This window comes from Lycium barbarum, chromosome 12, assembly GCF_019175385.1.
Source record: "Lycium barbarum isolate Lr01 chromosome 12, ASM1917538v2, whole genome shotgun sequence".
Classification (NCBI taxonomy): domain Eukaryota; kingdom Viridiplantae; phylum Streptophyta; class Magnoliopsida; order Solanales; family Solanaceae; genus Lycium; species Lycium barbarum.
The window spans coordinates 70,119,048-70,263,226 of record NC_083348.1 but is presented as its reverse complement, the minus strand read 5'-3'; the positions used below and the strand labels follow the sequence as shown (position 1 = coordinate 70,263,226).

The 144,179-nt window shown below is 35.7% G+C and overlaps 7 protein-coding genes across 14 annotated transcripts; 6 read left to right on the top strand and 1 right to left on the bottom strand.

The window, feature by feature from the left end:
* Nucleotides 1-11,070: 11,070 nt before the first annotated feature.
* LOC132623602 (zinc transporter 5-like) lies at nucleotides 11,071-14,365 on the top strand. Its single transcript, XM_060338378.1, has 3 exons — nucleotides 11,071-11,862; nucleotides 13,152-13,301; nucleotides 13,879-14,365. Exons 1-3 carry the CDS (start codon nucleotides 11,248-11,250, stop codon nucleotides 14,188-14,190), a joined length of 1,077 nt encoding a protein of 358 aa, XP_060194361.1. The 5' UTR covers nucleotides 11,071-11,247; the 3' UTR covers nucleotides 14,191-14,365.
* Nucleotides 14,366-27,100: 12,735 nt separating this feature from the next.
* Nucleotides 27,101-39,518, bottom strand: LOC132621955 (phosphatidylinositol N-acetylglucosaminyltransferase subunit C). Of its 4 annotated transcripts, XM_060336439.1 has the most exons (5): nucleotides 39,366-39,518; nucleotides 39,168-39,277; nucleotides 31,052-31,236; nucleotides 28,737-28,794; nucleotides 27,101-28,228 (listed from the first exon to the last, which is right to left on the bottom strand). In XM_060336439.1, exon 5 carries the CDS (start codon nucleotides 28,206-28,208, stop codon nucleotides 27,288-27,290), a length of 921 nt encoding a protein of 306 aa, XP_060192422.1. In that variant the 5' UTR covers nucleotides 28,209-28,228; nucleotides 28,737-28,794; nucleotides 31,052-31,236; nucleotides 39,168-39,277; nucleotides 39,366-39,518; the 3' UTR covers nucleotides 27,101-27,287. The 4 variants fall into 4 exon arrangements, with proteins under 4 accessions (XP_060192422.1, XP_060192423.1, XP_060192421.1 ...); XM_060336440.1 differs by lacking the exon at nucleotides 28,737-28,794 and having other exon boundaries at nucleotides 39,155-39,277; XM_060336438.1 differs by lacking the exon at nucleotides 28,737-28,794.
* A 3,124-nt stretch (nucleotides 39,519-42,642) lies between these two features.
* LOC132621434 (protein SUPPRESSOR OF FRI 4) lies at nucleotides 42,643-49,998 on the top strand. Of its 3 annotated transcripts, XM_060335700.1 has the most exons (7): nucleotides 42,649-43,004; nucleotides 44,873-44,973; nucleotides 45,750-45,861; nucleotides 47,290-47,693; nucleotides 48,651-48,805; nucleotides 48,887-48,940; nucleotides 49,607-49,998. In XM_060335700.1, exons 1-7 carry the CDS (start codon nucleotides 42,811-42,813, stop codon nucleotides 49,676-49,678), a joined length of 1,092 nt encoding a protein of 363 aa, XP_060191683.1. In that variant the 5' UTR covers nucleotides 42,649-42,810; the 3' UTR covers nucleotides 49,679-49,998. The 3 variants fall into 3 exon arrangements, with proteins under 3 accessions (XP_060191682.1, XP_060191683.1, XP_060191684.1); XM_060335699.1 differs by having other exon boundaries at nucleotides 42,643-43,004; nucleotides 48,887-49,998; XM_060335701.1 differs by having other exon boundaries at nucleotides 42,864-43,004; nucleotides 47,250-47,693; nucleotides 48,887-49,998.
* A 2,859-nt stretch (nucleotides 49,999-52,857) lies between these two features.
* LOC132621873 (transcription factor TFIIIB component B'') lies at nucleotides 52,858-65,399 on the top strand. 2 transcript variants are annotated; one of them, XM_060336345.1, is made up of 15 exons: nucleotides 52,858-53,215; nucleotides 54,438-54,515; nucleotides 54,603-54,764; nucleotides 55,306-55,454; nucleotides 55,530-55,593; nucleotides 55,753-55,961; nucleotides 56,062-56,119; nucleotides 56,199-56,536; nucleotides 56,655-57,048; nucleotides 57,124-57,224; nucleotides 57,359-57,402; nucleotides 58,674-58,860; nucleotides 63,390-63,534; nucleotides 64,587-64,717; nucleotides 65,077-65,399. In XM_060336345.1, exons 2-15 carry the CDS (start codon nucleotides 54,470-54,472, stop codon nucleotides 65,218-65,220), a joined length of 2,172 nt encoding a protein of 723 aa, XP_060192328.1. In that variant the 5' UTR covers nucleotides 52,858-53,215; nucleotides 54,438-54,469; the 3' UTR covers nucleotides 65,221-65,399. The 2 variants fall into 2 exon arrangements, with proteins under 2 accessions (XP_060192328.1, XP_060192327.1); XM_060336344.1 differs by having other exon boundaries at nucleotides 52,859-53,215; nucleotides 54,454-54,515.
* Nucleotides 65,400-67,609: 2,210 nt separating this feature from the next.
* Nucleotides 67,610-77,896, top strand: LOC132621632 (enhancer of polycomb-like protein 1). Of its 2 annotated transcripts, XR_009575625.1 has the most exons (14): nucleotides 67,610-67,823; nucleotides 68,167-68,394; nucleotides 68,980-69,109; nucleotides 69,183-69,285; nucleotides 70,384-70,507; nucleotides 72,858-72,923; nucleotides 73,777-73,815; nucleotides 74,700-74,780; nucleotides 74,900-74,947; nucleotides 75,613-75,663; nucleotides 75,827-75,895; nucleotides 76,476-76,718; nucleotides 76,916-77,658; nucleotides 77,766-77,896. XR_009575625.1 is itself a non-coding variant. In XM_060335968.1 (13 exons), exons 2-13 carry the CDS (start codon nucleotides 68,245-68,247, stop codon nucleotides 77,162-77,164), a joined length of 1,353 nt encoding a protein of 450 aa, XP_060191951.1. In that variant the 5' UTR covers nucleotides 67,610-67,823; nucleotides 68,167-68,244; the 3' UTR covers nucleotides 77,165-77,764. The 2 variants fall into 2 exon arrangements, 1 of the variants encoding a protein (XP_060191951.1); XM_060335968.1 differs by lacking the exon at nucleotides 77,766-77,896 and having other exon boundaries at nucleotides 76,916-77,764.
* Nucleotides 77,897-84,217: 6,321 nt separating this feature from the next.
* On the top strand, nucleotides 84,218-92,918 carry LOC132622731 (GTP-binding protein ERG). The gene is made up of 8 exons (XM_060337383.1): nucleotides 84,218-84,898; nucleotides 86,603-86,692; nucleotides 87,690-87,835; nucleotides 90,698-90,856; nucleotides 90,963-91,033; nucleotides 91,602-91,705; nucleotides 91,834-91,973; nucleotides 92,514-92,918. Exons 1-8 carry the CDS (start codon nucleotides 84,383-84,385, stop codon nucleotides 92,599-92,601), a joined length of 1,314 nt encoding a protein of 437 aa, XP_060193366.1. The 5' UTR covers nucleotides 84,218-84,382; the 3' UTR covers nucleotides 92,602-92,918.
* A 13,270-nt stretch (nucleotides 92,919-106,188) lies between these two features.
* LOC132625109 (protein UNUSUAL FLORAL ORGANS) lies at nucleotides 106,189-108,055 on the top strand. Its single transcript, XM_060339904.1, has one exon. It carries the CDS (start codon nucleotides 106,189-106,191, stop codon nucleotides 107,545-107,547), a length of 1,359 nt encoding a protein of 452 aa, XP_060195887.1. The 3' UTR covers nucleotides 107,548-108,055.
* Nucleotides 108,056-144,179: the final 36,124 nt, after the last annotated feature.

The window sequence follows — 144,179 nt, the reverse complement described above, 5'->3', positions numbered from 1 at the left end:
TCGAGGAAGAGGCTAAGGGTGCCCTCGGGTCTGACTCCGACGACTCTGAGCGGACAGTGTCCGAACCCCCCGGATCCAGCCATACCGGATAGATTAGGGCCTGTACTTAGCCTTTTTATTTTTTGCCTTTGTAGGAGTCTCTGATGTAAAATCCTTCATATAAATAGAACATGTATTTTCCTTGATTCTTTTACTTTGTTTGAATGTTTGTTATGACTTCCGCCCGAATTGTCGGTCCTTTTTAAGGGGTCATTATTTCTAACTGTGCCTGAATGTCGGCTTTTCTCTTCGGCCGGTACAGTTTGTCCGGGAATTTTATGAAGTTTTTGCCTGTGGGACATATCTTATGCTTTGTGAATTCGGATGTCTCTGACTCACGACGACCATTTTTAGGGCTGGCATTTTTCGGCTACTTGAATATCAGCCTTAGCTAAATTTTGATGTAAAAGTCCCTGTTTGTGGGATTAATGATTTTGTCTCGGATCACTATGACCTTGCTGCCTTTGTCGAATTTCGACCGTAGTGCCCGGTATCGGGTATATGAATGAAGTAGTGCCAAAATACGGCGGTAATCATTGGGGTAAAGTGCTTTAACAGGAAGACATCTGAGATATTGTTATCCAAACTTTTGATAATTTTTGCATTACAAGTATTTATATACATGAGAATGAACTTTTTCCTCCGGCCTTTGCCGAAGCAAATACTAAATGGACACGATTCATTCTGATCGTTTGGTCCTTACATCGGAACCTAATGCAGAAGGTTCGGTTCTTGGTTTTTCCGTAGCAAATATTGCGTGGACACGATTCATTCTGATCGTTTGGTCCTTACATCGAAACCTAATATTTTAGGTCCGGTTTTGTTTTGTTGAGCTCCTCCTATTTCCGCTAATCGGGGTAATCTCTGAAGTGGGTATTATAGTCCACTAGCGCTTATCCGAGCTGCAAGATCAGGTGAGTGCTATTGAGTCCCCACTCGTAGGGTGTGACCCCAAGTATCCGGACGTTTGTCCTTTATCTTCGTCAAGTAACACATTATACTTGTTGCCTCATTAAAAACCTTGTCGGAAAACCCATTTTGGGACAAAACCGTACTAAGGAAAAGAGTGCAACACGTGTTTTCAGATATAGATTCTTTCTTTATTCGGTACCCGACTTCCTGCAAAAAAGAAAGGTCAATAGAAAAACACGGGGAGTTCATACCTTAGCAATAGTATCTTTTCAGATGAGCCACATTCCAGTTATTGCGCAATCGTTGCCCATCCATGGATTCCAGCTGGTACGATCCTTTACCCGTTACCTCGGTTATCTTGTACGGTCCTTCCCAGTTCGGACCCAGTTTTCCTTCGTTGGGATTCTTGGTGTTCAAGGTAACTTTTCGAAGCACCAAGTCGCCAACTTGGAAATGACGAAAATTGGCTCTCTGATTGTAGTACCTTTCCATTCTCTGTTTCTGGGCTGCAATACGAACCAACGCGTTTTCGCGAAGTTCATCCGTGAGGTCGAGGTTTACGGCCATGGCCTCCTCGTTTGACTCCTCGATCGTATATCTGAACCGGAGAGTCGGTTCACCAACTTCTACGGGAATGAGTGCTTCAGCCCCGTAGACCAACGAGAAAGGAGTTTCCCCCGTGCTTGATTTCGATGTGGTTCTGTAAGCCCACAACACCTCCGGTAATATTTCCCTCCAGTGATGCTTTGACGCTTCAAGTCTTTTCCTCATATTTTGGATTATTGTCTTGTTCGTGGATTCCGCCTGTCCGTTCGCACACGGGTGATATGAAGTTGATACAATTTTCTTGATCTTCAACCCTTCGAGGAAATTGTTGACTTTGCCGCCCACGAACTGAGGACCATTATCACAAGTTATCTCGGCAGGGATGCCGAAACGACAGATGATGTGATCCCATATGAAGTCAATGACTTCCTTTTCTCTTATCTTTTCAAAGGCCTGCGCTTCAACCCATTTGGAGAAATAATCAGTCATAAATAAAATAAAATGGGCTTTACCTGGTGCCCATGGTAATGGATTGACAATGTCCATTCCCCACTTCATTAAAGGCCAAGGTGATACCACCGAATGCAGCAACTCCCCGGGCTGATGAATCATCGGAGCATGTCTCTGACACCCGTCACATTTCCGGACAAAATTCTTTGAGTCTTCCTCCATCCAGTTCCAATAATAACCGGCCCTGATAATCTTTCGGACTAGAGCATCAGCACCGGAGTGATTGCCGCAGGTTCCTTTGTGCACCTCTCTCATCACATACTCCGTTTCTCCGGGACCCAAACACTTGGCCAGGGGTCCGAAGAAAAACCGTCGATACAATTGGCCGTCTAACAAGCAGAAACGCGCAGCTTTGGTCCTTAATGACCGTGATTCTTTTGGGTCATTCGGGAGCTTCCCATCACGCAAGTAGTCGATGTACTTGTTGCGCCAATCCCAAGTTAAACCCATTGTGTTTATTTCGGCATGTCCATTTTCTATCGCCATGTTCAACAAGTGCACCGTAGTCCCGGGGTTGATTTCTTCCCCTTCGATCGAAGATCCCAAATTCGCCAATGCATCGGCTTCACTGTTCTTCTCCCTCGGTGTATGTTGTACGATCCATTCTTTAAACCGGTGTAGTATCACTTGGACTTTTTTCAGATACCTCTGCATCCGTTCGTCCTTGACCTCGAAGACGTCGTTCACCTGGTTTACGACCAAGAGCGAATCGCACTTTGCCTCGATTATTTCGGCCCCCATACTCCGGGCTAACTCTAAACCTGCAATCATAACCTCATACTCGGCTTCATTATTAGTCAATTTAACAGTTCTAACGGATTGTCGAACGGCATCCTTGGTCGGGGTTCTAAGGACGATTCCTAGCCAGGAACCTTTGAGGTTCGAGGCTCCATCCGTATGTAGCGACCAAATACCCGAGGCTTTCCCCGAGGTTAGCAGAAGTTCATTCTCAACCTCGGGGACCATGGCCGGGGCGAAATCCAACACAAAATCGACTAAGATCTGGGACTTGATAGCCGTTCGAGGTTTGTATTCGATATCATATCCATTAATTTCTACGGCCCATTTAGTTAGTCTACCCGATAATTCCAGTTTATGCATGATGTTTTTTAGGGGGTAAGTAGTCACCACACATATCGGATGGCATTGAAAGTAGGGCTTGAGTTTTCTAGAAGCACTTACCAATGCCAATGCCAATTTTTCCAAGTGGGGATAACGGGTCTCCGCATCCCCCAAAGTTCTACTTACATAATAAATATGGAATTGCGTACTTGATTCTTCTCGGACCAAAACACCGCTTACCGCTATCTCGGAGACAGCGAGGTAGAGAAAAAGCCGCTCATCTGCTTTTGGTGTGTGCAGCAGCGGTGGGCTGGACAAGTATCTTTTTAATTCTTGTAAAGCCCTTTGACACTCCGATGTCCACACGAAGACGTTCTTCTTCCTCAGTAAGGAGAAGAAGCGGTGACTCTTGTCCGAGGACCTGGATATGAAACGACTTAGCGCCGCTATCCTTCCGGTGAGCCTCTGCACTCCCTTGACATTATTCACTACCTCGATATCCTCGATGGCCTTGATTTTGTCCGGGTTGATTTCAATACCTCGGTTTGACACCATGAAACCCAAAAATTTGCTGGACCGGACCTCGAAGGCACATTTTTTCGGGTTGAGCTTCATGTTATACTTGCAGAGTACATCGAAGGTTTCCTGCAAATGTTTTAAATGGTCCTCTGTTTCCAGGGACTTGACCACCATGTCGTCAATATAAACTTCTATTATTTTCCTTATTTGTTCTTCGAACATCCCATTAACTAGGCGTTGGTAAGTTGCTCCAACATTTTTTAATCCAAAAGGCATTACATTATAGTAGTAAGTCCCATATCGAGTAATGAAGGATATTTTCTCTTGATCCTCCGGGTGCATCCGAATCTGGTTATACCCGGAGTAGGCATCGAGAAAACTTAACATCTCATGCCCGGCCGTCGCATCGATTATTCTATCGATGTGAGGCAACGGAAATGAATCCTTCGGGCATGCTTTGTTTAGGTCCTTGTAATCAACACACATTCGAAATTTATTACCTTTCTTCGGCACCACTACTACGTTAGCTAGCCAGTCCGGGTACTTTACCTCCCGGATAGAGCCTACGTTCAAAAGCTTTGTTACCTCGTCTTTTACGAAGGCTTGTTTTACTTCTGCCATGGGCCTTTTTTTCTGCTTTACCGGAGGAAATCTCCCGTCAAAACTGAGCTTGTGAGTTGTCACTTCCATTGGTACACATGTCATATCTATGTGGGACCATGCAAAGCAATCGGCATTAGCTCGAAGAAATTCGATTAACTTGTTCCTGAGCTCCGGGGTTAATCCCGTGCCCAGGTATACCTTTCTGTTCGGTAAATATTCGAACAAGATGATCTGCTCCAGCTCCTCTATTGTTGACTTGGTTGCATCCGAGTCGTCTGGCATGACGAATGATCTGGATACACTAAAATCATCCTCTTCATACCCCGGATCTAGCCCCGACTTCTTTGATTGCTATTTGGTGTCCTTTTCCCCGGTTGAATCTTCTTCCTTTGATCCAATTTTTTGGGCTGAGGCGCCGCTTCCTCGACCGTGAACATCTCCATTGCAGCGGGTTGTTCCCCTCGGATGGTTCTTATCCCTTCCGGAGTCGGGAATTTTAGTAGCTGATGCAATGTCGATGGCACGACCCTCATGCTATGTATCCAGGGTCTGCCCAGCAATGCATTATACTTCATGTCCCCTTCGATTACATAGAACACCATTTGCTGGATAGTGCCATCGATGTTCACCGGCAATGAGATCTCCCCCTTTGTGGTTTCGCTCGCCATGTTGAACCCGCTGAGTACCCGGGCTACCGGTACGATCTGATCGAGCAGCCCTAGCTGTTCGACTACTCTCCACCGGATGATGTTGGCCGAGCTACCTGGGTCAAACAAAATACGTTTAATCTAAGTTTTAAAGATAAGAATAGAGATTACCAATGCATCATTGTGTAGTTGAATGATGCCTTCTGTGTCCTCGTTGCTGAAAGAGATGGAACCCTTGGGTATGTAATCCCGGCCGTGCTTTTCACGCACAACAGAGACCTTGGTTCGTTTCATCACCGGCCCTCGTGGGGTATCGGTGCCCCCAATTATCATGTTGATTACATGCTGGGGTTTTACCGGTTCGGCCCTTTTATGGGTCTCCCTATCCTTGTAGTGTCCTTTGGCTCGCTCACTCAGCAATTCTCGGAGGTGGCCATTCTTCAATAACCGGGCTACCTCCTCTCTTCGCTGGCGGCAATCCTCGGTTCTGTGCCTATGGGTTCCATGATATTCACACATCATGTTCGGGTCCCGTTGGCCCGGATCCGACCTCAGAGGCCTCGGCCATCTTACATCCGGTATACGGCCAATTGCCGAGACGAGGTCCGAGGTGTTGACATTAAAGTTGTACTCTGATATCCTCGGCGAATCTTTGCTGCCGGCAGAGCTTCCGGCATCGCTCTTGAATGAGAGACCTCGACTGTTCGACGGGCGCTCAACCCGCTTATCACCCCGACCGGAGAAATGGCTCGGGCCAACCCTGGACTTCTCCGACCTAAAACTTGATTTCTCCGAATGAAAATATGGCCGATACCTTTCCTTCGACGATCTGGCCTCCAGTTCATAATTTTTCCTTGGTCTCTTAAAACTTTTGTTCATATTTATTGGCCCCGAGGGAAGCTCGAGTTGGTCATCCTCTACCCTAATCTTCGACTCATATCGGTTATGGACATCTGCCCACGTCACAGCCTCGTACTCTAGCAAGTTCTCCTTTAATTTGAATGAAGCCGTCGAGCTCCGAGGGTTGAGCCCCTTTGTGAAAGCTTGTGCGGCCCATTCCTCGGGAATCGGAGGGAGCTCCATTCGTTCCCTTTGGAACCGATTGACAAATTCCCGCAGCAACTCATCGTCTCTTTGGGCTATACGGAAAATATCTGTCTTACGGGCCTGCACCTTCTTGGCACCGGCGTGAGCTTTTATGAAGGCATCGGCGAGCATTTCGAAAGAAGTGATCGAATGCTCGGGCAGATGGTCGTACCACGTTAACGCCCCTTTTGACAGAGTTTTCCCGAACTTTTTCAGCAATACTGATTCAATTTCGTCTTCCTCCATATCATTGCCTTTTATAGCGCAGGTGTATGAGGTCACGTGTTCGTGTGGGTCCGTTGTGGCGTCATACTTCTGGATATCCGGCATTTTGAACCTCTTCGGGATTAATTTCGGAGCTGCACTCGGAGGAAAAGGCCTTTGGATGTACCTCTTCGAATCCAGCCCTTTCAGTAAAGGCGGAGACCCCAGGATTTGGTCCACCCGAGAGTTGTATGTTTCCACCCTCTTTTCGGTCGAGTCTACCCGTTTTGCCAAAGTTTCGAGCATTTTCAGAACCTCGGTGGAGGATCCAGCTCCGGACCCATTGCTCTCAACCATCCGTGCCTCATCTCTTCTGGGTTCAGCAGCACCCTTCGCCTCCTCCGAGGTCGTTTTATCCTTTCCGTTTTGCAACCGGGCTATTGCGATTCCTTGTTCGGCAATCGCCGCTCTCTATTCCTGCAACATTTCAAAAATTAAACGTAAGTCACTATTATCATTCGGGGTATCCGGTTCTTTCCGGCCCTGTGTCCGGGACAAAGTAATTGAATTGTGTGTATTCAAAGGGTCAGTGGCCGGCTCGGCGGCGTTCTCCTGGTCCACGGTGTTTTGATGGTTGAGGCCCTCCCTCGAATTAACGGGGTTAGGGTCAGCAGGGTTTGGTAATCCTCGTGGCCCGCTGCCTTCATTTTCGGCCACGATCTCGTTGTTGTTGACGTGACCAGATTGCCACTGTTAGCCATTTAGTCCGTTTTTTCAGAGACGAACAGCAGATGTTTTTTATTTTGATGGGTAAGGTAGAGATCAGGATAAAAGACCACTATTATCCTAGCCCCACGGTGGGCGCCAAACTGTTTACCCCGAATTTGGATAATCAATTAAATTTGTGAGTAGGTATAGGATATGTGGTTAAGCCTCAATCTTTTTGGCGAAAAAAAGATATGTATGATATGATATGAAGAAAGCAATAATGACCAGAGATTCGCTATAGATTTATGTGTATACTAATATATGAGTAGCACTCGATTGAACAAATTTAAGAGATGAACACAACAAATTCGGATCAAAATACGATATTGAGAGTGATTTGTATATATTTTTTGCTATTACAAAAGTTCTTGAGATGAAGAAGCCAACCCCTCAAAAGTGGGCAATGAACCTTATTTATAGTGTTGCTCTATGGGTTTCATACAATATGAGAAACTAAAAAATAAAGAAAAAACTCTGAAATTGATTAGGTTAGGTTAGGTTGGCCGTACAGTCTGACACCCGTACGATTGGCAGTTGAACATGGCAGGACGTTATCGACGTGTGGCAGTCGCGCAATGGATCTCCCAGACCAACGTCCACGATCAAACGGAGGAACGGCCATGATCAAACGGAGGAACGACCATGATCAACTCGGCTATGGGAAAATCGGACCGAACAATATTCTTCCCTTTCCTCGGTTCAAGCATTCCTCCGATCTAAAAAGCAAATCTCCATACCTGTGCTGATTTCTTTCTACCCTCGGTCACCGGTCTCACCGGCCTAACATATATTCGATTTTTACCGTATACAGTTGGTCCCTTATGTGTCAATTAAATTCAAAATTGTGGGCCCTTTGGTCTTCTTTACCATTTGCTTATCTATTACTCTTATACACTCTTCCAACCCAATAGCTTTCATTTTCTTATCTATAATTCCCCAGGCCCCTGCCCTAATCAAACCATTTCTCACCTATGCATATTTCAACTAGAGCTTATTTAACAAGCAAATTTTTCTGTAAACTGTAGAAATCGTGCTTAACCTGCAATTCTTTCTACCATTATATATGAACTATGTGATTAATTTTAAAACTATTTAAATTAATTAATTTATCTCTTCTATTAGTGAATTTTTTTTCATTTGTTTAAAGTACCATAAATGGCAAGATGCCTTTTCCGTTTTGGTAGTATTAAATTTTATGAACCTAAAAATACTTTAAAATATAATTATTACTACGGAAAAGGCTCAAATATGTCATTCAACTATCGGAAATGGCTCATTTATGCCACTAGTCAATAGTTTGGCTCATTTATGCCATCGACCTATAGGAAAAAGCCCATTTATGCCATCGAACTATAGCAAATGAGCCATTTATGCCACTCATCAATATGACTCATCCATGTCATTTTTCATTAATGTCGGTTTTATAATACCATATATGACACGTAGCCTCCAATTAGAGGTCTACCTCGTTTAATTAAACCAGTCCAATTTTAAATACCAAATTAATAAAAAATCCGACCCGTACACCTTACCGCCCACAATCATAATCTAGCTGGAGGCCACGTCATATATGATATTGTAAAACCAGCTTTAATGAAATATGGTATGGATGAGTCAATTTGGTAACACGCGATGACTTAAATGAGTCAAACTATTAATGAGTGGCATAAATGAGTCATTTCCTATAGTTCGATGGCATAAATGAGCCAAACTATTGACGAGTGGCATAAATGAGTCAAACTATTGACGAGTGGCATAAATGAGCCATTTTTGATAATTGAATGGCATATTTGAACCTTTTCCGTTATTACTAATCTCAAAAATACTGGACAAAATTGTCTTACACACTATGGAATCTCAAATATAAGACTTAATACTATTAAGACTTTGTTCAAGATCTTAATAATTAAGACCTATTCAGACCCAAGTCTTAATGTAAATAAATGTACTAATGGCCCGAAAGTGCGAACTATTCAGATTCAGACTTCCATTAAGTGCAAACAATTGAGGTTTAAGAAAAAGCTGACAAGGATCACTTTATTAGTTTTTCAATTTCAAATAATTTTTTATCAAATTCTATTTAAGTCAATTTGAATTTCTTAACTCAATATGATCAATTTCTAGAGCGAATGAGGAATCGATTCACTTTTAAATGGCCCGGTGAAATAGCTTGCAAACCTAAAGTAATATGAAATATCGAAATGATTATTACTTTCTCCGTCCCAATTTATATAACACTCTTTTCTTTTTTGCTAGTCCTAAAAAGAATGATAACTTTCTATATTTAGTAACAAGTTAACTTTAAAATACTCATTTTATCCTTAATGAAATAATTTACAGCCACACAAATATATATAGCTTATTTTAGACTGCCAGTTTCAAAAGTCTTAGTTTCTTTCTTAAACTCTGTGCCAGGAGAAGATATTTCAAATCTTTTTATCGGAGAACCAAACTTTCAATATAAGGGAGAGACGAACTAAGTAAAATAAGATACTGACATTTTGAATTAATTACCTTTCTCTAATAAAAATTTACTAAAAATGTAGTCAGTTTTTGTTCGCCCTAGCACGGGCTTCCGTCATCTAGTAGTATAATACAACATGGAAAAATCCGTCGTTAGTCGTTTTCGTTAGAGGAATAATTCTTTTTTTCCGGAACATTAGAGGAATTTCGTCAAGCATATATCTTTGGAGCCAGCAATTTTGTGAAGTACAAGGACATGTTACTGTTAATTATATGGTTTTAGACTTTTAGTGTATTTATATATTAAAAAAATTACTAAGTAACTTTAAATGATAGATTCCAAATAAGTAAATTAAAGGGTAGTGGGAGAATTGCAAACTCAAACTCAAAAAGTTCAAATTCTAAATTCGCCTATTTCTGCTTATTGTTTGTATATACTCTAATTAGCCTTGATGATTTCCTTAGGCATCGTCAATTCCAGCATACAATACTAACTACGATAATATTCCTTTTTGTTCTCTTTGACCTGTTTTCTTTCTTTTTATCTTTTTCCCTTTAGCTTTTCTTCATATAGGAAGGCAAATATTCTTATACTCCCGAATCTCAAATCCCACTAACATTAGTTGAAAATACAATTTGTTAAATTTGTCTCTTAAAGACATATCTAGAGCCAAGTTCTGTTTGACTACACGTTTACTTAGAATTAAGAGTATTTTGGGATTTATGTCATATAACTTTTACCTCATTGCATCATGATTCTATTCATGACACAAATGAGAAATATCTGCCCTTCTTTATTTATTTTTCTTTATTTCGAAAAGGCTGAAATATGAACTTCACTAAAACATCGTCATGGATATTCAAAATTAGAGGTTATTATGCCTTAATAAACATGATGGCGGTCATTTGGTTTGCGAACAAGTAATACGGGATTATAATGGGGATTAATTAATAACAAAATTATTTAATAAATATATATTTTCTTGTACATGTTTGATTTAATGAACTAAAAATGAGATATACGAGATATAATATAAAACACACGTTTGGTTGTATGCTATATATATTACAATTTTAATCCTGACTTTCTTAAAAAGACTTTAGAGGAAGAGCTTTGGACAAGGGCATACTTGTCATTTTGATGCTTTATTTGAGGATTAATAACTCTAAGGTTGTTATCTCACATTGAAACACTACGTACAATTATGATATAACTCATTCTGAAATCACTAATCCATAGTTAAGAACTCAACCAAACATGGAGTAAAGTAATCACGTATTTGTTCACGAATTAATTTTTATCCGTTATCACTTCAACCAAACGACCCCTGAAGGCCTTTAGTTCGACTCACATCAAGAACACATGTGGGGTATTTTTTTGTATTTAGCTACTAGCTTAATCTTAATTAAATTATTTAGAATTTGATATTTTAGTTTTTTTAATTAGTTAATGTCTAAGTTCTGTTGTCAAAATAATATTATAACATGTCTTCTTTCAGTCAAAATAGGCTTTGTACTTCTATAAATATGAATAATAATTACTACCTATCTCTGTACATGGGGAGTTTAGTGAAATAGCTGAGATCATCAGTGTTAATTAAAATTGTTATTAAGTTTACTTCAATAATGTTGAGATTACTAAATTAATGATCAACCCTTCCTCTCTCCTTCTCTGTAAGATTTCTTCTAAATATATATGGTTAAATGCTTCACTTGTGGCAAATTACTATTTTGAGGCATTTAAATGCCTTTCAAATTGGTATTAGATACTTAGAAATTATTTACAAAAAAATTCCAAGATACATCTATCACATCTTCATTGCAACTTGTCTAAGCTCCATATATATAAGCTTAACTTCTTATTCTCCTCCATACAACAAACTAAACAATGAGTACTCAACTTTTTCTCCTCAAAATCTCAACCCTGATATACTTCTCAATCCTTCTCCAATCAACCCTAATCTTTGCAAATTGTACATGTGAACCCCAAGACAACAAAAACAATCATCAAACCAAACATAAAGCCTTATCCTACAAACTAGTAGCCATATCTTCAATTCTTTGTGCAAGTGCACTTGGAGTTATCATCCCAATTCTCTTAAAAAGCTTCAAATCCTTGCAACAAAATGATTATTCATCCCTTAATTTCTTGATTAAAGCCTTCGCCGCGGGCGTGATCCTAGCCACTGGATTCATCCACATTCTTCCAGATGCATTTGAGAGCTTGACTAACCCTTGCCTTAGTAAGAAATTATGGGGGAGTTTTCCATTTGCTGGATTTGTTTCAATGATGTCTGCTATTTTTACTCTGATGATTGAGTCTTTTGCAACTGGTTATCATAGAAGGGCTGAGCTGAGAAAAGCTCAGCCAGTGAATATTGAAGAAAAGGAAGGTATCCATACACATGGGCATGGACAAGGACATGAGCTTGGTCATAGTCCTCAAATTTTGTTAGAAAGATCCAATTCTTCAAGTCTTATTCGGCATAGGTTAATATCACAGGTAATATTTTTTGGCTGAACGGATAATATAAAAAATAAAGTTCATGTATATTGACGATTATGTTGCTCAGACTTTCTAAAAGCTATGTTTCATCCCTGTCAGATTCAACGGCAGAGGCATGATTTTAAATAAGGGGTTCAAAAATATACAAATAAAAAAGTCAAGGGGGTTCAATATCTATTATGTATACATAAAAAAATAATTTTCACCTTATATATACAATGTAATTTTTTGCTGAAATGGGTTCAAACCCCCTCGGCCAATACTGACTCCGTACCTGGTCAAATCCTCCAAAAATAGATTACATTTAGAGAAATTGTGTCTTACGTTGAATGTTGCACGGACTCTCTAAAAATATTATTGCACCCATATCATATCCTCCTAAAATAAATACTTTTGAACGGCTACTGATAATTTTATTCTATTCTCTATTGAAAAGGGAGAAAGGGAAAGGAGATACTACACTACTAATATCTTATTATGTTTAGATTCCCAAGCCAACTGATAATTTTTCTTGTAACTACACGAATTAGAAGACAAAACAAAGAGAAATTTAAAGTTTTCCTTAACTCTCACTTGATCTTATTTTCCTTAATCTTCTTTATCTTAATTTGTTTCTTTTCTTTTGGTTTTCATCCGAAAAGGAAAAAAACTTTGAGAGATTTCTAAAGAACAAGAATCATGGAATATAAGTTGCGTATATTCTTGTGTCGGTATATTTGTCCTTTTGTATTAAGCCTAACCCTTTTGTGCTGTCAATTATTCTGGAATTTTTTGTCCATGGATCAGGCAATATCATCGAGATCATAATTCAGCTCCATTTGTTTCGATTCAACAGATAAGGTTAATTCTTACAAATTTATCCTAATCACACACACACACACATATATATATATATATATATATATATATATATATATATATATATATATATATATATATATATATATATAGGAACCCCTATTTAAAAAAATGATCCATCATATAGTAACTAGTTTTATGTTGCGAAACCTTCAATTTAATTCAAAGAGAATTGTTATTTATAAAGGATTATAATCAGGAAAGTTAGAACTTAGTAATTAAAATCACTTCCAGACATATTTACCACAAATAATTCTCTAACCAAAGAAATTAAACTATGTAAATGGCTTCTCGAAAAACAAAAAATTGCACGCGACCTTTTTAAAAGACAAGAAGGTGTGTCTTTGTTTTTCAGGTGAACTAACTATTTGGCTTAGTGAATTCAATAGGTTTACGAATATTCTAAAACAATTCTTCAAAATTTGCAGGTTTTGGAGTTGGGAATTTTGGTTCATTCTGTGATTATTGGCATTTCCCTTGGAGCTACAGAAAATCCCAAAACAATCAAACCTCTAATAATAGCTTTGAGTTTTCATCAATTTTTTGAAGGCATGGGACTTGGTGGCTGCATTTCCCAGGTAAGTTAGTGAATTTTTTCCCTATTAATTTTTTAAAGAACAAATGCTAGTATTATATTATTTGTTACTTTCAAGTGTCACTTGCCTGCGGAAGAACCTGTTTTATGTTTTTCTTTATGAAATATAAAATAGAAATTTACCTTGGCATACTCTCCCAATTTATCGTTATCTATGTTGAACAATGAAGCGGTAACATTTATGATAGATTTAAGTGAAACAAAAAATTATACTTCTTTAGAATATAAACATTTGAAGATATATACAAACTAGTTATATGAAATGATCACCACTAGGCAAGGCAGAGACAGGTGCAGAGTTTATGTAGTAGGTGGATCGCACTCATTAGCTTCAGCTTGAACTATATATTCGTAATTAACAAATAATTCGAGAAAGTATGCATTGATACTGAAGTGGGGCCGCAGGCAATATTACCAAAATGAAAAAAAAAAGTGAATGTAGGGACACGTACTCACCCATTGATTTAATATTCTGAATTCGCCTCTAAAATTCTAGCTATCCATTAATTATTGAAAGAAACATATATAGTGCAAGTTGTGATGCATGATAACATGTGTAGGCAAAGTACAAGGCAAGAACAATCACAATTATGGTATTGTTCTTCACTCTTACTACTCCAACTGGAATAGCTATTGGAATGATGATATCACAAGGTTACAATGAGCAAAGTTCAGCAGCTTTAATTGTACAAGGAGTTCTTAATTCAGCGTCAGCTGGGATTCTAATTTACATGGCACTTGTGGATCTTCTTGCAACTGATTTTATGGACCCTAAACTACAAAGTAGTTTCAAACTCCAAATAATTGCCAATGTATCCCTTGTTCTTGGAGCTTGTTGTATGTCATTATTGGCAAAATGGGGTGGGACATAATTTTCTAGACAAATTATGTATATAGTTTTTACCTTCACAAGAATTTGACCTTATATTACTTTACTATAGTATCAACTTATGTCATCCAGTGACGGATCCAGGATTTCACGGTCCTTGGTGCTTGCCTTTAATGACAAATGACGGTCGTCCAGAAAGGCAAACCAAAAAAAAGAAAAATTACTCTATTCAAGTTAAAAACTGATAATTTTTCTCTTCTTCTTTTTCTTGGGATTTAATTTTGCCACAATGAAGTTGACAAATTAGAAAGGAAAAAAAGAAGAAGAATATGCATTAAAAGAAATTAAGAAACAAAGCAATGAGACATAGAAATAAGAACCAGCAAGTTTCCAAAACAACCTTAGTGGAGGGTTGAACCCCCTAACCTCACGCGAAAATGGAATTTCACATTTTACTTTCAAACCAAAGCACCCATCAGCACATTTGTGCAACGGATGCTTATCAATTCTATATATCTATTTTTTACAGTTTTATATATAAATAATATATACATTTCGAGACGAATTTAATGGGTGTTGGAGCATCACAATTTTCGACGTGGGTCCGCCCCTTATTGTCATCCCTTTGTGATATGACTCCATGATTGTAGTGAAAACTTGTAAAATATTAGGCTTTTTGCATGCAGCATCTGTCAATTTGCAAGTATATTCTTATTTTTACTAAAATAGCGGGCATCGATGTGACAAAGGACTGCATCAAAAATCAAGTTGCTCTCCTGTTAACTATTTGGAAAAAAAAAAAACAAATTAAATTATAATATGGACAGGTAGTGAATTCCAATGTTTGATTTGATGTATATAAAAAATGTATTGAACTATCGTTTTTTCGTGAGTTACCTGAACTATCACCAACTATTTATCATATTTATTGAGGTGTGTTCTGATAAATAGTTGGTGACAGTTCAGGTAGGAAACTCGCTCACCTGTTAGTTCATGTAGGAAATTAAACTCACGAAAAAGCAATAACCGATGTGTATTTTTTACCATTATCTCAAATTAGGCAAAAGACATAGATTGCACCTTAAACTATACCCAAAAAGCCGATATCACACTCAAACTATTAAGGTGACTTATTACATCCCTGGCAATCTTAAAAGTGAAATTTATACCACCTTATGAGCTGATGTTGCACAAAAAAAAATTATCACTACTAAAAAACTGCTGAAAAGTGACCTCATGAAGTCGGTATAAGCATGTTTCTTTATTTTGTAATTTTTATTTTACTAAAACCAACCTCAATAGGTCGCTAATTTAATAATAAATTCTGAAAAACAAGTCACCGACCTCCTGAGGTCGCAAACCTGACTGGCTAAACAGTACCGACCAGACGAGGTCGGTAAATATTTATAAGAAATTAAATATATAATTAATTGGGCGACCATATGAGGCCAGTATGTTAATTCCAAAAAAAAAATCTACGATTAAGCGACCTGGCGTGGTCGGTAACTAAAAATAAAATAATTAATTTACCGACCTCATGTGGTCGGTAACACAAAAATAATATCAGCCTAACATCCAATTTAACATTTCCACCCCCCACCCCCCTCCTCGTCATTGCTTGCTCTCTCCCTCTCTCTCTCTGATTGCCGGCGATTTCAGCTTTCTCCCACCGTCGCCGGCCACTTTCCAACCGCCTTCTCCCGTCGTCACATTTGAGGTACTTATTTTTTCATATTCCCAACTTAAGGGTTTAAGGGTTTTTGAAGAAGGTTTTCATACACCATTATTCAACTTTCATCTATGACCTATTTATATGTGGGTAACTTTGTCTATATTTAAACTAATAAATTCTTCCAGTAAGTTGTGGTTTTCCTCATATTTTGTTCTTTATGAGCCCGTTTGGATTGGCTTATAAGTTAGCTTATAAGCTGTTTTCAGCTTTTTTGAGTGTTTGGCTGGCCAGCTTAAAGTTATTTTGTGCTTAAAATAAGCTCAAAAAAATAATTGGGCCCATTTGACTTAGCTTATCTAAAGCAGCTTATAAGCTGAAAACAGCTTATAAGCCAAAAAAAATAAGTTAGACTACCCCAACTTATTTTTTTTAGCTTATAAGCTGCAAACAGCTTATAGGCATAAGCCCATCCAAACAGGCTCTATATCTACTCAAAGTTTCCTTTTTGAAAAGTTCAAATTGGGAAATTTGAACAACTAGCACCTTACTTTTAAAATCTTGACCTTTTTAATAACAGTTCGTTGTGTGTTTGAATCTCGAATAATTTAAAACCTCTTATACTTGCGATTTGCGAAATGTTGAAACCTCTTATTACTGTATTTTTGTTTTAACTTGGCTGCTTATTTTTCCTTTCCAAAGATCTGTTTATTTTTCTTGTTGTGGGTGTTACATATTTTCTGTTATTTTCTATTTTATAATAATTGGGAATTTTTTTATCAGAGTGAAACTGTGGTTGTTTGTTAATTTCTGTGAAGGGATAATAATTTGATGGACAATTCGAGTTACTTTCCATTCTCAGATACTACACTTGGTGGCTGCAAATAGCATTGGTAGATTTAGTAGAATAATGTGCGAACTTAGCTTGTTTGGACAGTGTTGTGCTACTCTATCGAACAATTAAGGTTAGTACTTCATAATACTCTTTCTTATTTCTCGTCGCTCAATATGCTCTTTGTTTACTTTCCAATACTGTTTGCGGTATGCTTGTCGATCTATGGTTCAACTCTTTTAATCAATATGAAACTTTAAGCTTAATTACTGTTTTGGGTGATATAATGAATCCATTTGTATCACGTTATTAGTTCTGACAAATTATAAGGGAAAATGGCTAGTTCATTTAACTTGTCGGATGTGCGATTAACATTGGAGAGTGACCCCCCCCCCCCCCCCCCCCCGCGCCTCCTCTTCCTTCATTTCAATACAGCCCCCACCCACCCTCTCCTCCTCCTCTTCTTCTTCTTCTTCTTCTTCTCTTCCGTACCGCCACCTTACCCCCTCTTCTCCTCCACGCCACCCCACCCCACCCCGACATTCCCTACCACCACCATTTTCTACCACCAACCTAAAATGAAAAAAATAAAGTAATGGGTATTATTTAAACATCAATAAAATGTTCTTCAGTACTTAAACAATGGCATCATGAGAAAACTAAGGAAACAAAAAATATGTTTCATGGAAGAAGAACAAGATTTACTAAAAGATAAAAAAAAAAAAAAAAAAGAGTGTTGTTTTTAGGCAAAAAAGAACAAAAATATACTAAAATGGAAAAAAGAAGAAGAAAATAATGGGTATATTATTCATAGATCAATAAAATGATCTTGGGTGCTCTAAAAATTGAATCTTGAGAAATTGCAGTGATGGTGGTGTTAGGTGGTGGCTGACCGGTGGTTAGATGGTGGTTAGACAAGAACAAAAAGAAAAAAAACCCGTAAATAAAGAAAAAAAGAAAAATTGTGAAAGAATAAATAAAATATAAATTTATTATATTTCTAACATTAGCAATGATGTGTCGCTGACGTGTCGTGCGTGTGTAGAACACTTCCCATACCTAAGACTGATGTTTTACCTCAGAGGGTGTACATTAATTCCACTTTAAATTGGATAGGGGTGTAATAGATCGCCTTAATAGTTGAAGTGTGATATCGACATTTCGGGTATAGTTCAAGGTGCAATCCATGTCTTTTGCCTCTCAAATTATTACTACAAGAATGTACCTAATAAAACCATATAGCAGTTAATTAGCCTAGTCTGTGATACTCTTAGGCACAAATAAGACAGAAATTATCACAATTATGGTAGGATGAATAAAATTTTCCTACCCTAAATTAACTAGACCTGGGATTCAAGCTCTGAATATGAAAAAAATTATGCTATAATGAGATATAGGAGTATAATTTTTCGTCTTATTCTTTCGGAATCCAAGTAATGATATATTTCATCACTTCTTGTCAAGATAACTCCTTCAGGGAAAATAAAATTTAGGAATTTTCTTCTGTTCTTAATATAAAGTGAATTTTTTTTGAGAAATAAGAGTTAGGTAGAGCATTAACATAACTTTATTAGTATATATTTTTCTTTTCTTTTCTATATTATTTCTATATTGGTCTCATCATCCATCACTACACTGGGCCGACAACTTTATGATGTTCTACGTGGCATCACTCTCAAAAAGCTCTTTTCCTCTTGTACCTTTTCTCTCTTTAGTGGCTTTCACTTTTTTCCCTTCTTATTTTACTTCCTTAGTTTTATTTTATATATGATGATATCTAATTAATACAAAATAGTAGGATAAAATAATACTTAAAAAAATTGGTTGGATAGATAGAATCCTATCAGAGATTAAGGTTGAGATAGCTAATGAAATTTAGCGCTTTTAATTCTAAGTATTAGGAATTACTTATCCTTCTAATTTATTTGCAATATTTGAATTAATAAGAAGAAGAAAAAGAAGAAAACTCTTGACACAAAATCTAAAGTTGCATAAAATACAAATAAAACTACTCTTATTTCTACAAGAGAATATTTTTATTGAAAAGAGAAACTGAGTATTTAATATATTTTGAATATAGAAGTTCAGGTCTCTCTGGATTGGTTAATTAAAAACAAACGTTAATCAAGCATGATGATATGTCAAAAGAAAAGGCATAGGTATTCTTTAAATTTGTCCCATAAAATTGTTTTCCTTTTTCGTTCTCAAAAAGATTGTTTCTTTATGTATTTAGTAAGTTATTCAATTCCAATATTATACATGACAACTTTAAGACCACAAGATTTAAAGGGTTACACACCTTAATTTAAGACAACAAGATTTAAAAGTCTCATTTTATTTTTTAAACTCCGAGCCCAGTCAAACTAAGACACTTAAAAAGGGACGAAGAAAGTAGTAAACTTGTTTTTTCAATTTTGATGTTTGCATTTCACAACTTATGTTATATATTCACTATTCAAAAGTGATTAAAATCTCTACATTTAAACACATACATGAATCATTTACTTTCCAATTTGGCATCAAATTTGAACTTTTTATTTAATTTTACAATAGGGAAAATACATAACCCCCCCCCCCCTTCCCCAACGTATACTCGGATTAATTATGACGCACCCAATCTTTGCGGGCGACCTATTACCTCCCGGCCTTATTTTTCTGTATTTTTGTACCATTTTCGACTAACATGGCAAAAAAAAAATATGGCGAGTGAAAGCAGTAAAAATAGTTTTTATATTTTAATAAAAATTAATTTTTAAATATTTATTTATATTTTATCTTCTCACCCTCGCCCTCCCTTTCTTCCTCATTTCAATTGTTAAATGCAATTTATTTTTCTCTTTCTTCTTCTTTCTCCTTTTTCTCTTTCTTCTTCTTTCTCTTCAACCACCCCTGCCACCGCCGCCACACCGTAACAGCAGCAGCAACACCGCAGCAACAGCAGCAACAATAACACCGCAGCAGCAGCAACAATAGCAGCAACAACACCAATATGAAAATGGGTCTGACCCATTAAAACATAATGCCATTTTGGTGGAGAGAGATATTTTGGTGTTTGATTTGCCTTCAAATGAATGTGTGTGTTAATAGAGGAAGAAAATCGGTTGAATGTGTGTGTGTTAATGGAGGAAGAAAATGGGTTGAATGTTTCTTGAAAATAAGCTCTTTATGATTGATGATTAAATTGAATGTGTGTGTTAATGGAGGAAGAAAATGGGTTGAATGTGTGTTGTTAATGGAAGAAGAAAATGGGTTGAATGTGTGTTGTTAATGGAGGAAGAAAATGGGTTGAATGTGTGTGTGTGTGTTAATAGAGGAAGAAAATGGGTTGAATGTGTGTGTACTAATGGAGAAAGAAAATGGGTTGATGGATTTCTTGAAATGAAGAAGAAGAAGAAGAAGAAGAAGAAGAAGAAGAAAGAAGAAGAAGAAGAAGAAGAAGAAGAAGAAGAAGGGTTTAGCGATGAAGAAGAAGAGTTTAGTGATGAAGAAGACAAAATTAATGATTGAATGGTTAATTAGAGGTTAATTAGTGTAAATATAATTAATAAAAGAAAAATCAAATGACAAAAAAAAAAAAAAAGGAAAAGTGGCAATGACGTGGCACTGACGTGGCACGAATGTGGCGGAGAGTGTGCAACACTCTCTACTGTGCAACTGGGCATCAATTATTTTTTGTGCCACCTCAGCCAAAAAGGGTACAAAAATACATAAAAAATAAGGTCGGGGGATAACAGGTCGCCCACAAAGGTTAGGTGAGTCATAATTAATCCGAGTATACGTTGGGGGGATTTTTATGTATTTTCCCTTTACAATACTCATCTTTCATGCCAGCACGGGCCATTCACCCCTAGTATATAATATAAAATCGAACTAATTCTCATGCATGGTATCACAACTAGGGGTGTTCACACAAAACTGAAAAATCAAACCAAACCGAAAATTGAATTAAAACGATGAAAAAAATCTGTCACATTTTGGTTTGATTTTAAGCAAAAAATAGCCGAAATAACCGAACCAAACCGACAATATAAATATCTATCTAAAATTATAGATGTATACTTTTAGAGAAAAGTTTGAAATTGTACGATATTAATCGTTTGCACTCTTATTCATAATCTATGTGTTTGCTTTTATAGTAATCCAATTTTTATATTTACTTTCTAGTTTGATTTGTAATTTTTATTTTGATAATTCTAAGAATCTATTCCTTGCTCAAAATAACTTTTTTTTATTCCTTTAATTATTCATCAAGATATCTTGGTATATCACAACTAGATTTTTAATTTATTGCACAAAAACAAATTCATTGTAATTTTTTTTTTTTTTATATTCCTTAAAAATGGGTAAATTCTTAGATGATGCATACAAATTTTTGGAGAAATTACATATATAACTTGATTAGGTTTATATTTCCTTCTTTTCTCAAATAGGAGTAATTGATTTGGTAGTGTTATGCTAAAAAATAGTCAATATGTGCTTGGACGTATATTGTCATATATTTAAATAAAAACCGGAAAAACCAAAAAACCAGACAAAAACCAAAGCAATGAAAAAACAACTTACTTGATTTGATTTGATTCTAATATTTGAAAAACCGATTAAGTTGATTTCGTCATCTTTTAGAGGATAACCGACTCAAACCGAACCATGAACACCCGCAACAAACTTATCACTAAATTGACCACTGTGTATGCGCTATTCAAAGAATTATACTATTCCAAAAGTTTATCCAATTAGAGTTTGTGATCAAGTTGTCTATTGTTCTTTAAAGATTTTAAGTATTTACATGGAAACTCCTAGCTATAGCTACCATCCCTTTTAATTTTCATTGTATTGCCATGTACCAATTGAATTTTTCCCATTCTTTAATGGTTGAAAGAGGAATATTCACTTTACCAAATACATATAGAACAATCACAAGGAGATAAACTCTTTATTCTAAGTAAGGGTGTACATGGACCGGGTTAGTTCGAATTTTTTAAACACTAAATCAAATCAATTGTGTCGGGTTTTTAAATTTATACACCAAATCAAACCAATAAAATCTGGTTTTTCAACCTCGGGTTATTCGGGTTTTTTCCGGAATAGTCTTGATACAAAACATATAATTTGTCTTGATACAAAACATATAATTTTTACTTCAAATATTTCTTTAGTCCTAGTAAGATACAACTATGTAATTAAGGTATTTCATAAGAAAATAACACAAAATGTGAGAAGAGTGATGACATTGTATTAAAATATTCAACAAAAGATAATAAAATCGGTTAAAATAAATATTAAATAAAATCGGTTAAAATAAATATTGTTAATTAATAAGACATAAAGAAAATGACCATAATATAAAAATACTAAGTCATGCTAAAATAAGTACAGCTAATAAGTATTAATTACATGACAAGAAAAAAAACTTAAGTTGTGTATTTTCACTCTCTAAACCAATTATGCAAAACTAAAGAATAGATATCCAACATTATTGTCATTCCTAGTAGTAAATTGAATTTCTTTTTTTAGTATCAGCGTTGAGTTGGTTTTGGTTTGGACTTTATATGAGTTACTAACATTCATAGGATATAAAACTTATTCACATTCAAAATTCTAAGTTCAAGCTTGAATAATATGATAATAGATAAAAAATTACGAAAACATTTAAGAAATATTTATAAATTACATTACAAATAAATATTTTTATGTATAAAATATTTTAAAAATTGAATACATGTAATGTCGGGTTGGTTTGGTTTGGTTTGATTTTTTTTTAGCTAAAATCAAACCAAACCAATTATGGTCGGGTTTTTTTTTTCAACACCAAACCAAGTCAAACCAAACCACTAATCGGATTTTTTTCTCGGTTTGACTCGGTTTATCAATTTGGTGCGGTTTGTCGGTTTACTTTGTACAGCCCTAATTCTAAGAATCAAAGTCGTGTACACGTACAAATTATATGTAACAAGGAGCTCAAATCATCCTGTTATCTTTTAAACAAATGGGATTTTTTATTTTATTCAAGTATCTGACATTGAAGTTCACTGGCTCGACTAACTTAGATTGACGATCTTAAGTCCATGCACTAAGGGGGTAAAGTTTCTCTACTAAAAAAAGGTCTCTATTCATATTTGAACTCTGAAACTTCTAATTCAGTGTATCCTACAATACCCCTCGGCAATGGAATGCTTGTTTTGTTATTATTGAGTCAAACCCGCTCGTCAAGAGAGACGTTTGCAACTTCATAAATATGGCCCTTTTTTTTTTCCTTCAACAAGAGGGATGTTACTTGTCTCAAAGTATCTATTCTATATATTAAAGGGAGAGGAAGAAGCACCACATTAAGCCAAGTGGCATAAGCAGAATGAGACATGTGTACAGTTTTAGGACAAAGCTCCAAAAGATTTGGAGTTTGAAAATATTTTTAAAAAAAATGTCTGAAAATTTAATTTAGAAGAAGTGCTCAAGATAATGCTGCTAAATTTAAGGAATTAGGAATTTATGTAAATTAAAAACACACGTTCTTGAAATCAGTTTCAGGGCCTATTTTTGTGGAACTATATTTTCACAAAACACTCTAACGGGATAATAGCACGTACAACATGTTGCTAAAATTTAGGAATTAGGAATTTATATAAATTTAAAACACATGTTCTTGAACACAAATCAGTTACAAAGCCTTTTTCTGTGGAATTATATTTCCACAAAATACTCTTAGGAGATAAACGCACAATTTCAAATAAAACCACATTTTCTTAAATATACATATATATATATATATATATATATATATATATATATATATATTGTTTACGTTTACTCACTTTTTAAATTATTTTTCAAACTTATCCATTAATTGAATTTGAATTGAGATAGACTATAAAAAAAATAAAGAAACTTACGACTGCACAACATTTGCATACTTGCATTATCGCAACAAAACCACAAACTTAGAAACCACCAACTATACTCCCACTTCCACAATTCTCTCAACTGCACTTGACACATCTATATATACATTCACGGATAAAGGACAAACTTAGAAACCGTCAACTATACTCCCACTTTCCCAATTCTCTTATCTGCACTTGACACATTCTGTATATACATTCATGGCTAGACAATGTGATGCGTAAACAGTTTCAACATAAATAGTTGTCACATAATGCACAATTGTGGAGACTATTCTTGAATTTCAATCCAATATTTGCTAAGGAATTAGGCGGGCGGGAAGACAGTAAGACCCTCAAGTAACGATACAATCCACAGCAAGATGTCAGGAGATTGAAGGACGACGATTTCTGCAAGACGTTTGTTGTTGCTCTTGAATTTTTGCAATGTTATTATGTTACCTTCTTTTGCTCCTACACTTCCAGAGTTAATTATATTATTAGTTATATTATTATCTTCACTTTGTTGCTAATCCCGACACCCAACCTGAAAAAAATAGAGGAAAATATGTATACATTCATGGATAAAGGACGTTTTTTAATCAAAAGTCAAGAAAGATAAAACCAAAACTTAAAGATAAATGTCTTGAAGATAAGTTGTTATCGGTATTGTTTCTTCATTTCCATGTCATTGGATATTTAATGCAATAAAAAAAGATAAATTTACGTTTCCATGTCTTAACATATTAAACAAATAACTATAAAAGCCAACTAATTAACAATTACTTTTTAATCATAACCTTTGTCAATGGGATATGATCAAAATGTTTTTTCCCTACCAAAACGTTGAAAGTAATTGCAATCATGTTATGATATTAAGTGTCAATATAAAATTTTTATTTAAGTATGCATCATTGATGGCATTGAATATAGTATATTAACAGTTATATTTATTATTTTACAAATTTATTGATTTTAAATATGTCAATGTAGTATTAATTTTCTTTGATACTGATCGCGCATCGCGCGGGTACAATTACTAGTTTATTTATAAATGTGAAATATTAAGAAAGAACAAAGTGCATTAAGAAATTGGAAAGAGGATTTATATCCTAAGTTCATAATAAGGTTGATATTTAGTAATCTTGATTATAACTATTCTCTATCGAATAATAATTGCAAGATCTACCAGTCTATTTTGAAGGAAATGTAAGACCAAATAGAGAATAAGGACAGATTATCTGGTCCTTCAATCTTCAGTTTGTGGAAGTGTAAAAAGGACAACATAGATACAGTTCACCAGGACTATAGAGATGTAAAGCAACTTAACTTTAATTACAGTCAACAAAAGGATAAATATGAAATGGGAAAAATAAGAAAAAAGGGGTCCAATGATAGTGTTTACTTTTAATCTGGTATAGTTGTGTCAAATCTTGTACACTCCACAATAAAACAATACAACAGACAATTGAACAAAATCCCATGGGTGTAAGATATTCACTTGATAGGTAAGGTGATTTGAGTGATAGGATAGAAAGACATTACACATTACTGCATTATTCTCAATTTCTTTCACATGTTTCGCAAAAGTAAAATCAGCATCATTTTATTATTTAAACTTAGCTAAAATTTAGATATAAGGATCCTGTCCAGTAATGAATCCTCCGGTAATCCTCAACGGTAAATCGGATTAAAGCGACTTGATGATGTGCTTTTGTAACGAAAGAAATGTAATGATGTTTTCAAGACTACTAAAAGTAATTTTGGCAATTAACCAATCTTTCTTCCTATATTGTTCACTCAAACACTGCCGTAGAAAATGATGCAACAAATGAAGTATATACTCATGGTCGAAATAATATCGAAATTTAGTAGGCGTTTGGCCATAATTTCAAATATTTTTCACTTTATTTGGAATCCATGAAGTTGAAGTAATTGATGAAGTTGCGTTTGATTATACTTTTTAATAAGAGAATAGCTTAATAGGTTTGGAATTTATGAAGATGGAGTTGGAAAACAGGTTTGGAGCACTTCTTCAAATTTAGTAGATGTTTGGCCATAGAAACAAAAAAAAATTAGAATTTTTGAAGTTGGAATTGTGTTTGGCCATAGTTTTTGCAAATAATATTTGGTTGTTGAAATTTACTTTTCCTTAAAAACATGAAATATGATTTATGTCCCAATTTCTAGAAACTAGCAAAATCACCCAAAACAATTAATAAACATAACCAGTGCGAGAAATATAGCAATTATACTTGATATTAGCTTATGGAGTGCTCAAAACTGGTGATTTCTTTCCATCAAAAGGCTACAACGGGGAGGCTTACTGGTGTACACAAAAAATATAGCATCTCTAAATATGGTTTTGTTGTAAAATTCCCACTTGCTTCTTTTCTTTTAGAAACTTTTTAGCACATGATGTTCAATATTGTTGGAGTGGAGAGCAACTGAGCAACATAAGTTGTCTCTGACTAGTGAAAAATTGTATGAACTTTTAGGGTAAAAATTGAGCAACACAAAAACTTTTGGGATAAAAATTGAAAACAAAAAACAAAAGTAAAGTCCAAAACAGAAAACCAAAAAAAGTGAAAAACAAGGTTTGGTTGTTTTCCAAATTCCAAATACAACTTGAAGTTGTATCTGAAATTTTTATGGCCAAACACCATAAAGTGAAAAGATATTCCGAAAAAAAGTGAATAATTCTCATAGCCAAACGACTCCTAACTCCAAGTTGGATTTGAAAATTTTATAATCAAAACTAATTTTGTGAAAAGGGTAAATAATTTCATGGCCAAACAGGTCCTAATTAGTATTTGCAAGTACTGAAACAACACTTAGTAGGCGTTTGGCCATCAATTTTCAAATCACGGTTTCAAACCAGCGTTTGGACATGTGTTTTCAGTCATGGTTTCAACTTTTTAAAATATACATTTAACCCATAAGTTTATATTTTGTAAAAAAAGACTCATAAGTTGGTAAATATTTTTAACAATTACTCCCATCAATCATTTACCAATCTCATTAACTTCCACCAACCTTTATTTATGTCTACCAACCATTAATTTATGTGGGAAGATTATATTAAAGAGTAGCTACATTACTATTCATGTTAAATTTTCGTTTTTATTGAAGTAAAATTTGATTAATTGATGTTGCATTTTTTAGAAAAGCCTTCTAGTAGTGTACTAATTTTATTATAAACTATGATTTGCTCATTTAGTAAGATTATATAAGAATTAAGAATGTTTTAATAGTTTTCATAATTTGTGGGATTTTTATGTCTATAAGAGAAAATACAACTTAAAATATTCAAATTGTATGTCCAAACATGGTTTCAAACCATGTCCAAACGGGGTCTTATGCTAGATGAGCATTTTGGTGAAATGACATACTTGTACGATTCTACATTGGTTCTCGTAAGACAACTAGGAAAAAATTCGACATGAGCTAGCAGAAAGCAATCAATAGTGCTTTAGCTGGGCAATAAGAATACAAAGAGTGGTCAAAATTGATTGTAATTCAAAGATTTGATTCAACGAATCACATTCACCCATCCACAAATCTATCGAACAAATAATTAGCATAGCTACATCAAAGATTTGATTCAACGAATCACATTCATCCATCCACAAATCTATCGAACAATTAATTAGCATAGCTACATGACTAGCTAGACCAATAATATAAAAGAGACAAAAGGCTTAATCAACTGATAACTTGTTTGAGTTACTTATACAAAGAAGATGCCTAAGAATATAACCTGCTCATTCTGTAATGTTAAAGCAGAGCTTAGCCTCATCCCAAGGGCCATTAATCTCAAACTTGTACTCTTGAATCCTTATCAGCCAGTAAGGACAAACCAAATTCACAAAGACAAAGATGCCCAAAAGCAAAATGAAAAGCAGCTTATGCAACTGGTAAGTGAAGATTAGCGTCAGAACCAGTAACTGGAGGGAAAAACAAATATGCAACTTAAAAGAACGCTTCTTGACACAATATGTGACTAAAGGAGCGAAGAGGAAAACTTGCAAGGAGAAAAGCACGATAGCAAAGACATGAAGCCTCGATGGAAGTCGAGAAGAAATCAGAAGTGAAGCCACGATCGAAGCATTCAGAGAGATATTGCTTGTCAGGGTTGGATTATCTAAAGCTCCAGGAGCCTTTACGGTGGACCCTGAGTAATTGTGCAGGAATAGATGGAGTATGAGAAGGGAAGCTGTTAGTGCCCATATAGAATTCGAGCTTATGGACCTAGTAAGTGTGTGGTAGATAGGAGACAACATGTATAAGGCAGTTATGAAGAAGGTATTCTTTAGGAGGTAATTGAGGAGGAGATGGAAGGGTATCATGTCCGCAGTTAAGAGCAGAATAAAGAAACCCGATCCAAGTAGGCTAACATTCAATAGCAAAAGATACTTTTCCGTCAAGGTATTTGTGAGGGTGTAGGTCCAAACCAAAACCACAAGGGCAACAATGCAAAGATATTGTGAGATAGAAACTGCGTCGAGGACCACCTTCAATAAGTCTCTTTTGACAACATTAGCATTCATGATCATTTCCTCCAGGAAGGTTTCATCTGTGTGATTGTCACCAAAGCCAGGTTGCATCCCACCATAGACAACTTTTCTCCATTTAGGATGGGTTGGAGAAGAGCTCCCACTGATGCTAGTTTCCATTTGTATCATACAACTTTACTCCAAGGCATCTGTGAACAATTAAATGACAATCAGCACTTAAGTATCCTAAATCACCAGTCACTCTCTTATAGTTTATACTAGATGAGCGATACCCGTGCTGCGCACGGGCCCTACAATTTGAATAGAAGCAATACTTTGATATTTATGATTTTTTGTTACAACCTCACAACCACATAAATGATGTATAATTCAAGCTTGATAAATAACAAATAGAGAAAGCTACATTATTCGCATCCCAAAAAAAAAATCAAATTATTATACAGATTCAAAAATGAATTTCACGCCCTGTGCAATTAGCATGTCGAACTTTGCTCATACTCCAAATCACATCCACGAATATATCCATACAACATGAATTTACCGGCACACTTATGTAGCATCTTCAAATGATCTAAAACGGATCAGGTTATTGTTCTTTGGAAAAGAAAAGAGGATTCAAGAAAAACAAATGTACTTCTCATCCAGCAATTTAGTGTGTGTGTGCATATATATAGCTAATAGAAACAGTGAGCATACATCAACTCCTATCAAATGCAGCTCCAAATGCCTAAGTTCGAAGATACTAAAACCAAACCTGCATAAGTATTCAACTTTAAATTAGGAACTGCCAAATTATAGTTAGCAAAGCATCAATTACTCCGTCGAAAGCAACAAGTAAACAGCCTCTTTACTGCTGAAAGTGCAGCAGCTGCAACCAACTCTGAGTCCTCAATATAGGCTACCATCTAGATAAATAATAAGACACTTCTCTGACATGCGAGAGCTAGGCCAAAAAGCCCTTTTTAAAAGACAACCCCAGTAATGTCATCCAACTCTCTAGACTATAGAGCATGTTATAGCAGAAGTTCAATTAACAAAATTTAAGTTTTGAAGGAAAATTAGTACTATTTAACTTAGTAACTTAAGAGGTCAATTTATATAGGTAATCATCCTGTTTTGGCTTTCGTATGCATAACCCCAAGCAGTAAAGCTAAACTATATTGCCAACTAAAACTACTAACAATTAATTAATCAGAGATGTTTCGCTCGCTTTGGTTCTTACACAGAGACACAAACAGGACACACGTAGTCCTTTGAATGAATCGAAGTGCCATATCATGATGAAATTTTATTTTGTAAATGTAAGTTTGGAATATATCCTTTACAGCATTACACATCAAATATCAATGATATGAAGTTTCAAGTAATCAAGTAAGCTGAGCATGTCATAAGTAGTGTATCGACACGGAATACATGCCTTTTCTGCCTTGCAAATAGAAATAGCAGATATTAGCAAGTCGATCTTAATGAAATACATATTCCCACAAAATCACAATCATTGTAAGAGTCTGAACTTATCAATTAAAACAAAGAATAGAAACTTTGATACAAATTTTCAACCACTTTCTCCATTACTAATGCTACTTCTGCACCATTACACAACAAAGACATTAACTGTAAAAGGATGGTCAATTTTTTCTGTAGCATAATTTAAATCGATCTTATCGTGTAATATCTCTAATGCAGGATTCGTTACTGATTGTATCAATATTTCTAACACACAACCATATGATCTCTTTTTCTTTGATGAATATATGGTCTCTTTTTGTTTATAGAACCTTTTCTCCATTATATTTAATGATAATTATACATACCTAGATTAAATAAAAAATCAAAGCTCTGTAACTCAAATCACTCACTGTCGGTGGAAGGAATATAAGAAGAGGATACCATGAAGATAAGCCTAATGTTCATGGTATGGCTGAACATCAAATCATGTAGATAGGAACAAAAAGATAAACGACCTCAATTTAAACAATTATCAAACCATTAATCAATTTTACCTGATGATGTAAACAATATATTCTCCTGGTCAATAACATACGAATTGCCAGTAAGCAATTGCAGTTGATTCATGAAATTATGCACTAAATGGTTTGGCTTTCTGTACTACATAAAAACTGAACTCACCCATCTAATCACAATTTTGAACAAAACGAAACTATGAAAGAAAGGTTTCAGAGCTTGTAAAAGACCCGGGCATTCAAGTCAAATAAAATCTTCCAGCATAATCATTGTCCAATTTATCAGTATCTCTGACTGAGGTTTTCGTGGAGAGAACATATAACATTCAAAATCATTGATTAGCATCAGTATCTAGTATCAAACACTGCGCAAAGTTGAGTTAATACTTATCTACATCATCACTTCTTCACTTATGTGTAAATGCTCATGTATTTAGAAGATAAAGAAGGTTAGCAGATGCAAAGCTTCAAACCCATATTTTAAACTACAACCATTTTGAAGTCACAAATTACAAACTATAATTCCTTTGATAATTGTCAATTGAATTCTATATTAACTTTTCAGCATCTCATTCTTTTTAAATGTAACAATTACTCCAAGAATCAAGATCTTATGGGGTGATATAAAAGTGTTAATTTTTAAATCATTATACTGATCGATAATTGAGTTTATAATAAATATCCACCACCTATTGTATTCAAAACTTTATTATATCTAGAACTATTAAATTTATCTTTATCTGTATTTAATTGTATTCAATTATGGCTCTGATTAGAGCAATGAAGAAGGCAAAAAGCAGGGTAGAAGAGAAAAATTGAAGCCCCTGATGAACTGACCACGCCAAAGATGAATAAAATAGTCGGATGAAAAATAAATGAAATTCAAATAGCAAAGAGAAGATACTCACCTCAACTGTTCAACACTCCACTAGAAGACCAACGATCAGAGAAATTAAAATGAAGGGAAAAGATGACAGTTGAATATCAAGATCTAAGAACTTAGAAAGAAATTAAGCAAAAAAGGGAAAGGATGATTCAGTGAGGTACCTTGAAAGCTAAGTAGAGATGGTGATCTAGAAACTTCAACGTAGCAGCTGATGGAATTGGGAGGAAGACATGAAAGGAAGAAAGAGAGTGCTGGATGTTCAGCTAAAAGCCACGTTGCTTATGTGGTTGAAAGTCCAAAATGCCCTATCAAGCAAGCATGTCGATCCGCATCCAAACCGACGCTTCTATATAGTAGAAAAGACAAGTTAGAAATGAAAAAAGTTAGAAATGATGCAATTTTGCTTAAGAGTGTGGAGCTATGTAATATTTTAATCAACATTAGCAAATCGCTTTATGTTAGGGATAAAGAACATAACAATTTAAGTAACTGGATAGAGTTGTCTATTTAGTAGCTTTAAGCTAGATAAACACATTGCAGAAAGTAAATTTCACATTGCATTTAAGATATAAAAAGAAGATTCCTAGCTACAAAAACTCTTTATTTTGCAATATTTATCTTTATAGAGTCTGATAGAATAATATATTGTATGCCATCCTGTTCCATTTTACATCACTTAACCCCTCTTAATTGGTGAATGTACTCCTTATATCTTCAGCTTTTGAACTAGAGTAAAGCCTTTAAGTCTCCCTCGAAGTGTATAATATGACTGCCTTATATTCAAATGAGCTTTTTTTCTTTTTTTTGTTTTGTATCAATTCATAAGGATCAAATAGAGTTAAAGATTTCTGTAGCACCATTTAACCTCAAAATGATCCCCTCTAGCCAATGCCAATGCCCCCTACCAGGCCATCACCATAGCCCTAGTGCCCAGCATTTTTTTGGCTGCCCGCCAAAGCATTATGCCAACCCACCTTTTTTCAAGTTTGAAATCTGAAGAGAGCAAAAGTGTCTATTTCAAGAAAAATCAATTAGATGGTATCAAAAAATTTCCACTTAACGATAATGTTTGAAAGATCATCACTATATTTTAGAAATATGCAATGATGATGTCACTGAATATCAGTAAACTGTAGTCGTATCCTATACTATTATAGATTGTACCATGATCCATCAATCACTGCTATTGGTAAGGAAACCACAAGAAGAAGAAAAAAGAACTGCATAAGCTCAAATAATTACTACAAAATGCTCAACACAGGAGAGAGAGGGCAGATGGTTTACTTTAAATTTTTCTTCTACCATCTATCTTGAATGTATTGGAATGATATGGTCGCCTCAATAGAGAGCGGGATTGACAAAGATGATTCATATAGTAGCCCCTAGGGCTTTGGTCTAGTGGTAAAAGCACAACATATGATGTGTGAGTTAGGCACACGTCGACAATGTAATCAACCAGAAAAAAAAGTAGACAAATCACACAAATAGGAAATAAGACAAACCTCCACTCTTACTAGTCCAGTGAACTAATCATCAGAGAGAGTTGGTTGAAAAATTCAGGATGATGAGAAGATATCAAAATATTTTACGGTGAGAGAGCTAAATATATGACATTTACAGAGTTACCATACTTGTCTTGATTTTAAGATTAACCTTTTATGTTTCAAAGGACAAAGACACTTCTGCAGTGTAAATCTGATCTATAGCAGTCTTTCTGAAAATATTTGGCCACAATGGTCTGTGCACAGATAAAATGAGAATGAGAATGTTGCGATGGATGTGTGGGCACACCAGGCGAGATAGGATTAGGAATGAAGATATCTGAGATAAGGTGGGAGTGGCATCGGTGGAGGACAAGATGCGGGAAGCGCGGCTGAGATGGTTTGGGCATGTGAAGAGGAGAGACACAGATGCCCCAGTGCGGAGGTGTGAGAGGTTGGCTATGGACGGTTTCAGCAGAGGTAGAGGTAGGCCGAAAAAGTATTGGAGAGAGGTGCTTAGACAGGACATGGTGCAGTTCCAGCTTACCGAGGACATGACCTTAGATAAAAGGCTATGGAGGACGCAGATTAGGGTAGAAGTCTAGTAGGTAGTCCCACATATCCCGTCGTACTAGTAGTCGCAGTTTTGATCTTCATTTTCTTGTCCTTTGACTCGTGCAACTATATGTTGTTCCTTGTACCACAATTATCTTATTTATTTGTGGTAGCTACTGTTTCTTTTTTCTCAGACTGCTTTATCATGGCTTTTTCGCTTTCGTTAGTTTCATTTTCGTATTGCTTTGAACTGTTTGTGCTTATCTGACCTTTTCTCATCATGTTTTCTCTTGAGCCGAGGGTCTTTCGGAAACAGCCTCTCTATCTTCCGAGATGGGGGTAAGGTCTGCGTACATTTTACCCTCCCCAGACCCCACACTGTGGGATTTCACTGGGTATGTTGTTGTTGTTGGTCTGTGCACAGATAATTTTTCAACAAATTCCACTTGTCTCTTAGTTTCTGCCTTCATCAATTATCATGTGTTCTTGCTTAGTATTCTTGGTCATTGCTGAAGAAGTTATATTGGTCCAAGATAGAAGGCTAGAAGAAATTCAGCAAGTTGTAACAAGAACGTGTTTCGAGAGACCTCATGGTCTATCAGTCATCAAGAAGACTGTGAACATTATTTCAAAGAGAGAAGATCACCAAGAGAGTCCAGCATGACTGACGAAATATTTAAAGAACAGCCACTGACATCAGTCACAATCTTTCGTTGATGCATCACTCACATACGTCATAATCTTATCCATATCATTTTAGAGAACTATGAAACTATTGATCAACAGCATGAAACTAAAATGTTAAGCAAGTCAATCAAATAAACTTTCAGTGTACAGTCTAGCGCAATAAGCTCAAAAATGTAGATGGCAAAGACATCAACTTGGTCCAGAAAAGAGAAATTTATTAAATTCAGTGTTCAGGTTGTGGAAGGCTGATTTTTATTGTCTCCAAGAAAACAAGTTGGAGAACTTTCCATTAGAATTTGCTCGTCAGTTAGGTCCGGGCCGGAGAGCTGATTATCTGGCACTTGAGGCCGAAGGTGCTGGAAGGGCGGGGGGGGGGGGGGGGGGGGGGTAGGGTATAGCAATAATATGGGACAAAGAAACATGGTTGGGCAATGAGATTCTAAAGGGTCTCCATTCCATCTCAGTCCATTTCAAAAATCTGCTGACTGGTTTTGAATGGGTTCTTTCCGGAGTTTATGCACCAACAAATGACGCCGATAGGTCTAATTTTTATTTATTTTTTGATAAAGAACTATCTGCAGTCAAGGGTTTATCCACAGAGCCTTGGGTGATCCGTGGTGACTTTAATGTCACCAGATTCGCAACGGAGAGGAAACATTCCAACAGATACACAAGAGCAATGGAAGACTTTTCAGATTTTATAGAAAAGCTTGAGCTAGTTGACCCCCCTCTCAATGGTGGTAAGTATACGTGGACCAGGGGAATTAATAGCTCCACGGCGTCTAGAATTGATAGGTTCTTATACTCCGCAGAGTGGGATGACAATTTCAGGAACGTGAAACAATCTGTGATGCCAAGAATTACTTCAGATCACTTTCCCCTCTTGCTGCAATGTGGAAAGTGGTCAAGCAATCCTTCATACTTCAAGTTCGAAAATATGTGGCTTGAACATGAAGGTTTTGTGGATTTGGTGGAACATTAGTGGAATTCCTGCGTCATACCAGGCAGCCCGGATAATATCTTTGCCAAAAAAAATTCAGCATCTCAAATCGCAGTTGAAGGAGTGGAACCAGAATATTTTCGGTAGAATAGAGCATAGAAAAGCTGAAATTTTACGGAAAGTGCAGTGGTTTGATAGGGAGGCTGAGAATAGGATCCTAAATGAGAGCGAGATGGTTCTTAAAGCGGAGATCTCAATGGAGCTGGATGAAATAGCAAGACTTGAAGAGATCTCTTGGACACAAAAATAAGATGTCTATGGCTCAAACATGGATAAAAACACAAAATGGCAAATGCACGCAAGAGAATCAACCATATTGACAAGTTAGAAGTGAATGCGCAAGTGCTAGAAGAAGAGGAAGCCATTGTCGATGAAATTTTGAGTTTTTACCAGTCCCTGTACACTTCGTCAGAGAGCTGGAGACCTTCCTGGGCTCAAGAATACATGCCATCCATTTCAGCAGAAGAGAATCAGTGGTTGCAAAGGCCTTTTCATGAAGAAGAAATTTTGCGGGTGATTACAGACTGTAACGGGGACAAGGCTCCGGGCCCGAATGGTTTCACTATGGAATTTTACAAAAAATGTTGGAACACTGTAAAGTTTGATCTCATTGCAGCAGTCAACTTTTTTCACACTCAAGAAAGATTTGAGAAAAGTTTGAACGCATCCTATATTGCTCTAATTCCCAAGAAGAACGAGCAAAGGAATTGAAGGATTTTAGACCAATAAGCCTAATTGGTAGTTTCTACAAGGTGCTGTCTAAACTACTGGCTAACAGGCTTAAAATTGTGATGGATAAACTAGTGTCGACTTCTCAAATGGCGTTCGTAAGGGGTAGACAAATAGTGGATGCTGCACTAATTGCGAATGAATGTATAGACTCCAGAGTGAAGCAAGGGAAGTCGGGAATCTCATGTAAGCTAGACATCGAGAAAGCTTTCGACAATGTGCATTGGGATTTCCTCTTAGACATGCTGAAGTTGATGGGTTTTGGAGGAAAATGGATAAAGAGCCCGTTTGGATTGGCTTACAGCTTAAAGCTGTTTGCAGCTTATAAGCTGAAAAAAATAAGTTGGGGTAGTCCAACTTATTTTTTTTGGCTTATAAGCTGTTTTCAGTTTATAAGCTGCTTTAGATAAACTAAGTCAAATGGGTCTAATTATTTTTTTGAGCTTATTTTAAGCATAAAATGACTTTAAGCTGGCCAGCCAAACACTCAAAAAAGCTGAAAACAGCTTATAAGCCAACTTATAAGCCAATCCAAACGGGCTCAAAATGGATATCCTACTGTATTTCAACAGTAAAATTATCCATCATCATAAATGGCTCTCCTAAGGGTTTCTTCACCACTCAAAAGGGCCTAAGACAAGGCGACCCTCTGTCCCCCTTCTTATTCACTTTGGTCATGGAAGGCTTAAGCAGGATGCTTGTAACAGCTGGACAACACAGGTGGATTAAGGGTTTTAACCCCTGTATCAGAAATCAGGGGGAGCTGGAAATCACTCATCTTCTATATGCTGATGATTCTTTAATCTTTTGCGAACCAGAAAGGGAGCAAATTTATCATCTAAAACTGATTCTTTTACTCTTCGAAGCAGTGTCCGGTCTCCATATAAACTTCGCAAAGAGTGTTATTTATCCGCTCAATGAAATACCCAACATCAAGGAAGTTGCAGACATCATGGGCTGTAAAGTTGGAGTCTTTCTAGCTAAATATCTAGGCCTACCCCTCGGATCCAAAGCAAAAGCTGTAACAATATGGAATGATATAGTAGAACGCTGTGAAAAGAAATTGTCTAGCTGGAAAAGGAAGTATCTTTCCTTGGGAGGCAGAGTTGTTTTGATCAATAGCGTGCTCGACTCATTACCCACCTACACTATGTCCTAGTTTCCTTTACCAGCCGATGTAGCTAAAAGACTGGACAAAATTCGTGGTGAAATGGGAGGTTGGAAACAGGAAAGTTGGGGGCCTTGGGATAAAAAATCTGAAACATCAAAACATCAGCTTAATGGAAAAGTGGCTCTGGAGGTTTAGTCAAGAGGAAGAAGCACTATGGAGGAATGTTATTAGTGCAAAATACGGTCTCCTTAATCCCCGGACTACCAAACAACCATCTTCTTCTGGTATATCTGGTATATGGCGACACATCAGAGTACATTGGCACTCTTTCTATTCAAACTCCGCTCTCAAAGTTGGAAATGGTAGAAAGATAAAGTTCTGGTCGTATATTTGGCTCGGGCACTCTCTTTTAAAAGAGAAATTTCCAGTACTATTCAACTTAGCACAACATCGCGATGCCACTGTCTCGGATTACTGGTCAGAGCATGGCTAGAACCTCACGTTTAGACGCAATATGAATGACTGGGAGTTTGACAGTGTGTCCTCCCTATTGCTTCAGCTACATGGCCAAAGCCTGGTCCAGTCAAAAGCTGATACTTTAATATGGAAAAGAGATGCAAAGGGGAATTCAAGGTTAGAATCTGTTACCAGAACTTGATGAGATCATCTAACAACATTCCTAACTGGCCTTGGAGAATCATCCGGAGAAATAAGGCACTTTTGAAGGTCGAGTGCTTTTGTGGCTGGTGGCACACGGGGCAGTTTTAACTCATGACAATCTTCAGAAAAGAGGGATTACAATCTGCAGCAGATGTCTATTGTGTGAGAAGGAAGGGGAGAGTGTCAATCAACCTTTTCTTAAATTGCCCCTACACCTCAAAAATGTGGTATCTTCTCTTAAATATTTTGGGGGTCAGTTGGGTAATGCCTAAGACTACACTCGAGCTTCTGCAATGCTGGCATTTGAAAGGACTGGGAAAAGGCAAACTAAGAACTTGGAACACACTGCCTGCCGCCATCTGGTGGTGTATTTGGAAGGAAAGAAACTCAAGAACGTTTCATAGCAGAAAGGAATCTGTAATTAGTTTGAAGCACAGATGCATTTCTTTACTGCTTTTTTGGTGCAACATGGCAATAGCTAATGATGCAGAAGCCATGGTTGACTTTTTGAGTTCATTTCCCAACTTGTAAAGAGGCTTTCCTCTGTAAATTCTTGCCAGCAGTTTTGCTGCTTATCAATACAAAATACCCTTTACCAATAAAAAAAAAACCTTTGGACAAATTTCCGTTTCCCCTAAAGTTTCAAGTGACTCTGACCAAGAACATTCAGAAGTTTGACACTTATGGTGATATAGCATGAGACATTAGACTCTTCTTTCTTTTTAGTAAACTAAATTGTACCATGAAACATTAAACTGCAAAACTGACTCCCTGTGATGTAATTCAAATTTACTTCAGAGCACGTCACACAAATATGTCTACAGACAGTTGCCAACCACAACATCCCTTGAACAAATAGATAGCTAATTGTCACTTCTAACCTTACTCAAAACATAATAACAACACTTGACTTCACAAGACAAGGAACGTCTTTTAGTTTTTTTTTTTTTTTTTTATGACAAGGGAACCCCCAGCCGCTACCCTTTGGGTGTGCACAGGGTAAATCCCACTCCTATGCAATAGCCCGCAAACCACACAAAAGAGATAACCCGCACTAGGCAAGCCCCATGCGACGAGCTCAACCCAGAAGGCAAATCCCCTATTGTAGGCAGGGGGTTTCGAACTCACCATTACCGTACTGATAAAAAGGAAAAAAGATAAGTCACCATTACTGATCATTACAATTATGAGTGGCATATATCTAAACCTTGACCTTATAGTATCTTCCCAATATTTTTTTTATGACAAGGGAACCGTTCGGGTGCGCACAGGGTAAACCCCGCTCCTGTGCAATAGCCCGCAAACCATGTAGGAGAGATAACCTGCACTACACAAGCTCCGTGCGACGAGCTCGACCCAGAAGGCAAATCCCCTGCTGTCATAGATTATCTTCCCAATATTAAACTACATGAAAGTACTACAATGACTCGATCAAATTGTAAAAGTCACCAACGGAGCAACTGTATGTTGCATCATCATCAACTGGCTCAACAGAAGAAAAATCACTTGAAGCTCCAAGAAAAAAAAAAACGGAGAGAAATGTTTAGAGTCTGTCCGTTCGTTCACATTCAACGGATGCAGAATTTAAACTTGATGGATTTGACCTTTAAAGATTTATTATATTCTTAACACTAAACTTGTTAGACTATTGAAATTATGGTTTCAGAACATAATATTTGTTAAAATCTTAGTGATTTTTCACAATGCCGGTTTGGTTGAATCCATAGCTAATAAGCTACATTTGCTTCGGTTCACATTATGGAATTGTCCAACATAGGTAGCCAAATCTGCTAAAAACCCATAATTCCAAAATTCCAGAATGTTTTGAACAATATACTTAAAAATCTATACAACATCCCTTTTATATCAACCAATAATTCTAACCCCATCAACATTTACAGAGAACCCAATTCATTTTTAGCTATTTTAGCCACACCCAGATAGAAAAATATAATCTTTTCACCAAGATATGAGTAAAAAAGCCAACATTTTGTTTGGAACAAGAAAATAAAATAAAGCAATAGATGAAAAGTGAAATTACTAGCAAGTAAAACCTGAGATTGGATGAAAATGGCTCTCCCCCAATATCGGACAGCTGATTCTGCTATCTTCTCAATAAAAAGAAGAGGAAGCCTGTATTTATGTGCAATCTTGGTCCCTAAAACTAAGGGAATTTAAAATTTTAATGGGGTTGTTGTTTAGAAAATAAGAAAGAAGAAAAAGAAAGAGAAGGACAGAGCGAAAAAAAAAACCTTTGAAATGCTTCTTTCTTTTAGCTTTGCTGCAATCGTTTTTGGTGGAGAAGAAAAGGAATTGTCACCTTCGTCTTATATCATATTCTCTCTCTTTTTTTTTTTTTCTTCTGTTTTCTTAAAGGGAAAAGTGCAAATATATCTCATGGTGGACTTAGTTTTTTCAAGTTGCATGACATTTTCTTAATAAAAAGATAAGCTAAATAATTTATTTTTTAAAATCTGTCAGCGAAAAGGATATATTGGCATCATTGCACCATTTGTGTAATGGCAGGGGTATATATGCATCACTTTTTAAACAAGAGGTATATCTGCTTTAAATTGCAAAGTTGAAAGTATATTTGCACCTTTTCCTTTTTTTAAATAACAACATTAACATGCCCTATGGCTATGTGGTTCACAACAAGTGAGGTATGGAGAGGGCAAGATGTATGTAGACATTACATCTGTCTTTATGAGATAGAAAAGTTGTTTCCGATATACCATTAGCTCAAAAGAAAAGACAGTTGTTTTCTTAAAATAAATTCTAATTTCTTAAGTAATTGTTCTATTGAGTTTTAAGACCATTGCTAGTTTAAGGGTTCAGAATCATACATTTAAATTAATTATGGGTGAAATGTGCTATACCACAAAATTAAAATCGAACTAAACTTGTAACTCAAATACTAAAATCACTATATTCCCATCACTTTTTTTTCCATAAATTTCCACTAATTACGAATCGGATTGAATTGCATTTGAGAATTATCAATTTTATAATTTGATTTTTGGATTTCGTAAAATGTAATTTGAAATTGATTCAGATAAGCTTGGATTGGATGAGATTTTTTTAATGTTTGGTTTCGAGTGATTCGCTTTGGATAATTCGAATTTCGGTTCGACCTACAAGTGAATTGCTTCATCTTCTTCTTACAAAAATGAACAACCAAATAAAATATTCACACCGAATTGCCTTAATTTATAGTTCCTCATTGTTATCATAATCATATTACCTAGATGCAACAGAAGCACTGGTCATGTGAATTAACCAGTCCAACATAGTAAATCATGCCATACATAGAATATTCTGAGAATGAAAACAAAAAAGTAATCTTTAAAATTAACAAAGTGTACTGAACTTAGTAATATTTTTGAATACAGGTTTGATGTATAATGAGTAGGGGTATACTTGACTTATTAGATTAAACATACAATAATGTGCTAATACCCGATGGATAGTCGAATAGGCTAAATATAAGTTATAAGAAAATCGGATTTCAGATAACCAAAAATTGAAGTTCCAAATCCGAAATCTGAAAATTTTAAAAATTAAATTCAAAATCCAATTCAAAATCCAATTCAAAATCCGAAAATTCCAAAATATTAGTCCAAGATGTTCGGATTTATCCACACTATGCCCACTCTTAGTTTTTGGGATAGGTATTTAATAAGTGATTTGTTTTTTCAATATATGAATCGAAATGATCCATGACCCAGAATTTCTTTTTGAGATAACTCAAAATCGTATGAGAAAATATTGCTCAACGGCCTAAAAATCTTGTTATTGTTGTTGTCGGATGTTTTAGCTTTTATTTTCAATGACATGCCAAAATAATGTTCATTTTAAAACAAGATTAAACTTTTAAATTATATTATACTCTCAAGAAAATTATGGAGCTCATATTTAATATTCCTAATATATCTTTGTCCTTAATTGTCTTCATAAAAAACTAATGATCGTATATTTCAAACCTTTTTTGTTCATCCAAAATTAGCCTGTTTGGCCAAGCTTCTAAAATTTGCTCTTTTTTTAAAAGTACTTTTTTCAAAAATGCTTTTGAAAAAAGCACTTTCGGTGAAAAGCAGTTCGTGTTTGATCAAGCTTTTAAAAAATGCTTCTAAGAGCCCGTTTGGATTAACAGTTACGTGGTTGGATAAAAGTGCTTAAAGAGTTTTTAAAGGTAAGGGTAGTATTGGGGTTAACAGAAAATATAAGGGATAAAAGGGTAAAGTTATTGGTCAAACAGAATTTTAAGCCCCCCAAAAAAAATTGAGGTTAAGCAACTTATTGATTTTGGCTTATTTTAAGCATTTTTTTTTTTAAACTTAATTTAAGTTATTTTCTATTTTTGCTAAACACCCAAATAAGTTAAAAATGACTTTAAGCTGGTTTGACCAACTTATAAGTCAATCCAAATGGCTCTAAGTGTATTTTTCTCAAAAGTATTTTTGGGCGAAAGCTTTTTTTTAGCTTCTGAAAAATTATTTCTGCTACTCTCAAAACACAATTTTTTTCTCTATACCTCACTTTTAAAAAATAAACAACAACAACAACAACAACCCAGTGAAATTCCACAACGTGGGGTCTGGGGAGGGTAGAGTGTACGCAGACCTTACTCCTACCAAGGTAGGATGGCTGTTTCCGAGAGACCCTCGACTCAATAAAAACATAAAAAGAGGTCAGATACGGCTAAGAGATTCAAAGCGATATGGAAATGAAGTAACGCAAGCGACACAGATAACATAGAATAATCAAAGCACAGGAAATAACAGATAATAGCATAATAGCATACATTAGAGCACAAGAAATTATACTACGATAATGCGACTATTAATAAGGCAGGGGAATGAGACTATCTACTAGCCTTCTACCCTAATACGGGTCCTCCAAACCCTCCTATCTAAGGTCATGTCCTCGGTAAGCTGTAACTGCGCCATGTCGTGTCTAATTACCTCTCCCCAATACTTCTTTGGCCTACCCCTACCTCGTCTGAAACCATCCATGGCCAACCTCTCACACCTCCGCACTGGGGCATCCGTGTCTCTCCTCTTCACATGCCCAAACCATCTCAATCTCGCTTCTCGCATCTTGTCTTCCACCGAGGCCACTCCCACCTTGTCCCGAATATCCTCATTCCTAATCCTGTCACTCCTGGTGTGGCCACACATCCATCTCAACATTCTCATCTCAGCAACTTTCATCTTTTGAACGTGAGAAACCTTAACTGGCCAACACTCCGCCCCATACAACATAGTCGGTCTAACCACCGCTTTTAAAAAATAAACACTTATTGAAAAAAATTCGCATTTTTTTTTAGAAAATATACGCATGGCCAAACAGGCTATAGTCACTTTTAGTTCCGCCCAATTTCTTTTTTTCATTTCTATGCTGCTAGCAATTTTTATGTAGTAATTTATTTTTTATTAGGATTAGGACTTGGAAGTATATCCGTTTAATTACGTAGTTCTATCTGTTTCAAGATTTTCTTACATAAATAATTAAAAGAAAGATATAAATAAATTTATTTCAATTTTTATTATTAGGAAGTGTCTCCCGTTTATTGACAAACCCTAACTCCCTTCCAGACAGAAAAACCCCCCACTCTTCAATCCCCCAAATCGATTTCGTAAACCCTAGCGGATCGGATCGGAGCGGAGAGGAATTAGGGTTTTCTGTAGGGATAAAATGGGGAAGAAGAAGAAGAGAGCGACCGATAAAGTATGGTGTTATTACTGTGACAGGGAGTTTGATGATGAGAAGATTTTGGTTCAACATCAAAAGGCTAAACACTTCAAATGCCATGTTTGTCATAAGAAGCTTTCCACTGCTGGTGGTATGGCCATTCACGTTCTTCAGGTTCACAAAGAAACCGTCACCAAGTGCGTAAATGCCCTTTTTACACCTATTTTGTTGATAAATTTGAGTGTGGCATTTGTATGTTTTATTGTTGCTGCTGTTGAAGTGGGGAATGTAGCTATAAGGGGTTGTTTGGTAGCTGTTAGTGTTATGTAGGTATTAGTAATATATGGATTAGTTATGAGAGTATGTTGTTGTTGTTGTTGTTGTTGTCTTAGGGATTAGTTATGCGCGGTTTGGTTATTCCATATTCTATCCTGCATAAAATAATACATAGATTCTCTCATAACTTATACGTGTATTAGTTATGTGGGTTTCTAAATTATAAACCAAACACCGTATTATGTATGTTGCGTTTTATACATAGCAAAAGAATGCTATCGAACATGGTATTACTTATGCAGGATTTGAGGATTTAATACATGAATAAGTTAGCTCCTAAACCAGCTACGAAACGATTCCTTAAGGGTGCAGACATGTGCTTTAGATAGCGATCCCAATGAGAAATTATTGATTCTTTGAATCTCACAGTCAACTCCCACAAACTGAGTGAAAGAAGGAAGAGTTTTTCCCGGGATAGAACTTATGCAAGAAATATATTAACTCTGGTTTCTGACATATATATGTTCCGTATGTTCCAAAAAATAATGAAGATAAACTATTTCAAATGATTCAAGGAAAATTAATATATGAGTATTGTAGAAGAGGAAAGTTGCATTATGTGGCTTTTAGATACTCTTCCTCCTTGTTACTGCATTCTCTTTGAAAGTACGCTTCTTTATGAGCTTCCTTCTTTAATCCCTCTTTCAAGACTGTTCATTAAAATGTAAAGAAAAGTTATGTAGGTGAGTGGGTATTTGCTTTTGGATACATGTTTGAGCAGATATCTTGAAGGTTGTGTAAGAATATAGTTCGTTATTGAGAATTTTTTGGGACACAAAAGAATCAAAAGTAGTTCGACAATTTGGTCATATTAGAGAATGGTATCAATTTATTGATGTGTGATTTAGGAAATATAAACTTAAAATTTCTCGTGTAACCTGTGAGTAATTCATGTCTACTAACGTTGAAACATGGAAAAAATTGTGTTATTTTAGGTACTCTTTATGATACCCCTTGATACGTCTTTATCAAGGATGATATCCCTCGATCCATAAATGTGCATTGCGGGTTTCCCGTCAGGAAGAAAGTTATTTACTTCACAAAAAAAAAAAAGCATCATCTAAAGTAGGTCAGCTTTTTGGTTTATAATGTAGGGCAACATCTTCCCAAAAATATATAGATATAATATGCCTATGCCTGAAATATTTTCATTTTATAGAATTTTGCCTAATGTGAAGCTGGAGCAAGAAGTCATTTATTCTGTCTCAGAAGTTAAATGTTATGGTAGAAGAGCATTCTTTTTTTTTTTCTTTTGTAGATTGGTGACATATGTGTGCGTGTATATATAATCAGTACTAAGGTAGTGCATCATCATAAGGTAGAAGAGCATTCTGTTACCCGTTGATGCAACTAAAAGAATTGTCAATGTCATACTGCTTTGGGTAGAATACAACACCCTGGAAGCAAATGATCCAAATAGGTGATACCAAGTCAAATTATTGAGTATTGCAATAAAGCAGTTCCAATGGAACAGAATAGATGTTGAGGATTCATATAACGGCACCCTAACTATTTGGGATGGAGACATAGCAGTTGATAATGTCGGTGGGTTCTTCTGAAGTTTAAAGCAAGTTTGAACTTGTTTTTTGACCCACACATATCTGCAAAATTCCTAAAGCATCTCTGCTCTAGTTTTCTTGCCACATGCTGATAATGTTTCATGCTACCTTTTTTTAGTGTCATTTTTTTGGCTATAAATGCATTAAGATAGCATATTTGGCTGTTACAGGGTACCGAATGCCAAATCTGGTAGAGAGTCAACAGATATTGAAGTATATGGAATGCAAGGAATCCCAGCCGATGTCTTAGCAGCTCACTATGGAGAGGAAGGTATGAGCAGTGCTGTGGTGTGCTTAAGTGTGCCTCTTTGAGTGACATGTAGGAGCCCTATGGTTTGCTGAATTGTTGCAAGAAGAGAAAACTACTTTTGCATTCTTGTCTTTCTTGTTATACTATTGTTTTGTTACTATTGAATTGCTATTTTTGTGCCAAAAATGTTTCCTCAACTTAGAGGGGGGACCTGTTATCCACCAAGTTTCGAACCATGAACCATTCACCCTCGGCGATTTATTGGTTATCAAAAAAAGAATCTCTCCTTAACTTTGTTTTACAAACTTTAATAAGGGTGTTGAAAATTTGAAATAAAGCTACAGAAGTTCAGGGCATTTGCTTGAATTTAGTTATAGACTAGGGTTTGTATCATCCCATTTTTATCTAATGCCCCTGAAGGGACATCTGGAGCTTGTAGCTTAATATGTCACTGCTATAGAATTTTAAGTCTGCTTCAGTATGGGCTCCTGGGCCTTTTTCCTACGTCTGTAGAACCCTGTATCATGCAGAAATTGGAAGCTTGTTTTTAAGCTTTTCAACTTTGCATCTTGCTAAACTAATTACAATTGATGTCTGAATTATTTGCTTCCTGTCCACTGGTTTAGGTGTTTAATTTAGTGCCTTTCTTTATCTCATCTTTGAGTTAATATGAGCTTATTACCTTTTCAGCTTTCTGCAGATCTTTTCCCCACATACTAATATGTCTGTTCCTGCTGCTCGCTTTCATGATTACATAAAGCTAAATTCGTTTCCCTGTTTGATTTATTTTCCTGTAGATGATGAGTCCCCAGCAAAAACTGCCAAAGTGGACATCCCGTCATCCCAGTATCTTGGTGGTGCAATTCCAGGATATCCTCCCCGGGCAGCTTTTGGTGCAGTGCCACCACTGTATGTTTCTCATGAAAATGCTTGTTATTCTTTTAAATTTCCTTATGCTTGATTGCATTAGGATACACCGTCATTTTCACATGCTGTTGCATGAGTTACTTATTAAAAAGAGCCTTTCCTTTTTGTATGCTGCATGCTAAATCTTTTGGATGTGGATGAGTTTTTTCTTTCCTATTAAGCATAGATATTTGGAATCCGTGAGAATACATGCCCACATAAGATCCGGGACATGGTCTCTTCATTTTTTGTTGATGAAGTAAGTTGTATTAAAAACACGGTCTCTTCATTTTGTGCTTGAAGTCTGGAGTCAGTTCATTTTTATCTTCTCTACCGATGTATGTTCTCCTTGAATAAGTTTTCTCTAAGATGGAATCTGTCATTCATGTCGGTTTATCAGTATCAAAGACAATTTTCCTTGAATAAGCTTCTGTGTTTAAGACCGAATAAATGCAAAGAAGCATAGTATTTCTTGAAAACAATTAAACATTTTCAATTTTGACTAGTCAATGACACAAGCTTCAATAGAGAAGGGCAAAACAGCTAACTCTTTTAAGAAGGTATGCTTAAGAATATTTTAATATGGAACCATCCTGACCAATGGTTTAGCAAAAGACGAGGCAATCTCTATCTTCGAAGTAAAGTTTAGTTCATTCTATAGTTGACTGATCTTTTTAAGGACTACAACTTGTTTTTGCTTATCACCAGGGGAGGGAGGGGGGCAGCTGTATCTTGCTTTTTTTCTCTATTCGAGGAATACCTACTGTTTCTTCTGAAAGAATCCCTTTGTTAGGAGTAGTAACTTGGTCAAACGAGCAAAACAATGAATTTATGAGATAAGATTAAACTCATTATTATAGTATGATCCAAATACCCCAGTTCTAACTTTGTTATGGTGTTGGTGTGACATGACCAAAAAATTTAGTCAAGATTTGGTGTGTAAAGAATTCTAGTGTTAGTTTTCAGGTGTCCAGCAGCTCTGTTTCCAATATTGAAGTTCGCCCATTTCTTCCTTGCTATGGTTAGCGTTCTGGCCTGTAGATAATACAGAAATCTTTGTCTCCAGAGATAGCTCGGTAGTTGAGGAATCTGAGTAACAGTCTGGAGATTCCGTGTTCGAATCCCTGTTACACGACTTGGCATTAGTATTGATGGTTTAGGGTTACGGACATGGCAGCACCTATGCTTGTGGGCGGTAACTAGCTTCTCGGTGGATTAGTAACTTGGAATAGAAATCATACCATCGCCATCACCAAAAAAAAAAAAATATATTATGGAAAATTAGTCTTTGCATTTTTATCTTTTTGTCAACCTTCTCTTCTGCATTTTGTTGTTTTTTGGCATGCTTTAGATTTATTAGCTGTTTGACGTTTATTTAGCAACTCTAATAGGTATAAAAATTCTTACATGGATCTGGCCTGTTTGGTGTAGCTATAATCCTGCTGTGCCTATGCCTCCTGCTGGTTGGCCAGTCCCTCCTCGCCACCCACCTTGGTATCCACAGTATCCTGCTGGCTCAGTTCCACCTGCTGCACCGATGGGTCTACCGCAACAACCATTGTTTCCTGTGCAAAATGTAAGGCCTCCAATGCCAGCCACTGCACCACCAACGCTTGTTGCTCCTCCGGGGCTCCCAACATCTACCCCACCTGTTTCCGTGTCTCAGCCCTTGTTTCCTGTTGTTCCTAATAACAACAACCTTGCCCAAAGTTCGCCATTTTCAGCGCCGATGCTGTCAACAGGTGTGCCATTGAGCTCTGCAGCTGAAGCAAAGAGCTTAATTGACCCAAACACGGGCAGCAACACTCCTGCCACCATTGGCTATCAGATTTCAGGTATTCAAGGTCTTGAATTGTAATGTCTTTATCCATTCTGTTAAAGGTCTGACCCTTAACATGGTTCCTATTGGGACTTTACTTACTACCAATTTAGTGTTGTGCCTTTTTGATAGGATAAGCAGCTCTGTTCTGATCCTTTAGTAAGAAGTATTCGTTGATTATTTTTTGGAATTGATATGTGAAGCCTGTTTGTACTACCAATTTAGTGTTGTGCCTTTTTGATAGGATAAGCAGCTCTGTTCTGATCCTTTAGTAAGAAGTATTCGTTGATTATTTTTTGGAATTGATATGTGAAGCCTGTTTGTACTACCAATTTAGTGTTGTGCCTTTTTGATAGGATAAGCAGCTCTGTTCTGATCCTTTAGTAAGAAGTATTCGTTGATTATTTTTCGGAATTGATATGTGAAGCCTGTTTGTTGGCCATGATTCTCTCCAAACTATGGGAATTAGTTTTGACATCTTGCTGAAAGAAAATTTGTTAGTCACATAGAGGAGGTGATGGTACAAACTTCATTTGATGTACATGCTCCAGAGAAATTAACATTGAAGGGTGTTATAGTTTCAAATTTGTTTATAATGATGAATTTTTGACATTCTGTCTCAAAAAAAAATAAAAAAAAATTAAAGGATGAAATTTGACATTGAAGCTGTTGGCTGTAGCCTACAGGCTTTGTACAACATGCGATTTTTATTAGCTTTCTGATCTGAATCCTTGTTGAAGCACAGGAAAAGAACATCCTATTTCTTCCTCATATAATATTTTCTGTTAAATACTATGCAAGCTATCTTGCCAGATTTTGTGATAGGCTTTGCTGCTTGGTAGAGTTCGATTTATGCTTTTATATGTCAATCTTGGCTATCTGACTAATGCTTTATAAATACCATGGCCTGTTTAGAACGTGGAAAAGCTCTTTGGTTCATCTTCATTTCTCATTTCAGTTACTCTTTCTGCAGCGCCAATGCCAGTAAATTCACATTCTTATGCATCTGGCCCAAATACTGGTGGGCCCTCATATGGTCCACCACCTGTTATTTCAAACAAAGCTCCAGCTAACCAACCAGCAACAAATGAGGTCTACTTAGTTTGGGATGATGAGGCAATGTCCATGGTTAGTAGTGTTTGCGTTTTCATGGAATTGGTATCTTACAGTTAATTGGTGATACTGAGTGTTGATGTGAAATATTTGCAGGAGGAAAGAAGAATGTCCTTACCAAAGTATCAGGTGCATGATGAGACTAGCCAGGTAAGTTATAATTACCTAATACTAGTATTCGTTCGTATGGACATGGACTTGTGTTGTACATTTATCCAACAGATGGTTGGTGTTAGTTTCATATCTCGGATCCACTTGTTTACTATTCTTTCGTATTCATAAAGCAAATTTGTAAGTCTTTCCATTCTCATTCATCTTCTTGGAAATAGCTAGTGCTCTTGGATGAGTATATGATAATCACTCAATTATAGTGTATTTTCAACCCCATTAATTAATGGGCGTCTTTTATCTTCTTTTGGCCATTCTCCGGTTGGCAAGCAATCCCAACAATTTTGTGGTCATCAAAGATTCAAGTAGGTATCTTTATCATCTTTTGCTGGTAGTTAAGTAATGACGTTTCTGACTACTATGCTGCCATCCACTCAAGGAATCTCAACAGAGTGCATGTATTAGTTCTTGGAAATTTCCATGTTCTCCTTGAGCTTTACTTTGACCTTGAAAGACCCAACAGATGTTTGCGAATTACTGTGATTATTTATAGATATTTGTGGTCGAACAGTGGTTCAAATTTGGCCCAGGTCAGAATCTATTGTCATTGAAGCAGGCTATGATTTTGACTCATACATCATGCTGATTACCTAACCTTTTCACGTTTCTGTCCTAATAAAATTTCCTGTCTGTGTTTCCTTCTTTCAGATGACGTCAATAGATGCGGCAATAGACAGAAGAATATCAGAAAGCAGACTTGCAGGGCGCATGGCTTTCTAGACCTGGTCGTTTTTCTCTGTTTGGCTGGGTGCTCTCTCACCGTAGGAAATTGTTTAACTGGAACAAACTTCTACTTCAAAAAGATTTGCATGTTGTTCTGGATTCATAGGGTGGTTTAGATGTTGTAATTCTTTAGGACAAGTATTTATGAGAAGCATTCATTTTGCAGAGTCAGATAGGAATACGCAAATGATGCAGATTTGTTGTTTTCGTACAGCATCATTGCGGTTGCGAGTTAGTCATACATCGATGTGATTTAGCTGGCATATCTAACCTGTGGTGCAATTTGCTTCCAGGCAGTAAAATGCCTTTTGCCGATTCATTTGTGTAAAAATTGTTCTCGATTGTCATCCTTAAATACCAAGGACTTGAAAAAAATCCTTCAATGCTTTGTTTTTTTTTTTTTCCGGGAAAAGCATCAAATATACTCCTGTACTATCAAAAAAGGGTCAAATATACGTCTAGTTATACTTTGGGATCAAATATACTCATACTGTTATATTTTGAGTTTAAATATACTCTTTCTCCATTAAAGTTATTCAAGGTGGACATTTAATCCCACGTGACACTGCCATTTGATGAGGTGGTAGTCGCGTGGCATGCCACCTCATCACCCCTAATCCATTATATTCCCTTTCCTCTAAAATTTCCTTCCCTTTCACCATCATTGCCAACACAAAGAAGCTTGTCTGAGCAATAGATAAACATAAAGTTGTTAACTTTTCAATAAAACCGTAATAAAAAATAAAATAAAAATAAATCCTAAGTTCAATGAGTTAGTCCATTTAACATCGATAGGAATAAACACTAAATTGCATTCGTACATTCGTCTCAATCACTAATTACCTCAAGAAAAACCCACCAACCAAATAGCTTATATAATCAATATTTTACAGTAACAATTGTCAAAAGCCATAATAACCCAATTTCAAAAAGAAAAAAAGAAAGATAACCCATTAAGAGAATTGAGATGGAACCTTACGAGTATTGAGAAAAGAATTGGAGAAATTGGGGTTTAGAAACTTAGTAGAGGGAGGCAATGATGGTGGGAGGATTTTTTTTATTTTTTTTGGGCTTAATGCATATGCAGCCTCCTAAACTTGTCCCTTTTTTCATTTTGACACCTCAATTAAGTGTTGTTCCTATTGAACCCCCGAACTCGTCCTCAAGTGTGTCTATCAAACACAATCTGATTTACATAGTATTATATCTTCAATGTAGCAACATGCTAATATATATTCTAATTTAATTATGTCATTTTTTAGCTAAGATTAGCAGTAATTGAGAGGGGAAAAAAGAGTAAGCTCTTAATTAAGCTGACAGTGAAAGAGCAGAACCAGTAGAGACCGACACATCCATGACCTAAAGAATAGCTTACCACACGTCTAAAATATTACTTTACTTTCATTATCACAATTTATTTTTTGCTTCTAATAAAAATCATATTTAGAGGGTTTGATAGACATACTTGAGGACGAGTTCAGGGGTTCAATAGGAACAACAGGTAGTTGAGGTGCCAAAAAAAAAAAAAAAAGTTTAGGGGGCTGCATATGCATTAAGCCTTTTTTTTTTTTTAACTCCTAATTGATGGTAATGATAATAACGATTGGGAAAGAGATTTTAGCGGTGGAAGAACAAATTGAGGGAGGATAAAATGGGTTAGGGGTGATGGCGTCCACCTCATCAAATGACAGTGGCATGTAGGATTGAGTGTCCACCTTAGACAACTTTAAAGGGAGAGGGGTATATTGGACACAAAGTATACTAACAGGGGTATATTTGGACCCAAAGTATAACGAGGGGTATATTTGGCCCTACTTTTTTTTTCATGGTTTGGTGCTTAACGAGCAACGGTGGGGTCAACCATGTGTTCACAAAGCTTATAATTGTGTACGAAAAACAAATTCCAACGTCAGCTCAAAATTTAGGGTGTTTGTATTTTGATTAATAATTGATATTTTTATTAATTTTTTTATGAAGTTTAAACTATTATCTCCAAATTATTTGTCTATAATATAATATAAGCAACCACTACGAGGTTAAGTAGTATGAGAGTGGTTTGTATGAGATCTATGGGTGGGTGGTTAGGGTGAGTGTGTTGGAGGGTGAAAAAGAGGCGATCAATGTATTATCACTTAACTTATTTTGTTCAAAATTCTCCTCTCTATTTGCCTATTCATTACAGTTGCATGTTTTCATTACGCTTTGAAAACCAAGAATCCTATTTATTTGTTTTAAGGTTTGCCTGGTCTCTCTAATTTGTCAATGCTTAATCTCCTGCGTTCTCTAGAAGTGAAGGGAAGTTCAAATTAGGGCTGAGCATAAATATCGAAAATCGAAAAATCGAATCGAACCGAACTGAAACTTCAACAAATCGAACTAGTTTGGTTCGGTGTTTGGTGTCCATCGTCAAAAAATCGAAACCGAAATAGCCGAACCGAAGTTTGATAAAACCGAACAGAAAAATCGAACGCGCACCGAAATTTAATAAATTACCCAAAAAAATTAAAATAATCCAGGCCCATTAAGTTTAAAGCAAAAAAAACCCAAATGTAATAAGTTCTCTTTTGCATTTGTATCCCTAATTTTCCACTTCAATTGAAAAAATCAAATATCCTTGACAAAGAAAGGTAACTAGGATGTCTCTTTAGGATTAATGTATGTCCTTTATGTGTTTTCTTAATTATCCTTACAGTATGTATATAACACCTAGTAATCCTATGTCATGATTATAGTTTTCTGTTCTTGTGCATCCTGTTTGTTTGATTTTGATTTCAATTTATCAGTTTTATGTTTTATTGCTTTTGAGAATATGAATTAGTGTTAATGAAATCGCTTCTAATATTATATTAAAAAAACCGAATTGAAAAAATTGAAACCGAAACTGAACTGAACCGAACTAGTTTGGTTCGGTGTTTGGTGTCCACCTTCAAAAAACCGAACCCGAAATAGTCAAACTGAATCGAAAAAACGAACGCCCACCCCGATTCAAATGAACTTTTTTTTTTTTTAATTCTTTCTGATATTTGTGGCGTGGGACGTGCGCCTCTCAATACGTGGGTATTTCCTGTTAAAATATCGCCTTGAGCCTTTTGATAACTTTTTCTTTTCTAAAAAAATTTCCTGCTAAATTCATGTGATACTTAATTAAATATTTCTATTAAATTAGCTAAAATGCAAAAATTATAAGCTACAATCAATTTATTTGGCTATTTAAAAAAATATTATTGTTAGCAAGAGTAAATAGCAAAATTTAAAATAAACACGAATAGAAGGAGCAGAGGGGTATATTGAGGAAAATGGATCCTAAATCTCGCATGTAAACTGCCCATCAACTAACTCAGCCAACTATTTTTTGTTTTCAATACAATAGATTTTTACGCTCTCTGTGCATTAGGGTAAAATAATTACCCGGTTTAGCCCAATACTTTTTGTTGTTGCCCGCCGGCTGTGGGAGAGGTTATCTCATCACTGCAACCACCACGTTGAACTGTCCAGACGGAGCTAACGGTGGAGCTTTATACGTACCATTGTGAGGTACCTGATTTATTCTCTCTCGCCATTGTATAATTGGGTATAACAGTGTAAATGTATGTATAAACATCTCTTATACACTTTTATACAACGTTGATACATTGTGTAAAAGTATCAACGGTTTTGGGAATTTTTTTTTGCACTTGAATGAGCTTCGATTCAGAGTTGTGTTTTTTATTTTTGAGTATCTTCATAAACTGCGCTGTTAAAAATGTGCTCCATGTCGTCTAGTTATTATCTGAGCTTCCATTAAGTTCTGCAATCTTATCTTGTTATTATTATTTAAAAGATGGTTAATGAATAATATTTGTTGTTTTATTATTACTGAAAAAATTACTTTTTGCTCTAGGTTGTCATAATTATTGAACTAACTTTTTTTGCTCAATCAGTTTGTTTATAGTAACTGAAAAAATGAATAACCAGAATTGAAGCCCAAACTGACCACATGTATGCCTTGGGCACACACAAAACACAAAGACATACACATACACACACACAATGCCACTGTATATGTCGTTTTTTGTATATTCACTGAAACTTTCTTGGAGAAGGAACCAACTTTTAGGAGATTTTTGCCAGAGGTACCGCGTTCGATTCTTGGAACGGCCCAAACTATTTCTTACATTACATGTCAAAAAAACTAATAAGGAGATTAATAGTACTGTGTGAAGTTTTTGTTTTATTTTGTTATGTATGAAAAAATATTATATGTTTTTATGGGATGTGGCATGTGGGTGAAACCCAACTAGTATTATACATTTCATATTCCAATTAGTAATAATTTTGATTTTTAGAAAAATCTCTTCCGTAAATGTTTCTATTGAGCATTAGTAATTTATTTGTCCTCTTATTATCTAGTTATATTTTAGCTTTGGAATGTGGAGGGGGTGGGGGGTTAGCTTTATAGTAAACTTTGTTTTTTCTGCTATTATGATGATGTAGTTTTATTTGTCATTTTTGAATTTTACCCAAGTTCTGAAGTAGTTATGATTTATGAAGATCTTTCCCTTTATTTTTTTATTTGATCTTTTTTTATTGTTGTTTTTTTAGTTCTTCTTTTTATGTCTGGTTCATTCTCGGTCTTGGAAATTGTATCTATACTCCATAGACCATTTAAAGTTATGTGGCTTTAGTTGTAATTCTCAAATTGAAATTTTACAAAGATGTAATTACTTTATTTAAGGCTGTTTTTAACTTATTTTAGTGGTTACATTTCTCTTATCAGTCATTATTCTTTTCAGTGTTGAAAGTGTGCTCATGGACCTTTTAGATGATATTTTTGCCGATGGTGCTTCAAAGACTGGTAAGTGGGGAGAAAAGGTCTCTTTAGTTTGTGATGTAATTTATTCTCGGTGTTCAAGGTTAAGCTTTATATTGTTATTTGATGCAGTCAAGGCTGGTGGCAAGTTTCAACCCAGGCCAAAGCCTCGTCTGGCGAAAAAAGGTCCAGCTGTTGCGTCCCCAGCTGTTTCTTTGACGTCAAAACCCACTGGTGATACTGTAGCAACTGATTCCTCTGAGGCTTTCACGACTGCAAAGAATTCCCAAAACTGTTAGCTGTCTTGCCTTTATGTTATTATCATTATTATTATTTTTCCCAGAACATTTTGTTGCTGCCAACTGTGATCATATATTGACTGTTGAGGCCTGAGGGTCATAAAAAACGTTGATTGCTTATGTGCATAATTTATGAAATGGTAAGTGATGTCAAAATATTGCACTAAGAAAGTGCTGTGATTTCATCAAAAAGAGAGCCAAATAAGCAAAAAGAAAATACCCCGACTATCTATATAACAGATTTTAGGAATTGTAACCAGAGTTTCATTCTCATCTGGCCATTCCATTTTACACCTAGACAAGATCAGCGAAAAACAATCAGATTTAATCTTCAGAGTTGAGTTCCCTTGTCCTTCAGAACACTTTCTGTTTCTTCTGTGCAATGCACATAATTTAAGAATTTGCCTTCTAGACAAAGTTGGCTTTGTATTTTTTAGCTAAATGTCATACAAATATGCTCTAAATAGTCTATATTGCTCTTCGTTGATACTTTTAGACTTCTTCAAGAATGATCGTCTTTTGTTAACTGTAAGCAGACGATGAAATGTCAGCTGAACCATCGTTGGAGCACCCTCTTGCTGCAGAAACTTTAGGTCCATCAGTTGGTTCAAGTCTAGATGCAAGTACGGTAATGACTGATAACAATGAAGATTGGAAATCTTGCTTTGAGAAATCTGAAGGAGAGGTGATATATTCTTATTCATATCTTGATTGCGTTAACAAAACTTTTGTATCCTTATTAAAGTTCTTTGATTTTCAGAATGCAGATGTATATATAGGTTTGGATTCGTTTGATGATTTACTTCCTCACTCAAGCGGCATAGGTAACAACCAATCATCTTCTGTTCTTTTCTAGCTGAATATTCCTGCCTATTGCTATTAATTGGAACTTGATAGTGGATGCTTTAATTGGGTTCCTTCTTTGGGATAAATTGGCCAATTAATGATTAAATTATTAAAATTCTGTGCTGCATCTAATGCAGAGAGTTCTAGTCCCGCTACAGATCCATCTCCTGTTCATGTTGCTGGTGCAGAGAAGCGAGAAGAACAAGAACAGCTTTCAATTCCAGTTTCTTCAGTTGATGATTCAGCTCCTAGTGCTTCCAATCTTCAATCTGATGAAGCTGCAGCAGCCCAAGATCCATTAACTTTCCAAGGAACTGTTCTTCCTGTTAGTGGAAGTTGTCAGATGGTCAAATTCTTGTCCTTCCCCTCTTTTTACTCTGAGTAGATAAACATTTGTCACTTAATTCCTTGGCACACTATGAAAAATTCCAGTTTGTCGGTTGCAGGAGATGGACACCTACCCTTCCTTGGAAGCTGATATCCTTGGGGTAACTACTATACCTGGTATGACTGAATTTTCAGGTTCCTGCACTTGTACTTTATTATATCCTGCACTTCTTTTAAATTTCTAACCTTTATCCAGGGCAGAGTAGAAGATTCCAATCCAAGTCCAAGCTACAAGTATACAGAGAGAGATACGATACTAGCATTCCTGATTCAGATGTAGGACAGTCTGTATCATGTCAGCCAGATTTACACTCCGTTCATTCTGAAATGGATTTTGTGGATAATGGGAAGGAACACGGGTTCCCTGCTGATGATGTCCTTGATTTCTCAGCCGGAGGATTTGATAATAATATAATGACAGAATCTGCTCATGAATTTCCAGTTCATGAAGAATATGTTGCAGAGGCTTCTCTTCCAGATGCTGGCATCCTACCAAAGCATCCTGAAGCTACTTCTCAGATGCCTGAGGAACTTGTAAATCCTTAGCTTGTTTTTCAAATTGTTTCAGTTATTTCTCAAATTTTTGCAATAGTTTGCCTCGTTGGAGTCCGTTGTCCCTCTTCTTAACCCACTTGCAACTATGTCTGTTTAGGTACCTCAGAGGCCAAAGACTAAAAAACGAAAAATCCCTGCATCTGATCTTTCTGCAATTAGTGAAGAGAACGGAGACAGTAGATCATTAAGGAGTAGAAGAAAGTCTGTGAATGCAAATAAACTTGTAGATGAGCCTGAAGAAGTAATTGATGATGGGGAATATGTGCCTGAACATCCTAATGATGTTATAAATGGGAATGATGATAATGATGAGGATCTTCTGGTGGAAAATGATTCAAAAGGGAAAAAGGGACAGAAAAAGTCGAAGAAAACAGTTACTAAAGAAGGAAAACGAGTAAGGAAGAGTGAAAAGACTGCTGAAGCTTCGGATCAGGCAGCCAACAAGAAGCCTAAAAAGTTTTCTCATTCCACTCGTCAAAAGAGGAGAAGAGGTAAGCCTAGTGGGTATTGCTGACATTTGGCATACTTATGGTTATGATTTTTTTGATCAACATCCTTGTTTACAGTGGACAAGGCTTTGCTTGAGGCTCCTGAGGGTGGGTTTGACTATTCAAAGGTGCCTATTAAGGATTTAATTATATTAGCTGAGCACAAAGAGCGGTTGGCGGTACGTTTCTTCTTTATGTTTCTCTTGTTTGCCACCAACCTTTTATAAAGAGGAAATATTAAATAGAGAATTCTTTATTTTGACACTGTCGTCCTTGATTCTCTTGTTTCCTTGCTTGCCATCCTTACTTGCAGAAAAAAGATGCAGCAGCGTCACAAATACCTACTACAGATCCGAGGTATCAGAAGTTATATTCAATTAAATATACTAAGCGACGTTTACCTTTTGCTTTATTTGTGGAAAAAATACTAATCCGTGTTTAACCTTTTGCATAGGGCTTCTCCGTTGACTCCATAGATTTAATAAATCTATTCTTGTTGATCGTAAAAATGTAGATGATGTGTATAGGTTATTATTGGGTCGATACATTCTAGTCTCCATTCATAAGGTCTGCTTCTCTCATATCAGATCCATCTTCTAGCTATTCAAGAGCACCACTGGTCTCTTTAATATTGTCCACAGCTTAGACTGTTTTAACTAATCAGTCCAACCACTTTTTCCAGAATTATGTGAAGACTTCTCCCTAATGGCCCTTTGCCTCTGCTATTCCTCTTTTTCTATGCCACATTGACCAAGTGAACCATCTTCACCAATTCTAGCATCATTACTGTTCCAGAAATGGTCGAGTAGCCTTTGCTTACTCTGTTCATTAGCTCTGTTCAATCTGTGCCTGAAACAGGGCAGTACCAACTCTCTGTATTACAAATAAACCAAGCTTAAGTATTACAACAGCTGGGTTCTATGCTCTTAGGGACTCTTTAACACCTTTCAAGAATCCATGTCCAATACAAAGATTTCACAACCCAACTCCTCAGATATTTTACTGTAAGTGATATTACTACATTTTTTGCCTAGAAGAGCACAACTAGTTTGTCATTTTACCCTAAAAGAAGAGAAGGAGTTTTTGAATCCACACAAGCACCGGTATCAAGTTATCAACAGTCACAATGACCAAATCTTCAGAACTGACAAATCTGTATGTACAAAATCTAAAAGCATCTTTTGCACAAAAAGAAAGAATTGTTTTGTTATTGGTGATAACCTGCCTGTGCTGCTTAGTCCATCCACCAGATAAAGCTTGTATTGCATTTGCATACAGTTTTCTCATCTCAGAAACCTTGTATCGTGAAAATTCGCCCCGAACAACCCGCGCGATCTCCGCGTGCAACTACCTGAGTTTTGTAGAAGCATCTTCCCCCTTTGACCAATCAAGATATCAATATTATCTCTTCTCCTCTAAGCATTCATAAGGGAGAAGCAGGTCCCTCATAAAAATAAATAAATAAATAAGTTTGATGTATGCTGGAATAGTTTTGTAATCAGTTGTTTTTGTTGTGTCATAGTTCACATTCTTACTTATGCTAGAGGTGTTGCATGTATTTTCCCCTTTAGGGCCCAGGTCCTTTCATTTTTGGAGTTATATTTTCTCCATGATTTGTGTTTGTGCAGTGCTGGTGCTTCTGTTTCTAATTATGATGAGGATGAGACCTATGCTTCAGATGAAGATGGGGAAACTAATGATCATCACAAAAGTCCTACGGCTGAAGATACCTCTGCCTACTTCAATTATCAGACTTACATGGACAAAACCCCCAGCACAAGGTGGTCAAAACAGGACACAGAACTTTTCTATGAGGTACACCCCTTTCATTTGTAGCGTACTAAAAGATGCACATGTAAATAGGGAGGTAATTGAAATTTGAATAGGAAAAATTAATTTTAAATGAGGATTCTACAAGTGCAACTTATAAAGTGCTCAAGTTATTAGCAGATTCACCTAGGCATTCCCCAGTCTAGAAGATAAAGTTTGTGGATTCTTTTCTATATTTCCTTTCATAGATCTGTCAATCACGGTGTTATCAAATTTGTTTCAATTGTTGAGACCTTCCTATGAGATATTAGTGAAAGATTCCCGTAGGACATCCTTGTAGGTGTTTATTTATCTAAATGTTGTTTTCTCTATGTGAGATAAGCGTCCTTGTCAAATATTACATGGATATATTTGTCCCATCCAAGTGAGTTCTGGAATGCAAAGGCACCTATAATTGTGGATAGATGCACTTTTAAAGCAAAAAGAAAATGAAGTATTTCTGTAGAGGGAATGCTTGGCAGACAAGATTACGGTCTATGTTACATGGACTCATTCGCGAGGGACCGGGTAATGCTACGCAGTATTTGTCTATTTTTAGTGCACTTTGAAGAATTATACGAAGTTTCCGCTCCTATGTCATTCGACAATGAATACTTCAAGGCAAATGAAGCATCCATGTAATTTAGTTTTCTGTAGAACATGGTTACCTTTTCAGGATATACTTGTTGGAAAACAAGTGGGAAGCTGGTCTGACTATGTACTCCCTCCGTTCACTTTTACTTGTCCACTATTCTAAAAATAAATTTTCACTTGTACTTGTCCACTTTAGCATATCAAGAGTTTTTTTTTTTTTTGGTTTTACCCTCAACATTAACTACTCATTTCCCAAGTCCATTGAGACAACACCAATTAGTATGGGTATTATGGTAAAATATGCACTTCATTTATTATTTTTTAAGGGGAGTGCAAAGTCCATCGTGGACAAAAAAAAGTGAACAAAGTAAGTACTATTTAATTAAAAGGGACTTACTAGAAGATTCAAACGAGCTGGCAAGACTGTCTTGAAGAGTCTGAAGTGTATGCTATCAATACAACATACGAAATCATTGAAAGGTCAACAATATTGCTTGGATGTGACAATTACGGACAGTCCTTTAAGAGGAGGGGGGTAGGGGGCATGGGGGCGGGGAGGGAAGTTTGCATTCATTTAGTCTAAGCAAGCTTCTCATTTTCATCTATTAACGGAAGCGTAGACCCAGTCTATTTGGTGCTACACTAGCCCAAAGTTTTTTTGAACATGGCACCAGTGTTAACTTCTTTGGCATCTTTATCCTCACCATGTTGATCAGAGCAGGGGAAGGGGATCTTAGATAAACTTTAGAACTTTTGGATATAAAAGTTTCACGAGGCTCGTGCTTAGCCGGGCCCAAACTTAAGATATAAAAGTAAATATTTTAATTTAAGAAATATAATTTATGTTAGTAATAATTAAATTTCAAGTAAATGTATTTTCAATATATAAAAGAAAACTTTCATTTCACTCATTTAATATCTTAACTTTCATTTTGGTAAAATTATTTACTTCAAATCAGATGCAGAGTCAAAATTTGAAGTTTATGAGTTCTGAATCCTAATCTTTTAAGTTAATTTAGTTTTAAATTAATAATCTATACATATTTAAGGAACTTTTATGACAATTACAGAATTTGAACCAAAGCGCTACCGAATCCGATCAAACCCGTAGCTGACACTTTAACTCCTCTTGCTTCAAGCTCATTTTGTGTTTAAAAGATTAATTTTAGTTAAACAAGAGATTTTATAGATAACCTGGTCTTGGTTGATCTTCATTGTCAACACTATATGGCATCATTTAATACTTATTAAAATTTTCTGAAAATTATTTTAGTTCAAATCTTTGTGAACACATATGAGCTCATTATAGTATAAATATTTTCTAAAAGGAATGCCTACATGTAAGTAAAAGAATTTTTAGAAATTCTCAAATTTGATAATACAAATATTAAGTAAAAGAAATGCTTACATGTAAAAATCTATAATAAGCAACAAATGAAAACGGAGAAAACGAGAGAACAACAAGAAGCAAAAATATCTAACGAAGAAATGACAAAATTCTTGGTAGGGAACACTTCCCCCGATTGGGCTCTACGCGACGCGAATCCGAATTAGTTGAGCTCCAATGAGCGTATCGGACACTGGATAGGAAAAAAATAAATAAAACACAGGGTAAATAAGGTAGGAGGTTCGACAACTTTTGAAAAGTAGACCATAAGATCAAAAAGTAAATTTGACTTTAAAAAATAAGGTCAGGACCTAGAAGTAATTAATTGAAAAGTTTGACATTTTATTGGAAACTTTTGTGGGGACTACAAAATACCCTTTGGTTGTCCCTTACATATGGTAGTAATATATATTTGTTTTTATTTTTTATAATGGAAAAATTGATATGAATTAAAGATTAAGATGCAAAATGATGGACAATAAGAAAGTTTCTGTGTAAATGGAAATTTGAAGCTTCATTTTTGGGCCTTGAGATGCAATTGGGATCAGTGTTGCTTCTTTGCTGGATGTAGCACTACTGCGTTAAACAGATCATTAGGTTGCTGATGGACCAATTGGGTTAATTGTCAGCTTGTGACTTTCTTCCGGCTTGCTTCCTGCTTATCAACAATGCTTATCAACAATGTTGTCATATATATGGCACCCAAGGGTGTGGCCTAGCGGTCAATGAAGTGGGTTGTGAACCTTGAGGTTTCAGGTTCAAATTCCGCTAGGCAAAAACACTAGGTGATTTTTTCCCATTTGTCCAATTCTTGGTGGCAGAGTTACCTGGTACTTGTGTTGGTATGAGGTAGCAGCCTAGCAGGTGTCCCGTGGAATCAGTTGAGGTGCATGCAAGATGGCCCCGACACCATTGTTATAAAAATATATGAAAAAATTTCGTTCTTTATGATTCTAAAGTTGGGTTAAAGATTTTTTAAATTTGTTTTGGAATCCCTAATAGTTTCAAATTGATTATAATTGGCCTATCAATCACTTAAAAAATTGATTATAATTCATTTTAGAAAAACATTGCTCAGGGTTATTCAAGGTGAGATGGTGTGTAGAAACTCTCACCAAAGCACCGACTCATTCACTTTTCGGCTATTTAGGCTAGGATTTGAAGATATTGAATGTAAATGAAACCTTGGACATATTTTTGGTTCTTGGCATCAGTTAGCTTTTGACTTAGTTAAGTTGGGTTGGTAGCTACTCAACAAGTAACTTTGAAAGAGATTATGCCAGGACACCTTGAACTATGATTTTTGACTCACTGACACAGTTGAAACATCTCAACTAGTTTGGGAATGAGGCGTAGTTGTTGTTGTAAGTTGTAACACAATTGAAACTTATTGGTAACTTTTTTCTTTCCCTTTTGATAAGTAATTGATGCAAAGTGGGGGGCATTCCGACAAAATGAACTTGAAATGTATCAGTGGCTTGTGATAATTATATAAACTAAAGTAATGAACTAACAAGAACAAGCTAACTGCGCAGTCTTGTTGGTGTAAATAGCAGATACATGTGTGAAGTACATGAGATGTAAAATGTGTTTTTTCCTTGTAAAAAAAAAAAAAGAAGTAAAAAAAGTACATGAGATGTAAGGAGTCCATTTGCATTTACGACATCTCACATAGCGCTTCCACTTGCCAGACATCTTTAAGCATTAGTGGATGCCTGAGATTTGTGCTTCCTGTTAACCATGTGATAGAGAGTCTTATAACTGTTCTTGGACCCCTGCGATTGTGATGTCTCCCTTTATAAGCTTAATTCGATGTCAGAACTTGCCCCATCACTTTACCAGGACCCTCAAGATTCAGTTTGTACGAAGGAAGAACATAAAGAAAGAAGACCCACTGTCAAATTATGTGCAGATACGATTGCAATCTCTTATCTCCAGAGTGTCTGACAAACCAGCAAGGTGTTACGGCCGTGGTAGCTGCTAGCCTCCTGGGTCTTTCTCTCATCTTTTTTCGCCCCCCTGCCTCTTATATCTTCTAGAAAATAAGAACAAAGAAATGAATGAATTTAATAAGTGGTGTGTAAAGGTGAAACTATGGGGAACTGCATCTATATAGTCTAGACTAGTTCGAAAAAGGCGTGACCCTTCCTTTGACAATAAAAAAGAAGAAGGCATGAGCCTTTTATAATATTCTTCCTTTTATAAGATTCTTATTCTTTTGATAAATTCCCTTTTATAAGATAATTGTCAACTTTTATGGGAAGAGTAGGGGTAAGGTCTGCGTGCATCCTACCCTCCCTAGACCCCACTTGTGGGATTACACTTGTTATGTTGTCGTGGTTGTTATGGGAAGAGTAGGAGAGCTGAACCCAGATGTTACGAGAAATTAAGTATTTGAAAAAGATCGTATAACTTTTGACTTAAAGGTGTCATGGCACCAAATAGAGCTAATGGATAAAAATGCTTCAAGTGATTGAGCAGAAATAGTATTGTGCTATACTCTTTTGTTCCTTTCCCTTGGTTTGATCTTAACTTAGAACAAACATGTCTTCAGGCTGTGCAGCAGTTTGGGACAGACTTATCCCTGATACAACAACTTTTTCCTGGCCGGACACGTAGACAGCTAAAGCTAAAATACAAAAAAGAAGAGAAGCAAAATCCATTAGGGCTTCATGATGCTCTAACAAATCGTTCCAAAGGTAAATTTTGTTCAACTTTCTCTACTGCACATCTATTTATTTTCCCAGGCCTCATTATTATTTGATTAACATTTCATTGTAAATGGGCGTAAATATAGTTTGGAGATACATTGGACAAATGAGTATTATTTTTAAAGAGAAACCTTCCAATAAAGAGTAATGTTTCATCAGCATGGCAAAAATGAAATTCTGATGTGGCTGAAAGCATACATGCTGGCTTGTTGTTATGGCCGATCAAGCCCCAACATGAATTGGAGCCTAACTTAATAAACTTGTTAAATAAAAAAGGGGGAAAAAGGAATTGGAGCCTGGATTCTTATTCCATAATTTTTTCTTTTCCTACTTTCATGTGTTTGTCTTGTAATCCTCCGATCTCTCCCTAGTGCTTGTTAGGCTCTCTGTCAAATGATTGATGGCTAAGATTATCATATTAGAGTATGCAAATTCGCAAATTCTGAACGATCTGAGTTCTCTCTCTCTCTTTCTCTGTTTTATAATAATTCTTTCAACGTGGTTTCTGCACTGTAGTCTCTAGAGTTATAATTCTATATCTGCTCATGGCACGACACTTTTCATCTTTAGTTTGTTTGATATTAGTCTTATATTTGATCATAAAACAGTATAAAAGAACTGATATTTGGATAATTTGAAAATTCAATCTTTATCATTTTTGTAAATTGCTACGTTATGGTTCCAAAAGATGTATAAAAGGGTGTTGTTCCATCACTATGTTGACTACAGGAACATACAGGTTTTACATAGTTTAACTACTCCCCTAAACTTGGTTTTCTGTTTCATTTGGAAAATACATTGAATTTCTTCGTGATTTCACTTTTACTATATCCCTTAATCATTATTTTGTAAAATGTCTTGAGGCTGGAGCTATGGATAGGGCACGCACTACTTAAATTATTTTTCTATGTCATCAGACCATCACAGAAGGAGAAAGAACAATTGCCCTGAAGTAGAGAAAGGCTTTTCCACTAAAATGTGTCATGTTTTCTTTTTAAAGTTTTCTGCAGAGGTTTTACATGATACTATACTTGTTGCAGATCATTCCCACTTTGAACGAGTAATTGAGCATTTAAAGCAAATTGAAGCTGAGGAATTGCAGTACGCCGATAAAGATGAGTCAGTTGACTTGATAGGGGAGGAGGAACTGGAGGAGACTCAGGAGATCAATGTATGGATCTTCTCTTGCTTCTCATCTTCTTTCTTATATATCTTCCTGTGTTGGGGTGCATGCTCTTTTTCTATTTCATGCTGCTTTTCCATAACGTAATCTCTGCAAAATTTTATCTGCATCATATCTTGCTTTAGCAGAATGTCTGTTGACCGAGTTCTTCACTCTGCATTTGTATTAACATACTGATGCACATGTCATTATCATAATTCTTTTGTTATTAACTGGCTGGAGAGAGGAAGAATGTGGGCTGTGGTTTGGCTAGACTATTTTCAGGGTTGTCCTCGAGATTTTTTTCATTCTTTTTTGTCTTTCCAATTTCCTGATTTGTCCATTTGCTGAACAATGATTTTATACAGGAGGAAGAAGCAAAGTCTGAACATGTTGAGGAAAAAGAAGCTGAAGCAGTGGAGCAAGATGTTCCAGAAATGGAGAGCCCAGTTAAGGAGGACGATATTGAAGATGATTTCTTGAAATGGAGTGAGTATAAGAGTGAAGTCTGAATGTTAACTTAGTTTTAGTTTATTTGTATTCTCCTGCCACAAGGATCTTATATCTCTTTATTTTATTCCTTTTTGAACTCGTACCAATAGTATGGTACTTGGGAGAATCATGTCAAAGGAATGTAGCAAAATGTTAAGTGTTCAAAGTTATATGACAATGCAAAGAAAATTTGCACTGATAGCTTTAACTTGATGGGTGTAAGCATTATTCTTCCTACCATTTCTTATTAGAAAATTAAGAAGTGGTAAGAATGAAATACCAAAGGCATGCATGTTTCCTCTTATAGAATACCCTATTGTCCTCACTTCTGGTTTGAAACTTTGATATAACTTTTCTAATTCCTCGTTAACTAGTTCGCCAAAATTTGTTAAGATGTTCTGCAGTTCCCTAAACAACATACTAATTTGCTATTTTCTGACTCACTTCTTGATTATTTTCTTCTATAGTTGTTCTTAGTATTAATATTGGTCAGTTGCTATTATTTTCATAAGAATCTATTTTTGGTTCTTTCAATCCCAACCTTAGGGTGACTTATGTTGTACCCTAGCCGTTTCCTCCAATAAGATCTCTCATGTTTTTTATTAGTAAATAGTTAAGTATAACTAATCAAAAATGTGTTCCTCCTTCATGTTGGTAAGTGGGCGGGAGATTAAATTGAGAATTATGTTTTTTTTATACTGATATATAGTCGAGTTTTTTATCTTGTATAGTCCCTAATTGATAGTCAGAAATCAGAATTGAAAGATTCCGTAGTATGCTCTCATACCTACAAGTGAATGAATATGAGCTACTTCAATCTTTCTTGACTAATCTAATAGACAAAGGTTGATTATGCAAACTTTAAGAAAAAGGTTGATTTCCTACCTTTTGATTAGTGAAGCTAATATTTTTTACTTGACTTTTATTAAGAAACACCCAGGTTACCAAAAATAAATTGAGGTATAATATTTTACACGAGTATCTCAACCAAAATTTAAAAAAAGGTAATGACACTTTCGGTCTCTCAGTAATTGATAATTCTGATTTTGCTTTCTGTGATATATGATTAATAGCCTGTTTGGCAAAACTTCTAAAATCAGCTTATTTTAAAAAGTACTTTTCAAAAAAGCACTTTTAGCGAAAAACAATTTGTGTTTGGCCAATTAATTAAAAAAGCACTTTTGAGCAACAATTAGTGTTTGGCCAAACTTCTAAAAAATGCTTCTATTTGTATTTTTCTCAAAAGTACTTTTCAAAAAAGTGCTTTTGGGCAAAAATTGTTTTTTTAGCTTATGAAAAACTGTTTCTGCTACTCCCAGAAGCACTTATTTTCTCCCAAAAGCTTGGCCAAAAACCTCACTTTTTTTCAAATAAGTACTTATTGAAAAAATAAATACTTTTGGGGGGAAAATAAGCTTGGCCAAACAGGCTATAAGTACATTAAATCTTCAACTAATTGAATTCTGCATTTTTATTCCTTTCTTTTGAATATTTACAAATTTACACAAGTATAATCGCTTCACCACTTAATTACTAATGTGTGTTTTTTTAAATTTATAGTCACTTCATATTTAACGGTAATATGGTTCTATGAATATTCAAATGTAATATATATTTTACATGACGGGACAAAAACCACATGGCAATTAATGAAAAATGGTAAAAAATTCCCTTATCGTATTGAAAATGATTAAATTTGTCCTTATTTCATCAGTTGGACTCCAATTAACTTTCACGGTAATTTTCGAGTTAAAAATGCCCCTCCTTTCATATATTGGATCTTAATTGCCCTCAACGTTAATTTTCGAGTTAAAATGCCCCCTTTTAACAAAATTATGAGATGACACATATGATGTTTTAGTAAAAAAAGATAACACTGATTTATTGATCCGTATGGTCCCAACCATAAGTAACTCGACTCATCCAGGTCAACCTTTAACAACTAAAAACTATTTGTTTGTACCCCGAATAATGCCTTCTTCCTTTGAAGCTGTAATTTTTGGTTCAAAATCGATGCAAACAAGCTCATATCGTTTTCAAATCTAGGTTCAACTCTACTTCTTCATTCTTTAAAATGATGAATTCCTGGAAATCCAGCCCCAACAATTCTAAACAAATAAATCCGGACGGATCGGATTATTTATGAGTTGGATTTCATATTCACGCGAACTAATAAATCAGTATCACCTTTTTAATTAAGTTCCAGTATATAGTATTCTTAACGGTAAAGGATCATCAAGGTCAAAGATAAAAGGAGGGACGCAAATTAATATTGAAGACAATCGACATCCAAAAGGTGGAAATATGATAATTTTAAATCATTCCATAATTTTAACCGTTTTTCTTATAATTAATTAAAGATCAATCACATTATCCCCAAAATGAAGGAGTATTTTCAAGGACAGTTGGAAAAAAGCATGTGGAAGTTAACTAGAATTCAAACATCACTCGCATTGGTTAAAGGGAACAACAAACTCCGTACGAGCGCCTACATATTATTTAAATAATGCCCCAAGAATATACGGGTCGGGTTAACCCGAAGCAACTCTGAAAATCCCCCATTTAAATTGCCCTAGCTAGGTCACCGGAAAAACCATTCATATCTGCCGGACCTTCTCTACAGGTATAGGTTATTATTGTTGTTGTAAACGGGTCACTGGGTCGGACTCAGCTCAATTATTGAACTCAAGAGTGTTGAATTTATTTTTGGGGGAAATTACGCTCTATGTCTACTGGGACAAAATATTTACCTCCTTCACCCCATATTTTGAGTTTATAAACACCTTTTATACAAGGTTGATACATTATGTTTGCTTTCCCCCCAGTTATAATGTTGGGTAAACTGAAAATATGGCTACGTGGCGTAATATTTCATGTTGGGCTGTATATTTTTGAAAATTTCCCTTTATTTTGCTCAGTATTGATAGTGTTTGAAGCTTTAACTTTTTTTGTGTGAGTTAATGCAGTGTGGGAGGTTGGAAGCTGAGGTGAAAGTTGATAAAAGAGTGAATTTTGTGTGTTGGGGGGAATGAGCTGAGTTGATAATGAGTAGACTCTCATTTAGACCGCGTCCTCTTGATATTCACAAGAAGTTGCCAATTTTAAAGTCTATCAAGGATTTTGAGGATGATGATTCCCAGACTAATACCCGAAACCTTATTCTTCGTCTCGCTGCTGAAGCTACCGAAAATGAGGTTTTTGAGCTTAATCTATTATGCTTTAATGTATTGCATGGACTATCTATGATAAACTTGTATGCATGCATTCTTCATAATTATATATTCATTTTAACCAACTCTTACTACTCCCTCCATTTCAATTTGTTTGTCTGGTTTTGACTTGGCACGGAGTTTAAGAAAATAAACAAGTCTTTTGAATCTTGGTCATCAAAAAAAGAAGACTTTTGAATCTTGTGGTCTTAGACTAAAGATATGTAGAATGTTTTAAAATGCCCCTCAATTTTGTGGTCTTAAACATGCCATGGGGAAAGTTGGAACTAATGAGTTGCCAAAAAAGGAAAGATACAATTCTTTTTTAAACGGACTAAAAAGGGAAGTAAGAGCAACAAGTTGAAACGCAGAGAGTATCATTTTATATTTTAATCCCTTCGTTTCAAGTTAACTGTCCTAAGTTTGCCTTTGAAGGTTAGACCATCAAAATTTTCATAATGTACTTGGTCTTAATCATGACACACATTAAGAATGAGATTTCGGTATTGCTGTGCTGGTGAATTCTGTCTGTACTGAGCTTATTATGTTGTAAAATAATTTCCTTTTTAGGTACCACAAACTTCTAGCAAGAAGTTGGCTCCCGAAATACCTACTCCTGAGTATGTTGTTGTGGATACATACGAAAGAGATTATTCGCGAACTTTTGCTCAGCCGACATCATATATACATGCTAGAGGAGGTATGTGAAGTGGGGGGTATGTTCGAATCATCATATGTGCAGTAAGTTCTGAATTTTGTTAAATTTACTGTAGCTCGGGCTGAGATTGGAGAATTCGTTGAATATGATCTTGACAATGAGGACGAAGATTGGCTCAAAGAATTCAACAGAGAAAGAAAGGTTCTTGCGGCTGAAACGTAAAATCCTAAACCATGCTTCTGTGTGCGACATTTACACACACACCCACATACACAACTTTCTTTGAGACAATTTCTCTCTGTTTCTTCCTTATGGTTGGTTCATCCTTTATTTTTGTTTCAATTGGGGCTCTTCTTAGACCTTACTTGACCTTCCATTGATAGCTGATGGATTTTAATCTTTTTGTTTCTTAGTCCTGTTGTGACATGTTGGTTGCCATATGGAAGACACTACTTCCTTTGTGTTGAATTTGCAAAAGTTGTGTGACATTACCTTTCATCCTAGAACCATATACACTTAGGGGTCGTTTGGTTGGTGAACAAGTTATACATGGATTATAATGTGGGGAATAATGATGGTGGTATTATTTAGTGGATATGCTTTTATTGGTAGATCTTTGGTTCTTTTAACTAGATATGGGATACCTTTCTCGGCCGTTTGGCTAAGATCAAGGGTATAATACAGTACGTGTGTTTGGTTTTAAACTAGATAAATTGGGATAAACTTTTACTTTCAATTTTAACCTTGACTTTTCCTAAGGGACTCGAGCAGAGTTTTGGAAAAGGGCATCTTAATCATTTTGGTGTTTTATCCTGAGATTATTAATGAACATTGAGTGTGGTAGAAAAATAATGCCACAATTGTGGTATAAATAATACCGGGATTGCTAATCCCGGAATGAAAGTTCAACCAAAAAAGAGATAAAATGATCCCATTTTTTCCGCGGATTGTTCTATCCCACAAACCAGACAACCCCTTACTTTCATTCTAATATATCCTTCCCATACCGTAAGCCAAGTACTGGACATTAGTTTTCTTCTTAGGGCTACAATGTTTGTGGCTCTCCGACTCACTGGCCCTGCCTTTTCATTTCTTCAAGCTACTTTCAGTTCCTTTAATTATTTCATCTTTATTCTGTATTGGGTTTCAGGTTTCTGATGCTGAGTGTAGCTTGTCTATGCACTATGCATTTCGTTCAGTTCTTTCCCCTTCAACACAATATGTGGTTTTTAATAAGGAATACAAAAAGCCTAATTCAAGACTTGAGTTTTGCTTATTGATCATATGTGACAAATCACTGTTGTTTCCTGATATAGGTTGGAGACGATTTTGTTCAAACTTGAAGTTTTAGATCACAAGGCCCGAGAAAGAGCAGGAGTTATAGTAAATACGCTTGGCTCGCCAGTTCCTGTGCTTCTCAGTTTTGATGCTGCTGTTGAGGTAAAAAGTAGTTCTTCTTGTTAGTCTGTTGATTTTGCAGGTTTGCCATTCTCTTTCGTGTTGCATTGTTATTTGAAGAGTCTACTTTGAAATTTTGATCTTGTTTGCTCTATTAAGAACTCCATATGTGTAGTTATATGTGGACCTACTGGAGAATTCATGTAATTTTAGCTAACTCTTATAGTAATTTGTAACTGTTTCAAGCAGTAGCGGAGGCAGAATTTTTATCAAGGGGGTTCAAAATATAAAATAAGTATGAAAAGATTGCATGCTGATAAACGGGGCGGGGTGGCGAAGGGCAAGACTAACCTTAACCCGCTAAACTTTAACTCGCCTTTTCATCTCCTTTTAATATTTCTTCCTACTTTTGCCTGCTTCATCGAGCCTTTTTTAAAAAATTCCTGTGTTTTTTAAATAAGGATAATTCTGGATTTTTTTTTAAAAAAATACCTTCTTGATTTCTTAAAGATTGCTTATTTTAAAACCCATTTAAAAGGCTAGAAGATCACTTAAAAAGGAAAGGAGGGAGTGTAAGATTGCTCTTCAGAAAAAGGAACTTTCATATCATTGGTGAAAGCACATAATTTTTCATTAAAATCTTCAAACTTTCCATAAATATCTATAGCCTTCACATAAAGCTTGTTAAATTTGTGGGGAACACCCAAAATTAAAAAGGAAAAAAAACTCACAACTTTGTCCTTTCTTTCGAAACTGAGTTCTGAACCTAACTGTAGAATATAAAATAATTTTGAATATTTATGAAATTATATCTACGTTTGGGATGTCTAAAGTATTCTGTTGAATCGAAAGGTGCTCTCTATTTAAAGTTGATTAATTAAGTAAGCGAGAAGCTAATAAAAAGACATATTACGATTTTAGGATAATATTAGTAGGCTATATAATAACTATGAATTTGAATTGATAGATAAAATTTTTGAATTACATGTTGTTAGTTATTGAATTTAATTTGAATTGAATAAAAATAATTTTTAAAAAGATAAAGATAAATATCATTATGTACTATATGGTTTTTTTTTTTTAATGTTATTCAAAAAACTATTTACTAATCACATGGCTCATTTCCTTTTATTTTATAGACTTTTTGTTATTGGGAATACTGTGAAGTGAAATAAAATTACAGTTAAATTTGATGTGTTCAAGCAAATAAAAAAATGCTTTACTATCATTAAAATTAGTTAAGCATAAAAGAAAGCTGGGTAATAGCAACAAGTAACAACCCTTACTTCTATTGATGGAAAGAAATCTGAAAAATGGTACTTTAATAGCTGAAAAGAAATCTGGAAAATGCTGTCGACAATGGCCAAACTAGAAAAAGGAAAAATGCTGCAGTAACTGAGAATTGATCCCGCGACCTTGGGGGAATTTGAACCCCGTTAACAACTGGGCCAAGCTTCTGAGTTATTTCAAGGGGGTTCATTTTGGAATATATACACGTAAATATCAAATTTGACCTTATATACACAATGTAATTTTTTGGCGAAGGTGCTTGCCCCCTTCTGCCACCCTAGCTCCGCCCCTGGTTGCAAGCTACTTAAAAGCTAAAAAATATTCCATCATTATCCCAAAAACTAGAGCCATTTCCTGCTCTTTGCTATCGCACTGAGATTAGTAGATATGTACCAGGATTCTTTGACATCAAAGGAAGATTTTAATAAGTTCAAGAGTTTGATTTCTTATGTTTAACAGTTACATGGACTCTTTTCTATATTTGGTGTATTTATTTCTTGTGAAATTTATGATAATTGATATTTGTTGTCGTCTATGCATTAACGACCTGTGCAAAGCAACACATATTATGTCAATTTAAGAAAGCTGGGAATCATCATGGATTTAAGGCTAGCCTTTGATTGCATGCTGATCAGTCTCCTTGAATGTGATTAAAAATATTGGCTCCTACTTGTTAAAACTTTTTGGTACTGCAGATCTGGTTAGTGTGACCAATATCATGCTTTGGTATATATTTACCAGTTCAATAGAAATAGAAAAACTTCTTGGATGTTCAATAATTGATAGCTCACTGAATTTGCTCAAGTTCTGCAATAATAAGATATATGGATTCTTCATGCTTGTTGCTGACATTGGAAACTATGTTCGTTTCTTCAGTTTCAACAACATAACTCGTACATGATCTTTTTCAACAAAAAACTCTTACACAATCTTTCTTTCTTTCTTTTTTTTTTTTTTTTAAAAATATAAATTACTATGGAGTGAGATTTTAGCTGTTATGATTTTTTTTACTTTCTGAGATCATTTTGCTTCTCTGAATGTAGTGAGGTCTAGTTTACCTAATTATTCATCTTTTGTTTTCCTTTTTTTGATTTAAATTCAGGCCTTGCAATCTTTATCCATTAAATATGGAGTATTCCAGTCTATTTATAATTACTGGAAGGATAAGGTATGTATTTTTCACCACTTACGGTTGTATAAATTGGTGAACACACATGTTCATCCAAAGAAGAATATGGCTAACACACTATTAGCGGGTTCCATTTCAAGACGTTCAACAAGATATATTGGAACATACTTGTTTGTTTGTGTCCACCAAAATCTGTAATTCGCTTTCACGATACTGGTATACTCACAAAAGCTCGTATTCTACTTAATAAGCCTGTTTGCCTGTTATTCCCTTGCAGATTACCTTTCTTCTAGGATTTAAAGTCATCTTAATGTTAGCAGCTTCCTTCTATAGGTGCTAAAGCCTAAATGTAACCTTTTATGGGGCAAATTTAGTAGAATGGCTCATAACCCCTCCTCAAACTACTTTCCACTTTAAGAAAAAAAACTAACTTATTTAGAATATAAGGCAAAAAGGCCTCCCTCCTTATCAAAAAAAAAAAAAAAAGAAGGCAAAAATGCCTTCCATAGACTGATGGGTGTGTCTTTTCCATAGATAATGAGATTAATTGGAAATTGATTTGAGTATGTGCTAAAAGCATCCCCTTGCATGTCAACAAATGTTTATGCAATGCAAAACATGAAAAACTTTATCCTCCAACTTGTATGTTCTAGATTTAATTGGTAATTCAGTATCACACTGATTGATCTGATGTATAATATTCAACATGAAAGCTCCAAATGCTCTTCATCAAAAAAAAAAAAAAAAATGAAAGCTCCAAATGCTTGACTACTGGGCCGTGGGTGTTTGCTTCTTATCAGAATTAATGGAGTCCATTTATATGTGGTATTTAAAGATGAATCCTCATGCATCCTTCTCTTTTTATTGAGAACCTCTGTTTCTTTTCTATCAGCGGGAGCGGTGGCAGAAGCCTTCTCTTCGGCGTTTGCAGGTCAGTTCAACTTTCTGAATTTGTAAACTCATAAAGTGATTTTGAATTAATGTTGCACTAACACTTTATTTATTTAATTATGTCTTCAACATGCTCTCTCACATGCGAGCCTGATTCTTTTTGATATTGGATGGCGGTTGAACCTAAGGTGGGGGTTAGGTCTGCGTACACTCTACCCTCCCCAGACCCCACATGGTGGGATTATACTGGGCTTATTGTTGTTGTTGTTGTTGTGGTTGAATCTAGGAGTTATGCCTGCTTTGCTACCATGTTGAAGTGCGGAATCATCTCATCTAAAAGCTTAATGGTCACACACTTCAACATGGTATCGAGCCAGACCGAGCCAATTCTTATTTTACCCGATGTTGGGCCCCCACATTATCTTGTCTGGGTGTGCAGGGGGTGTTGAATTGTCCTACATCGGCCGATAGGAGGCAATTTGTCTCCTTATATGGTCTTGGGAAATCCTCACCTCTTGAGCTAGATTTTGAGTTTGAGTTAGGCCCAATGTCTATTTTTTAATCAGTTACTACATAGTACTAGACGAAATCTTATTTCCTTAGTTAACCTCATCAATTGGTTATCCGTTAGAGTGAACTGAGTCTTGTCTGCTTCTTTATTATGTCTCCCGAAATACTTTAGGATCTGCCTCCCTGTCTGACTGGTACTTTCAGCACCAATTCTTAAATTCTGCTTTGGGGGTGATAAATGATTACTATGTTTTCCATACCTAAAGAAAAATAGTGCAAATCTTATCTGTATTATTGCCAATGAAGATCTGTGTATATTGAAATAATGAAGATTTGATGTTCTTTTAGTTTAATGTGACTGCATTTACTGCTGTTGATTATCTACTAACTACTTCTTTGCTGTCATGTTTTCAGCCGCCTCCACCAGTTAATGACACAAATCCATATAATGTATTTAGGCCAAGGGAGAAGGCCCACAGACTTCATACAAGAAGGGTATGCCATTCTATGACTGTACCAATCTTGTTGTGTCAAATTTCTGGTTGGCAATATAACTCTCATGGATTTTTGTTTGTGTTAATGGAGAATTTGTGGCTTCTTTTCTTCTTTAACAGATGCAAAGGAGGGAAAACAATGCACAGTCATTTGAAAAGCTTCGCCAGGTGAAACCAAGGACTAATTTAGCTCATATTCCTTTATCTGTCCTCTTAAATGAAATACTGTTCTACCTATGATTGTCTATCTTGACAGTTCTCTGTGTATTGGCCGAGGTTTCATGTGATATCTTGCTTATCATCATCCCAGTCCGGCTGCACCCAGAGTCATAAGCTTCTTTGCCACCAGACGATACCACACCTCATTTCCTTCATTCCAATCTAACAGCATTGCATTAGGTCCGGCATGAATCGCTGAAACAATGCCAAGTTATTGCAATTTTGTACTTCAATCTCTTTTTTCCCGTTAATGAATCTAGACATCTTTTTTAGATGATGGTTACTATTTAATCGTGTACTGCCTTCTTACCATGTCCAGTGCTGACATCATTTCTACTTTGAGAATTGTATTGTATCAGTTTCTCTTGTTCGCAAGGTGAACTTTTCATATGTAGAATTACAGTGATTTGTTGGTTGTTTGATACCTAAGAATAATGATCTAAGAAACTAACAGCTGTTTCCTACATGATTTTTCTGTGGCTTATTGCCTTTATACTTGGTTAGAGGGATAGACTGCATTAGTAAATCTTCTATGACTATAGATGAGTTGATGGTAAATGTGATTTGGTCTTTTTCCCATAAGAAATTTATTTATATCATCTCACATTATCCAGGTTAGGCGCAACCTTGACCAAGCAAAGATCATTCTTGAGGCTCTCATCAAGGTTTGTATTTCTTAATAACTGCTAATGTATATATTTGTTGTGTTGTGACAATTGCGGAATGAATAGGATACTGGACTTCACGAACAAGTTACAGACCCATACAACTTGATTCCTTACGATCTGCACAGTCGGCATTCATTTTCCCTGATCTTGTTGTGTGCAGAGAGAGGAGAAGAAGCGAGATTTTATTGAGAGTGAGATTAGTCTCCAGAGACTTCAAATGAAACACAAGGTATGTGGAGAGGGTTACTATCTAGTCTATCTTCTTTGTTTTTTCATGATATTTACGCTGTAATACCTACTAGCAGTAATGGGAGTATCATTTCATAATTTTCTATTCTCTCTCTTGTTCTGTCTCGACTGGAAATAGATTGAGTATCTGCTTTCGGTTTTATTATGATTGCATTTTAAGTTTGGCAAAATTGAGGTTTTCCTAGAATCTTAAACGCAGCTCCGTATAAATTTCTAACTGCGGTATTGAAAAGAAATTCAGCTGCCTATTAAAAGTTGGTTTGCTGAACAGAGTGGCAGTAGTTTTTTTTTTTTTTCTTAAAGAAAAGGAAAAACTAGTAGGTTGGAGTGGAAATTGCTCTTACTGCAATAGAACACTTGAATGTGGAGGCAGATTTTTCTTATATATATATATATATATATATATATATATATATATCTTGCTTAGTGATATTACGATATCGTTAGACCTTTTCCAAGTAGCAGATGTCAATGGATATCCTCCTCAGGGCCTTATGTTTTGAGGTTATTCATTTTGAATATTACTTTGACTTAATAAATGTAACCTTATTGGATTCCAGAATGAAACTGAGCTTCTTGAGGATACCTTGGCTCTGCCTGAATTTCCTTCCTTCCCAAGTAAGGTTGGTTCAAGTGAGGACGAATTTGCCGACTCTGATGATCCTTCTATTGGCCGTCCACATGATAGGCATGTGACACAACACATAACCTTCCCCGACACGAAGCCGGTGACAGCTTCTCCTAGAATGATGAGGCGAGAGTTCAAGCGAAGACGTGTGCCGCATGGATGGCTCCATAAATTGGTGCTTACTTACTCCCTAAAGTTGCTTCCTTATTATGTTACCATTGTCAAAGAAGTTGCTTCCTTATATTTACTTTATCACCCATATTTTCATATGTTGTGTTCGTATTACTTTGCATGTGAGTTGAAAGCTACTTGAACTTAATTCACTTGTTAAAAATAAACTGAAGATGAGACTGCGTAAATTGGGTTATTTAGGATCCAAACGAGCCCCCACTGCTGTTCACGAAACCTCTGGACCCAGCCAAATTGTCTGCTGCAGGCATTATACCTCCAGGTTCTCCAACACCAAATGGCCTACCTGTCCGCACATTTAGCTTTCGTGGAAGGATGGGGCGAGGTGGCCGCATCGTGTTCGATAGATGGAACCCACTTAGCCATACACCAATCGAGTGCGGTGATACTTTATATGTTCCACCGAAGGCCCGGCATTCTGCACATCAATGAAATATTCAGCATTTCATGAGCTTGTGTCTCAATCCCCTTAAAAGTTGTATATGTGTATGATATTTGCAAGGATGATGCTAAAGATAGAAGGGAAATTTTTGAGCCAGTGACAATCGAAGAACCAAGACTCAGTTTTGGACTTTGAAGAGGCACGGAAATATTTAACAAAAGTGCTGAAGGCAGGTGCCGTAGAATGCTTAAAGCATCGTTTTGCCGTGGTGGCCTGCCCTTTTCTTTTTTGCAGGTGCAGGGTGTACCATTTATTTCCAAGTTAAGAAATGAAAGCATCTCTCTGCCCAATTGAACAATATTTCCAAGTCAGGACAGGTGTAGAAAAAGAGGAAAAAGTATCTTCTTCCCTGTCTTTGTAGAATGTTGTTGATGAGGTCTATTTAAGTACATGCCCACGTAGATAATGCATGTCTTCTGTTGTAAATGAAGGATGAAGTTGGCCAGGTTTAGCGATTCAGTTTTAATTAGGTCTGTTTATTTTCGTATCTTGCAATTTTCCAGTTTTACTTTGTTACGGGATGTTATAATGTTTAGTGTAAATTGAAGTCCTATTGGAAAAGTGATATTTCAAAGGCACGACTGAGTAAAGATATCTTGCAATTTTCCAGTTTTACTTTATTACGGGATGTTATAATGTTTAGTGTAAAATGAAGTCCTATTGGAAAAGTGATATTTCAAAGGCACGACTGAGTAAAGAGCAAATGAATCTTTGTGTGTGTAGCTTAGACCAAGCCAAGCCATAAGAATACTGTTACACCGATAATGGATTCTCGTTTTCTGGTCATTCAATTTAGTCATTTAGATATGTAAGGCTTTTGACCGTTAAGATAGGGAAGTTGCTCGGGTTTTAAGTGTTAGTAAGGTGAAAGTAATAAGTCAAAACAAATAAGTGATAACATCAACATACTCCTCCTCAAACAAATAAATGATAACATTAACATACTCCATGTAAAAGTGAAGGTTGTGTGAAGTTCTATTTTGGTAAATGAACTTGGGAATTTGTTCTACAATTGTTAAACTTTCCATTTTTAGAATAGTTAAGAACATATTCTATTTCACTCCTAGAAATTCTTTTCACCCGTCTCCTCATGATGTTACATCACTGTCGATCACTCAAGGAGTATATAGCTTTTAAATCAAACAAACTAAGAAATATACTCATTGACTTCATGTTGAAAACCAATTGATTCGATTACTGCAAAGATCTCTACGGAGGGGTAGTGGCGAGATAAAGTCTTCTACTTTTTGGGTGTTATCTATAGAACTTCTCCATATCAACTTTCACAGATGTATGCAAGCTGGCCGGTATTTTCTAAAACAAATTAAGAACATGCCATTGAAGCCACTGCCATGTTGGAAAAAATCCAGAAGAAATTGCACATCTTGTCCTTTAAATGGGCTGGTCTTTAATGTTTGACATTTAGCAATCCAACTTATTCCTAACGGCGCATAAGTTCTTTGAGGGCCAGGCATAACTTGTGGGAATTATGATGCGGAAATATTAACTTATATGTTCACGAAAACGTTATTTGTTATGAGGAGAAATATTAAGGAAAAGTCACACAAATACAAATTTTTCAAATGGTAATTAAAAAGATTACAACTACTTTCAAAAAATTACATAAATACAACTTATTCAAAATTTAAAAATTTAAACTTCTTAATTACAAAAATACAACTTCTTACATTCCTAATATATCAATAATACTTAATTTTAGGAGTTACTACCATTAATACATATCCACTTTTTACTTTCTCTTTATTTCAAAATCATCCCATGCTCCCCCCCAAAAAAAAAAATTCTATGAAAAGTGTCACACCCTAACCTTGGTAGGGCATGATGGGCACCCGACTCTCTTCAGAGTCGAGCGAACCCTTAGACATTCGCTCTTATCACAATCTATCATTTCAAAAAAAATAATTAAAAACATGAAACTTTTCAAAATAGAGATCACTGTTTTTATACAGATTACGAAAACCTTCAGTCAAATAAGTACTTTAACCCAATTGAAATCATCTAAAATACATGCTCTTTTAACATACACAAATGGTCAGCTGACATCTCGACAAACGTACCACAGGACGCTGTCTGCAAAGTCTCTAATATAGACGAAATACCATAATCATGAATACTCAGACTCGGCAACACTCCGGAAGGAAATGGAGCTCGCCAATCCCGCTGGAACATCTTCTAGCAATGTCTTCTACTCATCTGGGTGTACCTGCGTGGCATGAAGCGCAGCCCCCGAAGAAAGGGGGTCAGTACGGAATATGTACTGAATATGTAAAGCATCACTGAATCATAAACCAGGAAAGTGCGACAGTGAACAAGTTTAGAAACCAAACTGTAAGTAACCTGAAACAGCATTCTGAACCAAGTCCTGCGACCTTTACCCAAATTCTAGCATGCACAATACAAATACAGCATACACAAGTTCTAGAATACACAATATGAAATTTATTATCACATTAGTCCCTTCGGACAGCCGGTTCCGACATACGTCTATCCTGGCCCCTTCGGGCATGCCGGTCCCGAAATAATAATAATGATGATGGCCCCTTCGGACATGCCGCGTCCAGCGTAATAATAATGATGGCCCCTTCGGGCATGCCGGTTCCGACATACGTCTATCCTGGCCCCTTCGGGCATGCCGGTCCCAACATAATAATAATGGTCGCCCCTTCGGGCATGCCGGTCCCGACATACGGCTATCCTGGCCCCTTCGGGCATGCCGGTCCCGACATAATAATAACGATAATAATAGTAATAGCCCCTAATGCTAATGATGTCAACACAACTTAACCCACGAATATTAATACAAAGAAATGATGCTATGGAGTGTAACACAAATCGTAATGAAACGAAGTAGTAAAATCCCGCACCCCCTTCGGAGTGGTTTTGAAAATCAAATTTTATGTTTCCTTTAGTATGAAACTAATTTTTTTCTTGAAATCATTAGTAAACCACAAACACGTTTCAAGCAAATCCGAGTTAGTATAAAAAGTTAACAATCATATGCCCGAGCAGAATAGTGGAAAATTAAATGCACATAAAGCAACTTCTAAGACTCAATGCAAAGGCATACTTACCGACACCTGAAAACACAGGAACGAGTTTCGAGTCAATCCGGTTTAGTATGAGAAAGTTATGAGCGTTTGAAGTACAAAACCTCCTACGAACTTTTCAGAGACTATTTATGGAAAATTAAAGCAACAATCATACTAGGCACCTTTCAAGTATCGTTATGGACACTATTCATTATAGAATCCCCCTAGGAACATTTCTAAACAATCCGAGTTCGCTTAGGCAATTTATGAACGTTATTTACTATAGAAGCCTCTACGAGCATTTCCAAAACAATCCAAGTTAGCACATGAAAGTTATGAACGCTATTCATTATAGGAACTTCTACGAACATTTTCAAGCAATCTGAGACCGTCTACGAAAGTTAGGGATATTACTACTTACAGAACTCTTTAGACTTTTCTTGTTATTCAATCATACAATAAACTTGGCTACACTAAGTATGCTCACATCAAGAAGTGAATAAGAATCATTAATATACTCGAAATCAAGAATAGAATTACCCCAAGATAAGTATCATAGCTTACTTAGCTCTAGGACATGCCAAAAGAAAGAAAAGGTAAGCTTTACATACCTGTCCGCTTCCTATTAGCTACACTTATTTGTCCGGGCTCGCAAGTCTACATTTAAGAGGATTTACACCATCATTAGACTCATCATTATACGCTTGTCTTAGTCCTTCAAATAAATTCATTTATAATCTGCCGAAATTTCGGCAGCATCTCCCCTGTTTATATGCCTAGCCCAGAATTACAATTCAGCAACCAACACATCAACAACAATACCAAATATATTAACATCATTTTCAACACCAACATATGCCGTAAAACAGCCCGCACATTATTTTCCAAATTTTCCAACCAACCAATTCGCGATATAACTATTTAATAATTTTATTTCCGTAAAGAAGTCAAAATTAACACTAACAACATCAATAACAACATCCTCCGCATTCTACAAGTTAAATACATTTGTTTTCATCCAAAATTTTCTTCAAACCCCATTCTACAATTCAACCATACCAACAAACGAATTTATCACGCTATTTTCTTCGTTCTAATCCGTTAGAACTCTAAATAAACTTGTTAACAATGAAAAGAAACCTTATGCATACCTTAAGTGCTCAGCCACCACGTCATCTCCCTCCTTCTTGGTTGATTTTTACCTCAAATTGAAGACAACGCGACATACAACACTTTTGTCTTCATGGACTTCGGGATTCGGGGCTCGGATTTTGATCAAAATTGATTTTTCTTCTCTCCAAGGCTCTTTTCTATCTCTCTCCAGAATTTTCTGGTCTTCTTTGTACGAAGAATGAGGAGAAAGACCTGAAATTTCATTTAAAAGGGTGTGGGTAATGGGCCTAACCCGGTTGGGCCCGAGTTGGGCCGGGCCCGAGTTGGGCCTAGCCCACTGACCTTTCTGCCTTTAAACGTTCATATCTCCTTATCCCGATGTCTTCTGTGGACCCACGACCTATGGTTGGAAAGCTAACTCAATTATCTACAACTTCTATTTCTTGGTAGTTTTCCAAATTTCAAACCTATAATACCGGTTTTGCCCCTCGAAGTCAGATCACCTAAAAACGTTTTCTTAAAAATATTTGTTTGGAGGGCTTCCACTTTGATTTGGCTCAAGGGTCCTTCTTGGGTTGTGTTTAACTTCCCATATGTGATTCATATAACTTGTCACATATCCGAAAAAAATCTCGACGTGTGGGCCCCACCCCAACTTCTCACTTGGCTAGAATTATGATCTTACAACAAAGAGAGGTTTTCTTGCTCCAACAATTATACCACGTTAAAGAGGGCCTTCCAATTGGTTGAATAGCTAGAAGAATTTTTTTTTTTTTTTTTTTATCAAGATTGATGGCTTCAAATTTTTCTTTCTTTTTCCCTCTCTTGGCCGAAACCCTCTCTTTCTCTTAAGTCTTTTTTTTTTTTTGTCTTGCAACTCATGAAAAATTATTTTTCCAAATTCCGAATTTGCGCCTTAGCCTTCCTCGATATTTCTACGAACCACCTTGCGAATTCCCCTTTTTACCCCTAACCTTTCTTAATATTTCCACTTCAAAGCTTTCATAAATAACTTGTGTGCTAAACAAGATCAAAGATATAACCTTGCTCTTAACTCCCCGCGATTATCTTGAATTATCCGAATACGCAAAATACGGGATATCACATCAAGGACATGAGATAATGTAATTTTCCATATTCCATTTACCGTTTTAAAAAGATTTTTTTTTCTTTTGTTTCCTCCTCTTTATTCTTCTTTTTTTATTTTCACTTGATGACTGATGCAATTATTTTTTTGTCACTAAAAGAAATTATTTGAATATATTAATATTCATATTAAGAAAACTACAAGAAAATATATGGTATATTGTATAACAAAAGTACATGAAAATATACCTAAAAAGTATATGGTATAATCAAATTGGCAAATTTAACTGAAAATATGATTACAAAATATCTGTGAATATAATAGTAGAAATTAGTATATCTAAGTATGTATATTATATACCCAATACAACAACCCAGTGAAATCCCACATCGTGGGGTCTGGGGAGGGTAGAGTATACGCAGACCTTACTCCTATCAAGGTAGGACGACTGTTTCCGAATGTATATTATATACCCAATATACGAATATATTACTCTACGTGCGAACCAATAGTACTCTATAATAACATATATGATAACAATATACGATATATAGATAGAATAATCTATATAACAGATACTACAATAATATACTTGTTCATGAATTAGCTTGCTACCCCCCCCCGACCCCGATACAAAAAGGAGTCCACTTAGCCATTTGAACAACCTTTAAGAAAACACTAACTCGTAGACAAAAATAGGTAATTTGACTAAACTACTCCTAATTAAATAGACATTGAGATTTGATCATATAACACTTAATAGGGCCAAATTTAAAAAAACAAGGTTAATTCTTTCTTGATTCGATAAGTGAACACTTTTTTTGACCCAAGAAAAAAAGGTTAAGTGGACATTTTTTTTGATCCGGAGGGAGTAGTAGATTGTGCTGGAGCTCTTTTAGGTAAGCATTTATTGTGTTTTTATATGCATTTAGTTATGGTATCACTAATATTAGTAATCTCCTTATTTTTAGATTTTTATATATAGCAATAATCTCCTTATTTTTAGATTTAAGTTGCACAATTTTTAATATCTAAATTAGTTGTAGATTATACAGAGACCTCTCTAAAACGGCACTTGCATATAACAACATCTCTCTATTACAGCTAAGATTTTCCGGAATCGATTTTTTATATTATATTTTACTTCTCTATAACATCATTTGATCTCTATAACATCAACCAACTTTATAGCAGTACGTTATTTATAAAATTACCCCCATATAATAACTATTTTCTTTTTTTGGTAATATAATAATTAACCATCTTTATAAAAATAAAGTATCTATGATTATCAATAATAAGAGTGGAAATTTTGACCAAATATTTGATCATTTAATACACTATTTATGACAAAAAATATCATATGAATATATATATTTTCATCATTAAACTATTTTAGTTCGTTATACAAAGTGTGATTAAGCTTAGAATTTGACAATTAAAAATGAAAATTAGATTTTATGCATCTTTTTTGCCTATAACAGCGAAGTATTATTTAAATGTCAATGCTGTTATAGGTGTATAACAACCATTCTCTATAACAGCTGAAAAATTTCGAATACAACCATGCTGTTATAGAGAGATTTGACTATATAATTAACTCTTATATATCTTATATTTATGAAATTTTCTCCAAATACTAAAGACCAGCACTAAAGTGCAAATGGCCCCTAAGCATATCCAGTGTTGGGCTTATTTTAGTCCACATGTACTACTGGACCATTTACAAACTCATGAGCCCATACTCAAACAATTCCAAAATGACAAACAAATCCCCATATTTATCCTTTCTCTTCCATAAACCCTCAAAACCCCTTTGTCCATTTTACAGTTCTAACACCCCCACACCCTCACCATCTCCTTCTCTACAGAAATAAATAAATCAAATCAAATTTTGAACAAAACAATTAAAGTTTGCATTTTGGATTTTACCATAAGCTCAAAGTTGAAATCTTGATATGAAAGCTTTAAGAGTTTTAAGGACATTGAACTCATCACTATCTTCAAATCCAAGAAAACCCCATTTCAATTCAACCATTTTTCTTCGTTTTTACTCAGCCCAACCTCAAGAAGACAACCCCACAACCTCTGAAGAAGATGACACGTCATCCTCAGTCTTTGATAGTTCACAATATGATGTGGGGTTAGGATTAAACAATGATGTTAACTCAGAAAACAGTGTAAACAGCTCAACTTGGGATGAGAAATATAGGGAAAGAGTGAAAACTAAAGTGTTTGGTGAAGACCCTTTAGAGATTAAGAGGAGTTCAAGAATCTTGATTAAAGAAGAAGAGAAGAGAAGGAGAGCTGCTATATTGGCTAGGACACTTCTTGAAGCCGCGCTTGATCGGCCTGATGAAGAGGGGGAGGAAGATAAAGAGGATATGGTTGTGAAGGAAGAAGATCAAATGTCATTGAGTGTTGGAATTATTGGTGCTCCTAATGCTGGAAAATCTTCATTGACTAATTACATGGTTGGTTGTCTCTTTTCGATAAATTTACATGCTTTATTATGTTACCTTTATTAGAAAAAAATAAAAAATTACATGCTTTATTGTTATTTGAGTTAATGGTCAAAAACACACCTAAACTATCACCTTTTAGCGAGTTTTGTACCTAAACTATCCATTGTTCCATACCTCGATGGTGAGTTGGCCTTACGCGCCTGTTGTCGATTGGTTTTAAATATTTGGCCAACTCAGCATCGAGCTGCGTTTTAATATAAAGGGAGTGTTAATTTAGGTAGGTAAAGGGAATAATGGATAGTTGAGGTATGAAACTCGCAATAAAGTGATAGTTTAGGTGTGTTTTGACCATTAATGACTCCTCCTGCTCCACCCCCCTACACCCCCAAAAAAAAAAATACTGATGACTAATTGCCAATATTAGCTTAATTGATGAAAAGTGATAGATAAAGATTAAAAATTGCTAAACCTACTGATCCTCCAGAAAGGTTGATGGGCCCCTCTAATAGAAGATGAAGATGCAAACTTAGAGCTCTCATCCCGCTTTCCCTACTTCAGTGGATAGCCGAGCTAACTCAAAGAAGTAAGAAACCCAACCAAAGCTAGAAAAAGCATGAAGCCTTCCTGTTGAATGAGGATATTAGTGGTTACTAGTGAATACTGAGTATGGCAATGATATGCTTAAGTACTTTTAGTTTGTTATTGCTGTTTACATGAGTAGATGAAGATTAGGAATTGCTAAACCTACAGATGAAGATGCAAACTTAGAGCTTTCATCCTGCTCTCCCTATTTCAGTGAGAGCCAAGCTAACTCAAAGAACAAAGAAACCCAACCAAAGCTAGATAGAGCATGAAGCTTTCCTGTTGAATGAGGATATTAGTGGTTACTGGTGATTAGGGCAATGCTATGCTTAAGTAATTTTAGTTTGTTTTGTTGCTAAGTATGAAATTTCGAACAAACAATTAAGTTATTTAAATACATGGTTCGATTCTTGGTAAATTGTTAAATGAGTATACTGATGACTAATTGCCAATATTAGCTAAAAATAGATGAAATGCGATAGATGAAGATGATAAATTGCTAAACCTACTGCTCCCCCAGAAAGGCTGGTGGGCCAGTTCTCCTTCAAATTGATTGGACCCACTGCCCCTCTAATAGAAGATGAAGATGCAAACTTAGAGCTCTTATCCCGTTTTCCCTACTTCAGTGAGAGCCACGCTAACTCACAGAAGAAAGAAATCCAACGAAAGCTAGATAAAGCATGAGGCTTTCCAGTTGAATGAGGATATCGGTGGTTGCTGGTGATTAGGGCAATCTTATGCTTAAGTACTTTTAATTTGGTTTGTCGCTAAGTATGAAGTTTGGAACAAACAATTTAGTTTTTCAAGTACATGGTTCGATGACCCTTCCATGCTTTATTGTTGTTGTTCTTGTTGTTGTTGTTCTATGAGTATAGTGATGATTAATTTGCCAATATTGGTGGTTAATGCTCATTAGTGCAATGAAATGCTCAAGTATTTTTAGCTTGTATCTTGCTAAATATAAATTTTGAAATTGAGATGTAGTTGTTTCTGTTGTATTGTCTATAGAGTATACCCTATGAACTGTAACAACTCTCATTTTACCCCAAACAAAATGTCATTATTTTATTATTGGCAACTAATCACTGCAGTAGTCTTTAACCTTTGTCTGACCTTTTTCTGTTTCTGTAGGTTGGCACCAAAGTTTCTGCTGTATCACGGAAGACGAATACCACTACCCATGAAGTCTTAGGTGTGATGACTAAAGGAAAAACACAAATCGTGAGTGTACTTAGAATTACTAGGTTGCAGTTTGCTTTCTCTTCTCTGATTGTTGACCTCCATTTCATTTTCATCAGTTTTTTACTGCTTGAGCTGCATCTATTTGCTAAAATGAATTCTAATCTCCTACTATACAAATGAACTTTGCCAACTATACCAGTTAAAAAACTATTTTTGTCACATTTTAAAGCAACTGAACTATGTATCAATTACTCAGAAAAATGTCAAATTTCCTGCTCAAGAAATACAAATGATAGAAAATAAAAAATTCACCAAGTAAAGATTTTGACTACCCATATTTTATGAAACAAAAGACAATTCAAAAACATCTTAATAAACCCCGCCCCCCCTCCCCCCCCCCCCCCCCCACCCCCCCAAAAAAAAAATGATTGATAGGTGCCGGAAATTTGACCTTCCAGTCATTTCTATGTCTGAGCAATTCACACATAATTCAGTTTAATGTGACAAAAAACAGTTTGGTGATTTTACTATAATAGTGGATTAAGTGTTGTTACTTAAATGTGACAAACATATAGTTTTGTGACTTTACTGGTATAAAGGGTAAAGTTCCGGAACCATACATAAAATTCACCCACTAACTGATTAATTTTTTTCTTTCTTTCTTGGATTAAGATTACAATCTCGCTTTCTTAGGATTCATAAATATCCTAAGTTTGATTAAGCTGGCACAAGTTTGATGTCACCCATCATTCTTTTTGAAAAGGGGAATATGTACTCTTACATCAAACATCTTAGCGAGTGAACCTTTTATTTATTTTACCTTTTCAATTTTTTTTTTTTAAATGTAACATTGGAATAACTTTTATTTATTTAAAGGGAAACCTTTCGCAAAAGATAAATGAAGCAAATTGCAAAGAATGACTACTAGCAAAAAATGTCAAACCTTATGAGCTAATCTTGCAGGTAGAAGTATACTTTGTGTGTCTGAAATATATGAGAACAAAGCTGTTATATATTTAATGGATTCTTTATGCAGTGTTTCTTTGACACTCCCGGGCTTATGCTAAAGAAAAGTGGATTTCCCCACAAGGATGTGAAAGCACGTATTGAAAGTGCATGGAGGTCTATTGATCTATATGATGTACTCATTGTCATATTTGATGCTCACAGGCATCTTACCAAGTTAGTTTTTCTTCTTGCCTTGACTCCAAAAGTCCATTTCTGTATTTTATTGCTATAACTATGTGCTCCATCTCATGATATTATATATGCAAAACTTTTATCTATAATTACCTGTGATATGTAAGTTACTAATATAGGAAAAAAGAAAATATGGTAAAATGTGCTTTAATTGCTTAATCTGGATATGTTTGTTTAATTTTCAGATTTTCATCGTTAGGCTGAGTTCACAGAAGAAGGTAGATTTTGTTCTCCATATGTTTAGTGACATGGAGATGCTGTTCAATACTAGTACTATTACCTAATCCTGCATGCTCTTATTTGCTTTTATCTTTGGAGTTTGGTCTGGTTGTTATACTAGCCCATGTCATTTTTCAATCACTTTTTTTTAACAATTATTAAGCAAATAGTCCTCTGCATAGTATTGCATTCACCAACACCAATACAAGGTACCATTCATTTTAACATTTCAAATTTGGTGCATAGCTAAATTTTGTCACATTATATAGGGTGGAGGGAGTAGAATTTCTTGATGATGGTGCACATCTTCTGTGGCATGCTTCAATGGATGGGCTTTTGTCCTCTCGATTTCTCTTGCTCTGTAAATAAGATGCTTATTAATGAAACACAAACATTTAGGAGTACTTATCAAGGAAAAAAATGGCAATTTGGAGTTGCGTGCAAAGATTTGTAATTGTGGATTTCCATCTAAAAGCATTTCTTAAATCATTCAGAAGGATTTACTAATATGAAACTATAACATATACTCCCTCTGTCCCATATTATGTGATGGTGGTCGACTGAACACGAAGTCTAAAAAAGGAAGGTTTTTGAAACTTGTGGTGTAAAACATGCCATTGACATTTGTTTGGCTATAAAATCATGTCATCAAGGGTAAAATGAAGAAATTAAAGTTAAATTAATTCTAAATATAGTATTCCTTTTGAGACAGACTAAAACAGAAAATTTGTCACATAAAATGGGACAGAGGGTGTATATATTACTGGAGTACATCTTCTAAAGAAATTTCTCGCAGATACAGGTAATTTCAAGGGAAGGTTGAGGTTTACTAGTAGCATGGGTGTTTAACAAAATGTAGTTAGTTTGTTTAATGACACCGTGACACTGTAAGTCCTTGACTGAGGCTGGAGATTCTATATTCTTAGAAGTAAAACTGCTTGAACAGCTCTACATGCACCCAGGGGTATGACATAGTGGTCAGTAAACCAGGAAAGCTCCTGGTAGACCAAGATTCAAATTCCAACAACATAAACAACTCTAGTTGATCTTTCAGCTGGAAGAGTGACGTGGTACTTTTACTGGGGCAGGTAGCAGGTACCAGGTTAATTAGTCGAGTGCATTGAAGTTAGCTCGCACACCATCGTTAAAAATATAAAATAAACTACTTCAACAGCTCTACTTGTGATTGTTGAGGTGAAAAGGTGATGGTGTGGATAATATTCCTCTGGAATTTTTTTGAGGTAGAAAGTTGTGCTTCATAGAGGTGAGGTTAGAGTTCCAGAAGAGAAGATCAGCTTGAAATATATCAATGAGGTGACAACCATATTTTCCACGGCTGATGAAAGAAAACTACTTCCTCCATCCCAAATCTTTTGTCACTTTAGGCTTTTTGAGGGTCAAGGGATCATTTCGAAGTGAATTTGTCACTTTTAGCCTTTTGAAAGTCAACTGACGAACTACGACGTGAAACTTGACTTGGATGAAGTTCCTTATATGCTGGTAGAGGTTTATTTATCCAAGATTCATCTTTATGATCAAGATGATATTTGAAGTAATCTCGTGGTCCAATTAAAATTCCTGTCAAATTTGACTTCTGGGCCCATTTTGACCAACTGGTATTTTGGTTTTTGTTCAAGTGTAAGCTTGTCTCCCTATACAAAAACATGGTTCAAATCGCGTGTTAAGCCTTGATAATTTTCTCCCTTTAATAGAGCAGGCTTCCACTTGGGATAGGCATATGAGGGCCTTCCAAGGTCATTGCTGAGATAGAAATGTCAGGACTTCCCAAGATGATTAATTACTTGTACAATATGTGGCAGATAGAGTAGGTTTCCTTTCTTTTATGTAGTCGACGGTGTTGTGGTATTTCCAAATGTATGTCACTAATGTCTCAAGTAGGAATAGCATTTATGTCTATGTAATCCTCTTTTCCTTTTATTTTTGAAAATTTAGTTTTTCATTTGCAAATTCCAATCTAGGGTTAACAAATTATGCTCTTTAGATTTTAACACGGGAAGTGTCAGGTTTTCATAGCTTCGTATATGTATACATGCTAGCAGAGCTCCAAATATTGAGTTTTTGGTGTGAACTGAAATTCTGGGTCCTTTAACCCAAATGGGAAGGCTTTGGAATTTGTTGTGCCTGAAATCCTGGATCACCTTCAGTCAGAAGCGTACCTACCCCTAGAGTAGAGGGGTCACATGCCCCCGGTAACCTCGGGAAAAATATATGTATATATTTTGATTGGCACCCTCATTCACAAAGGTCGGTTAGCTGCACTGGTTGATACAGGGTGCACAAATGATCCTTTAGTGTGCAGACCTGGGTTCGATTTCTCCTCCAGCATCTGCACAATGTTTTTGCCGACAATTTTTGTAGCCACAGATCAGTAGTTCCCCCACTCCTCTGCCTTCAGTAGCTTTGTGCAGTGAAGATAGATATAGGTTTCCATGTTCAAAATGAAGTTGAAATTATCGAGAAAAAAATATTTAGAGAAGAATTAAGGTTGCACATTTAAAATGCATCTATAGCACTGTAGATTCATCAGAATTTTGCATGCATGATTTCTTTAGTCTAATTTTCTGAAACAGATCTTTTATAATGTTCTACTCTACAAATATATAGGCCCGATTCCAGAGTGGTGAGGTTGATTGAGAGAATGGGTTCTGAGGCTAATCCAAAGCAGAAACGTTTACTGTGTATCAATAAAGTTGACCTAATCGAGAAAAAGAAAGACTTGTTGAAAGTTGCTGAGGAATTCAAAGACCTTCCTGGATACGAGAGGTAATCTTTTACTTTCTCATATTATGGTATTGTATTATCCATTATTTGATTTAATTGAGATTAGTGCTCATTATCTTGTTTGCATTCTTGATTTCTCCTTTATTAGGTGCTTTACGATATCAGGACTAAAGGGAGCTGGAGTGAAAGATCTAACGAAATACTTGACGGAGCAGGCATGTTTACGTCTGAGGCTCTGTGTGTGTGTGGTGTTTTTACCCTTCTGCGTGCTACATTTAAGTCATACCTTATTAGTGATACCACCTACCTCTTTTTTTGGCGACTGCTAAGTTATTCTATCTACCTTGGGATCTTTTAGCTCCTAAAAGGTGGTTCTGCCTTATTTCTGTCATGGAGAGTGTAGTTTGAGCCAAAAACTATAATTGTTAGAGTGTAGTTTGAGCCAAAAACTATAATTGTTAGCGTAGTTTGAGCCAAAAATTATAATTGTTAAGAGTGTTGTTTGAACCAAAAACTATAATTCCCGCATCCCATTTTCTTCCCTATTAACTGCAGGCACTACTCTCTAAAGAGAGTGCATAGGGATGTGTTGCTGTGTTTTCTCTCATATACGTTATTATACATGTGTGGAGTTAAGAGGTTCTTCTAGTTAATTATTTCTTGCTTTGACCTCTCTTTGAAGGACTCATCCCCTTTTAGCGATGAAACTGGATGCTTAGTTTTGTAATCTATGTACTAAGTTTAAGGGCTTAACTCGTATACCGTGTTTGTTGTTATGCTTAGGCAGTGAAACGACCATGGGATGAAGATCCATTGATCATGAGTGAAGAAGTTATGAAGAATATTTCAATGGAAGTTGTCAGGGAAAAGTTGCTACATTACATACATCAGGTATTCCATTGTCTTGTTTGTGCACTTTGAGGATGTGCATTCTTTAACCAGCAGGGGACAAAGTACCTTTTATATTACATTAATGCAGTTGATAAGCATGAAGATGACCTGCTAATTTGTCTATGTAGGAAATCCCATATGGCATTGACCATCGCCTGATGGACTGGAAGGAGCTACATGATGGTTCCCTAAGAATTGAACAGCATTTGATCACACACAAGATAAGCCAACGCAAGATTCTCGTAGGAAAGAAAGGTTCCAAAATAGGGTAATGTTCTTTCCATTGAACTTTACCCGACCTTTTTATTAATACTAGAAGAACATGAAGTAGATGTGAGTAACTTCTTAAGCTTAATATCTGAGCCGAAGTGAACAACAAAATTGGTTCATAAAATTTCTTCTTGATATCTTGTCCATGAAAACAATGAAAATGAGATTAGTTTTAATGCATGATCCTGTAGAGGAGGATGGGACCGAGCTAATTTATGTACTTGAACCATCACCCTAGATAAAAGCTTTTCCTTCTCCGTGTAATCGGATTTTTCCAATGTATAAAATCAAAATTCCAATGGCTTTGGCTACTCTAGCCTTCCCGACCACGATTTTTTCTTATCTACTGGTGTATGAACATGAACAAGACTGTTCCCTTCTACGTTCGCATCTAAAAGTAGTATTTATTGTTCTTAAAAAAGCAATTATAATTTGGAGCTTATATATTTTCTTCGGCAAAGTGCTGTTTGACATGAATGATATTAGCTCGGGGAAAGTTGCCATAGTATAACATTTTATATCTGTTATTTTTGTGCAGGACAATAGGCATCGAGGCAAATGAAGAGTTAAGAACGATATTCAAGAGAACCGTCCATCTAGTCCTTATGGTTAGAGTGAAATCATGAGATCAAAGAACAATGTCCTTGTTTTGCATGTATATATTGAGGTGCTCCAGTTTTGTCCCTTTACCAAAGCAAATGTCAGTTGACACAATAATCTACAAAAGCATATCATAATCTAAAATTATGTTCTGATGCAGAATATGGAAGAAAAGTTTAATTTCCCTTTCATGTGAATACATTCATATTCTTTTCTATAATTTAAGGTCAAAATTCTAGACATTGTTTGTATTCATGTTGGATTAAGTGTACAATGCTCTTTCCACTAGAGTAAGATTAGGTGTCCTGTTGGTTCTATTGCATTAATATATTTGAACCTTCAATTGTTCAATTTCTCATCTAAGCTATCTACTTCGTGTTCTTACAATATATTTTAAAACCTTGCAAGTGTTCCCATATTTAGATTTGCACCTAATCAAATTAGTTACTATCCAAACATGGTGATGCTTACGTGGTAAAGGGTAGTTGGGTGCATTAAGTTCTAGCAACATACGTGATTTGTGAAAAGGTCAGATCACTTGCATGTATTGTATGCAGTCCTACCTTGTACTTTTGCAAAAGCTCATTTTCACGGCTTAAACTCGTGACTTTCTGGTTATACAGCTACAACTTTTACTGTTCTGACAAGGTGAAAATTCTTGCCACATGGTAACATTTACACAGTAGTGCTGAAAATAGCCATATTGTACATTTGTATTGGTACTTGCAATACGTGCCCGTGAGATGTACGGGCTGAACATGTCTATTCACTTTAATTAGCTAGTCTTTAAGGTTTGTATTTTGAAAATAATTTTTAAAAACATTCTAATTGTTATTTTATATAGTAACATATACAAAATGTATTTTATGTATCATCACTTTAGTAATCATTAAAAAATGGAATTTAAAAACTAAAAACATATGATGGAATTAAGTCTTTGAGATGAAAAGAGTAGGACTTTTTTCTCATTGTCATGACAATGAAAGTTGTTTATTGTGAAAAAGAAAATTAGTAAGAATATGAGGGAAATTAATATTTTGATTCTAGATTTTTTCTTTGAAATCTTTAATGGCTTATATGTATACCGATAGGTTGATATCCATTTCAATTAACTAACTGTTCAGATTCACACATAAGAACCATTGTTGTATATATTGGATTTTTTAAAAGCAAAACTAATAAAATATTTTTATTAAATTAATTAAAAAATACAATATAATTTTTTATATTAACAATTATAGATTAAAAAATTTGTTATAAAGTAATCAAAATTAGAAAGATATATGTTATATCGTAAGTCACCAAATTTTAATTCTAAAATGAAAATATAAAGTAATACATTTTATAAATGTAAAGAAATAATAATCAAAGACTGCAAAAGAGAGTAAAATAAGTAGAGTATTGACAAAGAAGGAAAATGGGGATAAAAGTCACTTCCTCCCTTCACTTTTACTTGTCCACGTTAACACATCAATTTTTTTTTTCTTCTTCTTATTTTACCCTTCACATTAATTACTCATTTTCAAATCATTTTTTGAGGTTATTGAGACTATACACCAATAAAGATGGATATTATGATAAAATATATACTTCATTTATTAATTCTTATAGAACGTGAAAAGTCAAAAGTGGACAAGTTATGTGTAAGAGAATTAAAATTGAAGTGCATGCGCGTATACATGAGAAGAGAACAAATATTCAGTACTATGACATATGTCCAAGTGGAATAAAAAAGTAGTTGGTTAAAGTGTATAATTTATATAACTTGCACTGCTATTGTTCATCCTCTCTTCACGTTTAAAGTATTGACAAAGAAGAAAAAACGGGGATAAAAGTCACTCCCTCCGTTTACTTTTACTTGTCAACGTTAACATATCAAGAGAAAGAAATTTTTGTTCTTATTATTAATTCTACCCTTCACATTAATTACTCATTTTCAAATCATTTTCGAAGGCTATTGAGACTTACACCAATAAATATAAATATTATGGTAAAATATATACTACCTCCGTCCCATATTACTTGTCACTTTCCCTTTTGCACGCCCCTTAAGAAATCATAAATAAAAGATGTATTTTACTATCTTATCTCTATCTCTCTCCAATAAATACATTCTAATCAAAATTGACTATTTTCAAGAACATTTATTACTAAGGGTAAAATGGGAAATATTTAATTAATTTTACCTTGATTTTGTAAATGAACAAGTAATTTGGACATATATTTTTAGTAATGTGGGCAAGTAATAGGGATGGAGAGGATAAGATGAGAAAAAATTAATTAATTTTATCTTGGTTTTGTAAATGAACAAGTAATTTGGACATATATTTTTAGTAATGTTGAGTACTTCATTTATGAACAAGTAAAAGTGCACAGAGGAAATAAATAGGTGTCGGAGAATTAAAATTGAAGTGCATACGTGTATACATGAGGAGAGAATAAATATTGAGTACTATGACATATGTCCATGTGAGATAAAAAGTAGTTTAGTAATGTGGCCAAGTAGTGCACGGAGGAAATAAATGTGTCGGAGAATTAAATTTAAAGTGCATACGTGTGTACACAGTGGCGGAGCCACACTATGCCGAGGGTGTTCATCTGAACCCTCTCGGCGGAAAAAAATACTATTTTTACAAGGTTAAAATTATTTTTTATGTATATATTGTAGATGTTGAACCCCTTTAGGCTTCTTCGTATGTTTACTTTTTTATATTTTGAACCCCCTCAGCGGAAATCCTGGCTCCGCCACTATGTATACATGAGAAGAGATAACTATTCAGTATTATGACATATTTTCACGTGGGATAAAAAAATAGTTGATTAAAATGTACAATTTATATAGCTTGTGGTAAAAATTTGTAATGTTGTGTCATTCCTCTCTTCACACTTATATATATTAGAAATTCTTCAAGCTGATGTGTAAAGGATTGATTGAGGTGTAACTATTTCGGGTCCAAAAAGAATAAAAGTCTATGAAATATTACTATTTGCAGAGTTATCGACTTAATAAGTTAACTAGTGAACTTGCCGCGCAAAGCGCTTCGCGCGGTTATGACTGATTTCGTTATATTTATGATTTTTTTTTTCTAATGTTCATTTTTTTAGAATAATTAAGATAGGTTGTTTCACCTATTTTTTTTTATCTTCTCATTCTCTTATATCATGTTTGGTTTCACAAAGTGAAGGGGAATTTAACGGAGAAAAATTTCATTGATTAATTTTCTTTACATAAAATATCTATAATTAACCTTTTTAGCTGTTTGACAAAAATTGCAATAAAGGTTAGATATGTTCTCATTTCAGTCTAATTTTTAAGTAATATAAAAAATTATATAGTTAGATACGTTTTCACCAGGAACATGGTATCTATTCATGTAACTGTATGTTATTTGATCTAAGCTTATTTAAAGCAAGTTTTGATGCTAAGATCTCTTACTTTTAAGGTTTGAACCTTTTTTGTTTGATTAATACTTCATTAGCACATTTTAGTTAATTGAGATTTGTATGGGAGAGGATAGCTTATGAGTTGATTTTGGTATGTTATTTGTCCAATGGAAGACATTTTGGTGATATTCTCATAATAAGTCATTGGTCCCTTCAAGTAATAAGGTGCATAAAATTTTAAGAAAATCTCTAAAAGTTACAACTTATTTTGTTGGCAAGAAAACCAAAATGCTTTTATCAGAGATCAAAACAAAACATTCTAAATGAAAAAAAAAAAAAACTTACTGTTGTTGGGGTAAAAGTCTATTAAAAACCAAAGTAATTTTACAAATTCATTAATAAATTTCTCCTATAGAAATATTTTTAAAAAAGTGTTCAAAAGGTAATGGAACTACACCTCTATCTTTGAAAACATGATTGAGGGGTGAAACAAACATCTATCCTTATATTCGTTTCAAATAATTACTGATCCTTGTTTTAAAAGAGATTACAACAACATTATCTTTCGTTCTTCCTTTTCATCCGTTTTTTTTCTTCTTGTCTTTTTGTTTATTTTCTTCTCAGTTTTTATCTACCAATTAGTCACCAAAGTCTGAAGTCACTGCTTTAAATATAGGAAAATTTCTTTTCCCTTAAAAAAAATCAGACTCAATATTTACAACATCTCATAAAATTCATGTTTACCAATTTACAATTTTCACGATGTTTTTTGCATATAAATTCCGCCAAAAGAAATGACGTATAGAAAACAAATCTACAAAGTTCAACTGAAAGAGAAAAGAGAGAATAAATTAGAAAATTAAGCGAAATTAAAATGCGAAACTCCATATTCATGAAGTACAGAATACTAAGGATTAATAACATATAACAGCTCACACACATACCAAAATATTTCTGCGGAAGAATCCAATGCTACCACGCATCTCCACGACTCCACCTTTCTACTTCCACCGACATGACCACTTTTGTCATCTTCATCGTCTCATTATATAAAGTCGTCAATTGTTTTGTCCATTTGATCGAGGTCTCTCCTCATCTACGTTCTTCATAGTTGATATCTTGCAATTTTTCTTTCTTTCTATTTTTAATGATTCACTTCTTTCCTCTGCGCTACATATACTACCGAGATCGTTTATTTTCTCCATTTAATTCCCTTCCTCAGCAACACTATAAAAATGCTTTTTTCTATCTTGCTTACCTATATACGTTGTCATAGCTATAAAATATTCGTCCTCAAAACAAAAACAGTTTGGGATGATGAAATGTCCTAAGAAGTGTTATTTTTATATCTTGCATTTTCCTTAATGTCTTCCTCTTTAATGTGCTTAAACACATATACAATATTTAACGTCTATACATGTATATTCTAATAATAAAGCAATTAATGGTAGAAATTTAAGGTAAGAAATGAGTAGAGGGTAACGTACATGTAAATTCTAATAACCAAAAAAAAAAAAAAAATAGTGGAAGAAATTTAAGGGAAATTAATAGTGAGTCTTCATTTAGTCTTAACAGAAATAATCTGTTCATTCACTTCTTTTTTGAAAAAGATATACTACTGCTAACTTAAAAATAAGTAGGAAATGGTGACCCTTTGTCTTCACCCGTTTGTTGACATATTAAAGATCTTATTTAGGGGACTTTAATTATAATTGATAAGGGAAAATAAAAAGAATCAGATTATTTGGATATTTTGGAGCAAAATGAGAAGGTGAAAATTTCAAAAAAAGGAGAAAAAAGATAAATAGGAATGGTGATCATAGAAAGGTGCCGCATCACCTTATTTATGCCTAGCTTTATATTATATATAGATTTACTTAATAGCTGAGACCAATTGGGCAAAACTATAACTACATCCATAAAAAAAAAATTAATTTTGATTGTTTCTTTTTTGTCAAAATTCACCTTACATTATCGGACGAATCAAATCTCATGGGAGCAATGTACTTGATTGACCATGTAATACTGATTTAAAGATAAAGAGTGTTTATCTCCTTTGGAAAATGCAGTGAGGAAGAATTACATAATCCTTGATTGGTCCATAAAGAAAAGAATATATACTTTTAACGACTCAACATTAGGTAGTAATTAGCTAAAAGTAAATATTAGATGGCAATTATGATTAGGTGTATAGTATATATTTCCTAGTTAGGATTAGAGTTGCAGTGATTGCAATTTTATACTTAGGTTGTGTACTTGTGTTTGGTCTTATTGTTTGAGAAGCACTTTTTAAGGTATTACAGAGGCAGATTGGAACCAATCTTTTCGTAATTGCTTGAGTGTCAAATTACAAAAAATATATATAAAAAATCACTTTATAAGTAGCATCATCTAAATGATAAATAATTTGAAGACTTTAGTTAAAGTTTTTTTTTTAATTAATTAAATGCAAAAAAGCAAATCTATATCTATATATAATATAAAGCTAAGCATAAACAAGGTGATGTGACACCTCTCTATGATCACCATTCTTATTTATCTTTTTTCTCCTTTTTTTTGGCCTTTTCCTCACTTTTTTAAAATTTTTTAAATTTTAAAAATCATCTCCATACCTTAATCTTCATAACTTCTACTTATTAAGAATGTAATAATTAGTAGTATCCATAACTTCCAAGCCTTTCATGGTAATAACCCCCAAATGAATTAATGTGCAAATTTATGAGCACTTTATTTGTCATCTATTTGATATCTGCTAACCTTTCTTTGTTGATTAGAAAGTTCAGATTTTTTTTTTTTTTTTTTAAATTAAGAGATTCACATAACTCATAAAAAAATAATAACTATACGCAAAATAACTGTTAAGCTCCTGTCCGTTTGCTTTCTTTAAGAAAACCAAAAATCACCGGTCCGTTTGATTTTTCATATCAGTTACAAAACTGCTTTTATGAATTGGTGTTATTTAGGGATTCACCACTATTTATGAACAAAATCTAAAATGGAGAGGTGTCTTTTTCTCTCTAAAAGCATGTCCATAAGTGATAAGCTTGAGCATCTATGCTATCAAAGGCAACCTGGAACTAGCTGCTTACAAAAAGCCAAAAAGGTATGAGAGGCTTATATCTGGTCTTAATTTTGTATTATGCTTTTATATTTTTTTCCTTGCACATTTGTTTTCTTAAGTTCATTTTTAAGCATTCCTTATTCAATTGTTGTTTAAGGTGATTTAAAAGGAAGTTGGCAAAGCACGATCATGTTTTTGGGCGGCAGTACTAATAAATTTGAAGCTATATTGCGAGTCGCCAGATAAGAAATTGTATTTATATAACATTCTTATGCTGGATTTTTTTTCTTCCCAATTAATAGAGAAGATTGCAATGAGTACAAAAAGATTACCGTTTCTTTCTATGCTAATTCTTTGTTTGGTCACGGATCATATGTGAATTAGTATGTTGAATTGGCTAGATAAAGTTGTTTTTATCCCTCTTACATTCAAATGTTTAACTATTAACAAAAGCATTTGCTTCATCAAGGTAAACTCCAATTATGTCGTTTGAATAACATTTATAAACATACGATCAATTTTTTGTTGCTTATTTCAATATTAATTTTACTTATTATAGATACAAGGTACGCACTCTAATAAGAAAATTTCAGCTATTTTTAAATTTGTAATGAAAGGCCGACAAGAGGTAGTAGAAGTCATATGATGTTGTTGCTAATTACAAAATTTGTACTTCCTTTATAAAAAAAATCATCTTCTCAATGTACCACTAATAATAATTAACTATACATTTTATATGCATGCCAAAGTGATAAATTAACCCAACGATAATTTAGTTGTAAGCCTATTTGTTTTCATAGAGCAGAAAACTGTGTCTAAATTCTTTATTCACGTGTTGGTCTTAGGAACGTGATGTGGCGACAAACATTTTGTTCTTTAGCTTTTTTCCTCAAACATTTTGATCCTTTTCCCCTTCTCCTAAAATAAATGTTATTAATTTATATGAAAATTATTAATAAAAGAAAATACCTTCCCTCTTCCCCTCTTTTTCATTTTTGTATTTCTTTGTGCTTAGGGGGCTCTGAGTTATTGTGATCTTGATTTTCTTTTAATTTTGTTTCAAGCCCATGTTCTTAGAGTAGGGTTGACAGCTAACAAACTACTGATATGTTTTTTTTTTTTTGTTTTCTTTTTCAGGTTCGTGAGCTCTTGCAAATGTTCTATTCAATTCATTTGCTTATTTAAGTATCATGAGAATTTTTAATAAGTTTTAATATGTTGTAAAATCAATTCTTTAGTTATTAGTGAGAGTAGGACTATTTTTTTTTAATGTTTCTTTATGTTCTCTTTTTTGTTTATTTAATCGGGTATTTTCATAATTTTCTTAAATTTATGTACTTTGTGTTTTGGGGTTATGTAACTTTGATACCCTCAGTGAGAGGTTTAAGGCTAATAAGTATGTGTTACATTCTTATTTTTTTTCTTTTACTTTTCCTCCGTATTTCTTTCTTTTTTTAGTAGATTTATGATTTTTATGCTTATTAGCATGATGGTGGTTTTTTTTTTTTTTTTTTTTTTTTGCATTTATATTGTAATTTTTTTTTTGGCAAAATAAATATTTTAAACTAAATGTGGGAATTAATATTTATACCTTTAATTTTACTTTCCATCAATATGTGTATTTTTTTTGTTTTCCATTTAATCTATGATCTTTATGTTTGTAAGAGAATTTTTTATGACGGCGCGAAGCGCGGTCAAGTACACTAGTTAGAAAATAAAGAGAAGGAGTATATTTATTTGACTTTGGCCGTACATGTGCTATCGACAAGGCGTGACATTGTTTTTGTCTTTAATGTTGAAATAGTTCGGTAAATATAAAGTTTTACTAAAGGTTTTTATCATAAATACTTCAGTGGATAATTATGGTAGCCAGTTAATACCTAAATTTCCTTTTTGTTGGCGGGGAGTGCAATTCCATGCCTTGTAATTCCCTCAATTCCATACCTTGTAATCCCCTCATCCTTTCCTTTAATCCTAGTTCTGTTTCCATATGTTGGGGACTTCAAATTAGAAAATTTATAAGGGGAAGTTTGGCCAAAAGAGTGTAGTGCCAGAAGAACCTGAATTTCCTATTCCATTTTCGTTTGATTTGCAAGGACGACTACAGCAACAAAGTACCATATGTACGAGTACAATGATTAATGAACTAAAACCAAAATTGAACTAAAAATAGATAAGATAAGATCAAAACTGGAACTCCTTCTAGGATGGAGTCAGGATTTTCACCGAGAAAATTTTAAAAATAAGAAACTACACGTATAGTGAATATCAAAGAGATTTAACATATACAACATCTATTATATATATATATATATATAATCAACATTGTACCTACAATGTAACTTTCCAACTAAGATGATTCAGATAAACCCCTTACGCTCCTAACTCCGTCATTGTACCTCCTTGGACAAAAACAAAGGGAAAATAAATATTGCTACACCCTACTACTTCTGCTCCAATTTAAATGTCATTTTGACCTTTCAAATTTAGTCCAAAAGAGTCCAAAACAAGCGTCGTTTTAGAAGAACAAAAGTTTTTATTTATTTTCAAATATATTGGTACCGAAATAGATTATCGAAAAGGCATGAGGAGAGATGAAGGTTAGACTTTGAGTTTTGAGAAGATATTAAGGGTAACTTAGTCAAATAATTATTAAAAATATTCTATTAATTTTTTCTAATATGTGCGCAAAAACTAACAATACGATTTGCGGCAGTGTTCTATCTAAATATATGGATCTAGCCTTAAAGCTATGGGTTTTGGTTCATTCAGTGACTTTTGTCTAAATTTGTATTTTTATTAAGAAATTTACTAAATATTAGAAATATGATTGTCAATTCAATTACTATACACCCTTCATTTCAATTTATGTAACATTTTTCACTTTTCAAGAGTAAATATGATGAAAAAGCACATTTTAAATATTGGTCAAAATTTATATAATTTAATTGAGAAATGAAAATTGCCACATAATTGTGACAAAAAATTTTAGGTCGCTATAAAAATCCATAAAATTCAAATCTTAAATTTTTCTCGGTCCATATATATGTCGAAATTCTAAGTTAGCATTGACTGAATGCAAAAGAAACCGCGTGCTAAGATTGATTGGGTAGTTGCAATTCAAGTAATTAAACAAACACCTTTAAAACCCTAGTAACTCCCATAAATCTAAGGGTAAGCTTGAGGGATTCCACTATTTTAACCAAGAGACCATTGGAGGCAAATTTAAAAAGTCAAAACTTTGAAGCAGTAGCCTTTTCCATCAATCTAGCACTAAATCAGAAACAAGTCAAACTTCTGATGTAACTAGCCAATGTTGCTTTTACTCACACAGAAAAATTGAATAGTTAATTCATCTTAAAACTAAATATGTTCAATTATGATCATGTATTCAATTGTTAAAACCAAGAGGTAAAATCTAAAAGTGATCAGTATTCTTTTCTCTTTTGAGAGTTTAGCTGATACATTAGAAACTATCAAGCATCACAAAATGATGAAAGTTGCATGTAAAAAACTGAACGTATATGTCTAGGTATATAATAGTCGCGAATTTTGATTTTTTCAAAATGGAGCAAGACATTTATTTTGAACGAATTATAGGGTAACTAAGATGGGTAAATACTTACCGCCCAGTGTTTATAGCAAGCCATATCCCGTTAATTTTCTTAAACTCAATAAAAGTATTTTTAAAGGATAGCAAGTAGAATTAACATTATATTTTGTCCATATATTTTTACATAATTCTTGATACAATTTCTTATTTTCTGGTAAATCATCATGTTTTTTTAATTTTTTATATAGTGAAAACCAAAGGGAGTGATGACCTTGTGTTATACCCGTTCTGGAACCGAATGGGCTTATATTTTGTTTCATAGTTCCCCACTACTATATATATATATAATGATATATTATAGCTATTATAGCTGCATATTTGTTTACCCTCTCGTGTTTTAACGAATAAGGAGAAAATAAAGCTTAGTTATGATGTAAAATATAATTTTCAAACTTGTAGTACATAATTAGTCCATTGCTTGGTGTAAATTGTAAATAGTACTCACTAAAATTAGTTTATGAATATTCAAAGCAAAATGATGGGCAATACAGAAAGATCTTGGGTCAGGAAATTGATCAGAAATTATTATTAAAGTTATAAGAATGTCTTCACTAATCATGATTACTCCTTAAAAAAAAATTAAAAAAAGAAAAGTACATATAGGTAGCTTTCTTGAGCAGTACTGACTGTACAACTTGGAAACATAGGTTTCTTGAAGGAATGCACAAATTCCAAATCTGGGGACAAACTTTTTCCTTAAAAGGAGGTTTCTTGAATGGAAACACAATTTCCAAATCTGATCACCCCAACTTTTTCCATTTTTGTATTCTTGAAAAAACACAAGCTTTGTAGGGTAATCATAATAAATAGATTGACAGAAACAAGACAGTGAGGGGGTGGTGTAGGGGGTATTTAGGGTGTGGGGGTGTATGACTGACTAGTAATTCTGACTTAGATTTTGCAACCCCCCTTAACAAAACCAAACAAAAGCCAAGACAGTTGGAAAAAGAGAATATTATTACTCATTGAAAAGGGAAAGCTAATGGTCTTTCTCTTTTTCAAATCCATCAAAGATCTCATAGTCATAGATTTCATTGCTTTTGGTACAAATAGTTCAGATTGGACAAAAGTTCTCCGAAATAAAAAGAAAAAAGGATAATTTATATAAGTTGACACTGTAAAAGAGTTTTTAAATTAGCAGATTTATTAAAAGATAAATAAAAAAGAGATTAGTAACATAAAAAATAAGTACACAAAAAATCTGCAATAACATGTATGATACTAATTATTTTTTACAATATCAACATTCAACATATATAATTAAGTTAAATTTGAAAAGGAAAACTTCACATTGGGATTTGATATTAAATCTCAAACAATTAATTACATCTAAGACTACCACTTACTAGTACAATAGTACTATGACAATGATAATACTTATTTAAATAAATGTTTTATTATATCTCTGATTTGTGATATTTAAAGAAGTGTTAAGACCTGGTGACACTTGGAATTTTAGACAAATCGGGTAAAGATATTAAATAAGAATGCAAAAGAATAGTTGCTGCGTACTTATTACTATAGATTTTGCACTGTGTTCGTTTCTTCTATTTTGGTCATGTTGAGTAGTAGAGTAAAGGAAACTTATCTGCCTCTTATTAAGAACTTGGAAACTAGCATTTATTCTACGCTGCTGGTGGAAACAAATTCAAATATTTGACAGGACAACAATAAATACTAAAGATGATTCTTTAAAATTTGAATGCTTTCAAGATCGCATAAGGTTTGACATAGAGTGCAACGTCCTTAAGTTTTCTTCTTTTCATTATTAAGGTAATATAGATTCTTGCACTTAGCTTACTAAGCCTTTTTTCTAGAAAAGCTTTTGATTAGGTTGAAAGCCTGCATATACCCAATTCATTAGGATTAAGTTGTGGAAACCTTCGGGAGCGGAGCTATGTAGAGCCGTTGAAAAATTATAATATGAAAAAAAGGTTTTCTGATTATATATGAACCTTTGAATCCACTTGACATAAGTGAAGATTTTTGTGCAATATTGGCAAATTATGCTTTAGGTAACAAGTTAAATTTCAAATGTGATATTCTAGTATTTTTTTTTAATCCCCTTGTATTCATTCATAGCTCCGCCACCGAAAACCTTGATTGTGTAAAGAGAAGCAAACACTATATGTAAGAGAAGAAAAAAATCTATACGCAGAGTTAATTAAAAAGATTTTAATTTCCATGTTTGGAGGGTGTAAAAAACTAGGTCACTTCTAAATTGTTACGAGTAAATACATTGTGATAAACATCAATTGATAACCTGGAAAAAATAGAGTAAGAAAATTACAATGTTAGTAAGTGTAACTTAAATCCAGTTGGTAGTAACCATGGAGTTCTTGGTCTCTAAGCTGTTGTCTGCAATAAAATGCTCACTCTCTTCTGTAACCGAGAACCTATTAATTTAGCTTCTAATTATATATAACCTTATCACAGACCTTGCCATATATATCTATTCCAAACTGGCTTAATTAGTATAGATGTAAATCTCAAACACCCTAAACTTTTCTCAGAATCACTTTGAATTAAAAATATTAGCATCTGTACTTATTTACTAGGGCGTGAATTCTGTCTTTCTTCTTATAGTTGTGGTCTAGACAACCCTCAAGTAACAGAAATTTTTGTAGTTCATCTTTTCTTTTCTTTTCTATTTGTTGCTATACAACTTAGTAATTACTTAGTTTAATTTCTCTGATAGTTGTCAAGTACTACATACATGAGTCGAGGTGTTATTGAATTACTTAACTGATATTTACAAAAAAAGAAAAGAGTTTTAAGTTTTTGCACTGATAATGTAAAAAAATATTTACCCGCTTAGATTTTTATAAATTATCTATAACAAACCAACCTGATATCACAAGTTAACCTTTAACAAGTTAACTTACATGATTGATTATAATTCCAAATAAAAGGAGATAAAATCAAAATAAATATAATAGAAACATTTCCTCTACACAAACTAGGAGATCAAGAACTCCATTAGTTAATTATGTTCATAATATATATCTTGTCTCTTTATTTATGTGTATGTATGTGTTGTCTGGTTATCTGTTTCAACTGCAGTCTGCTGATTGTCCTTCCTTCCTCGGCCTTGACAAGAAAACACTGAAATGATACATGTATCCATCAAAAAGATGATATCCACTTTTCCTTTTCTCTGCAAAAAAGATTTAGTAAAAAAAATAAACCAAATAAAAAAGATTAAAGGAAATAAAAGGTTCCCATTTAACTCCTATATAAACACTTGCTCTCCTCTCCCAAAACAAACCAAGAATCCAAAAGACAAAGAGAGAAGCCAAAAAAGAGACTTACCCTTCTAGTTTTGCTTAGTTTTCTGCCAAAGATTCATATCCTTGTCCTCATTTTCTTCCTCTTTAGTGAAACTCCCACTGAATTTGAGAAACAAAAGAACCCCTCGTTGTTGATTGCTAAAAAAAACCTTAACTTTCCCTTTAAGCTGTTGTTTCCTCTAACTTCAAACTTGAAGGCACAATTCAAATCCCTTTTAGTGTTAGCTCCAATTATAGTCTACCTTTTCTTTCCTAGACCAAAAAAATGGAAGCTTTTCATCATGCACCTATTAGCTTTCACTTTCCCTATGCTTTCCCAGTCCCAACACCAACAACCAACTTTCTTGGAACTACAACAGCACCAAATTTATCAATTAACGGATCAGACACTTGGATGGATAGTAGAATTTGGAGTAGACTTCCACATAGGCTCATTGATAGGATCGTTGCTTTTCTTCCACCACCAGCTTTCTTTAGAGCTAGAGCTGTTTGTAAGAGATTTTATGGCCTTCTTTACTCTACTCATTTTCTTGAATTGTACCTCCAAGTTTCCCCTCAGAGACATTGGTTCATTTTCTTCAACCAAAAAGTGCCAAGAAACAACATTTACAAGAACAACAACAGTACTAATGCTGGAAGTAATTCAGTTGAAGGGTACCTGTTTGATCCTGATAATCTTTCTTGGTATAGGCTTTCTTTTGCTTTAATCCCACAAGGGTTTTCTCCTGTTTCCTCTTCTGGTGGACTAATTTGCTTTGTTTCTGATGAAGCTGGATCAAAAAACATACTTTTGTGTAATCCTCTTGTGGGGTCCATAATTCCCCTACCTCCAACTTTAAGGCCTAGGTTGTTCCCTTCTATTGGTTTGACCATAACTAATTCATCTATTGACTTAGCTGTGGCTGGAGATGATTTAATCTCTCCTTATGCTGTTAAAAATTTGACCACTGAATCATTTCACATTGATGGGAATGGATTTTACTCAATATGGGGTACAACTTCTTCACTTCCAAGATTATGCAGTTTTGAATCAGGCAAAATGGTGCATGTTCAAGGGAGATTTTACTGCATGAATTTTAGTCCTTTTAGTGTGCTTTCTTATGATATTGGCACAAATAATTGGTCCAAAATTCAAGCCCCTATGCGACGATTTCTACGTTCGCCTAGCCTGGTGGAGGGGAATGGAAGGCTTGTTTTAGTTGCTGCAGTTGAGAAGAGCAAACTGAATGTGCCAAGGAGTTTGAGGTTATGGGCATTGCAAGATTGTGGGACAATGTGGGTGGAAATTGAAAGGATGCCACAACAATTGTATGTCCAATTTGCTGAATTGGAAAATGGGCAAGGTTTTAATTGTGTTGGACATGGTGAATTTGTGGTGATAATGATTAAGAATAATTCAGATAAGGCATTGTTGTTTGATTTTTGCAAGAAGAGGTGGCTTTGGATTCCACCTTGTCCATTTGTGGGTGGAAATAGTAATGTTGATTATGGTGGTACTAGTAATAAGTATGGTGGGGAATATGGAGGGGGAGAGTTGCATGGATTTGGTTATGATCCTAGACTTGCTGCACCAATTGGTGCACTTCTTGATCAGTTGACATTGCCCTTTCAGTCTTTCAACTGATAGTTAAACTGTTTTTAAGTGGGGTATCAGTAGTACTAGTACTATGAATAGTAGTAAGTTATTAAGTTTAGTTTGGTTATTAGTGTATTTTAATGTTCAATTTAGTAACTGCTGTTATATTAGTGAGAAGTTTACTAAGAAGTTTGTACTCTACTACTCTTGGCTTATTATGAGTTTTTACATTGATCTGTGCTAATATTATTGTTCTCAGTTAACAAGTTCAATTTTTTTTTTCACCTTGTTCTACAGACAAATGAGAGTTTACTTGGCTATAAGAGAGAACAACATCAACATTAACATTAGCAAACTTATTTACTGACTTGTGTTTTTTCTTCTTTTTTAATTTTTTGCTTGATCCTTTTTTTCCTTTGTACTTTTTGACAGTAAATGAAAACTACAAACTAGAAAACCCTAATATTTAAAACAACATTAACATAGTAATGTTTTCAATCTACAATGGCTATTAGCCTATTTAGCACCGTTAATGAGTAACGACTAAACTTCAGTACCAAATTTACAAGAATTTCTGATTTGATGAATTATAGGATCGTACATGCTTTTTTCTACATGTAACCTTGCATTTAGTAAATATGAAATTCTTCTTCTATATTTTCTGGAAAGAGAAGTGTTGGATATTAAATATGGGTTGTGGGTTGCCCATGTGGACAAGCCCGACCCAGTTAAAAACAAAAACCACATAAGAAGTTACTGCAGAGGAAGTTTATCGCACAATAGAGAACACTCTACGTGGATAGAGGTTGCAAAAAACAGTTTTCCTTTTCCGACGTAGTAACTTCTGATTTTTTCCACTTCTCTTCTCTTCAAATAGAGAAAACCCAGTATTTTTGATGACAAGAAAAATTGAGCTCCTTAATACACACAAAAGTAAGACATCTATTGTCACGACCCGACTAGGGCCGCGACGGGTACCCGGGGCTAACCACCGAGCACCGCTCGTTTCCTCACTCGTCATAACCATTTTACATTTCTTTATCATTCATAATCTCATAATCATAAGACAACCATTTTTATTTTAAAAAAAACACAAATGATTTTATATACATGTGCCCCTTAGGCTATCAAAATAACATATTGTCACACCCCCGACGAGGAGTATGACAGGCTCCGACCCGTAAGCCGAAGTCACCTGACTTAACTGTTACTTGGACATCACATACCATAACTCAAGAAAGTCTGCTCGCCGAAAAAGGAACCAACATTAAGATTTTCGATAAATCAACACATATATATACACATGCGGACCGACAAGGTCGCTACAACATCAAGTATATCCCAAAGCCGACAAGGCAATTAAAACATGTCAAGAAGCCAAAACAAGGCTGACAAGGCCATACATAATATTTACATATCCCACAATGTCCATGAGCCTCTAGGAGTGTACCTATGAATATATATTACATCAAAAGTAAAATACCAAAAAATAGCAAGCCCGGAGTAGAGGTACTTGCTAGCACCGCTGAAGCTGGGAAGTCCTACTGCGGTTGCTCTTCAACAAATCTGTCAGGACCTGCAGCATGAAATGCAGTGTCCCGCGCAAAGGGACGTCAGTACGGATAAAGGTACTGAGTATGTAAGGCAGGAGGGCAACAACATAATTAAGACAAAATGGGACATTAGTATAGGCAAAAGAAAAACCGAACATCTGAAAGTAGCACAAAATGCAATGCATGATAAAATCATTTGTATGCTCATATATATATATATATATATATATATATATATATGATAAATAGTATCCATGCCCGGCCGTAAGGCTCGGTGTCATATATGTAAAATCATGCCCGGCCATTAAGGCTCGGGTTATCTTCATTAGCCCGCGTCCAGGGCTCCCGCGTCCGGGGCAATATCATAACATGCCCACTGCAGTGGTGTGCGCATCTACGCGCCATGCCCGACCGACTATAGCGCGGAATGATGTAGTAAAATAGTGCAATATATATATATATATATATATATATATATATATATATATATATATATATATATATATATATATATATATATATATATATATATATATATATATATATATATATATATTGGGCTGGACTGAAAAAAAAGGAACTGCGCAGAGTTCCGCTTTCCTTCCGCGATGCGGAAGGAAAGCGCAAGGTTCTGAGGCCTTCCGCTTTTCTTCCGCGATGCGGAATAAAAGCGCAAATTCCTGAAGCTCTCTGCACAGAACTGTTATAGCCCGTATTTTGTACGTTCGGATAATTCAAGATAATTGCGAGAAGTTAAGGGCAAGACTATTTTCCAAAATTATTTTAATGTACAAGTTGTTTAGTAGCATGGAAATATTGAGAAAGGCTAAGGGTAAAAAGGGAAATTCGCAAAGTGGTTTATGGTAATATTGTGGAAGGCTAGGGGCAAAATGAGAATTTCACAAAAAAATTTCTTGAAGGTTCATGAAGGGCCATCTTTGGCCGTGTATGTGTGTGTGGGTGTGTGTGGGTCCCACCCTTTTATGAGCTATGTAATTATATATATGGATCAAAGCTTACATAGCAAGACACAATTAATTCATCCTTGTTTTAAGAAATTTCAAGAAAAAGGGAGAAGGGCCATGTGTCCATATTCTTACTTGAAGGGCCTAAGTGTATATATAGGGAAGGTGATGACTAAATAAGGGGCAATTCATCATTTTAACTCTAGAACTTTGGAGAAGAAAAAAAAAAGAAGAAGAAGAAGAAAGAAAGAGAAGGGGTATTCGGCCATGGCTCCCAAAATTGAGCCATGGAAAATTGACCATGAAAAACTGTTTTCTTCTAGATTTTCTACCAATTGGAACGTACTTAAAAACATGGAGTGGTTGTTGGAGCAAGAAAACCATTTATTTGTGCAAACATATACCCCTAGCCAAGTGAAGAGATGTGTGGAGAAAGGTATGTGTTCAATCTTCTTTTACATGTGTTATGGATGATTTGTGAATATTGTAGTATGTAGAAATGGCTGAAATTCATGAAATATTGGTGTGGAGGTCATGGCCGAATAAGGTTGTGTTGTGTAGAAAAGATGAAATAATTTTATTTAGTAGTTTGATTGTTGCGTTGTGGATTCTATGATGTTAAATGAAGATTTAATGGTTTGAATTGAAGTGGAAATTGTTTGTGGATTATTGAAGAAGTTAATGTGATGTTAGTATGATTTCTTATATTTGCATGAATGATATTGTTTATGTGTGGTTGTTATATTTCATGAGTATGGAAGAAAGGAAATGTGCTGTAATTGTTCTTGTTGAATTTGGAGGAATTCGGGTAGTATATGTGTTGGGTGGACCGTTTGAAATGTTGTGTGGGTTGTTGAAGTGTTCTTGAATATTGTTGAATGGTTTCATATTAGTATTTGAATATGTGAACAATTATGAATTGAATATAAAGGAAATGTTGTTGAATTATGTAAAAAGAGCTACTAATGTTGGAATGTATGTTGAATAAATTGTTGAAGTTGGCGATATGATTGTCGGTATTGTTGTTGATAATTTGGCCGAGTTGAATTCTCGGATTGTTGTTGATAAATTGGCCGAGTTAGATTCTCGGGGATGGTGTATTTACAGGGGAGATGCTGCCGAAATTTTGGTAGATTATAAGTGAACTTATGTGGGAAACTAAGGCAAGTGTATGACGACGAATCTAATGATTGTGTGAATTCTTTTGAATGTAGACTAACAAGTTTGGACAAATAAGCGTAGGTAATTGGACGTGGGACAGGTATGTAAGGCTTACCCCTTCTTTCTTTTGGCATGTCCTAGAGCTAAATAAGGTATGACATGACACGCACCTCGGGGTAATTCTACTCTTTGATTCCGAGATTGGTTATGATGCCTATTCTCTCTTGTCATGAGCATGTTTCGTATGGTTGAGTCTATTGTATGATTAATAAATGAATAAGCTACTTCATATGGCCTTGATATGTATCCACGATTCCGAAACTCTGTTTGATATGTTTCCGAGGTTGTCCATGATTCTGATTCACCTCTGTTATAAGTATGTCTGATATGATCGAGCTTATTATATGATTGAATAATGAGATAAGTATAAAGAGTTTTGTTTCTGAAAGAGTTATGTAAATTTTAATGTCCCTAACTTTTGTAAAAGACCTTGGATTCGCTTTGAAACATTCGTAAAAGTTCTGTGGTAAAAATGTCCGTAACTTTCATATACTAACTCCGATTGTCTCGAAACTTGTTTCTGAGCCGTCAGATGTCGGTAAGTGTACGTATCTATTGAGTCTTGATTTGTGTGCATATGGTTTCACACTACTCTGTTCGTGCAAATCTCAGTATGTCCTTTACTGCGTCCCGGGCCAGGGTATGTTCTCGTGCGTACTTCTCTGCATTGTGAACCGCGTCCCTCTCACTTGCGGGTCGGGGCATGTTATATATGATATGATGACATTATGATATGATGACGGGGTGGTGGCCAGGATGGCATATGATGACTCTATTCACCGCGTCTCGCAAAAGAGGGCCGGGGCACGTTACATGCATATATGATACATGACATTAGCATACATGGTTTATTTCACCGCGTCCCTCACTGAGTGCTGGGGCACGTTATATGCATACATGGTATCTGATTCACCGCGTCCCTCATTGAGGGCTGGGGCACGTTATATGCATACATGATATATGATTTACTGCGTCCCTCCGTAGAGGGCCGGGGCACGTTATATGCACACATGATACATGACTCACCGCGTCCCTCACTGGAGGGCCGGGGCACGTTATATGGAGATATGATATATGATGATGACATACATGATTTGTGTTTGGAAAACAAGCATTCCGATATTCTGGATGATTTGCCTACTTTCTGTACTATTTTTGACATATGACGTCGGTATACATGATTTATGTTCGGAAAATGAGCATTTTGGTACTTTGGATAATATACCTACTCTCTGAACTGTTCGTTTTGATTATGGTTCTGCTTTCTGTATTCCATGTCTTACAGACTCAGTACATATTCCGTACTGACCCCCTTTCTTCGGGGGATGCGTTTCATGCCGCGCAGGTACACCCAGATGAGTAGAAGTCATTACAGAAGATGTTCCAGCGAAGTTGGCAAGCTCCATTTGCCTCTGGAGTGTTGCCGGGTCAGAGTATTATGCTATGATGTTTTGTTCGAAGTTAGAGACTTTGCAGACAGAGTCGTGGGTATTGGTTGTCAGTTCTGTAAGCGGCTCCATCAACCGATGTGTCATCTTGTGTTATGATATAAGTTCTATATGATTACAGATTTTGTTTGATTTGAAAGTTACGAGAAAGAATATTTCTGAAAGTCTTATTATGTATTTCATGTTTATTTGATTTAAAGGTCCAAAGAGACTATGTGTGTATTAAGAGTCAGAGGGTTCGCTCGGCTCTAAGTAAGGGTCGGGTGCCCATCACACCCTAGTGAGATTAGGGTGTGACAAGAACTCTGTTTTCCTTCCGTAGCACTGTTCTGAGGCTGGTTTTGAATGAGAAATCAAGGGTCTGATTCTTGGCCTTTCGGGGTGACATAAGGTCATTAACCCCCGAACAGTTTATGGAATTCATCTCAAGTCCGAAGGAATAATCGATGACGATGGCGAAATAATGTCTTCAAACCAATCAAACAACAAGACCTTAAGATTGAAATTACAAGCATAGGAATGAAGTGACATTTGTTATGGAACACTTGTGTTCATGTACCAATTGGATTCTGCCAAAGAAAGAGGGAAACGAACACCTTACATACCTTATCCGTCGAGCCACCCCTTAAAGAATTCCTTATATCGAGGCTTGCCCTTCCCCAGAGCCTATATATATATATATCAAGAAATATATCATTAGTCACACCTTCTTCATAAATCCATCAACTTATAAATAATAATTGTGGAAGACTAATTTGCATATTTCCATCAACTCATGAACACCAATTTATGGGAGTCCAATTTGGGGTTACAAAAATTTGGGCAGCATTTCCCCTATATCATCGGCTTCCTCCAAATACCAAAACAACTCCCAAACAATACCAACAACATCAACAACAACATCCTTAACATTCTACAAGACAAATATATATATTTTCATCCAAAATCCTCTTCCAACCTCAATCCATAAGCCAACAACATCAATACAACAAATTACCACTTTTATTCTTAAACTACTCCCTAATCAATGTTAATAAGGAAAAATATTCAAGGATTCATACCTTATATTCATTAAAGTGACAAGATCTTCAATACCTACTTGTTTCGAATCTAGCTTCAACACAAAACGATATGGTACTCGCGACTATACGTTGTCCGGACTTCGATTAGCACTCTAGAGCTTAGAATTTTGCTCAAATCTTCACTTCTATGTGATATAGAAGTCACTTTTTTGGTGCTAAATTTTCTGGAAGGTTTTGGAGATTTTTGGATGAGAAAAATGAGGGTTTGACCCCTTTTATAGGGGCTGGGCCGCAGCACTGTAGCTACAGTGATGTTTCTGCTTGTCAGCTCAGTGATGTTTCTGCTTGTCAACTCAGTTTGTAACGTCTATAATTCTCTACTCCAATGTCCTATCAATGAGTGGTTTGTTGCATTAGAAACTAGACTCGACGAACTTTATCGTAGAATTTGGAAACACCTTAAAACTCCTAATATTCATGGAGATATACCCCTCCAAAGTTGACTCAAAATCCTATTTCAAGTTTTTCGACAAACTTAATTTCCTTAATTTGCTTGGTCCCCGAGTCTTCCATAAATTATTGTATGAACTCAAACCCTCATAACCACGAGATGAATGTGCCACGTCTAGACTTAACCAACTAACGCCCAATAGATTTTACGTACACGACTACGAGGTGTAACACATATACAAATATAACATAGTAATCTTGTGAGACCATCTAACCCACACTGCACGTCTACGAGCCTCTACTGACATATTATACATATAGACGGAACAAGACTCCGTCATGCGCGAAATGCATATATGAACCAAAAGAATAAACATAAGCACCTTCGAACAATGGAGTGCTCTCAATCAGATGACAGCTACTAAGAATCTGGATCAAGCTCACCTCCCTGTCTACCTGCGAGCATGAACACATCGTCCGAAGAAAACGGACGTTAGTACGAATATTGTACTGAGTATGAGAGGCATAAACAATAACAATATATCAATGAAATAGGAAGGCATCAATGAAATAAGGAGGCATCAAGAAAGAGCAATATGTACTGGCTGTCAAATATAAATGAAATAATGCATGCTGACTTACTCATAATCATTATCATGTCATGTATGTATACATATATAAGCTTCCCGTGCATATAGGTACGGTGTGATAATGTATAAGTTGCCCGTCCAGTTAGGAGCGGTGTAATAATCATAGCCTGCGTCCAGGCCTCCCGCGTCCGGGGTATAAGCTGCCCACTTTTGGTGTGCACATCTACGTGCCTGGCCGGCCGACTATAGCGCGGCGCGGTGTGAGAAAATAAATACATATATATATATAAAGCATGCATAAGAGCCCAATAAAAAACCATAACTATATCGGAGTGACGTAAGGTCGGTGGCTTCTGACGTCATTATGGAACATTCATTGACATCCTGCCTCACCTTGAAGGAATTAGCATATAAGGTGAGTGTAAGCAATAAATAGCATCATTAACATCATAGGATCATCACAACATGAGTATTTTTGTATACTTTACTCATTACCTTGTGTGGCTAATTATGGACATAGACTCATATTTTCCGGAACTTAAGGGAACTCATGGATAAGAAAGAGAGTCAAGCTATAAGATTCATGCCATAGAAAGAAAGGACTAGCCTGACATACCTTGAACTCTATCTAATGTCCAATGTCTACTTCTTGAGCTCGCAGGTCTAAAATTAAGATAACATAGGCCACAGTTAGATTATCCACATCACTTACTAACCAATCCAAGTACGAATGAAACTTAACAAAATTCGGGCAGCATTTCCCCTGCAAACTTAACAATCCTCGAAATTCCAACTTTGCCAAACATCAATAAAAATAACAACAACAACAATACCAACAATTTCATATCAAACTAGAATTAAATCCATTCTTAAATTACTCCCAAAACAGCCCAATATACATTCGGATGCCAATGCTTGTATACACTTCTTTATTTCCGTATATCCATAATATAACAGCAACAACTATAGCCAATCCCCCGATATTCCAACCCACAAAACAGTCCATAACGACCATAAAACAGTCCCCAAAATATCATCGCAAAACAACCACAAATATTATACCAAACAGGTCCAAAATATAGTCACAAAATATCCACGAAAATTACATAAAACAGCCCCAAAATATTATCACAAAAGAGCCACGAAAATTACATAAAACAACCCCAAATATCGGCACAAAATAGCCCGGTATACGCTTTGTATACAATATCTTTATACACTTTATTCTACCAAATTCAAGAACAACAACTTATCAACAACATCAAAAACAATATCAACAATTATTATACATCATAACTCAACTAATTCCATCCATTTAATCCACCTAAAACAACCCCTTAATCCATAAATCCTAACAAAACAACAAACAAGCTTATGATGCTATTTTCTCCGTTCTAATCATTAAAACTCTAAATAGACTTGTTAACCATGAAAAATGGACCTTAATCTTACCTTAAGTATGCAGCAACCACTTCCACCCTCTCCTTCTTGGCTGATTTTTAGCTCAAATGGAAGGCAACGCGACGTACAACACTTTTCTCTTCATGAGCTTCGCGATTTGGGGCTTAGATTGTGGTCAACATTTAGTTTCTCTCTCTACCTCTCCTCTCTCTCTCTGTATCTCTGAAAATTCTGGAAATTTTGCTCTGAAAAATGAAGGAGAAAGCTGAAAATTTTCATTAAATATCATGGGTAATGGGCCTGACCCGAGTTGGAATCAGGTTGGGCCGAATTCACTGTTTAGCTCGACATTTCTGCCTTAAAATGTCCATATCTCCTTATCCCGATGTCACAAGCAGACCCACGACCTATGGTTGGAAAGCTATTTCAATTATATACAACTTTCATTTTGGGAGTTTTCCCAAATTCCCAAATTATGATAGGGTAATGACCTCTCGAAGTCAAATCACCCGAAAACGTATCTTAAAAATATTGTTTTGGAGGGCTTTCACTAGTATTTGGCTCAAGGGTACTTCTTGGGTTGTGTTTAACTTCGCATATATTATTCATATAACTTGTCATATGTCCTAAAAAAAAATCTCGACATGTGGACCCCACCTCAGCTTATGAATAATCCAACGTACGAAAATACGGGATATAACATCCTGCCCCCCTTTGGAACATTCGTCATCGAATGTTAAACTATCCGGGAATTTTACAAAAATTTGGCCAGAGTTTCCCCTGTAATATGGCACTAGCATCCTGTCACAACAACCCATAGTAACTGTGCCTCATAGGGCCATAATATAATAGCAACATAATTTGGCCACACACGACCAATATGCATAAACAAGAAAGTGTACATACCTTATAACCTTGGGTGTTTCATCATGAACCTCTTCTGGGGGTTGAAATAAGTGTGGATATGTGGATTTCATTTTCTCTTCCGCTTCCCAAGTTATTTCTTCCCGGTTGTTATTTCGCCACAACACTTTGACTGAAGCTACTTCCTTATTTCGAAGTCTTCGTATTTTCCTGTCTAAGATGGAAATAGGCACCTCTTCATATTCTAGCTTTTCTGTCACTTGCACATCATCCATTGGAACAATCCTCGTAGGATCTCCAACATATTTACGGAGCATTGAGATATGAAAGACTGGATGGACTGATTCAAGCTTTGAAGGCAAGTCCAATTCATAGGCTACGTGACCCACCTTGCGGATAATTCTATAGGGTCCAATGTATCGGGGACTCAACTTCCCTTTCTTACCAAATCTCATCACCTCTTTCATGGGCGACACTTTCAAAAACACCCAATCATCAACCTGAAATTCCAAGTCTCGTCGGCGATTGTCCGCGTAAGACTTTTGGCCACTTTGGGCTGTCAACAATCGATCTCGGATCACCTTGACTTTTTCTACCGCTTGCTGAATCAATTGAGGGCCTATTAGCTGTACTTCTCCTATTTCAAACCATCCTATTGGGGACCTGCATTTCCTTCTATATAAAGCTTCATATGGATCCATTTGAATACTGGAATGGTAGCTATTGTTGTATGCAAACTCAATAAGGGGTAAGTGATCATTCCAACTACCACCGAAATCCAGCACACATGCTTGGAGCATATCTTCTAAGGTCTGAATAGTACGCTTGGCCTGCCCATCAGTTTGCGGATGGAATGCCATGCTAAGCTTCACTTGGGTACCTAGACCTTCTTGAAAGGACTTCCAGAACTTGGCTGTAAACTGTGCTCCTCTATATGTGATAATGGATAGTGGAATTCCATGGAGTCGCACAATTTCTTTGAGATACAACCTTGCATAGTCTTTCGCTGAGTATGTGGTTATGACTGGAAGAAAATGAGCTGCATTCGTGAGTCTGTCCACAATCACCCATTTGGAATCATACTTGCCTCGGGAACGAGGTAACCGCACAATAAAATTCATATTAATCACTTCCCATTTCCAAGTAGGGATTTCCGTTGCTTGCAATAATCCTCCCGGCTTTTGATGTTCGATCTTTACTTGTTGGAAATTCGGACACTGTGCTACAAATTCTGCTATGTCTCTCTTCATGCCATGCCACCAATATATCAACTTGAGATCATGATACATCTTTGTCGCACCTGGGTGAATAGAATACCGAGAATAATGGGCTTTTTCTAAAATTTGTCGGTGCAATTCTGCAACATTCGGCACACATAGCCTGCCTCGGTATCTAAGAATTCCATCCGTGGAAACATCAAATGGGGAATTCTCTTTTCCATAAGATGTGTCTCTATAATGACACAATTGAGGATCATCATACTGACGCTCTTTCACTTCTATGTTCAGAGATGAAACTGTGGGATCATAAATACCAATCCCTGCACTACCCGAATCAATTACACGTACTCCAAGATTAGCTAGTTGGTGGAGCTCATAAACTATCTCTTTATTTTCCGGAGGAATTCCACATAAGCTGCCCATTGATCGGCGGCTAAGCGCATCAGCTACTAGATTTGCTTTTCTGGGGTGGTATAAAATATTCACATCGTAATCTTTCAATAACTCTAACCACCGCCTCTGCCACAGATTTAACTCCTTTTGTTTGAAAATGTATTGAAGATTCCTGTGATCTGTGTAGATATCTACATGCACGCCATACAAGTAATGTCTCCATACTTTTAATGCATGAATAACCACAGCCAATTCGAGATCATGAGTTGGATAGTTTTTTTCATATTTCTATAGCTGTCTCGAAGCATAAGCAATAACTCTACCATGCTGCATCAATACGCACCCTAACCCAACGCCAAAAGCATCACAATACACGACATAACCATCTGGCCCTTCTGGGAGTGTTAAGACTGGAGCTGAGGTAAATCTGTCCTTCAACTCTTGGAAGCTGTGTTCACAAGCATCATTCCATTGAAATTTAACTGACTTCTGGGTTAGCTTCGTTAATAGTGCTGAAATAGAGGAAAACCCTTCTACGAACCTTCTATAGTGACCTGCCAGTCCAAGAAAACTATGAACTTCCGTAGGCGTTGTAGGCCTTGGCCAAGTCTTCACCGCTTCAATTTTCTGAGTGTCGACTCGAATACCATCATCTGAAATGACATGGCCCAAAAATGTCATAGAATTCAGCCAAAACTAGCACTTAGAAAATTTTGCATATAATTCTCGGGCTCGAAGAATTCCAAGAACGATACGTAAATGATCTGCATGTTCTGATTCTGTGCGAGAGTATACCAAAATGTCATCAATGAATACTATCACGAATAAGTCCAAGAGTGGCCTAAATACATTATTCATCAAATTCATAAACACTGCCGGAGCATTAGTCAACCCAAACGACATCACCCGAAACTCATAATGGCCATATCTCATTCTGAAAGCTGTTTTAGGAATATCTTCTTCTTTAACCCTTACTTGATGATAGCCCGATCTCAAGTCTATTTTAGAAAACCACTTGGCACCTTGTAGTTGATCAAATAAATCATCAATCCTGGGGAGAGGATATTTGTTCTTTATCGTCATCTTGTTAAGCTGCCTATAATCAACACACATTCGTAGGGAACCATCTTTCGTTTTCACGAACAAGACTGGTGCTCCCCACGGAGATGAACTAGGCCTTATAAACCCCTTTTCAAGCAAATCTTTCAACTGTACTTTTAGCTCTTTTAATTCTGCCGGAGCCATTCGATACGGAGGAATAAAAATAGGCTCGGTGTCTAGTAATACATCGATAGCGAAATAAATCTCCCTTTCTGGAGGAAGACCCGAAAGTTCGTCTAGAAATACATCTGAGAAGTCATTCACCACCGGAACAGATTGGAAAGTTTGAGGCTTTGCCTCGATATCATGAACCCGAACTAGATGATAAATATAACCTTTAGCTATCATCTTCCTCGCCTTGAGATAGGAAATAAACCTACCCTTTGGGGATGCCGTATTACCATTTCATTCAAGTACGGGTTCTTCCGGAAACTGAAATCGAACCATTTTCATCCGGAAATCGACATTAGCATAGCACGAGGCCAACCAATCAATACCCATAATTACATCGAAATCTATCATTTCCAGCTCGATCAAATTGGCTTTGGTATGACGGTCACATATCACAATAACACAACTTTTGTACACTTTCCTTGCTATTACCGGATCACCAACCGGAGTGAACACCTCGAAAGGTTTAATTGGCTCGGGTTTCACCCCAATACAACCAGCAACATATGGGGTGATATAAGAAAAAGTAGAACCTGTATCTATCAACGCATATACATCACGAGAGAATATAGTCAATATACCTGTAACAACATCTGGGGAGGACTCAAGATCCTGTCGCCCGACTAAAGCATATACGCAAGGCTGGACAGCACCGGAAGTAGATGCTCCCCCTCTGCCTCTGCCTCTGCCTGCGGTAGTCTGAGAAGTCTGTACTGTCGGGCGTACAGAAGAAGACCGAGTTGTTGATCCAGTGGGCTGAGTCCCAACTCTACCTCTTGTTGAAGGACAATCTCTCATCATGTGGCCAACTCGCCCGCAGGCATAACATGCATCCGAACCTTGGCGACACTGTCCGGAATGTAGTCTACCGCACTGAATGCACCGCAATACTGAGGGTCTCCTCTGACTAAAATCTCCCCTAAGCTGAGAATTGAGGACCTCGAACTCTGGCCCTGTCCTGACTGAAAAGAACGATCAAACCTCCTATCTGAGAATCTGGGAGGCGCACTAGTCGCTGACTGGCCTGAATGCCTAGAATGCATTTGTCTCGGTCCCCCTCTATACTCACTGCTTGCTCCCGTAGATCTAGCCCTCTTGCCTTGTCTCCTGTCAATATCACGATCACTTCTTTGCGGTGGCTGTTGTCCCTCTAAATTCTGGGCATGGGCTTGTATACGGGAGATGTCCATCCCGTCTTGCAATGAGGCTGTCAAGCAATCTCTGAATAAATGTGGTCCCAAGCCACTCAAAAACCTATGCACCCGATCCCCCATGTCGGCCACCATAGTCGGGGCGTACCTGGCCAAAGAATTAAATTGCATACTATACTCCCGAGCATTCATACTTCCTTGCTTCAAATTCAAGAACCTGTCCGCTCTAGCTCGGCGGACCTCGGGTGGCAAATAATGGCGGATAAAAGCATCCACAAACTCTTGCCAAACGGGAGGAGGCGCATTCTCTCTTCTCGATGCTATCCAATTATTATACCACAATACCGCCACATCTCGGAGTCTATATGATGCCAACTCCACTGACTCAGTCTCGGAGGCATGGACAACCCTCAATGTTCTCAGCATCTTATCAATAAAACCTTATGGGTCTTCATCCGACTTTGACCCAAAAAACTCCGGAGGCTTCAGACTCATAAAATCATGAGCTTTGGTACTAGCTGACTGATCACTTGAACTCACATTCTGCCGCTGTGCCTGGGCGGCAACCAACTGTGTCAGTAAATGGATGGCCTCGGTCACTTGTTGACCCGAAGCAACCGGTGGAGGGACAGGATGCACTGGAGCTGGAGTGGAGACCTCATCATGCTCTTCTGCTACTGGAGGAATAAAGGTAGAATACGAGGGAGTGGCACTCTGAGACTCACTATGTCCTAGCTCAACCGGGGGCTCTCGGCTGGTGCCTTCTCCCGCAGTGCCTAGTATTGTGCTGACTTTCTTCTTCTTTCTCAAAGGCATTACTGAAAATTAAACAGAAAAGATTAGATAATTGCATCCTTAACTTATCTCTATCGCACGATCTCTTAAGATGAAAGACGGTCATTTTTCCTAAATGCCCTGTAGCCTCTTGTTTATTAGTGTGGCGCGCTACACACCATAAACAAGACTCTACTAGACACTGCTCGTAGACACTTCCTAGGACTGAACAGCTCTGATACCACTTCTGTCACGACCCGACTAGGGCAGCGACTGGTACCCGGGGCTAACCACCAAGCACTGCTCATTTCCGCACTCGTCATAACCATTTTACATTTCTTTATAATTCATAATCTCATAATCATAAGACAACCATTTTTCATTTTTAAAAAAAACACGAATGATTTTATATACATGTGCCCCTTAGGCTATCAAAATAACATATACAAATATAACATAGTAATCTTGTGAGACCATCTAACCCACACTGCGCGTCTACGAGCCTCTTCTGACATATTATACATATAGACGGAGCAAGACTCCGTCGTGCGCGAAATACATATATGAACCAAAAGAATAAACATAAGCACCTCCGAACAATGGAGTGCTCTCAATCAGCTAACAACTACTAAGAATCTGGATCAAGCTCACCTCTCTGTCTACCTGCGGGTATGAACACAGCGTCCGAAGAAAACAGACGTCAGTACGAATATTGTACTGAGTATGAGAGGCATAGACAATAACAATATATCAATGAAATAGGAAGGCATCAATGAAATAAGGAGGCATCAAGAAAGAGCAATCTGTACTGGCTGTCAAATATAAATGAAATAATGCATGCTGACTTACTCATAATCATTATCATGTCATGTATGCATACATATATAAGCTGCCCGTCCATATTGGTACGGTGTGATAATGTATAAGCTGCCCGTCCATGTAGGAGCGGTGTAATAATCATAGCCTGCGTCTAGGCCTCCCGCGTCCGGGGTATAAGCTGCCCACTATAGTGGTGTGCACATCTACGTGCCTGCCCGGCCGACTATAGCGCGACGCAGTGTGAGAAAATACATACATATATATATATAAAGCATGCATAAGAGCCCAATAAAAAACCATAACGATATCGGAGTGACGTAAGGTCGGTGGCTTCCGACGTCATTATGGAACATTCATTGACATCCTGCCTCACCTTGAAGGAATTAGCATATAAGGTGAGTGTAAGCAATAAATAGCATCATTAACATCATAGGATCATCACAACATGAGTATTTGGATTTCTATACTATACTCATTACCTTGTGTGGCTAATTATGGACATAGACTCATATTTTCCGGAACTTAAGGGAACTCATGGATAAGAAAGAGAGTCAAGCTATAAGATTCATGCCATAGAAAGAAAGGACTAGCCTCACATACCTTGAACTCTATCTAATGTTGTTACACCCCGTACCTCGGAGAAGCACTGGTTAAATTTGAATGTAAGTATGTCGAGTTACGACTAGGTAAAACAACTTTGGAGTATGAGGAACGAGGCATTATTAAGTATATTGTTTAAGTAAAAGAGTAAAATAAAGATCTCGTAAGTCGTAATCGGGAAAAGAGTATTTTGAAACACGAGAACATGACCATTATTAGTATAATAAGTGATAAATATCATGTATGGAGAGTTTCGGAATATTTCGAGATCAAGCAAATTGAAGAAAATAAGTTCGACAAAAATTTGAGAAATGCTGGAAGGATTTTTAGTCAACTTTGGAGGCGCATATCTCCTAGTATATATGGAGTTTTAAGGCGTTTCAAAGGCCAAAAATGAATTTCGTCGAGTCTAGTTTGTAATGCAACAAACCACTCATTGATAGGACTTCGGAGTAGAGAATTATAGACGTTACAAACTGGACCGTTGACGCAGAAACAAGGCGCTACAGTACTGCTACAGTACTGTAGCACTGTAGCTACAGTGCCCGCCTCAGCCCCTATAAAAAGGATTAAAATCCCATTTTCTTCATCAAAAATTGTCCAAAACTTTCCAGAAAATTCAGCAACAAAAAGGGGCTTAAATCCCACATAAAATTGAGGATTTTGAATGAAATTTCAAGCTACGAAGTACAAATCGAAGTCCGGGCAACGCATAGTCACGAATATAATTTCGTTTGGAGTTAGATGAGCATGGGAACAAGAAAATGTTGAAGATTTTGCTACTTTCATAAAAACAAGGTATGAATCTTTAAATCTCTCTCTTTATCAAGTTTGATTAAGGAATAATTGCAAGAATAGAGTTATAGTTTGTTGTGTTGATGTTGTTGAATTATGGATCGAGGCTTGGAGAGAATTTTGGATAATATATGTATATGTTCATCTTGTAGAATGTTAAGGATGTTGTTATTGATGTTGTTAGTATTAATTTCGGCTTCTTTACGGAAATAAAGTTATTAATCAGTCGTACCCCAAGTTGGTTGGTTGAGAAATTTGGACAACAGTGTGTGGGCTGTTGTATGGCTTATGTTGGCGTTGGAAATGATGTTACTACTATTGGTATTGTTGTCGATGCTGTTGGTTGTTGAATTGAAATTTCGGGCTAGGCACATAAACAGGGGAAATGCTGCCCGAATTTCGACAGAATCTAAAAGGGCCTTCATTAAGTGTTTAAGACGAGCGTATGACGATGATCCTAATGGTATTATGAATGGTTATATGTAGATTACGAGTATACGAATAATTCTTAAGAAGGTTGCAAGACGGGAAGTAAGTTGGAAGTCGAGAATTATCTTCCAGGTATGTTAAGGCTCGCCCCTTTCTTTCAAAGGCATGATCTTTAGGTTATGATTTCATAAATGTTTCCGTATTTTTCCTTTTCATCAAAAGCTAAATGTCCCAGATTCCAAAGCATAATTTCCTTCTTGATATTCCATAATTATTTTCCAAGGTGCCCCTATTTTCCAAAACCAAAGGTTGTGATTATGTGAGTTCTTATGATAACGACGAAGGATATGTTTTTCAATGACAACGATGATGTCAAAAGTGAGAATATCATTATGATGACTATGATGAGAATGACTCCATGCTTAAAGGTTCTAAGTTTATGATTCCAACGACGATATAAGAATGTTGAGCTATTCACTGATTTCTCAATACATTCATGGATGATGACTAATTTCTTTTAAGATTCCAAAAATACATGGCTTGATGCCTTATGAGATTTACGATCCTATTTTATGTTTTCTCTTAATTCTATTCTTCATCGATAGTCTCACCTTAAAATAATTGTTCCTTCAAGGTGAGACAAAGCGACGATCAGTATTCCATAATATAATCGGAGGCTACCGACCTTACGTCACTCCGATACAGTTGTGGCTTTTGATTGGGCTCTTATGCATGCTTTATATATATATATATATATATATATATATATATATATATATATATATGTATGTATGTATGTATGTATATATATATATATGTATGTATGTATGTATTTTCTCACACCGCGCCGCGCTATAGTCGGCCGGGCAGGCACGTAGATGTGCACACCACTGCAGTGGCATGTTATGATATTGTCCCGGACGCGGGAGGCCTGGACGCAGGCTAATGATGATAACACCGAGCCTTAATGGCCTGGCATGATACTATATATATAACACCGAGCCTTAATGGCCGGGCATGGTACTATGTATATGTATAAAATGTTTTTTTTTAAAGGCTAAGCATGCATGACATCCGCCCTACGAGGCATTTAGATGTACAGGTTATCTCTCTTATTCCTTGTTACTTTTCATATCTATGTTATGTTGTTACTCATGCCTTACATACTCAGTACATTATTCGTACTGACGTCCCTTTTTGTGGACACTGCGTTTCATGCCACGCAGGTGTATACAGATGAGTAGATGATATGGCTAGAAGATGTTCCAGCTGGATTGGCGAGCTCCAATTCTTTCCGGAGTGTTGTCGAGTCAGAGTATCCATGTCATGGTATAATGATTTATGTTAGAGACTTTGCAGACAGAGTCACGTATATAGCCTGCCAGTCTAGTAAGCGGCTATGTAAGCCGATGTATTCAGTATGCATTAGTTTACAGATTTCATATGATTACAGTTTTACTTGGTTTAAGAAAGACGAAAAGAATATTTTTCTGAAAGGTTTCTATCATGCATTTCAATTCATGACCTGAAAGTCCAGTGAGATTATTAGTATAACGAGAGCCAGTGGGTTCGCTCGACTCTAAGTAAGGGTCGGGTGCCCATCATGCCCTATCAGGATTGGGGTGTGACAAATGTCCAACATCTACTTCTCAAGCTCGCAGGTCTAAAATTAAGATAACATAGGCCACAGTTAGATTATCCACATCACTTACTAACCAATCCAAGTACGAATGAAACTTAACAAAACTCGGGCAGCATTTCCCCTGTAAACTTAACAATCCTCGAAATTCCAACTTATCCAAACATCAATAAAAATACCAACAACAACAATACCCACAATTTCATATCAAACTAGAATTAAATCCATTCTTAAATTACTCCTAAAACAGCCCAATATACATTTGGATGCCAATGCTTGTATACACTTCTTTATTTCCGTATATCCATAATATAACAGCAACAACTACAGCCAATCCCTCGATATTCCAGCCCATAAAACAGTCCCCAAAATATCATCGCAAAACAGCCACAAATATTATACCAAACAGCTCCAAAATATCGTCACAAAATTGCCACGAAAATTACATAAAACAACCCCAAAATATTGTCACAAAAGAGCCACGAAAATTACATGAAACAACCCCAAATATCGGCACAAAACAGCCCGGTATACGCTTTGTATACAATATCTTTATACACTTTATTCTCCCAAATTTAAGAACAACAACTTATCAACAACATCAACAACAATATCAACAATTATTATACATCATAACTCAGCTAATTCCATCCATTTAATCCACCTAAAACAACCCCTTAATCCATAAATCCCAACAAAACAACAAACGAGCTTATGATGCTATTTTCTCCGTTCTAATACGTTAAAACTCTAAATAAACTTGGTAACCATGAAAAATGGACCTTAATATTACCTTAAGTATGCAGAAACCACTTCCACCCTCTCCTTATTGGCTGATTTTTAGCTCAAATTGAAGGCAACGCGACGTACAACACTTTTCTCTTCATGAGCTTCGCGATTTGGGGCTTAGATTGTGGTCAAAATTTGGTTTCTCTCTCTACCTCTCCTCTCTCTCTCTATCTCTGAAAATTCTGGAAATTTTGCTCTGAAAAATGAAGGAGAAAGCTGAAAATTTTCATTAAATATCATGGGTAACGGGCCTGACTCGAGTTGGAATCGGGTTGGGCCGAATTCATTGTTCAGCTCGACCTTTCTGCCTTAAAATGTCCATATCTCCTTATCCCGATGTCACATGCATATCCATGACCTATGGGTGGAAAGCTATTTCAATTATCTACAACTTTCATTCTGGGAGTTTTCCCAAATTCCCAAATTCTGATAGGGTAATGACCTCCCGAAGTCAAATCACCCGAAAACGTATCTTAAAAATATTGTTACTGAGGGCTTTCACTTTGATTTGGCTCAAGGGTCCTTCTTGGGTTGTGTTTAACTTCACATATATTATTCATATAACTTGTCATATGTCCTAAAAAAAATCTCGACATGTGGACCCCACCTCAGCTTATGAATAATCCAACGTACGAAAATACGAGATATAACATCTAGTTCGTGAAAGAATACTTTGTTTCCAAGTGATTCAAAGTTTGACTTGGGCGATTTTTTGGTAGCAAGTTCAACGATTAATCTTTCGCTGTTTTAAGGTACACAATTACGTTGTCCTTGCTCCATATCAATTTTTTAATAATGGTATCAGAGTCAGGTTTATTTGTTTCCTAGTATGATGTTGGATATTAAATATGGGTTGTGGGTCGCCCATTTGGACAAACCCTGTTACACCTCGCATTTTCATACGTTGAGTTTTGCCGAATGCTGGTTGTCCTAGTCTTCGGAAGTAGGAAAAATTTTTCAAGGTCATGAGGATAGATATGTCCAACTTGGGTATATAATGGAGTAAAACCATGTTTAGTAAGCCTTGGGAAGGTTTAAGACTCGTCGGATCATCAGAGTTAAGTTTCGGTGGAAGTTTGGTAAAATGTCACATTATGGCGCACTTTGTGGCGCAACATACGACCAGCAAAGCGTGCTTTACAGCCACGCAGTTGCGCAGAAAAGTGTGACAGTGAAATTTTGGTGATGTTGCAGATTTGCGACTAGCAAAGCACGCGTCTAGCAAAGCTCGCAGCATGTTGTGTCGGTCCAAAATTTTCTGGACAACTATAAATAGACCAAATTCGACCCAAAATTATATTTTCACCATTTTTAGACATAGAAACCTCTAAAAACTCTCTCAACAAGTTTTCATATGAGTTAAGACCAAAATCAAGAGCAAATCCAAGAGAAATCAAAGATCAAACACCAAGAATCAAGAGACTCAAGTGCAAAGAGACTCACTAGGGTTAGTGGAAGTCAAGAAAATCCTTTGGTATTGGAGTAGGAGTTTTTTCTCAAGCAAAGTATCTTCATCCAAAGATCATTCCTACATAATCAAAGGTGAGTTTTACATCTAACTCATGTTATTCAAAGTATTGAGTAGTTGAGAGACTTAGATGATGGAAGGAGATAGAAAATGGTTCACAAAGATGAGAATAATGAGATTGTGAATAGTAGTTTGGAATGAGTCATGAATATTTATATGTTGTGATTGTAATTATGTTATGAATGACATTTAGAACATGGGATAAGCATTATGTGTGAGAGAACGTAATAGTGAACTATGACCATGATTATGGAGGAATTGAAGTGAAATTGTGAAATGTGGATAATGTAGATGAATGATGTTTGTTGCTTATAATATTGTGAATGTTGTTGTGGATGTTTGGGAGTTGATATGTAATATGAGGAAAGTTGTATAAACAAAGAAAATTCTGCCCAATTTTCTCTAGCATTAGTAGGCAGGTTCATATAATCGATTAGCTAATGTTGGTGCGAATTATCTTGAAGGTAGAAACGCGAGCATCGAAGGAGAACGATCAAACGATAGAATAGCTAAACGAAAGAGGTATGTGAGGCTAGTTCCTTCTTTTTCTAAGGCATGATTCCTATGACATGACTTACTCTATTTCTCCATGACTTTCTTACATTCCGGAAACTATGAGCCTATGACTATTAAGAACTGCTCATGAGATAAAGATAAGAGATATGCTATGAAAATGACAACGATGACGATGCGTCTAAGTCTAGAGATTCCAAAGCTTGTGATATGATATTCTTATGAAATTAATGATACATATATAATTACTCGATATTATTCCTTGTTGTTGACTCACCTCATAATGCTAGTTCCTTCAAGGTGAGATATGATGAATATGATCACTCCAAAATGTGATCGGGGGTTCTCGACCTTATGTCACCCCGATATAGTTATAGACTGTCTTTAACCTCTAAAGTATGTTCTATGACAAATGTATGATGATGAGTTATGGTGAGTTCATGATGATACGATAACACCGAGCCTAGATGGCCGGGCATGTCACCGCTAAAACGGGCTGTATACGATTACACCGAGCCTAGATGGCCGGGCATGTCACCGCTAAGGTGGGTTGCGTATGATTACACCATGTCTAGATGGCATGGGCAGACACCACTAGTGGGCGGCATGAGATGGTACCTCGGACGCAGGAGGCCTGGACGCGGGTTAATGATTATCACACCGTACCTATATGGTCGAGCAACTTATATATATACATACATGACATGATGATGATTATGAAGTAATTTAGCATGCATTATTTCAGTCTTAAGTGACAGTCAGTTACAGATTGCTCTTCACTTGATTTCTCCTTATTTCATTGATATGTCATTATTGTTTATGCCTTACATACTCAGTACAATGATCGTACTGACGTCCTTTCCTTTGGACGTTGTGTTCATGCCCACAGGTAGACAGGGAGACGGCGTAGATCCATAGGAGCTATCAGCAGATTTACAGGAGCCCTCCATTATTCAGGAGGTGCTATTTTGAGATATGATTTTGTGTATATATTTTGGGCACGACGGGGTCCTGTCCTGTCCATATGTCTAGTACTCTAGTAGAGGCTCGTAGATACGTACGTGTGGGTAGTATGTCTCACGATTTCCCATTTGTATATATGTATTATTTTGATAGCCAAAGGGCTTATGTACATAAATGTGATTATGTTTCAAAGTGAAAATAGTTTCTCTATGAATAGAAGCATGAGAATAATGAATGATCGCAAGATGAGTATGATGAATAGTAGTACAGCGGTGCTCCTTGGTCAGCCCGGGGTACCGTCATGGCCCCTAGTCGGGTCGTGACAAACCGGCCCAGTTAAAAGAGATAACTAGATAAGAAGTTACTGCAGAGGAAGTTTATTGCACAATAGAGAAACTTCCCACACTCTACGTGGATAGAGGTTGCAAAAAATAGTTTTTCTTTTCCTACGTATGATTTTTTTCCACTTATGTTCTCTTCAAATAGAGAAAACCCAATATATTTTATGACAAGAAAAATTGAGTTCCTCAATACACACAAAAGTAAGACATCTAGTTCGTGAAAGAATACTTTGTTTCCAAGTGATTCAAAGTTCGACTTGGGCGATTCTTTGGTAGCAAGTTCAACGATTAATCTTTCGCTGTTTTAAGGTACACAATTGTCCTTGCTTCGTATCATTTTTCTAACAATGGTATCAGAGCCAGGTTTATTTGTTTCCTAGTATGAGTTTTCTTTCACGAGAAAACAGTTCTACAGATCAAAACTTGTTTTGGGTATCATAGATGAAAACCTGTTTTGGGTACCATAGATGAAATTCGTATAAAAACTTGTTTTGGGTACCACTGATGAAAACTTGTTTTGGGTACCATAGATGAAATATGTATAAAAACTTGTTTTAGGTACCACTGATGAAAACTTGTTTTGGGTACCATAGATGAAATTCGTATAAAAACTTGTTTTAGGTACAACTGATGAAAACTTGTTTGGGGTACCATAGATGAAATACGTATAAAAACTTATTTTAGGTACCACTCATGAAAACTTATTTTGGGTACCATAGATGAAAACTTGTTTTGGGTAAAAATGGGTACCATCACTGAAATGGGTACCGCTAGTGAAATGTTGGAATAGGTACCATTAGTGAAATATATTATCTAGTTATAGTAATATTACTGTTTTTTTATTTTTTTTATTTTTTATGATGGGAATCTTTGAGCATGATTTACCCTTGATTTGTCAAATAAATAAAATGTTACTTGATATGGCAATTAAATGGTGTAAATATCCAACATGTTTGATGGGTCTTACTATAAATGTTGATGAACTGTGAAGAGGTAGGTTCTTCTGCAATATTTTAGAATTGGAACCATTATTCGTTATTGAAAGACTATTGTTGGCTTCTAAATTGTTGATGCTTCTGCTATATCCCATGAATTCTCTGTAAACTTTGCAGTTTGTGTTTGAATAGTTTAAAAATAAAATAAAAAGTTTTTTTTATAACCTGCTAATAGCCACGCCATTATATTGGTATATGATCCTTAAACATATTTTTGTCTTATACGAGTAATGTGGCATGTGTTGTCATATTGAATGGTATGTCCATTCTTATTGTTTCGTTGTTCCCATTTCAGACATGGCTGGACAGGGACAAGCTCGAAGTACTCCAAGTGGGAGTTCCCGAAATCGAGCAAAAAGACAATGTAGAAGAGTACGTCGTTGTAGGACACATTTTCGTGGACGCGAAGTCATAAGGAATAATGTTTCGAGGGCGACACAAAATCTACTAAGGGATCAAAGGTCTATACGAAGGGAAGGAGAGAAGAAATTCAAAGAGTTTAAAGCTTTTAAGATGTCTCCTAATACTTCAGTGCTTGAGCATATTGAACTTTTTCGGTTAAAATGAGAAGAACTGGCTAATTTTATTGAAATCTCGGATTGAGATGCTTTAGCAATTTTAGTAGATTCCCTCCGAGAGCCTTGGAGTGGTACTTTAGTTAAAATTTATCACAATTTCTTTCCAAGTCAACCTTTTGAAGTGTATGTTCGAGAACTCGAAGTCGAGTGGGAGATTATGAACTTGTAATTTGCATGTGATTTTTTTTTCTTCTTTCAATATTATGGAATCACGTTGTTTAACTCTCCTTTTATATCCCGTTTATTTTTTTGAATGGGTTGTGAATAAATTGAAAGTTATTAAATAATATTCATAATAAGGAATTATTATTTTCATTTTTTGATTAAACATTTAGACCGTAGATGATGATCGGAAACTTTGTGACCTTTCAATTTTACACTAAATGTGAAGTCATTTATGGGAATTAATTTGCTTGAGTATGAATATCACATGCATAAATTTGTTAAAGTAAATATTGATGAGTAAAAACTTGCTTAATTGTGTCAATCAACAGATATGACATCTAAGAGCATCATTGCTGATTTAAACAAAGGTGAAAAACTGAATGGCGAGAATTACGACGTCTGGAGTCATAAAATGTGGTATGTACTAGAAGAGCAAGATGCTCTGGAAGGTATTAACCAAGTTTTGGTTCACCCAGAAGAGGGTAACACTGCCCAGCACAGAAGAGATCAGCTGGAAACTTATAATGCGTGGAAAAAGAAAGATTCTACTGCACGTGGGATTATTGTGAGTTATGTTATTGATGATCTCATTCACGAATGTGATGAATACTCTACTGCTCATTCTATGTGAGCACACTTATGAGAGACATATAGGGGTACTACTGTGACCCGCCTTAGACAGCTGACTATCAAATTTGACACTTACAAGAAGCGTCACGATCACAATGTCAAACAACACCTTAGGGTGATGTCTAACATAATTGCTCAAGTCAAAAGTGCTGGTCATGTTCTCTCTAATGAGCAGCTAGTTCAGGCAGTGATTCGGTCTCTTCCTAATAGTTGGGAACACTTGAAGGTTAACTTAACCCATAATGATAACATTAAAACTTTTCCTGAAGTTGCCCGTCATGTTGAGCTTGAAGACGAGCGACTTGGTGCTGCTAAAACTGTATCTAATGCCTAAGTGGTAGAATCCAGTGGCACAAAGTCTTCAGGATTCAAACGCAAGAAGAATTGGAAAAATAACGGAAAGGGTAAGGAGACTGGAGAAGGACCCTCCTAGAAAAGGAACAAGTCAAATCCAAGAAGGGAAAATGATTTTTCAAGAATAAAGACAAGAGTAAGATGACATGCTACAACTGCCATGTTCCAAGGCATTTTGGTCATGAGTGTCCCGAGCCAAAAAAGGTAGCATTTCAAAACACATCTCTAAGTGCTACTTATGTTTCTAGCACTGTTTTACTAACTGAATCTTATCCTGCGTGGATTGTAAACTCAGGGGGCCACCGACCATGTGATTCGTGATCGAGAAGTGTTTGTGGAGTTTCGTCGAGTCTCACCTGGATCAAAGTGGATATATGTAGGAAATAATGCAAAGCTTGAAGTCAAAGGGATAGGCACTTGCAAAATAGACTTGCGTGGTGGCCGAGCTTTGATGTTGCATGACGTCCTATATGCTCCAGAGATCCGACGTAACTTAGTATCTGTGTCTGTTCTTCTAGATCTAGGTTTCGATTTAAAGTTTAGTCACAATGGTGTTGGAATTACTCAAGACAATGTTTTTTTATGCTTTTAGACTTCGTTATGATGGTTTTATCGTTTTAGATTGTAATCCTTCAACTTATGACTATTATGTTGACTGTTGTGTAATGACATGTTATTCTAGTAACAGTAAAGTTGATGTTATTACATGGCATGCAAGATTAGGTCACATAGGGCAAGACCGGATGAATAGATTGGCAAAGGAAGGGCATTTAGGTCCTTTCTCCAAAATTGAAATGCCAACTTCTGAAAATTGTCTTGCCGGAAAGATTACGCGTAAACCATTTGGGAAGGATAAGAGAGCAGATTCCCCGTTGCAATTAATCCATTCTGATATCTGTGGTCCAATGAATGTGAAGGCAAGGTCTAGTGCTTTGTACTTCATTACATTTATTGATGATTTCACGCGCTATGGTTATGTCTATTTGATTTCTCATAAATCTGAAGCACTTGAATGCTTTAGAAAATATATGAATGAAGTTGAGAATCAATTAGATAAAAGTATAAAGACTTTAAGAACCGATAGAGGCCGTGAATATTTATCAAAATAGTTTGAATAATTATGTGATGAAAAAGGCATTACGAGACAGTTAATTACTCCTTACACACCTCAACAGAATGCTGTAGCAAAAAGGAGGAATAGAACATTATTGGACATGACAAGATCAATGATGGCGCATGCAAATTTACCTATCTCTTTCTGGGGAGATGCGTTATTGACTGCGGCTCACATACTAAATAAAGTGCCTTCTAAATCAGTTACTTCCACTCCCTATGAGCTATGGACTGGTCATAAACCGAACCTGAATGATCTAAGATCTTGGGGTTGTGCTGCATGTGTAAAAGATCGTTTTGGTAAGTTTGGAAAACTGAGTCCAAAAGGGAAGAAATGTATCTTTATAAGATACTCAGAACACTTCAAAGGGTATGTGTTCATTGGTGAATTAGAATATGGAAGTAAAACTGAAATTGAATCACGAGATATCACATTTTTAGAGAATGATTTTTGTCACACCCCCGATGAGGAGTATGATAGGCTCCGACCCGTAAGCCGAAGTCACATGACTTAACTGTTACTTGGACATCACATACCATAACTCAAGAACGTCTGCTTGTGGAAAAGGAGCCAACATAAAGGTATTCTATGAATCAACACATATATACACATGCGGACCGACAAGGTCGCTACAATATCAAGTATATCTCAAAGCCGACAAGGCAATCAAAACATGTCAAGAAGCCAAAACAAGGCCGACAAGGCCATACATAATATTTACATATCCCACAATGTCAATGAGCTTCTAAGAGTATACATATGAACATATATTACACCAACAGAAAAATACCAAAAGGTAGCAAGCCCGGAGTAGTGGTACTTGCTAGCACCGCTGAAGCTGGGAAGTCCTACTGCGGTTGCTCTTCAACAAATCTGTCAGGGCCTGCAGCACGAAATGCAGTGTCCCGTGCAAAGGGACGTCAGTACGGGTAAAAGTACTGAGTATGTAAGGCAGGATGGAAACAACACAATTAAGATAAAATGGGACATTAGTATAGGCAAAAGAAAAAAAAAACGAACATCTGGAAGTAGCACCAAATGCAATGCATGATAAAATTATTTGTATGCTCATATGTATATATATCTGTATGTAATAAATATTATCCATGCCCGGCCGTAAGGCTCGGTGTCATATATGTAAAATCATGCCCGGCCATTAAGGCTCGGTGTTATCATCATTAGCCCGCGTCCGGGGCAATATCATAGCATGCCCACTGTAGTGGTGTGCACATCTACGCGCCATGCCCGACCGACTATAGCGCGGCACAGTGTAGAAAAATAGTGCAATACATGTATATATATGTATATACCATTATTGGGCTGAACTGGAAAAAAAAGGACTGCGCAGAGTTCCGCTTTCCTTCCGCATCGCAAGGTTCTGAGGGCTTCCGCTTTCCTTCCGCATCCGCAATGTCCTGAAGCTTTCTGCACAGAACTCTGTTTTCCTTTCGCAGCAGTGTTCTGAGGCTGGTTTTGAATGAGAAATCAAGGATCTGATTCTTGGCCTTTCGGGATGACATAAGGTCGTTAACCCCCAAATAGTTTATGGAATTCATATCGAGTCCAAAGGATTAATCGATGATGATGGGTGAAATAATGTCTTAAAACCAATCAAACAACAAGACCTTAAGATTGAAAATACAAGCATAAGAATGAAGTGGCATTTGTTATGGAACGCTCGTGTTTGTGTACTAATTGGATTCGTGCCAAAGAAAGAGGGAAACGAACACCTTACATACCTTATTTGTCGAGCCACCCCTTAAAGAACTCCTTATATCGAGGCTTGCCCTTCGCCCGAGCCTATATATATCGATAAATGTATCATTAATCTTACTTTCATCGCATTCCCCATCAACTTATAAGTACTAATTTATGGAAGTCTAATTTGGGTTACGAAAATTTGGGCAGCATTTCCCCTATATCGTCGACTTCTTCCAAATACCCAAAAAAACTCCCAAACAATACCAACAACATCAACAACAACATTCTCAACATTATACAAGACAAATATATGTATTTTCATTCAAAATCTTCTTCAAACCTCAATCCATAAGCCAACAACATCAATACAACAAACTACAACTCTTATTCTTGTAACTATTCCTTAATCAATGCTAATAAGGAAAAGATTCAATGATTCGTACCTTATATTCACTAAAGTGACAAGGTCTTAAATATCCACTTGTTTCCAATATCACTCCAACACAAAACGATATGGTAATCGTGACTACAAGTTATCCGGACTTCGATTAGAATTCCGTAGCTTGGATTTTTGCTCAAAATTCTTACTTTTATGTGATATTTAAGACCCCTTTAGTTGCTGAATTTTCTAGAACATTTTACAGAGTTTTTGGATGAAAAAAATGGGGTTTTAACCCTTTTTATAAGGGCTGGGGTCGGCTGCACTGTAGCAGTACTGTAGCAGTGCTGCTACAGTACTGTAGCGACCATGTTTCTGTTCTGTCAGTTCAGTTTGTAACGTCTATAATTCTCTACTCCGATGTCCTATCGATGAGAGGTTTGTTGCATTATAAACTAGATTTGACGAACTTCATTTTAGGATTTTGAAACACCTTAAAACTCCTAATACACATGGAGATATGCCCCTCCAAAGTTGATTCAAAATCCTATTTCAAAATTTTCAACAAACTTAATTACCTTGATTTGCTTGGTCCCCGAGTCTTCCATAGATTATTACATGAACTCAAACCCTCGTAACCATGAGATGAATGCGCCACGTATAGACTTAACCAACTAATGCCCAATAGATTTCACGTACACGACTACGAGGTGTAACAATTTTCCTAAAAAGGGCGAAATAAAAGAAGGAGAGCCTCTTTATGAAATGTTGAATTCAGATGATCAGACAATGTCTTCAAACATGTTTGATAGTCAAATAGATCAAGGATCGGTTCCTGGTCCAAGTGGGAGTTTTGAATCCCAAAATCCTTTAGAGGAATATGAATTTCAACAACGTAAGAGTACCAGAAAAAGTGTACCTAAACGATCTTATGAGATTGAAGATTACATTTTCCTGGTGTCTCCCACAGAATTGGATGAGCCTAATTCTGTGCCTGAGGCTTTGACTAGTCCTGGAAAAGATGAATGGATAAAAGCAATAAAAGAAGCATTGGAGTTCATGAGAACCAACAAAGTTTGGGATCTGGTTGACCTTCCTTCTGGGCGTAGAGCTATTAGGAACAAATGGATTCTCAAGGTTAAACGTAAAGCAGACGGGTCAATAGATACAAGGCACGATTGGTCGCAAAAGGTTTTACCCAACAAGCTGGAATAAATTATGAGGAAACCTTTTCGCCAGTTGTGAAGTTTACCTCAATTCGGTTACTTTTGGCTATTATTGCACGTTTAGATCTAGCGTTACACCAAATGGACGTGAAGACAACTTTTCTCAATGGAGAACTAAACTAGGAAATCTACATGGAACAACCTGTAGGTTTCATCGTTAAAGGCCAAGAAAAGAAAGTCTGCAAATTTAAAAGATCTATTTATGGCCTAAAGTAGTCTTCAAGGCAGTGATATTTGAGATTTCACAAAGAGGTGATTTCATATGATTTCACTATGATTGATGAAGACCGTTGCATCTGTGTGAAGAATTCCAATGGAATGTTTATAATTATTTCCCTTTACGTGCATGATATTTTATTAGCCGGAAATAATTTGGAGTATGTGAAAACTATCAAGTCATGTCTTTCAAAGTCATTCGACATGAAAGACATGGGTGAACTAGACTATATATTGGGTGTTAAGATCCAAAGAGATCGTTCCAAGAAGGTCTTGAGTCTATCTCAAGAAACTTATATAAAGAAAATTTTGGAACGCTTCCGGATGAGTAGTTTCAAACCCATGGATACTCCTATAGAAAGAGGTGAAACTTTAAGCCTTGAAATGTGTCTAGAGACTGAAAAAGAAAAAGAAGACATGTCTTGAGTTCCATATTCTAGTGTTGTCGGGAGCTTGATGTACGCTATGATGTGTACTTGTCCGGACATTTGTTATGCCATTGGTCTGGTTAGCAGGTATCAATCCAATCTTGGAAGAGATCATTGGAAAGCTGTGAAGAGGATTTTTTGATACCTGAAAAGAATTGTTGATTATTCACTATGTTATAGTGGAAATTATTTACACTTGAGAGGGTATATGCTGATTGGGGTGGTTTTCGGAACGATAGAAAATCGACATCCGGCTGCGCTTTCTTACTTAATGGTGGTGCTATTTCATGGAAAAGTAAGAAACAAACTTGCACGGCTCTTTCAACTATGGAAGCTGAGTTCGTGGCTTGTGCATCTGCAGTACAAGAAGCTGTTTGGTTAAAAAGATTCTTTGAGCATTTGGGCGTAGCAAAAAATTCTCAAGAATCAATGATTTTACATTGTGATAGTCAAGCAGCTATTGCATACACAAAGGATCCTAAGTATCACAGCAGAACCAAACACATTGATATCAAGTATAACTTTGTAAGAGACATAGTAGCAAGTGGAGAAGTAGCTTTACAAGACATACCTACGCGAGAAATGATAGCTGATCATTTTACAAAGGCGATATCTAGAGACCTGTTTGAGAAACATGTTATGGCTCTAGGTTTGCGTAGGACATGATTATATTTCTGTATTGTAATATGGGTTGTTATAATATTTTCATCAATATTCTACTCTTGAATTTGTGATCATATCTTATATGCATGTGATGATGTACTTTTATTGATAAAGTGTGTCGAACAAGTCGCGAGATTGTCTCTCTCACATGAGCAATCACCTTTTACGTTGAGTAACGTGAAGAGATAAGTTCCACCACCATGTTATGACTTGTTTTGAAGCCAGATATGAGTTTCTCTAAGAAGATGGATTTGAGGATCATTGAAGAGAGAAGTTCAAATTTAGACATCTGGAGGTGTCTAGATCAAGATCTATACAGTGTTGAATAAGTAAATGAATGAGACACATGCGTCACTAGAAGGTGAGAACACCGTAGCACGTGTTTCATACCATGTGTGCTAAGCGACCAATGGGTTAATGGAAGGATGGATCTCTGCTTCTTTATTGTATGAGACCCCGAAAAGTTACATTAACTTTTAAATGGAATACCCTTTGACCTTTGGCTGTTTCTTGAAGTTGTAATCAGTGTTGCTACTTTAGCATGTTACTAATAGCCATGAGTCATTCAGCAATGCAGTGCATGTCTAGGAAAACAGTTGATTTGGAACAGATAGATTCGAGCAGAAAGGGAAGTCAATTAAAATTATGAATTTAACTTGTATTCACAGGCCGACCATTACACTTACCATAAGGGTGTCAAGTGTAATAGTGGATATAAAGTTAAACATGAACTCGAGTTCACCTCTTTAGAGGACGACAGATCGGATAATTAGCTACTGGTGTAGTGAATGATGTCTGGGGTATTACGAGTAATAAGATCCTCATGTTAGTAGTGAATCCTTTCCGCATGTGATTGGATTTCTATATAAAGCTCTTGTACGACCTTAATAGGTTTTGGAATATTAAAGCTCTTGATGCTCGCAGGTCACACGAAATATTTGTCAGTATGAACGATGCGTATTATTAACATAGTACTAGTTTGGATTTAGTCCATCATGTGCGAAGTGGGATATTAAATATGGGTTGTGGGTAGCCCATGTGGACAAACCCGGCCCAGTTAAAAGAGATAACCACATAAGAAGTTACTGCAGAGGAAGTTTATTGCACAATAGAGAAACTTCCCACACTCTACGTGGATAGAGGTTGCAAAAAACAATTTTCCTTTTCCTACGTAGTAACTTCTGAATTTTTACACTAATTCTCTTCTCTTCAAATAAAGAAAACCCAGTATTTTTGATGACAAGAAAAATTGAGTTCCTCAATACACACAAAAGTAAGACATCTAGTTCGTGAAAGAATACTTTGTTTCCAAGTGATTCAAAGTTCGACTTGAGCGATTCTTTGGCAGCAAGTTCAACGATTAATCTTCCGCTGTTTTAAGGTACACAATTACGTTGTCCTTGCTCTGTATCATTTTTCTAACAAAAAGAAAGCACTTCTCTATGTACTTTTCGCCTATTTCTTTTCTAGAGTAAAAGCAAGCCTACCTAATTCGCACGAGTTTTAAATTGTTTTGTGTGTAATTATGACAACGACAATAATAATAAAAACAATAGTAACATATAAAAATCTGGTAAAAATCGAACAAGCAACATTTCTCGAATTTTTCCGACATGGAGTCATGGAAGTAATTGTTTTGCCCTAATCCTAAATCTTTTAAAAACAGGTATTCCATTTGTTTTCTGCCACGTGGAGTACACTAGCCTTATTTGCCATAAGAAAGTGATTTCAATTATAAATGAAAACAGCTTGTGATCGAATAATTAGTTCTTCGAATAGATATGACAGTTCTGATGTCCCTACTATACTAACCAATAGTCCTTTTTTTCACCAGTATTAAATATTAACTGTTCATCTGACTTATATTCATAGCTTCATCTAACTAGTTTCGATGGTTCCCAGGTTGGTCGAAAGAGATCTTGCAAGTTGATAGTAGTACATATATAATGATGTATTTGTAGGAAAATATTTGCACTAACACCGTTGGCTGAACAGTCTACGCGTACAGGCTAAAAGGACAAATAATTTTTAAGCTAAAACAAGATCGAAGTTGATTAACTTTATGGAAAGAAGATATCAATGAACTTACAGGATTGAGTGATTGTGGAATCTCATTATAAGAAATAGAAATTCGGGTTATCAAAGTATTTCCTGTAATTATTTATGATATGGAATGAGTCAATGATCAGGTCATCGATGTTTGGCAAGTATCATGGTCCTGATTATCTATCATATATTTCATGTGTACACGACAAATTTAACAAATTTTGCTAATTAACTTGGGTTACGGGTGTGGTTCTTAACTCTATTGATTGCATCTTTTGGCAAAACTTGTTATTCTTTACTCCTAGAGACCAAATTGATTATTGGACTTGGACAGAAAAAATAATAACAAGCGTCTCTGAAACTAATCCTATAATAGAATTACCTTTGGACGAATTATTGGGCGGAAGTGCCAGTGGGTTCGTTAATACTTAATAGTAGAGGAGGACGTCCGGAAACTTCATCTCTACCCCGTAAAGATAGGGGTAAGGTCTGCGCACATTCTACCCTCCTCAAACCCCACTTATGGACTACACTGCGTATATTGTTGTTGTAGCAGAGGAGGGAAGTTCGAAGAGGAAAAAGCTATTCCGAATTTCATTTGACAAGAAAAATAAAATACAAGTAGATTTGAAAGCCTGATTAAAAAGGCTCTAAACGACATCGCCGGTTTAATATATGATACGTAAGGTTGCAAGCGTGTTTAACTGGCTGAGGGTCCAAGGCAGTGGTGTATGGAGTGTACATACTACGAATTCATCGATTCCAATATATTTAAAACGAGATGTAGATATATGCTGAAAAATTGCTAAAACAATTTTTAAAATATAATAAGTTCAAATGTTAAAAACCTTAAATGTAGAATCTATTTAAATTGTAGATCTACCTCTAACCTCTGAATATAAAGGACTAGACAAAATGTTGTCGTAGAAGAATGAAGCAGGAAATAGGCGTGGAAGGTACAGGAGACTGGAATTACAAAGTTTCTGTTGGATTCAACGGACTCCATTAGAGAACTAAAAATTGTTAATCTCACATCTTTGAACAGTGAAAACAAAATCTACTGGATGCAAATAAATAAAAGACCCATTCAGACCAAATAAATGTTAAGATCTTAATGTAAATAAATGCATTTAATGGTCTAACGTCTGAACAATTCAAATTCAGACCTCCATTAAGTTCAAACAACTTAGACTTAAGATATATATTAAATTCTAAGCAATCGATGTCGTATTAATTGGTGGTATCATAAAAGATCTAACCCATTAATGTACTACATTGATGGTATTCACAGAACCCGAAGGTATAAGTTTTAAATGTTTTGGTTTTATGACTTCTTTAGTGGTTTTTGTGTTCAAATTTAAATCGTTATTTTTTTTCCTGAATTTCTCTTCTTTAAATTTTCTCAAAGTGTACTTTTACCATTTTCTGAACTTATTATCATTATTTAAATATCCTATTTTTTTTGTTGCAATTGTCTCGTACTTCTTCACGTGGAACCCACCTTTTTTTTTTTTTTTTTTGCAATTGTCTCCTAATTCGTCAGGTGAGCCCCAACTTATTTTTTTCTACTATTATAGAAGAGTGGACCCTTCATTTTTTTTTATTATAGAAAAATGGGCCGTTAATTATTATTTTTTAAAAAATTTCTACTATATAAATACATGAGTTTCTATATAGGAAGTGGGTCCCTTGGGGTGGACGACGATCCTATATAGAAACTCATGTTTCTATATAGTAGAAATTTTATCCCCGGATTAGCTAATTTTGAAATTGCTACCTACATGTAATATGATATAAGAATAATACTAAAAATGCGGTAAATACAGAATAGGACGATCTCATATTTATCCCTCATGTCAAAAGGCTCCTAAAAGTTGTTATTCTGCAAAATTAAGCACAATGTAGTTGGCACAGCTGTGGTTCCTAGTACAATAATAGTTTAAATAAAACTAATACAGCACTAAGCTCCGTTGGCGAAGAAAAACCTGACAACCTTTTAAGTCGAGAGGATTAAGAGCAATATTTAGCAAGCTGACACAATAGTATCTCGTAACAGTATCTGCGTATAGATTTCATTCCTAAAAAAAAAAAAAAAGAAGTAAATGTAAATCCTTATAATAACTAAAATGATTCTAATACAATACTAAGCTCTATTAGTATCGATTTCTTTTTCTTCGTGAAAATCCTAAAAACCTTTATGACGAAAGGACTAAAAGCAATATTAGCTCAGCAAAGTTGACACAATAGTTTCTTATAACAGTATCTGCTGATAAATTTCATTCCTAAAAAAAAGTAAAATGTAGATTCTTATAATATATTTAAATAAAAATAATACAATACTAAGCTCGACTAGTAGAATTTTTTTTTCTTTGTAAAAATCCTAATTACCTCTATGTCGAAAGGACTAAAGAGCAATATTTAGCTCGCAGAAGGTGGCACAATAGTGTCTGACTCCTAAAAAGTAAAGTGTAGATTCTTATAATAATTTAAATAAAAGTAATACAATACTAAGCTCCGTTAATATCAAAATTCTTTTTTTTTTGTTCGTGAAACCCTAACAACCTTTATATTGAAAGGCATAAGAGCAATAATTAGCTCGCATAAGTTGGCACAATAATGTCATCTAACAATATCTGCCTATAAATTTCATTCCTAAGAAAATGTAGATTCTTATAATTAATTATCCATTTAGACAAAAATAATACAGAAACGATCAAAATGGTCCTTAATATATGGGGGGTTGGACTATTTTAAATTGTGGCAGACGAAATTACGGCGTTTTCGGAAACCTACTTGTGACTACTTGTGCACACCCAAAGTTTGAGGGTACACTTGCCAACAGAGGTTAAGTTTGAGGGCTTGTTTATGTATTATGCCAGGAAAAAACATTTCATTAAATTGGGAATATAAGAAAAAAAATCCCGAGGCTGATATTTTTCCTAGACTGATGGATGCTATTGTCCGAGTTGATTCTAGGTGTTCAATGGTAGTGAAGTTCTATTATCTACCTTCGTCACACACTGGGAATCTTGATTTAGGGATACAACATTGTCAAGATGGAATAGTAATTTGTTGGTGGTCTGGATATTCAGACTTCATTTCACTTGAGATTGCAGATTTTAATTACTTTATCTTCCTTTCTTTTTCTATTTTCATAAGTGTAGCATCTTTATTGAACATGTTGATATGTTTTTGGAAAAATATTATGTGAGAATACCTCACGATTGTTTAGTGTACACAACATGTTTGACTTTTGTTCTTTTGCAATCGCCTTTGTAATCTGGTTCTTTTATCTTTTTTCTGTTTGCGTTTATTCATTAGTCAGAGAACTAATAGGAGACATTGGAAGGGTGAACGTAATTGAGAAAATGTTATGTTCGGAATTTTCCAATCAACATTATTATTGACAAACTTTTAGTCAATTTTTAGCTTATTTAACTAACTA

What these genes read in the sequence shown, in the direction of transcription:
- LOC132621955 (XM_060336440.1), bottom strand. Translation starts at nt 28,208, where the DNA reads ATGATACAAATGGAAACTAGCATCAGTGGGAGCTCTTCTCCAACCCAT.
- LOC132621434 (XM_060335699.1), top strand. Translation starts at nt 42,811, where the DNA reads ATGGGGAAGAAGAAGAAGAGAGCGACCGATAAAGTATGGTGTTATTAC. An exon ending in CACAAAGAAACCGTCACCAA is followed by an intron (nt 43,005 to 44,872) that starts GTGCGTAAATGC and finishes TGGCTGTTACAG; the next exon opens with GGTACCGAATGCCAAATCTG. An exon ending in CATTGGCTATCAGATTTCAG is followed by an intron (nt 47,694 to 48,650) that starts GTATTCAAGGTC and finishes CTCTTTCTGCAG; the next exon opens with CGCCAATGCCAGTAAATTCA.
- LOC132625109 (XM_060339904.1), top strand. Translation starts at nt 106,189, where the DNA reads ATGGAAGCTTTTCATCATGCACCTATTAGCTTTCACTTTCCCTATGCT.
- LOC132622731 (XM_060337383.1), top strand. Translation starts at nt 84,383, where the DNA reads ATGAAAGCTTTAAGAGTTTTAAGGACATTGAACTCATCACTATCTTCA. An exon ending in CTAAAGGAAAAACACAAATC is followed by an intron (nt 86,693 to 87,689) that starts GTGAGTGTACTT and finishes TTCTTTATGCAG; the next exon opens with TGTTTCTTTGACACTCCCGG. An exon ending in ATACTTGACGGAGCAGGCAT is followed by an intron (nt 91,034 to 91,601) that starts GTTTACGTCTGA and finishes ATGCTTAGGCAG; the next exon opens with TGAAACGACCATGGGATGAA.
- LOC132621632 (XM_060335968.1), top strand. Translation starts at nt 68,245, where the DNA reads ATGAGTAGACTCTCATTTAGACCGCGTCCTCTTGATATTCACAAGAAG. An exon ending in ATAATTACTGGAAGGATAAG is followed by an intron (nt 72,924 to 73,776) that starts GTATGTATTTTT and finishes CTTTTCTATCAG; the next exon opens with CGGGAGCGGTGGCAGAAGCC. An exon ending in ACAGACTTCATACAAGAAGG is followed by an intron (nt 74,781 to 74,899) that starts GTATGCCATTCT and finishes CTTCTTTAACAG; the next exon opens with ATGCAAAGGAGGGAAAACAA.
- LOC132621873 (XM_060336345.1), top strand. Translation starts at nt 54,470, where the DNA reads ATGGACCTTTTAGATGATATTTTTGCCGATGGTGCTTCAAAGACTG. An exon ending in TGGGGTAACTACTATACCTG is followed by an intron (nt 56,120 to 56,198) that starts GTATGACTGAAT and finishes ACCTTTATCCAG; the next exon opens with GGCAGAGTAGAAGATTCCAA. An exon ending in AGCACAAAGAGCGGTTGGCG is followed by an intron (nt 57,225 to 57,358) that starts GTACGTTTCTTC and finishes CCTTACTTGCAG; the next exon opens with AAAAAAGATGCAGCAGCGTC.
- LOC132623602 (XM_060338378.1), top strand. Translation starts at nt 11,248, where the DNA reads ATGAGTACTCAACTTTTTCTCCTCAAAATCTCAACCCTGATATACTTC. An exon ending in GGCATAGGTTAATATCACAG is followed by an intron (nt 11,863 to 13,151) that starts GTAATATTTTTT and finishes CAAAATTTGCAG; the next exon opens with GTTTTGGAGTTGGGAATTTT. An exon ending in TTGGTGGCTGCATTTCCCAG is followed by an intron (nt 13,302 to 13,878) that starts GTAAGTTAGTGA and finishes TAACATGTGTAG; the next exon opens with GCAAAGTACAAGGCAAGAAC.